Raw genomic sequence first — 142,879 nt, 5'->3', positions numbered from 1 at the left:
AACACACACAGATTACACACTCAGACTGTAAATCTGAAAATCTTCAATACTTTAACGCAACAGTGAGACCTAGTGGGGTTATTGCCTCTGGGTGTAAAAGCTGAAGTGTGCTTTTGGGGGGCATCTGAGTTAAAAGCGGTACAAATGGCCACGGATTAAATGTTACCTTGCCATAAAACTCCTTTCATCTTCATTAGAGGAGCTGCAGATCTGGCTTGTAGGATGACTTGATGCTGGGTAGATTTGTCTGTAAAAGCAAACGAGATGAGGAAAAAGAAATGTACAATTACATTACTGAGAGATTAGTTCACTAGAAAGTGAAAAGTATGTATGCAAAAATCCAGAACTGATTATTAAATTAAGGTGAAAACTTGGTAGCAAAACAACTAAAAAAGCTTAGAATTGTCTGAACTTGTATAATAAATAAAAGTAAAGATTTCATTAGGCTGGCTGAATTTTATAATGATTGTATGCATATTTTTTCCTAAAAGGTTCACATAAAAATCCTACCAAAGGTCTTCTCAGTGGATTACAACTTAGAAAATAAAAAAGAAGGGCACATTTTGTCAAGTTTAAGAAATGACTCACCCATTATAAAGCTTCTGATGTTGCTGTTTTCATAACACACAGATGGATCGTACATCTCTGCCTGCAAAACAGTGATAGAAAATAAAATTTGATGCAACATTTTGTTTATTATGAGACCTATAGGAAGAATGCAGCAGACACCTAATACTCAAGTCTAAAGAGTTTGTTATTTCTAGATATTGCTGCGTTTCCACTGGATCATATCCATAACTGTCACCTGCTCTTCAGCGGTGTAGCCCAACTTCTGGAGCCTGCAGGAAGCCTTGTGCTTCTCCATGGTCCTGACTGGGACTTTGTGGTTGGGGTCATAAGGACACTGCTCCATCGGCTCCTGAAATCACACAAAAACGAAGAGTGAGATAAAATAAAGGACACAATTAAACCGTATAAGCTTTATCGTTGAAGCAAACTACATGAGCTGTTATAATTTACTACACGATAAGACAAAGCATCGTAAAAGAAAAGTAAGCTAATGGTTGATATGGTCCTGACTAAAAGAGCTAAAATATGCTAAGTGGTGTTTAAATGACAGGTAAAACACTAAAGTAGTTTTAAGGTTAGTGACAAAGTTAAATCTGAATTTTCTACATTGTTTTGTTCTTTCAGGCTACAGTAATTAATCATTTTTAAACTCAAACTACGTTACCGGATCTTTGTAATCCTGCGACCATCCTAACTCATCAAATATGTCGTTTAACTGTTTTTTGCATTTTTCTGTGAATTCTGTCAACTCCTGTAGGTCCGGGCCCTCCGGGTAACCTTCTGACATTATTACGCTTTTAGGTCAACATTAACGAAAACTGTAAAACGAAATAATTTCCTTTCTTTTTCGCTAGCAAACAGAAAGAAGCTAACGCGCAAGATGATGACGTAATAAAAAGTGGTTAGACCTGCGCACGCGAAGCATGCTGGTAGTTGGTGTTTTATCCGGTGAAAATGTGCGATCTGTTTTATTTCCTTGAAAAATGGGAAAGCTGCGCCATCTGCTGGCAAAAGCTAGAACAACGCTTTCGATTGGTAAATGGGGAGTTGCTGCCCTCCAGTGTCTGAAAGCTGGAACTACACATTTTTTCTTTTTAGACATTTAGAAAGCCTCCTTTATTTAAGCTTTAGTGATCTTTCTTTTTGTCCTCTCGGGAATATGGATATTAAAATGGAAAAGGATGCATCATAGTAGAAGAAGCGGAAACTGGATTTATAAAGTTGCAAGTTAGAAACACTTTCTCTGAATTCATTCAAAATGAAATGCAATGGCATGTTGGTGCTGGCAAAAGGAATACTTGCTCTGGGGGGCTTATTATTTAGCTAAAAAAATAAAAAACAATTAATAAAAACATTTCAAACTGTACTTATGTTCCAGTGTTAAACACACTGTTTTGTTTTTGAGTCAAGGTGCTGAGCCCAGATGGCTACATTTTGTTTTGTTTCCATTAAACAACGGGAGATTTTCGCTCTCCACTGGCAAAAGCTAGAACAACACTTTCGAAAGGTAGGTGGGGTCGGGAATTGCGGCCCTCCAGTGTCTGAAAGCTGGTACTACAGTTTTGTTTTGTTAGCCTTTTACAACAGAATATTTTAGTCTCCTTATTTTAATGAATCTTTAAAAAATATCTTTCTTTCTGTTCTCTTGGAAATATGAAAATAAAGAAGGAGAATCATTCATCATAGATGGAGAAGAGAAAACTGTATTAATAAAGTTGCAACACTTTCTCTAAACTCTTTCAAAACAAAACACCATGACATCTTTGTGTTGTCAACAGGAAAGTTCGCTCTGAGGGTCTTTTCCTTTCATTTATGAGCTAAAAGAAAGCACTAAAGCGCCTCCTAACCCACAATTACATTCTTTCTGTCAAGAAATAACACGCTGGGTTCAATTGCTTCTAGAAACTCTCGTTGTGGATGCAGGTGAAGGTTCTCAGTCATCCAGGTTATGATAATTCAAAAGAGTTCAAATGGAGGCAACTTGACTTTTTTAGTTTCTTGAAGATGTCTCGCTTCTCGTTGCTGTCGTTTGAACCCTTTTGGGTTCTCGTTTTAGATAGCTGTAATTCAGTTATTACTAATAAAACTTTGATTTCAGACAGGTTAAATTAAAACCCTTTTTCTGCTGTCTGTAATTTTATTTTGGATATCCAAATGGATGTTATGTAGGAACCTACCCAATATGGCGGCGACGCTGTGTTACGTATAAGCGATAACCGAAAGTCACGTGGCTCACGATGTCCAATCATGTATATCTTCCTCTCCTTAGGGGCGTGGACCTGTGTGCTCTTGCTAACAACTTCGAGTCGGATGTTTTGGCTTTAGACATTTAGTAATTTTTACTAGTTTGTTTACAAACTCGTCTTCTCACTTCTTTATATAGAGTTTGTGTTAATCGTCAGAGTTTATAGTGAGTTTTGTGTTAGTCGGAAGGCTCTGGCAGTAGTGCAATAATCAAATGGCCTATCCCGGATATGGATCCCCCTACGGTGGAATGCCAGGAGGAATGGTAAGAAATTGTAAAATAAAGTAATAAACATCAAACTTTGAATGTTTTTCAAGATTCTCGTTGAAGATTCTCATTATCTTTGTAGGCGTTAGGCTTATAAATAGAAAGGCATGTTCATAAATCGTGGGTGGGCATGATCTACACCCCGATTACCAAATAAACGTATTTGTTTTATATAAACTTCTATTGTTGATCTATTCAACATGTGAAAACAGAATTAAGAATAGGTTTTACCTACAGCTAAAGTACTATTATCATAACTTCAAATAGCTCGATGACGCTTTTCTCAAATGTTTCTCAAATCAACCCAAAAACAAATGATTGTAAATAATGCAATAACCTTAAACCGTTTGTCTCACTTGTAAGTCGCTTTGGACAAAAGCGTCTGCTAAATACATAAACATAATATCCATCCATCCATTCATTTTCTTCCGCTTATCCGGAGTCGGGTCGTGGGGGCAGTAGCCTAAGGCGAGAGGCCCAGACTTCCCTCCCCGAGCCACTTGGGCCAGCTCCTCCGGGGGAAACCCAAGGCGTTCCCTGGCCAGGTGAGAGACATAGTCCCTCCACCGTGTCCTGGGTCTACCTTTATGTCTCCTCACGGTTGGACATGCCCAGAAAACCTCACCAGGGAGGCGTCCAGGAGACATCCTGACCAGATGCCCGAGCCACCTCAACTGGCGGAGGAGCAGCGGGTCTACTCCGAGCCCCTCCCGGATGACCGAGCTTCTCACCCTATCTCTAAGGGACAGCCCAGCCACTCTTCGGGGAAACTCATTTCAGCCGCCTGTACCCGCGATCTCGTTCTTTCGGTCACTACCCAATCCTCATGACCATAGGTGAGGGTAGGAACGTAGATCGACCGGTAAATCGAGAGCTTCACCTTCTGACTCAGCTCTCTCTTCACCACGACAGACCGGTACAACGCCCACATCACTGCAGATGCAGCACTAATCTGCCTATCGATCTCACGCTCCAGTTTTCCCTCACTCGTGAACAAGACCCCGAGATACTTAAACTCTTCCACTTCGGGCAGGACCTCATCCCTGACCCGGAGAAGGCATTCTACCCTTTTCCGAATCAAGACCATGGTCTCAGATTTAAGCCCCATTCCCACCTGTACCGGGTCGGCCCGGGCCGGGTAGCGTAGGTTGTTTACATATCTGGGTGGCCTGGAATTTTCCCGGGCCAACCAAGGCTCATTCTCGGCCCTCTTCCCGAGGGGTACTGCTTCAGGCCGACCAGGGCCAACACACCCACTGCTGACAAGAAATTCACACCTTCCATTAGAGCAAGCCTCTGATTGGTGGGTAGAATCAGCCCATTCACACCTTCCATTAGAGCAAGCCTCTGATTGGTGGGTAGAATCAGCCCACATGGGCTTAAGACAAGGATGTGTGGAATCAACCGGGCCAGGCTGGGGCCGACTGGGGCTACCCGGCCCGGGCCGACCCGGTACAGATGGGAATGGCCCATTAGAGGAGCTGATTTTCATCCCAGCTGCTTCACACTCGGCTGCGAACCGCTCCAGCAAAAGCTGAAGATCACGTTCTGATGAAGCCAACAAGACCACATCATCTGCAAAAAGCAGAGACCTGATCCTCAGGTTTTTAGAAATGGGTTTAATTTGTTTGAAAGGTGATTTTCGTACGTTCCCACCCTCCTTTATTTTTTTTAATTTTTTTTGATGAACTTTAAACTCATTATGTCTGATTTATCTGATTGACTGATAGTTTTTAACCACTGAGGCTGTGTAAAGTGTTAACTTGAGGTGTGTGTGCGTTAATTAGTGACACTGGAATACCTGTGAGGGCGGGAGAAGATATCTGAGATCATAAAAGCACAAAGTACAAATAATCATTCGTATTTTCTATTAGTCATTATGGCTATTGAACAAAAATCTTGTGTAAATTCACTAAAAAATAATTGCAGTTGTTAATTTTTTATGTTCACGATTGAAATCTAAATTTCTTGTTTATTTTTGAATATAATATATGACGTGTACATGCAATAACGGAACACTCAGTAAACCAACTTCATCCTTTTTTTTCAAGCCTCAGCAGCAAGATCCTCTTTATGGATATTTTTCTGCAGTTGCTGGACAGGTAACACCCCCACGCTGACCTTTAAATCGGCAACCGTATTCAATCACTCCTTCCTCATAGACACAGCATGCATAAACTTCCTGCATTTGTGTTGTGTGTCACTTTTAAAACTCTGACAGGATGGACAGATCTCGGCAGATGAGCTGCAGCGCTGCCTCACACAGTCCGGCATGTCTGGCTCGTACCAACGTAAGAGCCACAGTTTTCCTCCCAACGTGTACACAAACAGGAGTAGGATGTGGAAAAGTCACTTGTAGAATCCCAGAATATGTAGGAACTTGATTTATTATTATTTTTTTAAAATTTGGTCTTGTTAGTGTAGAATTAATTTGATCATGCAGGTTTCTTTCAACAGCCTTCAGCCTGGATGCGTGCAAACTGATGATCGGCATGTTGGATGTATCCTTTTCATTCAGGAGTTTATGAAAGTAAGTGAGAAGTAATGGTGAGTAAGAGATCCTTGACTGAAAGTGGTCCCTCAGAGGGACATGTCCGGCACCATGGGCTTTAATGAGTTCAAGGATCTGGTCCAGGCTCTGAACGGCTGGAAGGCAACATTTGGGTCTTTTGATCGTGACCACAGTGGGGCGGTAGAGGGACCTGAAATGCAGCAGGCCATTCGATCGATGGGTATGTACCACTGCAGGTTTTTAATTCAGAGGAAGTCACACACTCAAATGGAAGACTGAGAAGTGTGTCCACCTTCATGCAGGTTACAATCTAAGCCCCCAAGCTCTGAACTGCATCATGAAGCGCTACAGCATTAACGGCAAAATCCCGTTTGATGAATTTGTGAGCTGCTGCGTGAGACTCCGCGCCCTCACAGGTGAGGAGGTTTATGACAACAATGGGTGTTGGTGGATGATTAATCAGATTCAGTCCATTTTTTAATCAGATTTAGCTGGTCCACTCTGTTTTACAGTTGTAGGCTGTTATTATTTTTTTTCTTTACATGTTTGAAACTCTTTCAACACATTTTTGATTATTTAGTGAATCGGGTTAGGCCACGATCATTTCATCACATCGTTTCAGATTGTTTTTGAAAATGTTTCTCATTTTTTAAGATCAATTCCAAAGGAGGGACACGAGCCGGAATGGAAACGCTGTGTTTCAGTACGACGATGTGAGTTTTTAGTTTTCTAAACACTGAGATCTAAAGTCTGAGCTGTTAAACCAGCAGATGGTGCTCTAGCTGTCTTTAAACCGTTTGTCTTTCAACATGTTTCTTTAATATCTTTTATGACCCAATTTAAAACACAGTTAATGTAAATAAAGTTGTTTTGCTTTTATGATGCAAAAAGATCAGGATTACATTATCTGCAACAAGAATTTATTATTAACCAACCTGGGACTAGGGATTTTCACTAGTTAACATATTAACTAGCTGGTCAGCTGTTTGGTAAAGAGCACATTTGTTTTCTTTTTAAAATATTCACCTCTGATGTGAGGCTGATTCCTGTTGGTGGAGACCTGCTAATGAACTGTGACCTTTTCTGTCCCTAGTTTATTCTGGTCACCATGAGCATATGAAGAGGACGAGACTTCCTGCAAACCTGCCAAAACGTCTCTTTAACTGGATTTACTTTTAATTTTTATATAACAAACTCGGTCTAAACGAGACACTACACTCCACTAGAACCTGTAGTTCACAGTTTGAATCATTTTAACAAACTAACCAGCATGTCTAAGAACCATAGCCTTTTAATATCCATGTTGGTGTTTGGTATATGACTGTAAGCATATCAAATAAACAATGAAACGAGCTGATGTCTTTTATTTCCTCTGCATTCAGAGAATAACAGAACAGTTTGATGAAACGTTGTAAATCAGCTCACTTTCAATTTTCCTGTCTAAATTAATACTTTTACAGTGATTTGATGCTTTTATATAATTTTGTTTAGTAACTAAATTAATGCACATGCAAAAATGTGGGTTTTCTTACTTAATTGCAAAAGATCTTTGATTTAATTAGCACGTTGACTGCAGATGAATCTCCTTCCTATGAACCTGCTGAGCTGTGATGAGTTGTAAATCTCATAGATTGGCTGATAATGACCTAAATATAAACATTTTCTCTCTCATTAAAGATGTTTGAGTGCCAGTTCAGCTGCATTCATCTGTGGCTCATAGAGTTAATAATTCCCAGAATGCCTCGGTGGCACAAAGAAAACAGTCTTCGCCCCTTTGTTGTTGCCTATAAGAAAAGTCCCATCCGTTTGGGTGTGCATCCTCCAGATTTGACTTGTTACTGACTTCAGAGAAAACACAGCATTTACATTTTTGTTGTTTGGTGCAGAAAAGTTTGTCTGAGCTCCTGCAGCTGCATAAAGGTTGGTGCAAAGGTGTAACACCTTTAAAAAATAGGTCATCAGTGCAAAATCTGACAAACTTGCTTGACTCGTTCTGTCCAAGAAAACAAGGAAGCAGTCACTTATTTTGTCATTGTTGCTTCTGACTGGATCACAAAGCTGTCGAGGACCCTGAAAAGGTAAAATAATATATTATTATTTCTGTAACTTATTTTTAACACTAAATGTGTGTTCTCAGCATAAATCACTGGTTTCTTGCAACAGGTCTCTACTTTAGGTGAAACTTTGTTTACAAACCAGTTCGATGCTTAAGAGGAAGCTCGATTTGAGGATTTACAGAGAAAAAGTTTAGTGTGAACTTTTCAAATCTATTTTTAAAAAGAACGGGATAATTTTATATACATGATTATAGTTGGGGCACACTTCTGTCTCCAGTCTCTTGAACGTCTGAAGCCACTTAAAAATATCATGAACCCCCTGAAATGTGAGTTGAATCTGCAGACATATGACATTATTTATTCAGATTTTATGATTTTAGGGAATGACAAACTTTTTGATAACAGGTCGTGTTACCTGAAAGAAAGAGGCTTTGTCTGATTTTACGTAAGCCAACAAACTAGTTATGTGACAGGAAATGAGAATGAATAACATGGAATGTTAACTATTGTTATTGTTGGTCATGCTGGAGGTGTTTTCCTGAAATGGTGAAATAACAAAGCTGCAGTTATTTTCTGTAAAGATAGTTTCTTAAAACAATATGGGCATAACCTTTGACCTTTTGTAGTGAAATGTGATTGAAAGATGCTTTTAAACTTCAAATAAACATAAAAATGTTGCATTTTTACATGTTTTTAACATTAATTCATTATGTCTAAAACCTCAAATATGTTTGCATGACATAAACATGCAGAATCACCATTTCTACGAAGAAAGCTTGATCCCCCCCCCCCCCCCCCCCCATTAAACAATTTTAATGATAAAGTTCTTTTTTTTACTTTTCATGTCTTAAACATTCATGTCAAACACATTTGGGGGGGGGGGCAAAAAAATATGTGTTTGAGTAAATTAGAAAATAAAAAGCTTTCAAGTTGGAAAAAACTATTTTCTCTGCTGGTCCCAGAAATACTCGAAACCCATGATGGACCATGTGATGATGCTTCAGATGAATTGGTGACGATCAGCGCCTGTTTTGTTGGAGATTTCACAATGAGTCAGTCTGAGAGGAACAAGAAGCGTCTGTCATCAACTGAATGTTCTGATGAAAGCAACAGGCGGACCAAACCTGAGAGGTGAAAAGAATGAGAAGCTTTAACTCCACATCCTTAGTCTGGATTTTGTTGCTGATCGTGTTTCCATCAGGACCGAGCTGAGAAGATCAAAACCGGCCGCCTGCATGTCCCAGAGGAGCCACAAATCCATTGATTACCCAGTTGGTTTCAGAATATAAGATTTAAATTATTTTCATCTCCCATATCTGTTAGGAATCACAGCTCTTAGTCCTTTTCTTGAATCGTTGGACAATTCTTTTTGACCAGAAAGGAGAAAAACAGTTTACTGCACTGAGCCGCCCATGCATAATTATCCTGTTGGCTTTACGGTTTATTCACAGCTCTTTGTCCCTCTACTAACACTTTTCTAATTTCCCATCAGAAGTTCTTCTGCACCGAGCCTCATCTCCAGTAAATCCATGGATTATCCTGTTGGTTTTAAACAGGATTCGCTTTCACCGTGAGCCAACTTTACTTTTATTTATGCTTATTGTTTATATATTTATGTCTGTTAATTGGTGCATCCCTCAAGATGTTCACAGTAGGGATTGATGCTGTTTCCTCAGAGCTCACCGAGAGAAATTAGCTGAACTCACCAGTCAGACAAACCTGGACTCTGTATATTTTCATGACCTTGGGGAGTTTCCTGACCCAAGACATGCAGAATCACACTATAGGAGACATAGGTTAGAAAAAATAAAATGTTTTATTTTGAAAGTGAACTAAAGGTGCACCACCAGACGTGGCGGTGATGCTGAGCACAGCTCCGGGGCCGGGTCTGCTGAGACAAACACTGGTCAGGATTTGGACAGAGTGGAATAAAACTAGGAGGACTCAGAACATACAGTCTATGTTCTGTACATACAGTCTATGTTCTACAGTCTCTACAGGTACAGAAGAACGAAAACATGATTAAAGTTGTATTGGAGCAGTTGGTTAAGGAGCAGCAAAGAAGTGATGCTGCCGAACGACACAGCAGACGCTGGAACCTGCGGCTGTATGGCAAGAAAGAAACACCAGGGGAAAACATCAGAGAGGTGATAATGAAGCTCTTCGTTGCGCTTGCACCAGAGGATAAGGAAAAGTTGGATTTCCTTGTTGATACTGTGCACAGGGTTGGTGTAGTCCGGGACAATTCCACTCGACCTATCATTATTCAGTTCACTATGCGAGCTTTCAGAAACAAGATCTGGAAGGTATCCCGTGACAACAAAACACTTAGAGAGAAGAAACTGTTCCTGAAGGAAGATCTGACACAGGCTGACCGGATGGAGCGAAATCGGTTGTGGCCGATAGTGGAGGAAGCTCGGAAACAAGGAAAGCGTGCTGGCTTCAGAGGCCCTCATGCTTACATAGAAGGGAAAAAAGTTACTCGCTAGATGTTGATTTAAAGCTGTGTAACGATGGATGCTGGTAAAATTATTTTCAGTTAATTCTTGAAAAAGGTTTAAAAATGCGCATAAAGCAAATGGGTACTTGCAGTTAGGTTAAAGGTTCGTAAGTACTATTCTTTTATTATTTTTCATTTTTCTTCATATTTTTTCTTCTCAGTGAGTGTTATTGACATCAGCAATTTGTTCAAATATGACAAGTTTTAGTTTTAAGGCACTAAATGTTTGTTCATTTAATGTTAGGGGTCTACGGGAAATCACAAAAAAGGCAATTTTCATATTTTGTAGGAACTGCAATGCAGACTTAGTTTTTCTGCAAGAGACTCATTCATGCAAGGATGACGAAAAGTTTTGGAAGTCACAATGGGGGGATTCCATATTTTTTTCTCATGGCTCAAATCACTCTGCTGGCACGGCAATTCTGTTAAATAGATTTTGTGGTGACATACTGCAGTCGGTAATTTCAAATGAAGGTCGCTGGCTTATGTTGGCTGTGAAATTGGATAACCAACATTTTATTTTGGGAAATGTTTATGGCCCAAATAATTCATCTCATGCAACAACTGTTTTTCAGGAATTTTCTTTAAAGTTGGATTTTTTGAAAGCAAAATACAATAACCCCATTTTAATTATTGGTGGTGACTTTAATGATGTTTCAGATGATATTGTGGACCGGCTTCCTCCAAGGTTTACATCAATATGTTTCAAACCTACTGAATTTTTGAGCGCAAATTACCATCTTACAGATGTGTGGAGATATATGAACCCTGATGCTACACAATATACGTGGTCCAATTCTAGCAGGAGTTCCCAGTCACGAATAGATTTATGGTTAATGTCTACACATGGATTACAATATGTCACTGATGTTTCTCATTCACATGCCCCATTATCTGATCATAAATTAATAAGTCTTAGATTAAAAGGAGTTAAAGAACTTTTGATGGCCTGCAGCCACAGACGCCTCCGATTTTGTTGAAATGGATGTGCTCCCTTCGGAATTCTGTAAAGTTTCAGTCCACTGCTTGAAGAGAAGCGATTCTGGCATCCATACACGCAACAACCCGACATTTTTATGTGCTCAGAACTTCAAAACAAAGGGTTTAAAACGCTGTTTTAGTATCGAGTGTGAATGAGGAAGCCTTCACTCTCATTGCCAGGCTGCGCGCGCAACTTTTGATGACGTAAGTAGTAAAAGGGTCTATTTCTCGTAAATCGTTGGTTGATGTTCAGAAGGCAAGTCTACGTCTGACGTCCCGTTTTGCTCGGGGGAGCCTTCTCTGTTGTGGCTCAGCCTCTGAGGGCCGTGTTGAGTCCTTGCATTCATTTGTCAGGGGCCCCGAGATGTCAGGCCGCTTTTGTGTCTGCTAATCCTCATTGGTTGTGCTCCCATTCTAGTTGCTCCAGGTCTTTCCCTGCCTCTCCAGCTGGAGGTCTGAGCCAGCCAAGAAGAGGCTGGAGGTGTCCTCATCCTGGAGGATGACACCGGACCTGGTCTTCCACTGTTCTGTTTCTCTGGGAAGTTCAACCGTGCAGTTCTCACTCAGATAGGCTCTGAGAAATTTTTCCTGTCTGAGGAAAAACATTTTATTGACGCCTATTTCTTTCAGGCTCGACCCTCTAGACTGGCCAGCGGCTGATGTGTTGGGCCCTCCTGCTCCAGGAAATCAACCTGGAGATTCGCCGCGAGAAGGGCTCCGTCAACCTCATCACGACCGCTTCGTCACGTAGTTTTAATTATGAGGCTCCCTTGTAGGTTTGTTTTTTGTTTTCAGATGTCGGATCCTCCTGCAAGGCTAGTGTTGTTAGCGCAAGCTGACATCTCGGGAACACTCCGCAGCGCTGGGGATCAGCGCTGCGCGATTATAAGTGTTTCATCTGCCCGCCATTGGAGAACCAGGGTTAGTTTAGTTAGTTTTTTTTTTGTTTGTTTTGTTTATGTGTTTAGATAGCGGGAGACCTCGTTTTTTTTTTAAATAAATGTTGCCCCTTTTGGAGCTCTCCCATTTATTCTCTTGGGGGGTACATGCCGTGCCCCTTGTTGGCCACAAGATGTCCTCATTGGCTTCTGCCTCGCCCGTCACCTGGTGCTCAGATGTTAACCAGCTGTTAAAAGCTGCTTTCAGTCCTCAGTTCTGGGAGAAGGTCCAAGGGTAGAGTGGACTGGAAACAGTTTATTCTATTCTCTTCTCCTCGTTCGCTCTTTGGTAAAACTCGGAATAGTTAGTCTCCGGTGCTCTCGGTTTTTGGATTACGGATTTGGATAAATTAGGATTTGACCATTTGGCTATTTTGACTTTGGACCGGCATTTTGACTTTGACTTTAGGATCTCCCCTTTTGAATCTATATCCATTATTATTCTCGGTTTTCTTCCCACCCCCTTCTGGGGTGGCGCTTTACATTACCTCCTTTTTGAATATTGCTCCTTTGGTTTTGTTTATAGTATTGGTTTTAGGTTCTTTGTAAATATACAGCGTTTTGTAATAAAATCCTTTGTTTTTAAGTGACACGACACGTTGTTTATTATTTAACCCACACACTATTTTTATTACTCCGCTCCTCATCTCTCCTAGAGAGCCGGGGACGTAATAATCACATATTTTATGGTGCAATTATATAATTAAATATTAAATTGACCCTTGGGAGCTGTAGATACTTCACCAGAGGTCAATAGACATATATAGGACTGGACATGGGTGATTGATGATGACGGTCCTAATCCTGATGCTATGTTTGGCTGTTTAAAGGATAGAAGCTTTTTGATGAGATTTTGGGATCTACAGGTGGTTATACGTGTAGCTTTCAGGTGGAAAACAACTTTGGTATCCAGAGGATTGATTTGAATTACATTGTTCATGTGTAACATTCTACAAATATAGCTAAATAAATTAAGTGTCTGTGAATCTAAAATGTTCAGGCCAAATTCCAATTAAAACTTTTTTTTATATGACAGAATGAAAATCAAATGAAAAGTTAGTACCTACTACTCCCTGTTGTCAAAACTAAATTAAGACAAAGCACCTGGAGACTATTAATTGTGATGCCATGGTATTTATGGATTACACATGATGCTGTGAAAGAAACTGCAACAACTCAGTAGACACACTATTATTAGTTTTCCCTGAGCGCTCTGGTCACACATCGATGAAAGGGCAGGAACAGCCTTGTGCTCCTTTAATAGCTTCTTTAAGTTGTTTTATAAGTTTCTGGTCAACACCTGGATTCTGGACAAAGTGTGAAGCAAGCCTCCGACCACACTGTAGACAAAAACAAATTCACATACGTGCTCAATCTGGCCACACTATTATCATGATCAAAACATATTAAAAAATGTAATCATCAAATAATCACAACATCAAAATTGATATTCTTAGTGGTTACAGTCTACTGACCACCTTAAGAACAATCTATTTTATTCACTATTTTTCCACAATTCACCAAATAAAAAAGGTACACCCTAAATGTAACTTGGGCTGTAATAATATCCATGACCTAATAGTATTTAATGCAAACATTTATGATCTAGTATCACATACCTGTTAAAACCTGAGTTTATGAAATATTACAGGACAGGGTGAAAAAATTAATTAAAAAAACAAACAAAAAAAAAAAGCTTCAGTCATGAAGTTCATACCAGTCACGTACCTGCAAGGATTTTTGATTCCATAACGCAAGTGGCAAGGTGCTCACAGTTGTTGGTCCAAAGAGCATGCTCTGTAGCTCCATACTTCTCCTCAATTTGGCTTTTCATGTTCTTTTCATCTTTCTTTAGTTCATCTTGACTGTACAAGATTCCATCCAGATAATTGTCTAGCTCATGCTTATTTTCATTTTTTAGACTTCCAAATACACATTTGGGTTGGGACTCTGACAAATGTCCAAGATTTGGTAATTTTGAAATCTTTTGTAGGAAGTACGATCTGATGGTACCTGTCATCAATGTGAAAGCACAGTTATTTTAAAGACAACTGCATACCCCAAAATCATTACGGGTTGGTACTTTGTAGTTATATTACTGAAAGACCAAATATTTATGTTGTGTATTTTGTATATATAGATAAAATATGTTCAGAAACTTGTAGGTTTTTTTTCACATAAAAGTACACATTCACAAGAAAAAAACAGAATCATTTTTATAGATTCAACTCTGCAGGTTTAAAGTTATCAACAGATGCTTTACCTGTGAAGTGAAAGTAGTCTTCATCTAGCTTTTTTTCAGAGAACTCTGTAGTTCCTACATAAACACCATAGTGCTTGTATAACTTTCCTTCGAAAGCAATTATGTCCCCAAATTGGTATGCTTCCTAGAAGAGACAAAAGAGCATTCACTCTGTTAGGACCAATGGAACCAACCAGAAAACTCAAAAACCCATTTATACACAGTACAGCATTTAGAGATCAAACGGGAATTCACTTCCTATTTAAGGCTTTATGTAAGTTTCCAGTATTTAAAACATATCTGAATGAGAAGTTAAAATGTAAATTGGATTATTAAGGTAAGAAAATCACTCACATTAATTTCTGTTGCTAAGATTACCATAAGAGTTACAGCAATCAAGATGACGATCTTCATTTTCTCAAGGGTCAAAAACTGAAAAAGTAACACAGAATAATTATTTTTTGAAAAGTACATTAAACCAAGTCAATTATTCTGTAACATACCTTCAGGAGATGTCAGAAGAAACTGTGATCCACCAGAATATGGAGCAACCTAAAAACATACAAACATATTTAGATGTCAGGCATGGTTTCTATTAACAACAAAATGCTCAGCTGTCTGGTATTTTCTAATATTTGATCTTGCAAATATCAGCAACTAAAATAGTGTCAGAATCACCTGTTGGTGTCTGCATAAAGTTCTGTTCCCTGTCTGTGACAGATAAGCTGATCAGAGGAGGACTTTTTATTGAAAAGACCCTCCTAATTTGACTACTAGTCCTGACCCTAGAAGCAACCTCATTTGAATGCTTTATGCAAGAAAAATGGTTCATTAAGATAAAAGCATTTTTATTTAACCTACTCTGAGATAACTGAACACAGTTAGTATGATAATGATGAACTATGGTGGCACTTGTTTTTACTCTGTTAATTTTTATGAAGCTCTCATCCTAATGCAGTTTGCTTCTTTTAGCTTTCAGTAGAGATTAGGATTGTGCTAGTATAAAGATCTAGTATAATACTTTTGGTTAGAAACAACTCATTTTTAGTTAGTTACATAACCTAAATTAATCTTTTTGTTTTTACCTTGTCTTGAATCATAAATGCTGGGCAGTAGTTTTCAGTTAGTGTTGCGTTAATCCTCCATTACACCACTTTACCTCATTATACTTTTCAGTTTAATGGTTTGAACACACAAGCTGCAGTAAAAACAGCAGAAAAGACAACAATCAACATATTATGAAGCATTCCACTTCAACAACGTGTGAATGTGCGAGTGTGTGAATATTGGAAAGCTCTTTGGCTGCCTCTAAAAGGGCTTTAAATCTAATTCTTTATTATTATTACCATTAGGACATGTCTGAGACTCCTTCCCCAGGAGAAATTCAACAAACATCCTACCAGAGGATGCCTAAACCATCTTGGCTAATGAGATTTTTTAAATGTAGCTTGGAAGAACTGGCATTGGGGTATTTAAATTATACCTGTCAATCAAATTCTAATAAAACTGAATGGTAGCCATGTTAGTTAAATGTTGAATAGAGACTTAATTTTTTTAATAGAGTGATGATAAACTTTTTTTTTATTACAGAATGACTTTTCTAGTGAGCTTGCATGCAGGTGGTTAACAACATGTAATAATAAAAAAATATATAATAAAAAAATAGGGTCTTAGCTGCCAGGACCTGATGCAGTTAAACTTTTCTACTTGAAACTCTTTACTGGGTGTTTATTGCAGTGATATTAGTTTTTATTTATGGAAGACTGTTACGGTTAGTTCTTAAAACACAAAGTAGTTATTAACAAAATACATTTTTATTTCTGCATACTCTCAACATTACAGATGGTGCACCAAAAAGGGATCCCCCATTCTGTTGACTGGTGCACTTAAGATATTACAATAAACCTTTCCAGTTCAGGAGAAGAACTGGAGTTTTGGTATTCAAATGACACCTGTCCATCAAATTCAAATAAAACTGTTAAGCTAGTCAAATGTTGACCACAGACTTGAAATCTTTCAAAAAATGTTAAATCTGTCATTGACCTTAGTAATTACCTTTCTATGGAACTTGCGTGACAAGAGGACAGGTGGTTAACAACATGGGCGATGCTCTGAAGGTGCAAGTATGTTTTATGTTTATTTATTTGGCAGACACTTTCATCCAAAGCGACGTACAATTTCATGTTTTATTGCTGTCCAGTAATTTTTGTTTTTGCCACCACATATTTCACATCGTCCACTTACCAGATTCTTGCTTCCCATTTTTCTGTGCCAGACTGGCTCAGCAGCATCTTTGTACATTCTGCATTTTGAGTCCAGTCTGGTGCGATAACCTCTGCTCTCCCACCTTTTGCATAATCTGAAGGTGCTGGACTCTCCATCACGAGAACCGTCATGCCCAAAAGCAGCGTTGTATATTAGTGTATCATTCATGTTGCTTACTGTACCTAAAAACTGCAGAAAATCTAATCCCTACTAAGGATGAACAAAACAACATATGTTGTGTATGAGGAGCATACTTTCTTTAAAAACTTTTGTTGCTTTTCCTAAAACTGTTTATTCTCTGTAAAGACTCTAGCTGCCAAGGATGTGTAGACAAATCTCCATACTTGTTTAATTCATTACCAATATGCAGCCTGCTTATTATTTTTATTTATTTTTTAAATTATAAAAATTTTGATATGAGCTTTAACCATGATGTCTAATCTTTGTTCACTAACTAAACAAGTTAAATGTTTTATGACTTTGTCACTATCCTTTTGTTTTTTCTTGTCTGCATGTCTTGGACTCATAATAATTAAACATGTCTAATGATGTGATTTGGAAGTTTCATGCTTGTTAAGGAACCCATTCATATAAATATCAGTGGCCTCGTGGTAGAGAGTCCGCCCTCAGACTGGGAGATCAGGGTTCCATTCCTGGTCGGGTCATACCAAAGACTTTGAAAAAATGGAACCCAATGCCTCCCTGCTTGACATTCAGCATTAAGGGGTTGGATTGGGGGGTTAAGCCACCAAAGAGTTCCCGATAGTGTCTGCAGCTCACTGCTCCCCCAGGGGATGGGTCAAATGCAGAGAACAAATTTCGCACACATCAGTGTGTGACAATTTATGGGACTTTTGACTTTGGCTTATGGGTGATTAATAATTTTTATTCAGTAGCAGGACTTTTGCACTGTGCCTGGTTTCAGATGGGATCTTATTTTCTCCGGTGACTGCAATGAAAATATATTTTTATTAATATTTATTCAATAATATTTTCTTTAAATCAGTAAAGTCAGGTCCATTTTTCACCAACTTCTGTTTCAGAACCACCTTGACCAGTTTTGAAAAAAATAAGCTGTAGTTATGAATTTAAAAAATCTATTTCTATTACATTATATTTTTAGCTTTGAATAAAAGCCTGTGGCTCAAGAATATAAACCTCAGTGTATTACTACTACAATCATTACTACTATTATCAACCTTACTACTGTTACTAAAACCTGTAAACACTCCAGCTACTACTAATGAGAATGATCAACACTAACAGCACTATCAACACTAGTGATAACACTAGTAATAAAACCATTTCAATTGGTAATGGATTCTTTAAACTCAACCCCATTTCTGCTAGAACCAAACTACCCTTTGCAGCAACCAACACAGCACAGTGAGTTTCAGCTGCTTTACTTCAGGAACGTGACAGGGAACATGAACAGGTCTCATGACCTTTGTAATACTAGGTTTTGTGTATCACGGTTTAAACAAGCTATGAATGAGGACTTCACCTATACGCCCCTTTCATTCTCAATCCACGCCTCAAAGCCAGAGTTTCAAATGTCATATGTAAATGTCAGGACCTGATCCAGTCCAACTTTTCACACTTGAGGTTCTTTCATGATGTGATGTTAGTTTTTGTTTTGAGAGTTTTTACTGCTGTTAGCTCTTAGATCCATGTGCCGACTGGACACTTTAGTGGGCTGGACCAGCAGTAAAAACAACACAACAATGGCGTCAGCTTGTTTCTCAGCATTAGCCAATTAGTGTGGGATTTACTCATCAGAATTAAAAGAAAGTTGTGTAATATTAGAATAAAAAACAACAGCAACTCTACCAGCACACAACAGCACCTTACATATTTCCATCCCTGATTAGACAAAAGAAGAAGCCAGTGATTGTTCATCCTAACCAGTCGAGCAATCGAGGAAGGACCAACTTGCCCGTAGCTCCAGCCTTTCTCATAAAACAATGGGGCTACATTGCTGCAAAGCTGAAGCAGCACCAGGAAGCCTTTGCTCATTTGATCATGTGTTTTCACAAAGATGGTGGTATAAAGTTGGTGTGGGACCATCTCCATGCTGTCACGAACTTCCTCTTAGCTTTAACATAACTTGATTTTTTATGCCAATTGAAACTACGCACCTTAAGTTTTTTCACAAGCTGCTCCAAAAGGTGGCTGTCCCCTTTACAGTCCCACGTGAACTATCTGGTGATCTGAATTTCAGATCTAAAGGCTAGAACCTCCCGGATCTCTGCATCACCATCTCAGTTTGTTGTCTCAGCTAGCAAAAGGTATTTGGTAACTTGAATTAATGTGTGCTGAAATAATTTGAAAGTATGAAAACGCTATGATAGGGGAAAACAAATTTCAACAGTGAAAAAAATGCACCAAAATAGTGGTAACTGTGGTAATTATAATTATTGCTTAATAATCAAATCAAAGGACCCTGAAAAATCAAATCTTGAGGGAGCTGACATCACAGACATATGAACACTCTATTGGTACTGCATATTGGAACTGCTGTAGTGGCTGGTCGCCATCTTGGATGGGTCTCTGTTTGCCCCCAGTGCATTCATTTCTACTAAGTGTGGCAGTGTGAGTGTCCTGTCACAGTGTCCCGATAGATGATACGCCCTGGCTACTTGGCCAAGGGGTTGTTCCTTTGGCTGACTGGTTAGAGCGTATGACTCTCACCCGGGAGTCTGGGGATCGAATCCCGCCCAGGCCCTCGTTTGTCCACCTTGCCACATAAGGAAGGTGTTTAACTCAACTAAAATAACACATATTTTTCCCAAAATCAGTATGACGGTATGGCATAAGTTAAATAAAACAATATATAATTAAACAAAAGTTGAAATAATTAAAATATAAAGCGTGAGCATCATGAAATGTCCTGTTTTGACCTAAAGGTCTGCTGCGTCTGCTCGAGCAGATGTCTCTGCGGTCGGGACGTGAGCGCCTCGATCGATACCCTCCTCATGGGGAGGATCCTCCGTACCTCGTGTCCCTGGCCATGGTCCGATCTGCGATGCTCGAGTGACATCGAAGGACCCGATGGCCCTTCAGACTCACTTGGCTTTCTCATTGGGCAGTGCCATTAAGTGTCAATCCAGATGCTAGAGAGCTAGCTTTCATCATCAACTTACCTATTGTATCTCCAGATGACATCTACCGACTAAAAGATGTGGTAAATGTAGGAAATTGGGTTGACGACACTCATGTCAGGTTACATACGCCTCCAGTCGTTGGGTTCCATGAGGACACGCCGCACGTCCGGTTGGTCCCGGATCTGCGCGTGTGTTCTCTCACACGTGGCCTGCACTTCTTGTGTCCAGGCACACCTTTTCTGCGTGGCGGTGCCACTGGTGTGTGTGGCATTGATGAGTTGTCGGTTGATTCTAAATGTCCTATGACTGTGACTCCACGTTCACATGTGGTTCAAACTACGACTGTTGTGGTTGATGATCGATGGCTAGTTAATACCCCTGCTCGTGAAGCGGATGTCTTCTATGAGCGTCACAGTGTGTCCACATGTGTTTTGCTTCCGTCCCAAACCCTATGGGTGACAGTTCCACGTAGTGCTACGGTCCATGTAGGTGAGGTCTCTCTATATTACTTGGATCCTGGTGAGCATAAGTCTGTTGTGGAGTTTTCTTCTTTCTATGATAACATCTCCTTTGCTCTTTCTCCAGCTACGATGGATCGTGTTATGTTCAGTGGTCCAACCATGGTTCGGGTTGGTGCGGTAAACAGGGTGCTGTGTGAGTTGTCGGCAGATCCCGGTCTCAGGTTTAAACCAGTGTCTTACTCCTGGTCCTCCGCTGATTCTTCCGTGTTATTCACTGCATGCTTAAACTTTTGTCTGTCATTGGGGTTGTCATTTTTCCTGTTCCGTCACTTCTCCGCATGGATGACCTCTCTAGGGGACTCGGTCCGCAACGCCTGTGGCCGCCTATCTCGTGCCGGTTGTCCGCAAAGCCCCGGCTGTCCAGATACTGCAACCTGCGCTGGTCGCTCCTGCACCTGTACCTCCTTTGTCACCTCCCGTGCCTTCAGCTAGGCCTTCTACCTCGCAAGTGGGGTGATCTCTATTTTCCGTCGTCAGTCCCATGGTCCCGTTTCAGGTTACACAAGTTTGTTTGTGTGTGTGCATGGTTGTCTTTCCTATTTATACATGACATGCAGATTTGGGTGATTTGAGATGGTCATGCTGTGGGTTTCCGAAGTCAGGTAATGAGTAAGTTTTAACTGTAAAAGGGTTTATTCCACATTATTACGTCCCCGGCTCTCTAGGAGAGATGAGGATATGGGAGTAATAAAATTGGTGTGTGGGAGAAATAATAACAAAGTGCAGTGCCGCAATAAAACAAAAATTTTATTACAAAAAGTAATATTTACAAAGGACGTGATAATTAACTATATACAAAACAGAAAGGAGTTATATACAAAAAGGAGACACCAACCCAGAAGGGGATGGGGGCAAACTACCAAAAAGGAGGAAGCTCTGGGGAGATCCTAAATCAAAGTCAAAATAAGTTCCTAAGTCAGAAAAGCCAAATTGTCAAATCCTATAAATCCAAATCCGAAATCCGAAAGAGTGTGTAACGATTACTAGCGAGCGAACGAGTTTTTACCAAAGCAGACGAGGAGAAGAGAATAGTACAAACTCCAGAAGAGTCTATACTACCCTGTACCTTCTCAAAGACAGTGGGCAGGAGAGCAGCTTTTAACAGCTGCTCCCTGATTTCCCATTACCCACAGCTGTGCAGGAGATGGACGAGGCTGAAGCCACTAAGGCCATCTTGTGGCTGAAAAGGGACAGAGCACGTAACACACATTCTGTTGTGTTATCCAAATTTGTTTTTATTTTCACTAATCTTAATTCCTTATGGGGTACATTCACATATAGGATGATTACTAACTTCACTGATTTACATTTTAGTGCTCTTTGACACGCATATATCTACTTTTATATTGTTATTTACAGTTGAGTTTGATAACTTTTTGATTAACTTGTTGATTCACCAGTTATGGACTACAACCATTTTTGCCCTCATTTTGATAACATTTTTGCTTAGTGGCGTGATTTTCCCCTTACATATATTATAGTGTTTTGTTATTTTGCTCTTTTACACCACTTTTTCCAGTACACGTAGTGTATTGCATCCATTTCTTCATTTGGGCTCTGTTCACATAATTGCTTCACATAGTACATACAGGCACACATGTTGACAGGTTTCTTTTTATTTGTTGATTTGCATCAGATGCCATTTGTTTGTGTCTACAATGAAGTGACCTGTGTTGTGCTCACTCTCCTCTGCTGAGTTTTGCCGATAAGCCTCGATTCCTGGGGGTGGCCCTATGATTCGTCATCGGACTCTGCTGCTTGCTGCCTGGTGTTCGGCATGTTGGACCTGGACATCCGTTGATTTCGGCTATGGCTGCTGGGATACTTCGTTCGCTGGGACCTGATCTGTTGCCTGCTCATCTTCTTCCTACTCTGGATTACACTAAGTGCTATTACAAGGATCAAATTACTGTTTGAATTATTCCCTTCCCGTGGATATATTAATGATCTGCTGACTGTTGATTAACTGCTTTCAAAGGAAATTATCCGCGACTGTCCTTCGGTGTGGGGTTTGTTCCTCACCACTTTTGGCCTCTGCCTGGGAAATTACACCTTGCTTTCTCGACGGAGTCCTTCTGGCCTCTGGTTTGTTCAACGTCAGGTGGTCTCTGCCTGGACCACCATGCCCTTGAAAAGGGGGTATATGTAGCGTCATGAAATGTCCTGTTTTGACCTAAAGGTCATGATCTGCTGTGTCTGCTCGAGCAGAGACATAAAGTCTCTGACACAGGCCTAATCTACATGAGATATTGGCCAAGGTCTTTCATGCCCTCTACTCATCTGAACTGCTTCACCTTTACAGCTCAAGACGAAGACAAAGAACTCTTTTGATAAATACATAATCACACAACGTTTGTTATTGCCAATAATAAGGTGAGCCCAATGTCTAATCATTCTGTGAAATGACAATGTTATTACTTGATATTATAATCCTGTGATCAATAGTATTTTACAAGTAATTATAATCCTGGACATTTGCACTAGACACTGATGACACGTAATGCTAAAGTCACATGACACATTTCCTTTTGTCTGATCCAATCAAAACCTTCGTTTCTGACACGAGGCGTGGTTTTATTTGGTGTTTGTATAAACCCTCTTTTTGCATTACAAATTCTGATTCGCCAGTAAACCAAAATATGACAATTATAAAACCTATTCCACGCCACCTTTTCTTTAGTTCAAAGCATTCTAGAGAAGTCTCGGACAGGCCATCCGGACTTCCTCTTCAGCCAAATGAACCTCGACAACATGCAACCATAGGCTGCACAAAAAAACGGTAGTTGCTCGATCTGCTTTGACTTTGGAGAATGAGGAGACCCATCCAAAATGGCGGTGACGCTGTTATGCTCTCTAGCGCCAAATAAGGCATTTCCTTTTGTCTATGCCTAAAGTGACACACCCCTAATAGCATATTCTACAGTAGCTAAAAATAGATTGTGACATTATGTCGCAATGCATTGTGGGATGTAGCCAAGCCCCCACAATGCGGCTCAAAAATTGAGGCCAACCCGGAAATACCAAAAATTGCAGTTCCACCCTCATCCGCTGGCGGCTGGTGTCAGAAGCGAGCAAATCCTTATTGACTCCCATATTAAAAATACCAGTTTCACAGCAGAAATAAACATGCTTACAGCCTGGTACCAGACCATGTTTTTGGTTTAAATGATCTAGTTTACACTCATGACAACTCTGAGGGGGGGTGAATTTTTTTTCTCACTCTTCTGTTTAAGTGTATTAAAAGCCTAAAATTCTGTATAATTAATGAGCATCAGACCCACGTGACCACAGAGCTAGCTCCGTGGAAAGGCCTCAGTAGAGCCTCGGTCTGGCTTGGAAACTGTTCCGGGATTTTGAGTCTCTGTGTTTGTGTATTCAGTTTTGGATATTTTTTGTGCAATTGTTGGACAAAATGACTTGCTGGGGCATTAATTGCACTAATAGAGCATCCAAGGAGCCTGTACTTCATTTATTTCGGAAATTAAAATCATATTTATGTATTTTAGGTTACTGCCGAGCTGAGCTTAGATTTTAACATGTACTGTTTAACCATGAAATTTAAATGTAATAGGGTAAACCCCAGTGCATTTAACATAATGCTGCGCTTTAGAAAATAGGTTGAAATATAACATGTTGGTGGAGCTGGGTTCCGACTATCGGCTTGTGGAGCTCTCGGGAGACCTCTGTTTTCCACCTGTTTCTCCCCTCCCCGCAGCTCGGCGCATCTCTGTCTGATCGCGGCTGCTGTCTGCTGCGCGTGCTGTCGGCTTGTGAAGCTCTGGATGGAAACCGATGTTTTCCACCCGTTCTCCCCTCCCCGCAGCTCGGTGCATCTCTGTCTGATCGCGGCTTCTGTCTGCTGCACGGGCTGCCGGCTTGTGGAACTCTGGGATTGAAACCTTTCCACCTGGTTCTCCCCAGCGGCAGCTCTGCACATCTCAGATCGCAGCTGCGCTTGTCTGCTGTGCGGCTGCCGGCTTGTAGAGGTCTCGGAGACCTCTGTGTTCCACCTGGTTTTACCCAGCGGTCAGCCCGGCGTATCTCTGACACAGAAGCTCTGGTGTTGTGCACAGTTAACTCTGGTTGTAGCTAGGTTGCTACCTCCATTAGCTTATCTCCCACCTCCGCATTAGCTTTGGGTTAGCTTCAGGTTAGCTTGTAGCTAGTTCGACCGGGCGTCGTCAGTTGATCCCAGCCTTACAGCCCCACCCTCAGCTCCACCTCTCTTCCCTTTTGTGGAATTGTCTGGGCTTGACTGAACCTGTGACACGGTCAAAATGGCGGTGGTGGCCACCTCCCATTTGGCCTCAAAAACGTGTTATTGGAGCCTATGGAAATGAATTGTCCAGTATTTATATGTCGATGGATGTAGCCCTAGACAAACAAGCATGTATTTTGCATGGGTGTCTTTGAGTCGGAGCCGCTCATCTCGTCTCAAAGTTATAGTTTTGTCTTCTAAAGATGTTTAAATGGGAAGGAACTAAGCAAGGCTGTTGGGAGAGGTGCTAATTAGAGTCTTGATACCCAGATTGGTTATCAAAGGGGACATTTTTTTTATCCTTTATTCAAAGCCGGGTAAGGTCCTCTACCACATGAAACAGCTGGAAAAGGAAACGGGTCAAGCAAACGTAAAGTGGTGGGAGTATTTATGTGGAAGAGCAGATTTTCAGTGTGTAGAAGATGAAGGGGTGTGTGTATATTTGCTCCATAGATTTTTCCGGAGGGAAAGCTCATCTGAGAATGATGAGCCGATTCTAGAAACGCTTCCCGATGTGGAGTTATCCAGGAGGCAGCGGTGTAAAGAAGAGGTCCAGCTGAACGTCTTGCCCAAACAGCATCCAAATATGGATGAAACAGGCTTTTGACCAGAGGTTGGTGGTATGTCAAATGTAGTGACACAAATAATAACCTAAGTGTAAAAACTTACAGAAACTGTTACTTGAGGACTGTGAGTCATGAGTAACTGTGCGTAAAATTTTGAATTTGGTGTCTTTTGAGTTGTTTTTATTCCAAGTTGAGTTGTATTTATTTATTTTATTCCAAGCGCTCTGTCTATGTATTTTCAATTGGTTAATGCAGTTCTTTGTTTAGCATTAGGACCCAGCAGCACTGCATGGTGGTGCAGTTGTTAGCACCGTTGGCAAGGCCCAATCTCAATACTCGCACTGCACCCTGCAGTTTTCAGCAAAGTGCACTTGGAGAAAGTGTGCAGTAGGGTTCGAGTGAGTTGTACACAAGTGTGCAAATAATTGCAGAATTGAGACAGGGAGCATTGCGTCATCGATTGCAATGCATGCAGGGATACTGGTCGCTGTGATACTTTTTTCAAAAACCTTTATTAACAACTTTTAAACAAACAGCCAAACAGTTATTTGAAATAAATTTATACTTATTGCTGCTTTGTATAAAAGTTTAGAGTATCAACTAATCGTCCTAAAATTAACAAATTTCATTACAATATACATATCTTCAGAAAAGGAACTTGTGGGCAATGCCCTTGCCTGAGGTCCGCATCACTGCGCACTTGGGTGAAGTGCAGATTAATGGTGCAACAGGGGCGTGGTCAATTTCCGCATTAGAGATTTTAGTGCCGGCTGCTTCACAATGCTGTCTCGAATTGCCCCTCGGGGACTAATAAACCCCTAATAAACCCCTAATAAAGTTGTCTTGAGTCTTGAGAATCGGGACACTCCTACGCACTCGCACCCCTGGCTGGGAACGCGCAATTGAAGGGCACAAGGGTATGTGTGAGTGTATGAGTATTGGGATTGGGCCCAAGAAGGTTGCAGGTTCAAAACCCGACTGTGGTTTTTCTGCGTGGAGCTGCATGTTCTCCCCATGCATGCATGGGTTTCCCCCACAGATCACAACATTCCCTACAGGTTAACAATTGTACGTTGCTTTGGAAAAAAGCATCTGCCAAATAAATAAACATTAACACTTGCACTGTGACATCAATTGTATAATACAGTATTTATAAGTAATAATTTTTTGTGATAATTTAGCCTAATCCCAAATGTGGAACTAAATTATATGACTGCATTTATCTGAAATTGATAAGAAATACCGGGACAAATTAGTTTATATTTAATGAGATAAATACCTCAGATAAAAAATTTTTCTCGCAAAACAGATATATTTTAAAACATATTGAAAAGCTGTTGTATCTAAAGTAACTAACTGAATTGATGTTATATTGTTGTAATTACTCAATAAAATTTGAAATACTTTGTAGTGTAGTTATATAGCGTGCCTGCATGTTTAACAGGGCAAACCTGTGTAGAGCTTTAAACAAGCATTTTAGTTAAAACTTTGCTCAAAATACATAAATATTAAATAAAGTAAATCAATGAATTAAATTTTTTTTTTGTACTTTATATATCAGGATGTCAATGTTCTGCCTGTCTGGGTCTGGACATTCTTCAATGTAATGGTTGAATATGAAAAGATTTAAACTTCTCAGAATTATTTGACAGTAAATTATAATCAATAAAGGTTTAATAGTGTTAGAATACGTTTGTATACCGTATGTTGCACACTTACCTGAAAAAAAAGAAACAGAACAAAAGAACTGGACACAGTTGTCAGGACTCAGGTATCTCCCGGCTGACCTTCGGACCACAACTCCCGACATGCCCCTCGTGGGGAGCTCCCAGCGTGCTCCTCGCGGGGATTCCCTCCACGTCACAGCCAAGCAAGGCTATATATGGAAGACGCCGTGACCGGCTTCTCATCTCAGTCATCGTTTCTTCCTCACAGAGATACGACCAGAGAAATAATAAAACTGTTAAACGTCTCACCTTGTTCGTCTCCTTCATCCAGTCTGATCAGCCTGACAGGATGACTGAGATCCGAGTAGATTCGACGGAGATCGATCGTCTCCGCCAGGAGAACGTGCAGCTGCGTTCCATGGTAGATCAGCTCAACACCAAGGTGAACTCCTTGTCCGACCACACGCTGCGTCTATCCACGGCTCTCACGGCTCTCCAACAACAGGCAAACGATCAGCAGCAACAGATCGCTGCACTCCAGCAGCCAACCCGCTCTGCTCCTAGCAGGGGCGTAGCACCAAATTCTGGGCCCTAGGTACAAGTCTTCTAGGTGGGCCCCATGCTCAATTGTGTAATATCTCTCTTACACATTTTATGCCATGCTATAAGACAAGATAATAAATATGATCTCAGTTTAACCTCTATATTGAGCAAATACAAATGCCAGCATAATAAAAGTGAAATGCCCAGACTTCACATATAATTATTTTTATTTGCCAACAATGTGTTCAAACATTAATCCTGGAATTTATTTTCCAGTAAATGCCCACTGACGGGTCTTCATGTTAGCAAAATCCCTTATGAGATCTTTAAAGTCCAATCCTTTGGCTAATTGGCTTTCAATAGAAAGAAGAGCTAGGCTGTTCAGTCTATCCTGGGACATTGTTGATCTCAAATAATTTTTCACCAGTTTCAGTTTGCTAAAAGCCCGTTCACCCCCAGCAACAGTCACAGGTAGTGTGCAAAAAATCCTCAGTCCAATACAAACTTCTCCAAAAATGCTCTGTAATTGCATCCTGTAGATGGAATTAAGCAGCTCAAGAGGAGACATGGGATGCAGTACAGAGCCTTTGCACTTTCACTGTAAATAAGCCAGTCTCTTCTTATCTTCTCATGCCCATTGGCTGACTTAGCATATTGAAGATAATTTGGAAATGGCTTGCCCTCCATATCTTTGGGTGTTATTTTGTCGATTCCTGGTGTTTGATCACTTTTATTCGCCAGTCTTCTGACAACTGTATCTCCTTGTTGACCAGTGAGCTTCTCTGGCCATAGTCCTGGATCCTCTGGCAGACACTCATCTGTGTTGCTCAGCCTCTCACTTTCTTCTTCTTCTGGCCTCTCCTCATCATCCTCACTACCTTCAGAGCAACCATCCCCTTCCCTATCTTCACTTACATCATCCTCTTTCACATATTCTATCTCTTTCTCTGCTGCAAGGGGGACAGACACCACACAAGCAAAATGGATCATGAATTAGGTCAGCAAAATATAACCTAACATGTCCTTTCAGATAAATCTGTTGCTAATGATTGCTTGTAAATTGAATAACTTAATTGTATCGTGAGCTCAGGGGCGGATTTAGGACTGAAGAAGATCCGGGGCTTAACACACAAACACGCGCGCACACACACGTGACACGCACTAGTCAACATCATATATATTTGTCTTGTACCACATAATTTTTTAATCTAAAGCTACATATTAAGCATATTCAGGGCAGAATATTGTTCCTGTTAGTGTTTAGTGTGAGATGAAAGTAAATATTCACTTTCCAGCAACTTTACCTGAGAAGCTAACTTTAGGCAAACCAGCAACACAACAAATATTTTCAAATAAGACTCACAAACCTGAGTCAACACCAGTCTCATCAAAGCTGGGGTTCTGTCATTGTACTTTTTGTCTAAAAAAAGTCCTTATGTCCATCTTCACTCATGCATTTCAGGCAGAGGCTGCAGAAGAAGCTGGCTGCTGAAGGGCTTCTTCTTCAGTGGTGGAGGCTCAGGCAGGCTGTATACAAACTACTGCCAGCTGCTCCCTCTCTGTTGGACTTTGTTACTGCATGTTACTTCCACGTTTCAGATCCGGGGCTTTTCATAAAACATCCGGGGCTTCAGCCCAAGTAGCTGGGCCTAACGCCGCCCCTGAGTGAGCTCACCTTGTCTCATCTCCTCAGTGCTTTCTGGAGACAATGAGGGCCCTGCTGCTGCTGCTACTGCGTCTAAAGGGCCATGTGGTTCATGATGTTAAGCTTTGCTAATACTGATATATATTGATATATTAAATACATATGACATGAAATAAACCAGGTTCTCTCTGTGAATGTAATGTACTCTAAATTTTATAATCCCTGCATTATCAGCCAAATTATAAGGTTGTCCGTTTTCAAGATCAAATATAAAGAAATGTAAAATAGGCTTAAAATATCTAACCAAGTCAATAACAATCCTCTAACACCAGCGTCATCATGCTATACGAAAAACAGTGGCAGCTTCCCATTCCTGAGATTACCACGAATCCATCGATACCAAGTTTGTCCTGGTCCATGACTGGGAAGGAGCTGAAATATCCACACAGAGTGAACCTGTTTTTACTGTGAGGTCCGCAAATTAATTGGCGGCAGCCGCCCGCGATAATAATTCTGATTAATATATATATAAATTAATTAGTGTTATCACTGATAACACTAATTAATTTATATTTGATCTTGATGGTGAAACTAAAGGCGTTTAACACTTTCTTTCTTCTTTCTTTCGGTCTTTATTTTGGTTTATAGCATTAACATAAAATTTTTCTTTTCAAACAAAACAATATTAACAATTTGAATTTAAACCAAAGAAGGAATAGGCAGAAGCAATGCTTATTTTAGCCTACCCTATTTTCCACCTAATATACATAACCAATATACATTTCTTTTATTTTCCCCAATATAAATATCCACAATGAAAATTCATTAATGTCTATACATACTTTTCGTACCCTGTAAATATGTGACACTTTACACCTGCTTTAAACTTTAGTAAAGAAGTACATTTCTTCAAATCATCATCTAACTCATTCCACAATTTCACACCAACAACAGAAACACATCTTGATTTCACATTAGTTCTGGCTTTTACACATTCAAACATAAATACACCTCTGAGATTATAATGATCATCTCTTGGTTTGAAATAAACTTTTATGCAATTTGGGATATTATTATTAACTACTTTATGAAGAATCTCTAAGATTTTTACTTTAATAATGTCTCCTAATTTTAGCGTTTTCGTTTGACTAAATAGATAATGGGTTGGTTCGAGGTATCCCAATTTATTAACTATTTTAATCGCCTTTTTTTGTAATTTAAATACAGTCTCAACACACGTTTTACCTGCATTTCCCCAAACCTCTGCACAGTAAGACAAATAAGGCATAACTAAAGAGCTATAAATCAAAAACAAGGCTTTTTTATTTAGTATATCAATAGTTTTATAAAGTATAGCAATAGATTTAGACACTTGCTGTTTGATATATTCAATGTGTGGTTTCCAACTGAGTTTACTATCAATAGTCACACCTAGGAATTTAGTTTCATGTACTTGTTCAATTGGGACTCCATTTAAATACAGCTTAGCACCGTCATTGTCCCTTTTCCCTGAAAATATCATAAATTTGGTTTTATTTTCATTTAGTGATAGCTTGTTGTAATCAAACCATTTTTTAACCCTTTGATACATAATGGTCACTACAGTGGACAGGTACTCAAAATTGTTATTTCTTTATTTTTGCTATTAAGCACAGCTGTTGAAGACTTTATTGCATTTGAGCCCCTCCATTTGGACTTCAGTAAGTCAAGCCAACATATTCCATGTTCAGAATGCACGCTGTCCACTGAGATGGACATGTAATAAATTATTTGTAAATTAACAAAATGTTACAAAAAATATTTGTTGAAATTTGTTTCATTCACACCTAAAGATGAATGAAAAAAATTGTTTAAAAAATCTTGGTTGAAGATTTCATAATCCATGCATCAGAGGGTTAATTGAATCCAATTCGTTTTCAACTCTTGTAATAATTTACTCATATCTTTTCCCATACAAATGAAATTTGTATCATCTGCAAACATAATAAATTTTAACCGAGACGATACAGAAAAGATGTCGTTCAGGTATAGGTTGAATAATTTCGGTCCTAGCACCGAGCCTTGCGGTACACCACATATTACTCTTTCAAGCTGTGAATCTATATCATTAACATTTACATATTGAAATCTACTGCTTAAATAACTTTCAAGCCATTGATTGGTTTTACCACGAAGACCATAGTATTCACATTTCTTGAGCAGGTATATGTGATCAATTGTATCAAATGCCTTACTCAAGTCAATCAAGACAGCCACTACATGAAGTTTTTGATCCACTGCTGTTGCAATCTGCTCTACCAAATCCATAACTGCTAATGAGGTTGAACGATTCTTCCTAAACCCATACTGATGGTCATTTAAAAGATCAAACTTGTTGGTAAATGCTTCAAATCTAATTACAAAAAGTTTCTCAAGTATATTTGAAAACTGTGGCAGTAAAGAGATAGGTCTATAGTTACAAGCTAATAATTTATCACCACTTTAATAAATAGGAATAACTCTGGCTATTTTCATTTTTTCAGGGACTGTGCAACTTGAAAATGATTTATTACAAATATAAGTAAAAGGTTCAATAATGCAATGGATAACCTCCTTCATGAGAGACATATCTATCCCATGAAAATCTAAGGACTTTTTACTTTTGAAACTATGTACCGCTTGGATCACATCACTTTGGCTTACACTGCTCAAAAACATTGTATTATTATTTTAATTTATTTCATGGTTAATGTCAACTTCTGGCAGCTTTTTAGCTAGATTAGGGCCAACATTCACAAAATATTTATTAAACTCATTTGCAATGTTCTTTCCATTTTTATTGTGAATATCTATACCTGCTTCTTTTGTATTTCTTATTAATTTATTTAACACATTCCATGTACCTTTAATATTATTTTTGTGTTTTAGGAAAAGCTGATCATAATATTCCTTTTTTTGCTTCCTTATTATTGTAGTTAATTTGTTTTTATATTCCTTATACCTTTTTTCTTTTTCCTTTGTTGGATTTTTTATAAAATCCAGATACAGTGATTTCTTTTTCTGGCAAGCCCTTTCCAATCCCCTAACAATCCAGGGTGGGAACCTTTTTTTTAAGTTTTGCTTATGATATTTTAGAGGACAATGTCTATCATAAGCTCCCAAAATGAACACTGAACACTTAACATGAATGCAGCTTCTGAGAGCTAGCTAATATCAGCTAAAACTGTGTTCTGCTGCTCACCTTCCTTCTTGAAGAATCTAGTCAATACTTGCTTCTGTTCGATTAACTTTTTCTCCTTCTCCTTCTTTTCTTTTCTGGAAGCCAGATTTCCCTTTCTTGGGAAAAGACATGACTGACTCTCCTGCCTCCAGCTCTGGCTGTCGGCATCTGCGATGTCTCACTAGCACATGCGGCAGTGCAGCCCCTGGCCGCTGGTGTGGACTAAACCACTTTGCACATTTTTAAGGGGTGATAGATGCCTCAGAGATTATTCAGTTATTATTTTTAAGGCGAAATTCTGTTTCTTAACCTCTTTATCCAGGTAAAGGGAAGTTTATTAAGACATTAAGTAAGTTGGGGGGAAAAAACAACAACAATAAAACATTTTTATTCAAAGCTGTCTCAGGGCCCCTCCCTGCAGTGGGCCCTGGGTAAACGGTACCCTTTCCCCCCCCAGTCCGACGCCCCTGGCTCCTAGGGAGGAGCCCCGATGGTCTGCTCGCCACGCTGGACATGCAGTTCGAGTGCCAACCTGGACGCTACCCATCTGCGCGCTCCCGAGTGGCGCATCTCACCTCCCTGCTCTCCGGACGCGCCGCGGAGTGGGCTGCTGCGCTTTACAATTCCAAATCCCCTGCCTGCAACGACTATGCTGCGTTTGTGTCCGCTCTCCGGAAGACCTTTGTTCCCCCCAGCAGCGAAGTGAGAGCAGAGACACGCCTTCTCAAACTCCGCCAGCGAGAACGCTCGGTGTGCGCTTATGCGTCGGAGTTTCGCACCATCTCCGCCAAGCTGCAGTGGAATGACTCCGCTCTGCGGGCCGCCTTCCTGGAGGGGCTGGCACCCTACATCCGTGATGAGTTGGCGGGAAGGGAGCTGCCTCAGACCCTGGATGAGGTGGTTGATCTGGCGCTGCGCATCGACCAGCGGGTTCTGGTTCGACCCAAGTTATCCACGCGTCCACCCAGGACGCCGGTGCCTCGCCCTCGTTCACCCACGCCAGCTCCTGTACCCATGCTGGCGGAGGAGCCCATGCAGCTCGGCCACCTTCCCCCCGAGGAGAGACAACGACGGTGGCGCGAGGGCCTCTGTGCCTACTGTGGCTCTCCCGACCACCAACGCCTGGACTGCCCGCTACGATCGGGAAACGGGGGACCCCACTGAGTATTGGGGTCGCTCAGTCTGGGTCTTCTTCTACCCCTGTTGCTACTAACCGTCTCCTTATTCCTGTCACCCTCCTCCATGGTGAGGCCTCACTCCATGTAAACGCATTGGTGGACTCGGGGCCGCCGACAATTTCATGGACCTAGATCTGGCAAAACGCCTACGGATCCCCCTACAACCCCTGGAGAGAGTTATACCAGTGACCTCGGTGGACGGTAGGCCTCTCCAACCCTACCCAGTCCGAGACCGAACCCAGTCACTCCGTATGATCACCCAAGGCCACCAGGAGACCCTCCATTTCCTGGTCATTTCTGCTCCCTCTTCTCCTCTAATCCTGGGGTTCCCCTGGCTCCGTCTCCACGACCCTCATATTTCCTGGTCCCAGAACCGCCTGCTGGGCTGGGGGACCTCGTGCCAGACCCACCTCGTTCCTCCTCCATCCTCGGCGGGTCTTCCGGACGGGGGCCCCGGCTCCACACCGCCGCACCTGCCGCTGCCCTATCGGGACCTGGCCGCGGTGTTCAACAAGCGGCGCGCCACCTCCCTGCCACCTCACCGGCCATATGATATGGAGATCAAGCTGCTACCCGACCAGTCCTCCCCGCGGGCGCCTTTTCTCTCTCGCGCCTCCCGAGACCAAAGCGATGGAAGAATACATCGCCCAGGCCCTCCAGCAGGGGTTCATCCGACCCTCCTCCTCTCCGGGTGCCGCTGGCTTCTTCTTCGTGAAGAAAAAGAAAGGCGATCTTCGCCCCTGCATAGACTATCGGGGTCTGAACAAGATCACGGTCAAGGACCGCCATCCTCTGCCGCTCCTCACTACCGCTCTGGATGCCATCTCCCAGGCACGGATCTTTACGAAACTGGATCTCCGGAGCGCCTACAATCTGGTCCGTATAAAGGCCGGGGATGAGTGGAAGACCGCGTTCATAACACCCACCGGCCACTGGGAGTACCTGGTTATGCCCTTCGGACTATGCAATAGCCCTGCTGTCTTCCAACGTCTCATTAATGATGTCCTCCGCGACATGCTGGGACGGTGGGTGTTCGCCTATCTGGACGATATACTGATCTACTCCAAATCCAAGGCCGAACACATCCATCATGTTCGCGCCGTCCTGACCCGGCTCCTGGACCACAACCTGTACTGTAAACCCGAGAAATGCTCCTTCCATCAGCAGTCCATATCCTTCCTGGGCTACATGATCTCGGACGAAGGGATAACCATGGACCCTCAGAAAATCCAGGCGGTGAAGGACTGGCCCTTGCCAACCAGCCTGAAACAACTGCAGAGTTTTCTGGGTTTCTGCAACTTTTACCGCCGTTTTATAAAGAACTATAGCACCCTCGTAGCCCCTCTCACCTCTCTCACTCGACCAGGCTCCCCTGGCCAGCTGTTTCGTCTAACTCCCGACGCCATTCGGGCCTTCCGCCACCTGGTCACCCGCTTTACCTCGGCCCCGATCCTCCGCCATCCAGATCCTGCAGTTCCCTTTGTGGTCGAGGTCGATGCCTCTGACGTCGGCGCCATCCTGTCTGAAGGCGGGCCCGACGACAGGCTCCATCCCTGCGCCTACTTCTCCAGGAAGTTTTCCACCACCCAGCAGAAGTACGGTGTGGGCGACCGTGAGTTACTGGCCATAAAATGGGCATTGGAGGAATGGAGGCAGTGGCTTCTGGGCACCACTCGGCCTTTCACGATCTGGACTGACCATCAGAACCTGACCCACATTAAATCTGCCAAGCAGCTTAACCCTCGCCAGGCTCGCTGGGCCCTCTTCTTTGAACCCTACGACTTCCATCTCGCCTACCGCCCGGGAGCCAAGAACCAGAAGGCGGACGCCCTCTCCCGCCAATTCACCCACTCCACGCCCTCGTCCGAGCCAGCGCCAATCCTCCCGGAACACCGCTTCCTGGGCCAACTGAGGTGGCCGTTGGAGGAAGCTATCCAGAACGCCCTCCGGGACAACCCCGCGCCTCCAGAGACCCCCGCGGGTCGCCTCTATGTCCCCACGGCCTGTCGCAGCGAGGCGTTGTCCTGGGCCCACTCATCACGCCTGTCTGGCCACGCTGGTTTCTCCAGAACTCTTAAATTCCTCCAGCGAGCCCTCTGGTGGCCAGGCATGGCGAGGGAGGTGAAAGAATACACCAGCGCCTGTGACGTCTGTGCCCGCTCCAAGAACCCCAACCAGGCCTCGGCTGGTGCCCTCCGACCTCTTCCGGTGCCCAGCCGCCCCTGGTCCCACGTGGGGCTGGACTTCGTCACGGGTCTCCCGCCGGTCAATAACCTCAACACTGTCATGACGGTTACGGACCGCTTTTCCAAGTCTGTCCATTTCATCGCCCTTCCAGGTCTCCCCTCAGCCCAACGCACAGCGGAACTGTTCCTGGAGAACGTGGTGCGCCTCCACAGGTTCCCAGTCGACGTGGTCTCGGATTGGGGGCCCCAGTTCACGGCCCGGTTCTGGAAAGCTTTCTGTCGGCTGATGGGAGCATCGGTCAGTCTATCTTCAGGCTACCACCCGCAGACCAATGGCCAGACGGAGCGGGCTAACCAACAGCTGGGTCGGTACCTTCGTTGTTTTGTCTCGGCTCAACCCTCGTAGTGGCCTAAATACCTCCTCTGGGCGGAGCTGTCCCACAATCTTCACACCTCATCTGCCACTCGGCTGTCCCCTTTCGAGGTCTGCTATGGCTTCCAGCCCCCGGTCTTTGCCCACCAAGAACCCGAGGTCGCCGTTCCGGCAGCGGAAGCCATGGTGAGACGCTGCAAGAGCGCCTGGATCAAAGCACGAGCCTCCATAACCAGAGCTAACACCAGCTATGCTCACCAGCATCTCCGTCGACACCGTCTGAGTCCCTCCTATGCTCCTGGGGACAAGGTCTGGGTGTCCACGACTGACCTTCGGGTCCGTGCCGGGTCCAAGAAACTCGCCCCTCGGTTCCTCGGCCCATACCCCATCCAAAGGGTCATCAACCCGGTCACGTACCGGTTGCGGCTGCCGGCTACTCTCCGCATCCATCCCACCTTCCATACCTCCCGGCTCAAGCCGTACGTGGAGTCCTCCCTTCTCCCGCCTCCGGCTCCGGCGCCGCCTCCTGCCCGCTTCCTCGACGGTGAGCCTATCTACACCGTCCGGCGAATCCTGGACGCTCGCCGCAGGGGTCGGGGCTGGCAGTACCTGGTGGACTGTAAGGACTATGGCCCCGAGGAACGCTCCTGGGAGCCGGCTCGGTCCATCCTGGACCCTTCCCTGATCTCTGACTTCTGGGTCCGCCCGGGTCGCGCTGGGACTTCTGGAGCCGTCCCTGGACCGGGGGGTCCTGTCAGGACTCAGGTATCTCCCGGCTGACCTTCGGACCACAACTCCCGACATGCCCCTCGTGGGGAGCTCCCAGCTTGCTCCTCGCGGGGATTCCCTCCACGTCACAGCCAAGCAAGGCTATATATGGAAGACGCCGTGACCGGCTTCTCATCTCAGTCATCGTTTCTTCCTCACAGAGATACGACCAGAGAAATAATAAAACTGTTAAACATCTCACCTTGTTTGTCTCCTTCATCCAGTCTGATCAGCCTGACAACAGTAGAGTAAGATAAGTGACTCTTGTGAGCTTCAGATAAGACAAAGCTACTTAAAGTGTTATTCAAATATTACCGAAAAAATTTTAAATAAAGTTGTAGGACTGTATATTATTCAAATGTTAACTACAGATTTCAAAAATTTCAATAGACTGATGATGGTTCAGTTATGATAAAAATTATCATTCTGATACGCTTCAGGGACATAAAGACAGTTGAGTATGCAGCATGCAAATAGGCTGAAAGCTCAGTGTGAATGTTGTTTTACTGATGCCCATCACAATGTTCTTAATTTACAACACCACGTTGGCTAAATTGTCATGCACAGTATGGTCATATGTTGCTTGTTGTGGTGTAATGATCATGTTTGGGGTTGTCTTCTAACTTCAAGCAAACATTGTTTTCTCAGCTTTAAAGGTGCTGTAGCACATTTGGAAAACAAATTAGCTTAAAAAATGTTTTCATGCCTCTTAACTACATTCTAACACAGTATAACTATAAATTTATTGTGAAGATTTTAAAAAAGGATTTTAAGAAAGTGGTTCTCTTGCATTTGTCTAAAAACACCCACCAATAACACGTTTTGGACTGAAAGTAACTATTGGACCATGGGAGGAGCTACTATTTCAGGGGAGCTTCTGAGGAAGCTTTATTTTTATAATTAACAGTGAAGTAGGTTACACACACTGATAAAAGTTGTTTTGATGTCTAAAGTCAGCTCATGACCTCCAACTGGATCACTGTTGGCATGTTTCCACTCATCCTTTGCCTGCAGCTCTATCTGCTGCTGAACACAAGTATAGCTCTAGAAACGTGATGTGTTATTAACCAACAGGCCCCAGATTCCTGCAGCCATCCAATCAAAATAAAGTAAATATACGTTACACTCTGAAACATGGCATCATTTAGAAGATTTATTTTATTTTTTTCCCAGTAAAAAAATATGAACTCATAAGAAATTTCTGGCAATTCAAAAACAAATAGTCATAACTGATTCCTGGGGTTACAATAAAATGTTTCAGTTTAATTTTGAGCTTCTTTGATGATCCTCAGATTATTGTTGACTTCATGAACTAAAAGGGACAAAAATGAAAACCTCTGTTAGCATAGCAAAGCGTAGTCTCTAGATAAACCAACATGAATTAGAAAGAGGATTTTTTAAATATTCTAACATGTAATAAACCTGATTATAAACAGTTCATTTACCTGCTGTTACTTATTCTGTGGTTAGTGTCATTTGCACACAGAACAATGTTTAGACTGCTGCCACAGAAAATAATTAGGACTAGAAAGAAAATAACACAAACGTACCTGTTTGAATGAAAAGCTGGCAATTTTACAGTCACAGGACAAATTCAGCAGATGGGAATTAAAACGATCTGAAACAGGAAAAATATGTTCAAACTAGCTGGAATCAACCTAAACGTATGGTTATAAAAACATATCTTTATGTTTTGATCAAATATAATATATAAATTATATATAAATAATTTATATTGAAAGCTACAAGAAATACTGTGTGTGTGTGCTTGTTAGTGTGCCTCAAGGCAGCTGTGGCGACTGTAGCTCATCACTACCAGCGTGTTTGTGATGTAAAGCACTTTGGTGGATTATAGAAGAAGGCACTACAGACACAGGCCATTTACTACTTATTTTGTGTGTGCATGTGTTCGTGAGTGTGCGTTTTGTGAAAGAAAATAAAGGAAACCATCTTTTATATAGCTCCTCTCAAAAATCACAAGGCGCTTCACAAAAATGAAAAATCTAAAATATAAAAAAAGATTTTAAAAATGATTAAAAATATGTTTAAAGTAAGAAAATATATTAAAAAAAAGTGTGATAAAAAATGAATATGAAAGAGGGGAACCAGTGGATCACGGGAAAGGTAGAAAGAGCAGAATAAGGAGAGGGGTGGTCATGAAGGTCACCCAAAAGCCAGCTTGAATGGGTGAGTTTTCAGCTGCTTTCTGAAGGAGACCACTGCGCATGTGCATGATTGTATGTGCATGTGTGTGAGTGTACTTTTTGTACCAAAGTGCTCTTCTGGAGGTTGTGAATACCTTTGAGAATTTGAAGTTTTGTCAGAGCTGCCACATATTTGTCGTAGTCGATCCCACCCTCGGCGCTGTACTCATACCACAGAGCTCTGAAGGTTTCCTCGTCCAAATCAAAATCTGCAGGAAACAAGAAGCAGGAATGTGTGCAAATGAAAAAAATACACAGACGTTACAACAAATTAGGAAATTTACTGCAGATCTTTTTGTGATGCATAAAAACACAAATCAGCTGATTTGCTGTTCAATTAAACAGAATAAATTATTGGGAGTAAAGTTGGGATCTTTTCTAAATTCTTACGCTTTCCTACCATGATCAGCGACAGCCTTCATCAGTTGTGGTTTTGTGACAGCATTAGGATCTCTGCTGTTGTAGTTCCCCACATATTCTCTCCTGATCACAGCCACGTGATGCTCCAGTTTGAAAAACTCCACCACGTCCAGGTCTCCTGTTTTATCAGCCTAAAAATTTCTCGTTAAGCAGTTTAAAACCTTTCACAGAAGAAAATTAAAACAACATAAAAATCCAACAAACCGATCTAAACCACTCGTCCACTGAAGGATACGTCCATGAGAGTTAACAGCAGGCGTGCCGTCTTCAGAGATAGGGCTGTGGTTCAAAAACAAACAAAAGTACAGAAATCATTGTTGTGTAAATCAATTTATTAAATAAGTAGAAGATAAAACTGACATTTGCCATGAACAGTGTAGCCGCCAGCATTTAGTTTAGCAAGGACGCCTTCTGCTCTTAGCATCTGCAAACAGGAACAAATAAAATCAGAGCATGAAAGGAAAAGTAAAACAGTTAAATCGTTTATGCAATAATTGTTCAAAAAGCTCAATTCTTAAAGACCAAACTTACTTCCTTCCTGTCGTCTTCCTGTAAAAGATGACATTGGTCAATTCAAACAGATATCTCAGAACGTTACTGTTATAATGTTACTAAATGAACATCTGATTTAGTTTAAGTCACTCACGGAAACACACATTTCCTCTGGGAAAGTGTAACACTGCAGCTCATCTGGCCAGAAGACTCCAAAGCTGTTGATCAAACCTTCACAGTTCCTTTTGGCCTTTTCACAGAGCGACCTGCAGGGCGGCTGCACCTGCCCCTCCACACACTGGGGGGCGTAAACTCTGCAGAGGAACAGCTGAATGTCCGCCGGGCACATGGTCTGCGCCAGCGAGCTGAAAAAGGACATCTTGCTGACCGCTTCGACTTGACTCGTGTGTCCCAGAAGGTTGGGAAAGACGGTCTGGTTGTAGGACAGACCCTGGCACATCGGTATGGTGATGGGCTCGCAGATTGCCCCGCTGCTGCTCACGCCGTACTGCGGACACAACAAGCTCATTAGCTGACTCGTTTCAGGGAAGCAGCTGGAGTCTGCAGCAGATTTGTTTAGCTGTGGCTGCAAATTTAGATAAACTAGGCTGTGCCAGTAAAACAAAAATCAAACCTCAAGAATATTTATTTAGTTTTCAGATTTCAACATTCAGACCAAGTTTAGATTTCAAAACCAGACTATTGTTTTTTATCTTTCTCTTTGTTTTGGTGGGTTTAGATCCTGTAACAGTCCCAGATTTAACCAGTCAGAGGAAAATCAGACTCACTTGTTCACATGAATTTGTGGTAAAAGCTTCACACTTGAGGTTCTCGGGCCAGTTCAGACCAAACCTGTTCATCAGCTGCTCACAGCCCGACCGAGCCTGCTCACATAGGGTCCTGCAGGGAGGCTGTGCTTTTCCTGACACACATTTGGGAAAGTAGGCAGAGCACAGGAACAGCTTCAGATGAGGTGAGCATCCATACTGCACAAGTGGCAAAAACACACTCAGAGCCCGGTTAGCCTCCTCCTGGGTGTTGTGACCGAGAGCGTTGGGCAGCAAAGTGTCTGAGTATGGCAGGTCTTTGCAGAAAGAAGTGGTGATGGGCTGACATGTTAATTTGGATGATTCAGTAGGGCCGGGGATCAAAGCCTAGATTCATGGAAACACGTCATTAGATTATGAACAAAGTCGCTCAGTTTGATCTTGCTACTGAGAATAACGACTGAACTGTGCTGTTTTTAACATATTTAGAGGGATGAAGATGGATTTCCCCTTTAATGAGCTTTTTTAATCATTGCATTTAGTTTTGAACTGTAAATTTGAAAAAACAATGCTTTTTCATGCTTTTTTCATCTCCCGATGACAGTATATGTAATAACATTTAACATATTTCAGATAAACGGATACTGAACTTACGTCTTCACAAGACTCTGTGGTAAAGGCTTCACACTTCATGCTCTCAGGCCATGGGACGCCAAACTTGTTCATCAGCTGCTCACAGCCGGCTCGAGCCCGCTCACACAGCGTTCTGCAGGGAGGCTGAGGCCTTCCTGAGACACATTTGGGTGTGAAGACCGAACACAGGAAGGGCTTAAGGTCAGGGGAGCATTCCACTTTTACAAGAGGAAAATACTGATGCACCTCCAGGCCTGCATCTTCCTGAGTTCTGTGACCTAGAATATTTGGCAGGACGGTGTCTGTGTAAAGCAGGTCTTTGCAGAGCGGGACGGTGATCGGCTGACATGTTCCTGTTGGGGCACGTGTGACAGTTACTGTTTGACCCTGGAGATGCAAAAAGAAACAAAAACAGTTAGTGAAAAATGCTCTGCTATTCTCTTTGTAATTTACCAAAGAACTGGTGGCCTTCAACCTAATATAGGACGTCTGGTCATGATCTATTAAGATGTCCAAATCTCCCCTTCACATCAAATGAAATGCATTATTATTTATTTTTTCTAGATTTTTCTCATTAGCTGTTCAGGTGTGATATAAATCAACTCAAGAGAAGTTAAACTGTTTTTAAAGTGTAGTTATTGTATTTTTCTGCTCAACACCTTCCTGCAGCATGCATCAAAACCAAAGCTTATTAAGACGAAACAGCTGTTGTGTTCTAATTTACAATTGCTTTTATGGGACAGTGATGGGGCAGTAGTGTCAAAATATGTGCACTCAGTTCTAAAGTAAAGGACTAAAACTATTATTTTACTAATTTAGTGGATCGAGTGTTGTAAGTTTAAGGTGTGCAATACCTTCTGCTGCCAGTGGTGGCAGTAGTAAACAGCTTTAATCAAAAAGGTCTTTCATATTTTAATGCAGTCAGTAGCGGTTTTAGGCACGGGCAGACAGGGCAGTTGCCCGGGGCGGCATTTTTTCATGACACAAAAGGGGCGCACAAGCGCTGAGTAAAAAATAGAAAAGAAAGAAATCTGCGCCGCACCGAGGTTTTCTATTCTATCTGTCGTATCACAGAGTCTGGATTGGAAACAGCAAGTTGGCGCCCCTGCAGCTGCAGGCGCTCCTGACTGAGAGGGTTCAGGGTTATTTTAATGTTGATGGTTCAGGTGCACCGTGTGTGTAAGAATAAGAGGAAGGGGAGGGGTGCGGCGGGGTAATTCACCTCTGGGTCTTTCCCAAATGAAATGAGCAGAAAGGGGCTGAATCAACTGTATTAACATGGCTAAAGTCAATCACATCTTGATGTTCTTCGATTTAACGCACATTTCATTCATAATATCATAAACACAGGCCTATCATTCTTTCAGGTTTTTCTGAATTGTGTGAAATGGTCGAATAAAAAAAGGAAAAACAAAACGATTTTGTGGTCACCCCCCCCATCAAGGTCAAATTGTTTAGTCCTGACTAAAGGAAACTTACTGAGTCAAGAGCCAAACAGAAGAGATGAACATAAAAAGGCTAAAACCACCAGGTGCCTGATTCAGGAAAAATAAAAGAAAAAAAGAGGAGAAAGATAAAGGTATGTACACTCTCAGGATGCATGTTTTCAATTTTTTGAACCAGTTAACTGGGATTTTAACGGTTAACTTCGGTCAACTAATTGCTAACACAGCTAATAGGGCTGAAATATTGAAACGAATATTCAAATGGTTGAAAAAATTCCTTGAATCGTTTTTCACTGATTCAAACTAGGATTTGTTAGCCCGTGGCCTGCCTGAACAACAACAAACACATGTTGATCATGTTCACATAATAATAAAACAACTCTACAAGCAGAAGAAAACTCCCCAGTCACCACTAACTATCCTGTTTATTTATTGCAGATGGCTGCACTGATTATTTGTTCTGTAAAAGTTGGCATTTTTAGGTAGTCTACAGGGGGCTCAAAGGGGGCCTCGCCCAGGGAGTAAATCCATGTAGAACCGCCACTGAATGCAGTGGTCTGTAGTAATGCCTTGTAAGTCGTACTCTGGGTAACACCCATGTCAGGAACTGGAAGATTGCCAGATCAGACGGCAGGATTTGGAGTTTTATTTCCTCATATTTGGACATCTAACCTCTAACTGGATAACAGCAACATGACTCTACCACTGACTCCTTTTCCTTTGCAACGTTGATGTTTTATCTCCACAAATAACACAAGTTAACAGTTAGCTTCTACTAGCCTTCGCCATTGCAAATTTAAGTGGGTGAGCCCATAAATGTTACGTGACTGTGTGACGTAGATCCGTCAGGCTTTTCAAATCCTAGAGTTTCACCATCTATTTTCAGTTTGATGCTGAGGCAGGAGATCGGCGTAGGAGACCATTATTTAATGTTCAGCCTGCGTGTTAAACTTAGAGAGACCAATTTTAATCAGAAAAAAATAATCATTAAAATGGGTTTTCATTGAAACAAACCTTTACTGAATTTGCACTCATCTTTTCTACGATGGTAAGATGCAAATACCTAATGTCCCTGTTTTATTTATTTATTTTTTGTTAATTAAACAAATAACCTGATAATCAGATATCTGACAAAACTCCACTGTAAGATTTCTAAATCAGAAAAAAATCTAAGTAACATTTTCTTCAGTTCATTTATGCAAACAATTGGTCATATTATGCAGTTATGTGGAACCACAGCTTGTTTCCAGTCATTTTTGTTATCAGCTGTATGGAAGTCCATTTATGCTACTCTAATAAAACATTTGTATCTCAAAATTAAGATTAATAAGTCCAGTTGCCTTCATTTGAATCCTTTGGATTACCATGACCTGGACGACTGAGAACCTTCAACAGCAAATTAAGATTAAGATATCTCATAAGATTTAGAAATATTAGTCTTAATTATGATTTTTTTTCATCAGAGTGGCAGAAATGAGCTTCCATACAGGGTATAATATAATTTTGTAAATTAGTAAACTGTAAATATTCATCAATGAAGCTTTCTTAATGTTTCAAATATTTTCTTGGTTTCAGATCAAATATACAAGAGTGACTTTTCATCTACATCTCAACAAATATGATAAAAAACACATTTTCTAAAGTTGTTGGACTTTTTTTCAGACAGTGTAAAGAAATTCCCTCTAAAATGTAAAAGCAAACACCAAAAACTCTTCTGAAATAAGCTTTACATCAATACTAACCTGAACACAGTTGGACTCAGGCAGAGATTCACACTGGAGCTTTGATGGCCAGGAGAGTCGTTTCGCTCTCAGAGTAGATTCACACTCTCTCTTGACCTTCTCACAAAGAGATCGGCATGGTTTCACCCGGCTGTCATCCCCTGAGCTGCATTCAGGCACAGCCACACGACACATGAGCGTAGCGACGTTTGGAGAACAGGCCGTCTCCACAATCTGACCAATCGGCTGCAGGGTGAAGCCTTGAGCTCCGCTCGGATGAGGACTAGAAGTGTATCCCAAACCTTGACAAAAGCTTGCTGCTATTGGTTTGCAAGTTGTCCTCTCATTAATCCTCATTTGTACCTGTTGAGGAACAATCTGCATACACACAAGCATCAATAATAAAAGCTTCATGTTTCTTAAAAAGCAGCCTAGGACTGTTTCTAAAAACCTTGCTACTATGGTATTCTACTCTTCTCAGGAGGAGGAGTCTGCAAGTGGAAACGGTGCTGATTTAAGACTTCTGGTAAGGTCACAAAACAATACGATGCTCTACGTGCAATAAAAACCACAGCAGGAGCACTAGCCTGAGAAATTCCAGCCCAAGTGACCACAATCCTTGTAGCACAGAGGACATCTGGTTACGATTGAGTGCTCTCTGAGTCGCCCGGCGGCGGGGGTGATGGAGGAATGGGCGACTTTATTGTGCCAGCTTGAAGTTGGCACAATAAACCAGGAGATTTATTGTGTTGGATTTTTATTGTTTTACTAAAAATTACAAACTCATTCCTGTTTAAAAAATGTCTGACCAAAAACATTTCCCTTGTTTATGGCTGTTTACTTTCCAGAAAGCCTTGATTTAAAAATAAATTCTGGATGACCAATGTGATTTTTAAAGAAAACTATTAATGCAAGAATTTAATACATAAAACTCTGAGAAATTTCTAAGTTTTAGTCGCCTTTTCTTGTTAAAGCCAGAGGCACCACGTGCCAGGAGGCAGGGCAGGTGATCGCTTAGGGCCCGCTCTAAGGACTGACAAAACTTACAAGTCAGAACCACAACAGGAAGGAGACAGAAAAATGTTGTCATTTGACAGCAGCGTTGGCCATTTCACACTGCCTGACAGGGACCTCCTCTTCCTTACCAACTGCTCTCCCGTTCATTTCCTCATCAGTACACCCCACTCCCGCTCTGATTATCTTTGTAGGTGAATCAGGCCGCTAACTCCCTCCCAGCTTCCTATGGGTGTGTATTTGCAAGAATTTGGTGATACGATATATATTACAGTACAGGGGAGACAATACAATAGGATATGACGTATGATGTATCGCGGTAATAAAAACCAGAAGATATTTACAACTTTTAAGGCTGAATTTATCTGGAAAACACTCAATGAAAACTCTGAAAAGCTGCTTAAACCTGCATGTTTTTATTATTGTGGGCCTATCTGTATTATTAATATGATCAGAGCCACTACAGAAGGCCCAAAGAGCCTGAGTTATGTTGTGGTAACTTGAGAGGAACTGTAAAGTAGTAAAGCTTTTGCTGTATGCTTCTTCACGTTGAATTCAAATAAAATACATACAAGAAATATATGATGATAAAAAGAATAATAATTTTATGTATATGTAACAGTGATGTTGGGGCCAAAAGGCAGAATATACGTTATTTTTTTCTCATTACATTGGAACTTCACGTCCCACATTGAGTAGTCTCTGTCCCACATTTGACAAGTTGGGATCTGGTCACCCTACATGAAACACTTACATGAAATATCACAATTTTTCAGTGCATCGATATTATCTTACATCCCTACTTCCTAGTCTTTGACGGGCAGCTTAACTTTGCAGCACCACTGGTTAAACAGACTTACCTGCTCACAGGACTCAGTGGTAAAAGCCTCACACCTCACAGTTTCAGGCCACTGGACGCCATAACTGCTCATCACTGACGCACAACCAGACCGGGCCTGTTCACACAGAGTTCTGCAGGGAGGCTGAGGTCTGCCTGAGACACATTTAGGGGTGTAGACTGAGCACAGGAAACGTTTCAGATGAGGGGAGCATCCCACTCTTACAAGCGGGGCAAACTTCTGCATCTCCGTGCCTGCCTGCTGCTGAGTGCTGTGCCCTAAAGTGTTTGGCAGGATGGTCTCTGTGTACGGCAGGTCGTTACAGAGAGGGACAGTGATTGGCTGACATGTCACAGGGGAAGCTTGAGTAACGGGGATTACTTGGCCCTGGAAGGAAAGAAAAGCCAAAATTACAGTTTGATTTATCTACAAAAAAAATAGTTTGAATTTAAGTTGTTTTAAAAAACTTTTTTATATTAAAGTTCAAAATAATACATGAAAAAGTCATTTATATACTTATCTCTTGTAATTAGCCAGAAAATAAAGACTGGCCCTCTTTTTCCTCACTTGTATCCCTGACTTTGCTACACATTGATTTCCTCCTGAGGTAACTATAGATTTGACTACTTTTGCAGACTGTAACCAAGTCTAATAAATTAGCCTGTTTTGCTCAGATCTGTTGAGATTCAACAACCAGCACATATGAGCTAAACAAAAGCAGAAATGCAGTAAACACAGCAACAACTAATCATCCGTCTGTCTGGTTGTCCATTTTACAGCAACAGCAGCAACAACTGTTGATCATCCAGCTCCTTCTGGGAGATCAAGACCCTTTCAGGCCAGCTGGGAGATAAAATGTAGACAGGGAGCCCTAGGCTGGCCCCGCAGCCTCCATCCAGATGGTCCATTAAAGCTTTGGGTGTCTCTGGGGTATCCTGAACAGAGTGAAGGTTGAGCAGACCTGCTGTTGTCCTTTAGGATTGCTGAATTTTTTTACTTTACCCTAAGACTCAGCTGGGAGTAAGCTCTGCTTATTTACAGAGGAAACAAATAATTTGGTGTTTTGTTCTTTAAATCCGAGTTTATGGCCGTGCACATGATAAACATGAGGTTAAGGATGAATAGAAAATCTAAAAGAAAGAGTTTTGAATCATAACTCATCCTCTTCACCACAAACTGCCTCAGAGGAGCTGTTACATAAATCCTACTTCTCGTCAGTCCTAGTATATCCCTGTCATTATTTTCCAGCAAACAATCGTGGCTTAAAAACCGAAAACACAGATCTACATTCCAGATGCACTGCAGTTTCCCAGTCTTGCCAAATACAGAAACAATTGATGTGATTATGCAATTTTCATGCCAGATGTGTTTAAATTGCCTCTGTAAAAACAGGAGAGTAAACATGGTTTGTTTAAATCAAATGCATGAATTTTAGCTGCAGAAAACAAGGTTTTTAACTTGTTTATTTTTAAATGTGGTCCCTCCAACATGAAACTTGACCCTAGTTTGTCATTTTGCAGGAAAATGTGGTGGGCATGTAAATCAAAGCTGCACTGGAAAGTGTTTCGCATGGATGCAGCGACTCTGCAGATTCAGCAACACCATAAAACTCAATGATTTTTATTTTATTCCATAAAACATGTTTATGTGAGGCAAAAGCTTCATATTATACCAACCTGAACACAGTTAGACTCTGGTAAAGCGTCACACCGGAGCCTCATAGGCCAGAACAACCACTTTGCCCTCAGAGTGGAGTCACAGTCTCTCTTGACCTCCTCACAAAGAGCTCGGCACGGTTTCTTCCTGCTTTCATTCTCTGAGCCACATTCGGGTACAACCACACGACACATGAGCGTGGCGATGTGTGGCGAACAAGCCGTCTCCACCATCAGACCAATCTGCCGCAGGCTAAAGCCTTGGGCTCCATTTGGAAAGGGAGAGGAAGTGTATCCCAGACCCTGACAAAAACTTGCTGTCACTGGCTTGCAGCTCGTCCCCTCATCACTCCGGGTTTGTCTCTGCTGCAGGAGCAGACACACAACCAGCAAAAACAAACGTTTCATGGTGCGCAAATGCAATCCTGGACTGATGTTTGGTACTAAGTGTGCTGTTTTTCCTAAGGAGGTGGGGTACTAATCCGCAAATCCCCCCCCCCACACACACACACACACACACTCCCCCACCCCAAAGAAAGAGTAAAGATTTAGGGAGACTTGTATGGTCATTCATCAAGAAGATGCTGAAAACAAAATGTGTAGCAAGCACGTCTCAGAGCTGAAGCTTTCGTCTGAGGAATTCAATCCGAGGCGTCTGTGGCGCGCACATCTGGTTGTGATAAAACGCTTTGTGTGAGGACTTCTGTCAGAAATCTGAATGGAAACTAATTTCAATTACCTGGTTGGCTTGCATCTAAAATTTAATTAAATGCATTAAATTATGTTTATTTATAAAACACAAATTTACAGCCAGAGTCAAAGCAAAAGCAAAAAAGTTCAGTTTATATTAAGATGCAGCTACCAGATTTTATCCCATTTTATTTTTCAACTTTTACCATCTATTCACATTTTGTTTGTAACTCATCCAAGTAGAAGCAATCAAATTTTGAAATGATCAATACTTAGGGGAGTGTCTATTTTATTGACAGGTAGCAGGTCGGTGTTAGCGTTAGCACTAGCGGATTGCCCCTGCTTGCTCCAAGGACGGCCTCAGCCTCGGACTCACGTAAAAAATGTTACAAAGTCCCTCAATCGCTGTTTTCCGGCTAAAAGCGCCCGCCAAACTGTAAGCTCTTGTTAGCTCAGTTAGCTCGTAGCAACATCAGCTCAGAATTTGATGGGTATCAATCATCTCCCCCCACATTCAGAGCCTCACTCTGAGCTCCATTTTTGTATTTTTCCAGGAGTGACAAGATACATGACGCAGCCAAGATGGTGGTGGGAACTGCTCACTGTGCTTGAATTCAGCTCTTCAGAAACCTACAGGTGATTGAACCATCGACATATGGCTTGAACAGAGGGTTTGTTTGTTTGTTGTTATGCTAATTGTAAAGCACATTGAATTGCCCTGTGTTTGAAACGTGCTACATAAATAAAGCTGCCTTGTCTTATATTAACAGCCAATGGTTTCCAGTGGTTCTCAATCCTGGTCTTGCAGGGCCGGTTTCCAGCATGTTTTAGTTGTTTCCCTGCTCCAACAACTTTGATTCTATGTTTGAATCACCTGTTCAGCAGCTCATTAAGCTACAGAAGCTTGCTAATCACCTGATTGAAATCAGGTGTGTTAAAGCAGGTAAACAACTAAAACATGCTGTTTGCCTCCAGGACCTGGTTTAGATTATCGGGATCCTACGTCATTCCCATCTACTTCCGATCCCTGGGCCCCTTACAGCCCCCCCCCCCCCCCCCCCAAAAAAAAGCTTCATTCACTTCTGTTCATCTTTATTTGGGTCAGGAGACCCATGAGCCGACTGGAATGGGATGAAACTTGGGACCCTCTTCAAATGCTACTTTTCTCAAAGAATCATGGATTCGCCAACAGTGTTGGGAGGTATAGTTACTTTTACCAGGAACGATTATTCATTACTTTTTAAATAAGGTAACTCAGTTACCATTACCCTAGCGCATTTATCTGTAACCGCTCTTAAAAATGGGTTTGGAACAATATGAATTTCTATCAGTTTGGTACAATTAATGAATTAAATTGTGAATAAATGCTACTCAGTTGGCAAAATTATTTTTATTGTAGCCCATAACAAAGGTGTTTATCAAAAGAGAAATTTAGAGTTATAAGCATTTTTATCTGAACAGCCACCAAAAATACATACAGCACTCCACCTACCCACAGCGATAAACAGTAAAAGCTGAGTAACAAATTCCCTTTAGCTAAATAAAGTTTTAGTTTTGTCAAATCAATTGCACACATATGCTGTATGAATGCTAATGAGTGAAAATAGCACGGTGGTGTACAGCTTTAATGGAACGCAGACGTTACAGTTGAACAATGTTTGTTTATATTTTGGAGCGGTTTTGTTATTTTTACATTTTACTCATTTATATCGTCTTTCTAATGATTTGCTGGTATGAGTTGAATAAATTAGTATACTTTGTGCTGAGTTCAAGATTATTTTTAATACAGCAATGAAATTAGGTTTTAAGAGCATTAACAGGAGTATTTTTTATTGATGTTCTTTAAAATACAAACAAAAAGTTACTTTTAATAGTAATGCATTACTCTTTGGCATATGTAATCAACAAATTAACTGAAGACCTTTTTGAATAAGGTAACTAGTAACTGTAACTTGTAACTGTTTTCAGTAACTGGCACTGAAGAACCTGAAGAAATCTAATTATTAAAAACAAATCAGTGTCCAAAAACAGAAAACACATTTTATTTTAGAAATCACAGAAATGTGAGGTTGCACAATCCAGACGGGATAACAAAATCTGTGTTTCTGTCAACAGAATGAAAAAAAAAACCTGTCAGATTTGTGAAACAGTAATAAAATTTCATCACATCCAGAAAATGCACAAAACAAAACAGAACATTTTCTATTTATCTTGATGTGCTTAATTAAATCCATTTCTGCTTTCCCTTTGTGCCTCACTATGTAAACATGACTGATTCAGCATTTTGTGGATTTGTAAAAGAAGACTTGGTTTGGTTTAAATGCCATCTAGTTTATAAAAACCACATGTGCTGCTGCTGATTCCACTTAAAGGAAAATTTCATTCTTTGTGGTTTGTGCACAAAAAAGATGTTTGACTCAGAAAACTCCCATTAAATGAACACAGTAAAACAGAGGAAAAATATAATTTAAAACAAGACAAAAGAGTGCATAACACCCCCCCCAAAAATTAGGAAAAACTGCATGATTAGCAGGTAAAAATACACGAATACATGGAACTTAATGGGCCAGCAGCCAACCTAATATTTTATATTAGCTCGACTGATAAATAAAACTGTGAGTTTCTGCTTTACTTATCTGGACGGCTTCAGGGCTACCAGCACAAAGTTTCTGGGAGAAAAGTTTGGGTTGAAGAGAGGAACGAGCCGACTCTCCACATCTGCATGGAGAGAGTTAACGCTTCAGTTAAAGGAGAGTCAATAAGAAAATAAAATGTTTGAGCAGAATGAAACATTTATTTCCTTCCTGACCAGCTCACCGTTCTCTTGCAGGTAGATGATCCTGTCCAGCAGCACCAACGTCTCCACCACAGGAGCAAGCAGCAGAGAGAGGCTGAAGTACACCACTACCTTGTTCTGATGCTTCAACATGGCCGCCACTCGCTCTGGGTCCAGAGGTAGATCAGGAGGCAGGCCGACCCGAGCCAGACCCAAACAGGCGTATCTGGAAAAAGACAAAAGTGTTTCATGCTGACCTCAGAAGACCCGACGTGGAAGGGGAATTAATGATTAACCCTTCTTAGGTTATAACCTGCAATATTATTGTAGGATTTATAGATAAAATAAACATTTCAGGACTTTTTTTATATCTATTAAACTAGTGGCTTGGCTGGAAGCTGCAGGGTTAACTCACTCTGTAAAAGATAACAAGTGGGACTTCTTTATGGTCTGGATTCCAGCCCTGTGGAGATCTGGTCTCGTATCTCTGATGAACGTCTCCAGCATCGCTCGGTAACAGTGCGACCTGAGCAACTCACTCTCCTCCCGGAGCCTTCTCACATAGTCCTCCAAAGCGTGACATGCTCCCTCTCGTGCCTTATAGGACAGTTGGTGTCCAGACAACCCTCGCACCCAGGAGCTCATCGGGTAGCCGAACGATTCATGGCCTGAGGGGAGCAGATCGGGAGCGGTGACCAGTCCTGGAGGAGTGGGACTCTCTTTGGTTGTGATTTTCATGTAGCAGCATGCCACAGAGGTGATGCCACGAACATGTGGGCAGCTGACAAAGAGGCGGAGGAGGGTGGCACTGAGATCACCACAGGCATGCAGACCAGTCAGGACAAAGTCATTGGATCTTTGTAGATGGCTTTCGTCTGGACTTACACCTTCCTCATGAGCAGAATGATTAAGAGACCCTGCAGACGGGTCCTCTTCAGCATCGTTCTGATGTAAATCCTGGGACTGTCCGCCACATAAACGTGAAGGGTGAGCCACATCAGAACATATCTTTCTGTTGCACAGAGTAACGGGATCATCGCCAACATGATCTGGTGATTTTAGCTGCTGTATAAAAACTTCCCATGATTCTTTGGGGTTCACCCAACCAGCCACATGACGAGGAATGGGCAGAGCTTCGGGTCTTAGTTTCTAAAAGGAGAAAGAGTATTGTTATTATTCAAATGAACAGAAAATCTTACTTTTACATCTGGTTTTATGGATAATTTATGCAAAAAAAAAATCATTAAAAAGAAATTCATGCAATTTATAACTTTTGACATTATTTATTTAGCTTTAGTTTACTTTAGATGACTTAATGGTGCATTATGTATGAATGAAGTAAGAATGACATCCTGTGGTCACATTTGGGTTCAGCAGTCCATTTTCAAAACAAAAAAGTGACGCTCTCGCTCCTGTTCCTTGAGTTTTACGGCTGTTGCCAGCTCCGGTTCAGCACCAGAAGATTGTAGATGACAAGCGAAGATGAGTCATTCACACTAAGTTGAAAAGTAGATAAACACAGTAATATCCAGTTGTTGGTAATTGAAAAAGTAGATTGAGATACTTTAAGACTTGACTATTTGCTTCTAATTCACCGCTAGAATTGTTAGCTCAACATTAGCCTCTAACTTTAATTGATATTGGAGTGAAAAAAAAATGTTGTGGCTTCTTGGGGTTACAAGAAATAACTTCTGGGTTGCTCCAGTTTACTGGCTTAGTCTTTAAGAAATGCTGCTGCATTTTCCCAGCTGGTGTTGAATTACAAATGCTGGCGCTGCAGAGTTAGCTGTGTGACAACTCGGCAACCCTGTGGGTTCACAGATTGTAAACAGACTCAATCCCTTTTTGGCCATTTTGAAAGGAGAAAAAAAACTGACAACCCCCATGCAGGCTGAGAAGGTAATCTGTTGCAATGCAACCTTCCTTCCAACATGAATGAGACAGACGCGTCCAATCATTACCTTAACCACTTATTCCTCATTAGGGTCTCAGAGAACTGGTTCCTAAACTCCAGCAGTCACCGTGTGAGAGCAGGGACACCTTGGACAGGTCTCCACTCCATCACAGAGACAAATAAACCATTCACACACACACTAAGGCTAAATTTAGAGTCTCCAATTAATGTAACATTAAAATCTTTGGCCTGTGGAGAAAAACCAGAGCACCCACAGAAAACTCACGCATGCAAAGGGAGAACATGCCATCTCTTCACAGAAAGGCCAGTCGGAATGGAACCTGCAACCTTCTTGCTGTATAGCAGCAGACATACCACTACATCACCATGCAGGCTCCCTTAAATATATGACAAAAAAAAAAAAAAGATCCAACACCAGATTCTTGGCACCATTAGTTTGTTTTTGAGTTGTTTGGCAATAAATTCACTAAACCTGTTCTGTCGTTGTAATGTTTGTAAAATGAACCTTGCTGCCCTCTGGTGACTTAAATCAGCAACTACAAGTTCAATCATCTTCAATTTGAAGAATCATAACTGCATAATGAAACCATTAGAAGCCTATAATAAATGTAGGCTAATTTCACATTTTTGGATGAGATGACAATGAGAATAAATTTAGCAAATGACCAACCTTTTTATGTTTTTCCTTCTCCAGGACCCAAAGTAACTCACCATCGAATCTGGAGGCCATAGCAACAAGAGTAGGATCAGCCTCGATAGCGGTCACAGACAGTCTGAGCCCAAAGGACAGGAAACGTGTTAGGTGACCCTGTGTAGAAATAAACATTAGACATGATGCTAAGTTCATTTTGAGAAGATTTACACATTTGGCTCATGACACACAATGTAGAAATATAAGATACAGAATGATTAAAATGCTACTAATAGAGGATAAAGTAATACCTGCCCAGAGCCCACATCCACCACCCTCCTACAGCCAGTCTGTTCACAAAGTTGTTTAACCAGCTGTGGAACAAAACAACAACTCAAAACACTCAATAAAACAACAACTAAACATTTTATAACCACTTCATAGAGAAATAACTACAGCCAACAAGGATTCCTGTACCATGCCAAGTTTTCGGATCTCATGCTGTTTCTTGGGTTTAACGTGTTTTCTGAATATGTGTCCCAGCAGGGAGCTCTGGCTGTGGTTTTCCAGGAACTCATCAGGCTTCTTCGGCTCAGCTACGCTGCCTCGATCACACCTGGGTTCTCTGGGAAACGTCAGGGCATGAGCGGTGGCACGGAAAGCCAAAAGAGACAGGGGCCACACCGAAGGATACCTGCAATCACAAAGTCTCTGGAGTCATCTCAATACATCAATTGTATTAATAATCAATGACAGTTAATACATGTTGTCCTAAAGCTCCAATGTAATTATAAATTAAGTTAATTTGAAGGTGATTTTGAAGCTGATTATATTCCCGCATTACCTTCTATTATTATTAGCAGCATCCAGTAATAAGTCTGCTATTTGTGGAAATGAAAGGTCCTGCAGCACAGCCTGCCAGGTTTTGGGTAGCGTGTCCCACAAATTTTCAGAGAAGAACTCCTGAAAAACGAGTAAGAAACAGTTCTTTATTCTAAAGCTCCATTTCCTTTGTAGATCATTTGTGTGCACTGTGCATGGTTTTGTCATCTTATCTTTATATCCTGATATTTCAGATTATAAAGATATGCAGGAGTTTATACGTACAATGATAAAGGAGTCGCTCAGGTGGCTGTACTGAGACAGAAAAGTAATGAGTCTGTTCGCCAGCTCTTTTTGTTGCTCCGAAGAAAAACTCGATGTAAACACTTCCACATTTTCTAACTGCTCTTTTGACATGGGACTTGTTCACAGCTAATGCTACCATGCGTTAGCTTATAAAGGCGTCGTTCCTGCTCCAGTTAAAATTATAACTATATAAATACAACTACAGTGTTACCAATTGGTTAAATACCGCAGAAAATGTTTTAACGTGAAGGAAAGGCTAGCAGCACGCTAACAAGAACCCCTGAGGCTAACTTTCAACCGCTTTCAACTGCAGACTGAATGCGTTCACTTGTTCCTCGTAATTTGTTGTTTCAATTTTATTTTTACATATAATCAGTGATCAACCAACAGCTAAATAAATAAAATGCACATACGTTTGGACTTTTTGATGATTTTAATATTTTGCTTCGAAATAAAGGTTAAAAATGTAAAAACAAAGAGGAAATCTAGCCCCACGTTTAACAATAATTTGACGTAAAATCTAGCGTCCCGACGCTATGGATAGTCCCTGAAGGCAGCATATCCCGGATATGGTTCGTTATTGTGAACTGTTCGAGACGTGCAGCAGGTCTTGTTTTGAGTTTTTCTTTGTTATTTCTGTAGCTTTCCTCATAAATAATTTGTTAGTGACTCACGAGAGTGTTAATTCAGACCGAGCCCTATTTTCCGTTCGGTTACCTTCATTTGCAGTTGTAACGATCGCCAGTCTTGGCTTAGCTAGCTAACATTAGCTTTGGTAAACATTAGTTCCGTTGAGTTAACAGTGGTCAAGAGTTAAGCTACTGCACAGTAACAATATTGTCATGCTTACGATAATAAGCGCTTTATAATACTTAACTAGGAAAACAGCAACCAAAGCTCCAAATATACAACGGCAAGGTAAACATAACGTCTCCTGCCGGTGTTCCACCGTTATACGTTGTCCCGTCGGGAATTGCTTCCCCACCCGTCTATACGCTCTATTTCAGTAATCAAGGCGTGCTCAAACGTACGGGTTTTGGTTTAGAAGAATAACACTCTCAGAATAAGTACCTCATTGATAAACAAGTCATTTGTACGTGTACTTGACACGTTTTGCAACATTTTTACCGGTTGAACAGTAGAAACCGTCCATGATTGCGATGACCTGTCATTGTTTCAGGAGCTAAAAAATCGATAAAACTGGCATTACTGATTCAAGTTGTCAAATAAAATGCCTAACGGAGTTTGCAACAAAAGCAAAACTGAAGGAGAAACAAGTTACTTGAAGCTGTGTCAGTGCTAAAAAAAATCAGGGTGAAAGACCAGCTTTAATAGTCTGATCTAGAGCTCAGTAAATATGCTAAATTTGAGCAGACAGCGTTTATGTTGTGGTACATACTTAAAAATTACCTTAGGTTAAAAGCAGTGGGCCACCGTCATGCGTATTTTATGGTTTCTCTGCTTCAGCACACCCGTTTTCAGTTAGCGGCTGATTAACAAGCCTCTGAACAGGTGGCACAAGAGGCACTTAATGGCCAGGATTTGACACCATTGACCTGAAGAATGAGTGCAAAAGGGCAGAGTGATTAGAAACTGAAATCAATTTAAAAAAACCGGGAAAATCTGAGCAAAACCATGGTGGTGAAAATATATAATGGCTACAATATGGTTTTTCAATAACCGGTTTTGTTTTATTTATTCATTTATTTATTTGTTTTTGCAGGGTGTTGCATTTGACCTGGCTTCATCTGATAGCAACCAGAATACAAAGAGAAGGGACCTGTTGAGGCTGTCTGAATAAGAATATCTTTGTGCACAGTCGTAAAAAGGAAAACGTTAGATTTGATGTTAACATGTCAGATCTCACGATCCACATTAGCTCATCGAATGACACCTCACAAAGAGGTCCTCCAGCAGAAAAGGGGAAGAGGAAAAAGAAGCCATTCCATAAAAAAAAGCAGTACTTACAGGCAAAGGGATACCTGAAAGGTAAACAAAATCACAACCACTTTAGGAAAGACTGGGGATACAACCAAACTCACCACCAGAATGGAGCAGGCCCAAATAATCCACAACTTCCCACACTCGCACAAATTAATAGTTTACCACCTAATTGTGCCACCACTGTAAGTGCCTCGAAGTCTTCAGCATCCTCTCACAATCTCCCGTCAATGAGCTTCACTGTGAAAAACGATGGTAGCTATGTAAAGCCAAAGAACTCTATGAATGCAAACAGAGCTGCAGCGGTCCCTGGGCCTTCAGCATCAGGCAGCCACAAAGCCACAACAGCATCAGTGGGGAACCCCACAAAATACCTCGCCATTGACTGTGAGATGGTGGGAACGGGACCCAAAGGCAGCATCAGCCAGCTCGCACGCTGCAGCATTGTGTCGTACGATGGAGACGTGATCTATGATAAGTTCATCAAACCTTCCATGCCTGTCACTGATTATCGCACCAGATGGAGCGGGATTCGACCAAGAGACCTCGAGAAGGCCATGCCTTATGCAGAAGCCAGGAAGGAGGTGGGGAAACAAATCATTAACAGAAAAAGTTTATTTTTTTCCCAACATGTCAACATAAAAACTATCTGATTAATTTTTTTTGTTGCCACTTGAGCTGGACTCCAGTGAACAAGAAACAAAATTTGATCTCCACAGATTCTGAGGCTGCTCATGGGGAAGATCGTTATTGGCCACGCCATCCATAATGACTTCAAGGCCCTCAGTTATACCCACCCCTCTGCCATGACGAGGGACACATCCCGAATCTCGCTCCTTAATCTGAAGGCAGGTTTTGGTGAAAGAGAATGTGCATCGCTGAAGAGACTCACCAAAGCCATCTTCAATCGGGACATCCAGGTATGCAAATTTAGTTGCTATGCTAATCAGAGAATAAAACACAGGTGGAGACCTCAGGAAGACATCAGGCGGACTTCAGGGTCTGAGACAATCAGTTGTGGTTCAGAGACAATATTCTGCAGAATTTGGTAACGAGGCACAGTTTTCACTCAGTCTGCTATTAAGACATTTTTACCTACGGTTCTGATCATTGCAATGCTGGCCAAGTCACTCATCTCAACACGCCTGGACAATACAAAAATGAGCAAAGAGGTGTAGAGCAGAATTTTGAGGATCTCAGTCCGCCATTGCTCGCAGCTACAAGCTAATGGAGGTTTACGGGTGCTTTTAGCCAGAAAAATGCAGTTGAGCGACTAATGTGAAGCATGCATCAACTCACCGAGTTGTTGGATGCTGTAAACTAGACTTATCAAACCTAAATTATTTTTTTGAACCAGGCTGTAAACATGTTTATTTCTGCCATGAAGTTGATATTTTTAATATGAGAAGCAATAAGAATTAGCTTTATTTTGGAGCCAGCACCTAGTGGATGAGAGGGGAACTGCAGTTTTTGTCACTTCCTGGTTAACCTCACTTTCAGGCCCAATCCCAATACTTGCACTACGCCCTATGGTCCTCTGTGAAGTGCACTTGGTGGAAGTGCGCAGTAAGGCTTCAAATGCGTGGTACAAGTGTGCAAATAATTACCGAATTGGGACAGTGAGCATTGCGTCGTCGACCGCAACACATCCTGGGATGCTAGTTGCTGAGCTGCTTTTAAAAAAATCTTTATTAACAACTTTCAAACTATCATACAGTTATTTGAAGAAAAAAAAATTACATTCATTGCTGCTTTTTCTGAAACATTCAGAGCACCAATTAATTGTCCTAAAACAAACTACTTTCATTTGAAAATACATATTTTCAGAAAAGACACTTGACCCTTTTCCCCCAAAGCAGTGGATTGTGGGTAATACCCTTCGCCAAAGTCTGCAATCAATGCGAACTTGGGTGAGGTGTGGATCAAGGGTGCAAAGGGGGTGTGATCAACTTCTGCACTTGAGAATCGGGACACCCTGCGCACTTCCTGTGTGTCCAAGCTGCTCACGTGCAGCCGCCCTACTACATGCCCACTCGACCCCATTCCGACTAAGCTGCTCCAAGCTATTGCTCCTACAGTAGCCGCAGCAGTCACACATGTGATCAACGCTTCACTGACATCTGGCACATTTCCCACCTTTCTCAAGCATGCTCAGGTTAAACCGCTGCTAAAAACCCATCTCTTCCTCCAAATCATGTGGAGAACTGCCAACCTATCTCTCTTCTCCCTTTTCTGTCCAAAATCATTGAAAGGGTGGTTTTCAAGCAGATCACAGAATACCTCTCACAAAACTGTCTGCTTGACCATTACCAATCTGGGTTCAAAAAGGACCACTTCACTGAAACTGCTCTGTTAGTAGTGATGGAATCCTTAATAGAAGCTAGAGCGACAGGCAAATCCTCAGTGCTTATCCTGCTCGACTTATCGGCTGCAGTTGACACTGTCAACCATGGCTTCCTTTTGTCCACACTCTCGAGCATGGGCATCACAGAGAAAGCACACACCTGGTTTGAATCGTACCTCACAGGACAGTCATTCAGTGTATCTTGGCTTGGACAATCCTCTACCGTGCACCATCTTGCCACAGGAGTCCCCCAGGGCTCTGTACTAGGACATTCGATCACATGGCTTCTCCTACCACTGCTACGCAGACGACACCCAGCTCTATCTGTCATTTCCACCGGACGACCACACTGTCTCTGCATGAATATCAAACTGTCTCTCTGACATATCAAAATGGATGAAATCCCACCATCTCCAACTCAACCTCTCTAAAACTGAACTACTTGTCATCCCAGCAAAACCATCCATACAGCACAATATCTCAATCCAAAATGACTTCCTATCTCTCACTCCTTCAAAGGCAGTTTGAAATCTGGGTGTTGTGATTGATGAACACCTGACCTTTAAAGATCATGTTGCCTCTGTTGCTCGTTCATGCCGCTTTGCGCTGTATAACATATGAAAGATCAGACCATACCTAACACAACATGCCACCAAGCTCCTGGTGCAATCTACTGTCATCTCCCGCCTCGATTACTGCAATGCTTTTCTAACTGGTCTTTCAGGCTGTACTGTGAGACCTCTTCAAATGGTCCAGAACGCAGCGGCGCGTCTGGTCTTCAATCAGCCAAAAAGAGCACACGTCACCCCTCTGTTCATTGAGCTCCACTGGCTACTGCTAGCTGCACGCATCAAATTCAAATTGCTAACACTAGCATACAAAGTCAGAGATGGTACGGCTCCCATCTACCTGAATCCTCTTGCAAAGGCTTCGTCTCGGCCCGGCCGCTCTGGTCATCTCAGGATCGTCGGCTAGCAGTGCCTACACCACGCTCAGGACAATCCAGACTCTTCTCATGCATCATTCCACAAATTTGGAATGACCTACCAAGCACGACGAGACCAGGGGCTTCCTTTTCAATTTTCAAGAAACTCCTGAAGACCCTGCTCTTCAGAGAGCATCTTCTAAACTAGCTCCCTCCCTGCACCCGTCCCCCTCTCTACTGTCCACTCCTTGTTCCCTCCTCTCCATGATTCATCATGCTGCTTCACTACCACCTACGACTGACTAGAAATTGTTTGTTGTTGTTGTTAGCCTCAAGGGCAACATGCCGATTATCACTTGTAAGTCGCTTTGGACAACAGCGTCTGCTAAATACGTAAACATAAGCTTCCACCCCAGTCGGGATCACGCAATTAAAGGATGCAAGTATGAAAGTGCGAGTACTGGGATTGGGCCTTAAAGGCTTCCCCTTTTTCCAGCTATAATCATAAAAATAGGGAAATAGGGAAAGTGGCTTGAGATGTAATACATAATTTCCACCTCTGGGTGGTGCCTTGGATAAAAAACTCCAGATTTCTGCTTTAATGAATCCACTTGCTACCATGTGATTGGCTGTTTAGCTATTAGCATTAGCAAGTAATTGAACAGGTGTACTTCATAAAGATGCCACTGAATATTATTTATCAAATTGTGAGAATTACATTTGTTAGCATTACCTTTATAAATGTCCCCACCTAGAATCTGCAATTGTGTCTTTTTTTTTTTTTTTGGTCCTCAGAGTGGGAAGAAGGGCCATTCTTCTGTAGAGGATGCTCGAGCCACGATGGACCTTTATAAGGTGGTGGAAGAGGAATGGGAGGGAACACTTCTCCTCAAGTAAATGGACCCTTAATGCCACGTTCGATGGAAAACAAATAAATAACACCAGTTGACCTGCCTGATCATTCCAACATTTCTACATGTTTTAGATATGCTTGGAGACATTAGAGTCCTGAACATCAGAGTTTCCACAAGATGCAGGACTTGTTTGAGTTGTTTTATCTAAAATAAGCAAGGATTTGTTGGAAATTAATGTAATCAATCAGAAAGTTAAAGTGTGTTTTAGCATAGGAAAAGTTTCAATCTACAATACTTATGCAGAGTAGCTGATAATCACATCTAAGTGAGTCTGATGGGACTATTTTGTACCGTTTTCTACGTGGGAGGTGTTGATGAACACATGCATGCATAGATGTTTAAATATTGTTAAAAGAAAAAGTTTAAAAGTTTTATTATGGAAGCTTTTTTTAAAAAAAAGGTGCTTCCCTTTAACCTTTTTTTTCCTCGTTGGAGAAAAATACAAATAAGCAAAACATGTTTTTTCAGCTATTTGTGATTTTTCTCAGGATTCACGTTGCGTTCCATGGTGCTTCTCCTACTGGAGGGAGTCGTGTGTTTAACACATTTTTATCATCCAGAATAAAGATGTTCTTTTAAACAAAAACAAGTTATGTCACATGTATTTTTTTATTCCTTCTTGAAAATGATGACTTGCATGTTTCCTTATTTCACCTCTCAAATTATTCTGGCCTTATTGGTTTCAGGTATTAGTCGTATACCTGCTGAGTCTTTGATCGCTGTTGGATCAAACCTCTCCTCACGACACAAACAACTCAAACACACTTTCTAATTTTATTTCTAAATGTCAGTGAAAGTCACACACACACACACACACACACACACACACACACACACACACACACACACACACACACACACACACACACACACACACACACACACACACACACACACCATTGCAAACCTAACCCATCATCTCAATCATCCATTCTGTCTCTTTTCTGGTAACCGTTTTGTCCTTAGAGGTGAACGTATCAGCAGTGCTTCCCTGCTGTGAATTTGACACCGGAGCATTAATTATATACCATGTCACCCCACCCTGCAGAAAGCTGCACCAGGGCCTCGCACGCTGGTGCAGAGAAACCCGTTAAACAGATGGAAATGGTCTGAATCAGCGAAGACTTCAATCTACCAGAACATTCTGGGTCTTTATCTGGAAAAACAGAACTCCTGCAGTCGTGTCATGTGAAAGTGGTTCTAATCTGGATCAGATGTGTGTTCTAAGCAAAAATCTCAGGTACATTTTAGTTCTGGGGGAGTTTTTAGTAGCCTAATTCCTTGTTCTGGTTTCCAGCAGCAGTTTCTTTAACCCTAAAGGTTTCATTAATGCTGTAAGCTAATGAATCTCCTTTAAATTAAATGAACTTAATCAGTAAATTATTATTTTTTGTGTGCAGTTCTGAATGTGCTTTAAAATGCAAAGATTAAGTGACCTGTAGTATTATCAATAGCTTGAAACGCAAACACCTCCATGTCATTAATCCAAACTAGATTTTAAGGAATTTATCATCCCCCGGGGTCGTGTTATTGAAAGTTAGATTGTAGATTTCCTTTCATTCTGTATCGTATATCCCCTTACACACACACACACACGCATGCGCGCGCACACACACACACACACACCATGCAATGTACATATTAGTCATGGCTCAGCAGGAGGTCTATGTGCATAATTCGGTTTTTATTAATGAAGGCCTTTTCATCTGGAGTTTTTTTTTCCATTCTACACATTTTTGCACAGAGAACAAAGAGGTGGAAGCTCTGAGGTTTTATTACACCAGCAGGACTCAGAATTAAGCTTTCGTTATTAGATTGGAAACAAATGTTGATGTTTGGAAATAAACACATTGACACAAAAATACAATAAAATTGAGATTTGAGCATTTTGCTGCACTGGTTCAGTCTTTTGTAGAGATGATTGTGGTTTTCAGTGAGTTTTATGAAATAAAAAATAAAACGTTTTAATAAGAACTTATGTTGGTTGGTTTTTGTTTGTTTTTGCAGATCAACTTACTGGCATGCTTGATCTTAGCCATATAAAAAAATTGGCTTCATTTTTGAAGCATTTTTAATCAAACTTCCTGGGTGACCTTTTTTCTTCTTTGCACGTCTTCTGCAGAAAAACACCACCATTTAAAATCCATTCATTTGAACTTTAAATCACTTTCACCAGATTTTTGCCCTATTAATGAGAGACCTAAACAAATTTGATTATGTGAGAAAAATAATATTTCTCAATATGCCAAATGTCCTACTGTTTTCTCCTGCTGAGAACGAATAGAACTTTGCTACAGTCATAAGATAAACGTAGTAAAAGTTATCTGTAGAAGTTAAAAAGCAACATTTTTGCAGCTACTTGCAGGTTTAATGTCAAGGTCATGCTGGATGAACCCAACACACACTAACAGAACATTTTGCGGGTGTTTTCTTCTTCGGTTTATGACGTCATTATCTGGTAATATGGCTGGGAGTAGAAAAAATCTACAGTTTAATATAGAGTAGGGTTGTTTCAAGTCAGTGAAATTACAAGTAAATCTGGTCTGATCTTCTGCATGCTGCCACCTAGTGGTCACACTGCTCAGTGATTGAAATTAATCTAAAACTATTAAGTCTGATTTTAGTTTGGAAAATCGCTTTTTAAAATGTATATTCGATAATTGCATATAAAACTAATCATCAAGGTTGTTTTTGTACAGATTTTTACCTCCCAGATTTTGTGAGTCTTCAAACGGGGGGCGCAGGGAGGGGAGGATGGGGGGTGGGGTGGTGTGTGTGTGTGTGTGTGTGTGTGTGTGTGGGGGGGGGGGGGTTTAACAGTTCTCGTCCCGGTTTCTTCCCTCTTCATCCAAGCGGCGGGAACGAGTCGGTTCCCTCGGCGCTGAACGGCAGCTGGAGGTCCAGAAGCGCAATAAAACCTGCACCTGACGCAAGGCTCCTCCAGAAGACCGCAGCAGCTTCACACAAGGAGACCGAGAGTTTACCCCTTTCAAAATGAAGTAAGTTCGTTGTGTTTTGTGCATTTTAAAAAAGTAATCACTATCGTGATGGACTTGTTTCTCGTCTTTTTGTCTCTAAGAATGTGCATGCATCTTTGCAGAATTCTGCAGAGAAAATGCATCCAGACCAGGCACAAAATGAGGAGTTAGAGTAATAGAGTTATACGGCACCTGCTGAAGCATCTTAGTAATGCACCTTCAAATAATATTAATCACGAAAAAGGTAGTTTTAAAACAGGAAATAGCTTTTCCAGTAAGCATGCATTTGTAATTTAATCATTCATGGTTTGGTAAAATGTATTTATTTATTTATCTCTGAATAATTCCCAAATAAAAATCTGCCCAGTAATTTAATTTAATTTTCATTGCTGAGTATGTATATTTTATGTTAAATTAAGGTACATACTTTATTAAAAGCCCTAATATTAGCTGACAAACTCATCTGAATGAACTAACAAATAATTTATTCTAATCTAGAATAAAAAAGTGTGATCATTTGGAAATCTGCAAATCTGTACTCATAATAAAACAGTATTCAGTGTTCTGCTGTAGTGTTTTTACTGAGTTTGCAGCAGCCTATCAGAAAAGTGACTGAAACCAAATTGTGAGTGCATACTTGTATTTTCTTAGACTCTTAGACTCACATCCTGATAAGTTTTTGTCTTCATGCTGAGATGCATCAGAAACAGCCTGAAATATGTTTCCCTCCACCACAGCCAGTCTAACCCAAAGCTGCTTCTGCAGACTTACTGGTGAACTGTTCCAATTCATTCCTGTGAACCTAATATCTCTCTCCTCCCTCAGTCGTGCTGTACGGAGCCTCTTTCTTTCTTTTCTTTCCTCTGTGAGGTCTCTCTTGCTTCCAGCCCTCCCTGGCTGCTCCTTGCTTCCTGTTAGATTGTGCCGGTCGAGGGGGTTAAGGTTGCCCCTGGAGATGGGCTTCCTTTTGAGGCGGTGGTGTGATGTGAGGCTGGTGGGCCAGAGTGACGAGGAGGGGCAAAACAGAGAGACGACGTTGGTTCTGTCCGTGAGAAAACGGAGGAGCAGCTGGGAGGTCAGGGTGGTCTAATGGTGGCTCAGCAAGTGGTCCAGAACCTATTCTGAGAGCTGAATGACAGAGGCGTCCGGGGCACGGTCCAGTCCTCTGGTTGTGAGACTCTCAGGGCCATTGAGTTTATTCGTTTTGATTGATTTTTATATTCAATCAACTTATCAGATCTGAATTATTTTACAAAATGTCCAGAAGTGTTCTTTAATCAGTTCATTAATGAGAACAAACAAGTTATTTTAAGAACAGGATTCACAGAAATAGCGGCAGCTGGAGGAACTAATGTGTTCTCAAAAAGGTTGGTGACGCAGCTGTGGGAGGCTATGGTTTTTATCAAACAACTGGAAGATTTCAAAGCTTAAAGATTGTTAGAAGGAACAGTAGATTTGACTGATTTTCTGGCATCAGTCATGTTCGTGTCTGCAACAGATATGAGTGAGTGGAGATGATAGTCTCAGCGTTGCTGATTTAAATTATTATTATTATTTCACCACTTTTATAGCTACTTTGTAAACTGACATTTAAAACAAGATGGAGTTAAATGTGGACTTGATTTTTAGTCAAAAGGTGCTTGTAATAATAAATTGAGGTTTATTTTTTTTAACATTTCTAAAGCAAGTTTGTCTTAAGTCTAAAGCTGCAACAATACTGATCCTGCAAACCTTTGAATTTCATTTAAACATCATGACAAGTGAATGATTCCAATTCTGTAACATTAAAGCTGCTATAGAGAATTTCAGAACAAGCTAGGTTCTGGACGCAGTCACGGAACACTCACCCCTTCCCTGAGACGCTACTCCCAGAACCGGAAACCCACTTTGCCAGAGGAAACAAGAGAGCACTAAACACCAGTCACTGTTTCTAGGTTCAAACCTCTCTTAATGTCCGTGACTTCAAATGGTGTTTTAATTTTTGGGACTCTGGTAGTTTGTCCTAAAGTTGAAGTGGTGGCAGCCAGCTGTTAGCGGAGAACCTGTCACACCAGTGGTGTTCTGTTGCTAAACGCTTGAGTGTGTAATGAATGGGAGACCCTTGGAAGTGCGGCGTTTTGGCGAGACCAACAACCGGATGGTCCAATAGTTGCTTTCGACAAATTCGAGAGAACCACTTTATTGTTTTATTTTTTTAAATGTCCACAATATATTTATAGCTATACAATAGGGATGTGTATTGGTGAAATTCTGGAGATACGATAAGTAGGGGAGATGATACGGAATATCACGATATATTGTGATACTTTTAGACTGAATTTATTGTAGAAAATTTGAATAAATAGCCCAAACTGATACATATGTTTAACATGAGGTATCTGAACCATAATAGAGGGATTTACATTTCAATGGTGGAAACAAAACCTGTTGCACACTGGTGCCAACTAGAGGTTGGCGTTTGAATTGCACCAAAAGAAAAGAATACATAAATGTTTGCATGTAAAGTCTTCCAAAAATTCGATACACAACTTTTGAATATCGATATAATATCGCAGGAAAAAAATCACCATATGTTGCCATATCGATATTTTCTTACATTCCTACTGTACAATGTTAGAATGTTGTTAAGAAGCATGACAACATGTTCTAAACTAATTTGTTTTCCAAATTTACTTTAACAACTTCAAAGGGATAGGTCCGATCAGATGAACGGCCTCAGCCACTGAAACAAAGTTTCAGTGGCTGAGTGGGGCTGGTTGCTGCTCAGTAAAATATTACTTCTAATGGTTAAAACATAAAGTCTCATCACATGAACATTTATATCATCACCATCTTAAAACAGTAATATTAGCACCTTCTTAGGGTTCTACAACCGCCAAAGGCGCTTCACAACACAATCAATCATTCACCCATTCACACACACATTCACACACTGCTTATGATGATCTACAATGTACTCACAGCTGCCCTGGGGCGGGGCGAGGCCTGCCGAACACTGGCGCCACCGGTCCCTCCAACCACCACCAGCAGCCAAGGTGGGTTAAGTGTCTTGCCCATGGACACAACAGCTGAATTCTCTGGTGGGAGCCGGGTTCAAACCTGCAACCTTCCAAGTACTGACAACCCACTTTACCAACTGAGCTACTGCTGTCCCATCTTCATAGCCTTGTCAGTGTTGATGGCGTCACTTCCACGGGTAGCAGGGGACGATGTTGCCCTCTACTGCCCACCCCTTCCCAGCCGATCCCCACATCCATGAAGATGGTGACTGTGTGATGCCGAAACTGTCAGCAATTCAAGGGAAAGCTTTGCTAAGCTGTGTATTAAGCAAGAAAGAAAAAAACAATGGAGATTGAAAAGAAACAGAAAGAACATAACAAGGATGGTATTTACAGGTGCTTGAAATCCTTGAACCCATTTGAAAGTGCCTGAATAGGGAAAAAGTGCTTGAAATGTTGTAAAACAAATAATAGCACATGGAATAATAAATGTTCTAAGGATTTATGTACTGCTAAAGCATCAGACTATGGTGCTGAAAGTTCTTGAAAACTCACATTGAAAGTGCTTGAAAGGATTCTTTAATTTTGCAAATATAAAAGAAATCTGATTCATGCACACATTTGCTTTTCTTTCAGATATTTAAACAGATATCTTACAAACAGCAGGGTACTATAGGAGTTTATGCTGCTTTAAAACTCATTTTATTAGCACTGGCTCCACTCTGAGCTGGTCAGCCACCGGTTTTGTCGTCACACAGGATGGAGTGTCAAAATGGGCCAAACTCACAAAGATGATGAAGCTCTTTAAGAATGTAGCTCACAGCTTCCCTTTCCCCTCATTTGCAGCCTCAAATGGCCTTTTCTTGCAAAATAAGTGGTCAAACATCCTCTCTTGGCTGCAGCCTCCCTTCCTTCAAGGTGAAGTAATTGACTATTCAGCCACTTCACGATGCCTGCCTTTGTACTTGAGATGTTGCCTGGGATGCATCTTTAGCCGGAGGAAACCCAGCTCTCTGTTCTTCCCTCTCTCTCTCTCTCTCTCTCTCTCTCTCTCTGTCTCTCTCTCTCTCTCTCTGTCTCTCTCTCTCTCTCTCTCTCTCTCTCTCTCTCTCTCTCTCTCTCTCTCTCTCTCTCTCTTTCGTCAAGCTTCATGGGATGCAGTCAGACCGGGTGTGTGAGTGACAAGAAGGAAAGAAAATTGATTTATATATTTAAAATTTTAGAAGATCGGTGTACCGAAGCCAAATGGGCTGATAATCAATTTTTATATAATGCAGTTACTGCCTCATTTCTCATATTTTGTTTAGTGCCTTTTAGAATTTGCCACCTTTTCCTGCATCATCATCATCATCATCATCATCATCATCATCATCATCTTCTTCTTCTTCTTCTTCTTCTTCTTCTCTTTGTGGTTGCTTTCTATGAGTAAATGAAACTTTAGAACAGAAGTTTTTTAAAATAAAAGCTCCATCAATCAGAAGGTTTATATTTCTGAGGACTTCCACAAAGTGCTAAAAGTTTTTTTCTTTAGTCTGATGGTTAAGCTAGGAAATTAAAACAGAATCGTTATTATTATTACCTCATTAAAGCCTAAATTCAAAAAAAAAAGTTAATAATAATAATAATAAGAGTGAATTTATTTGTTTTAACTGACTAAACAAATTTAACAGCTGTATAATATCTTTGGTGTGGTCTTACTGTGTCTAGTTTCTAATTCCATTTTTGGTTCTTTTTAAAACACAGGAAAGGTTTCTCTTTACCTTGCTGACAGTTTTGTTTGCCGACTGCAAAACATCCTCAGAGCTGACGCTGATGGTGGCGTCACTTCCTACTCCAAAAGGCATAACAGAAAAAATCAGAGCAACAATGAAAAAACTCAACATAACACACCAACAAAACCATACACAACACTTAAAAACAGACCAGTACATCCAAAAGACAAGATACCAGCTGGACTTAAATGTGGAGTCGTTTACGAAGTCCCATGCAAACTCTGCAATAAAACATACATAGGAGAAACCGGACGCCAACCCAACACACGAACAATAGAACATAGAGAGGAGTGCGAGAAAGAAACAAGTCGAAAAAACACAAGAGCAGCAAAACAAGAAGCAGAAAGAACAATAAAGAAGTCAGACGTAACAGATCACTGTACAAGAAAAAAACATATAATGGACTGGGACAACACAAGGATCATAAACACCGAACAACAGAAATACAAAAGATGGATAAAAAAAAGCTATAGAGATAAGGAGACGTGGATGCAGGACTATGAACAGAGATGATGGCGTCTACACATTGGATCGTGCATGGGACTGCATCATCGAAGAAGGGAGAACGGGCAGCAGAGGGCGACAATGTCCTCTGCTGCCCGCGGATAAACGGAGTAGGAAGTGACGCCACCATCAGCGTCAGCTCTGAGGATGTTTTTCAGTCGGCAAACAAAACTGTCAGCAAGGTAAAGATAAACCTTTCCTGTGTTTTAAAAGAACCAAAAATGGAGCTGTATAATATTATGTTTAATTTTATTATATGATTATTCAACAATATCACAAAAAACAGAATAAAATTGGCCCTCGCCACCTGTAGATCCTCCACCAGAGGGCAGAAGACATGCTTAGAATGGGTCATTTATGAAGGTACTAATCCTAACCCCCAAATTCCACTACCTCCGCTCCGCTCCGCTCCGACACGAACGCCGGAGCAAAATCGGTCCCGTTGTAGTCAATCAGAGCAATTCCACTACTGCGGCCGTGCTCCGGCAGTGCGGCGCAGTGTGCCGCCCTCTGTTCCGGCGTCCGGCAAAAATAGAATCGATCCTATTTTCGCCGGACGCCGGAGCACCTCCGCAGTAAATGGACAGACATCACAACAGCCCAACAGGAAAAGGAGCAAGCACAACTTCCGTTTTTCACAATAAATCGATAAACAAAAGGCGTTTTTTGTTTCATATGCACAGGTTTAACACCTTTTAACAACTATCAATGGCGGCTGAAGTTTAAATGCACAAAGGTAAGCCATAAATACAGTTTCTACTATCAAAGTAGTCACACTTTGTTGATCCAAACACTGCTGATCTCTCAACACAAATGATGGACAGATTAAACAGTTCATGCCGATGCTTCTCCCACACAACCAGTGTTTGGATCTAACTTCCGCGTTTATTGCTCGGACTGTATCGCAAGATCTCGAAAATCCCGCGCATGCTTGTTTGCCCACCTCAGGTCTCCGCACCGGAGCGGAGCCGTTGTAGAGCGGGTACCAGTAAAAATTGAGTTTGGAAGCGAGCGGCTGCGGAAGGCGGGGGCGGAGCGGAGGTAGTGGAATTTGGGGGTAAGACTTCATTCTGGATGCTTTAAAGCAGGGGTATTTAATTTCGGGTCTGGAGGGCCGGTATCCAGCACATTTTAGTTTTAACTCTATTTCAACACAGAGCCGGATGAGCTGTTGCACTGATAAATCAAGTGTGCTGAATCTGTGAAACCACTAAAACGTGCTGGACCTTCAGGGCCGGAATTGATTACCCTGGCTTTATAGGGATACTTTGCAGTTTTGGCTTGCTTTTAGCACCCCCTAGTGTCCATTTAATGAAACCAAAAGTGAAATCTATCTCCTTGCTGTGTGTTTGTCTTTTTGACACCATAATCTAACAGCTGAAATGTTTCCTCAGCCTTCATTAGTGTCTACAGGAGTGGTTTATCACTAAATCAAACAAATCAGCTGTGTTCATGATTTAAAACATAGGAAATGTGCTGGAAGTAGATACTAGCACCAGGCATGCCAGCGTACAACTTACTAAATCCAACAGGGACCAGACCAACACTGCGACGATCCAAGTGTGATATTCTGGCCAATAGGGGTCTGAGTGACATTTCATTAACCCTATAATAGGTCATTATCAAGAACATGATTTGAAAATAGTTGCATAGTATCCCTTAAAGGCTTAAAGGCTAATGTGAATCTGATACAATGTGTAAATGATATTAAAACAATAAACATTTAAACATTAAAAAATCCCACATCTGGAAAAAATATTTAGCTGATGTTTTATCATAAACCAAATTATCAAGAACAGCTCCTTCCAACTGTGTTGGATAGAAATCAACTCATGCTACAATACGACAGATTCTGATCCATGACATCATCTCTGTTTATCTATGAGATAATAAGAGGAAATTATTGTCAGCAGCTTTTTTATCCCTTGAGGCATCTTCTAAGATATTATTTTAGAAATGTCACAGCTAAACTTAGATATCCAAAAACCTTTGAGTAATTATTTTAAGAATGTGTTTTTATTTGGCATCTGCTCTTCTAAGGAACTTATTTGGTAACATTTATTTTTCCTTTACTGCAAGTTTAAGGTTTCCTCCATTCAGAAGCAAAAGCTGGCTGCAATGATTGTTTGATTTCAGTCAAATGTCCACATTTACTCTCATGTACAGTTTCAGTCTTGTTTTAGAACAGGGATTACCATCCTGGTAGAGGAACAGAGAAGGTCAGAAACATGTGCATCTTTGATTTAGAGAAAGCGTGTGATGGTGCTGAGAGAGCTGTAGTGCAGTTTGGAGTGACAGAGAAATGTTAGAGGGGTGCAGAATGTGTATGAGAGAGCAGTGAGGTGTGCTAAAGGACTGACAGAGGAGTTCAAGGTGGAAGTGGGACTGCATCAAGGATCGCCTCTAAGCCCCTTCTTGTTTGCTCTGGTCTATGGTCCAAAGCAACGGAGAGGGTCAAAAAGAGGTGAAGAAGTGTGTGCAGCAGGTTGAAATGCGTGGAGAAAAGTGTCAGGTGTGACGTGTGATAACAGAAAATGACATAAGTTGAAAGATTCTGAGGTTGGAGCCACCAGGCAGGAGGCTGAGAGGAAGACCAAAAATGAGATTAATGGAGGTGAGAGAGGTTATGAAGTTAATTCGTGTGAGGGTAGAGGATGCAGATGATTGGCTGTGGCGACCCCTAAAGGGATGAAGCGATAAATATAGATTTATATCTATATTTTAAATGTGGCGTAGATTTATCTTGTTTATAATCTTATATTAATTAATCGGGGCACCACCAGTTTTCGGAACTGGACCATTGGATTTAATATCTATATCTTCGCAATGTAATCGGTCTCAGAGTTAACACCACAAATTAATCTAAAGGATGAATTCAAACACAGAATGTGTCGGTTATTCTCGAGATCGCTAGACAAGGATCAGGCATGATTTAAATTTTATGAATTTATTACAAACATCAGATGTGACAATTGACAAAGAGAACCAAACACAGCTTATTGTTTCATGCAAAAGAATAAGTAAGTGAATAAACCCAAAGCTTTATGGCAGTGCTAGTCTGTAACATAACTAGTCTGTAATAAAAGGGGAAATTTGGTGACACATAGGATTATAGTAAATTTTAGGAATAATTTCTGAAAGGAGAACAAAGTGAGCATGTGTGTGTGTTCCTATGGGTATAAGAATGCAAGGGTGTGTGTGTGTGTGTGTGTGTGTGTGTGTTTGTGTTCGTGTGGCTCGTAATGGCAGAAGAAAGGGGATCTTGAGAGCTAAACGTGAATTTGGGATGGAAATAAAACACGCCACAAAAGAAATGTAATAATCTGAATTCACGATTCGGCTTAGCACAAAAGTCAGCCAGATGAGATGCTTCACAGACCTTTTTCCATTGCCAAAGAGGTGTCCTGCGGGCTTGTTCAGCCGGGCCCAGAAGCTTGAATGCGGCCTTCAGGGGCCGTAGGACTTTTTGGCACCTCAGCTTAGGTCAACGGTGTCTGTGGTGTGTAGAAGGAGGTGCTCTCCCGTAGTGGCTTGACTCCAGGTTCCTTCACTTCGAAACGTGGAATTCAGATCGCGGGTCCAAATTATCCAAACGAGATCGAATCAGAGAAACTGTTCCAAATTGGGTTTAACTCTTAATGCGAGGACTCGACCGGACCGCGCCGACTTCCGGTTTCATGTAGAAAGTCAAAGCAAAACAAAATGGAGCTCTGAGTTTACTGAGTTTAACTTTTGAGAGCTAATGGTTTAACAACTTTTATGGGCCCAGGTGGAATAGCCCAGCAGAGGTTCGCTTAAGGCATCTTTCTTCTTTGCTCCTGCCACCACGAGGTCTTAACTCTGGATTTATAAACTTCTTGGTCACACCCACATGCAGGGTCCGAAATTAAATGTTTTACTCACCGGCCAAGTTGGCCGGTAGATGATGAAAATCTACCGGCCAAGCATATTTTTTACCGGCCAAAATTCTAAATGATTTAGATCTACCTAAAGCATGTTATTCTATATTATGTTGATTCCAAACAGAGTGACAAAATAATTAAAACATCATTTAATAAGAAAAACAACTCTTTTGTCATTTTTACTATTTATTTATTTTAGAGATGTTTTTATGAAGTCTTTCATTGAAATCTAGTCAGACTCCTTGTTTTCTCTGTCCATGAAGTCTGGCCTCCTGCTTCTGACACCGTCTTTGTGCCAAAGCATTACAGCCTCAATTGGGTCATAGTCCTTGATCTCTGGAGAGCACAGCTGCACCATGAGAATATCTGAAAGTGTGTCAGGGCTAGGGTTGTCACGGTAACCGGTGTAGCAGTAAACCCCGGTAAAAATGTTGACAATAATAATAACCGTCTTGTTTTAAAAAAATATATATATTATCTCGGTGGATTACCATGGCTGCGGTGTAGGCGCGGTGGCCCTTACCAGCCACCGTATCATCTGCAGAAGTTGCCGGTGGCACATGCGCACTTTGATGTTTACGACCAAAACTTTAAGCTAAAGCTGAAATAATGGCAGGAGGAGACGGCAGCACTCGGGACATTTGTTATCCATCAAAGAAGACAAAGTCGGAAGTACTGGCATTTTTTGGATATTTGAAGAATGCAGAGGGACAGTTGATAGAAGACGGCTCCTGTTGGCAGCACGTGCAGGAAAAAGTGTCTGTGAAAGGCAGCAACGCTACGTGGCCATCATAATGTAGCTAGTGTCTTACGACTCCGCCATCTCCAGTTCGCCACTTTTCACAAAATCTTCTGCTTGCCACTGGTCCTGGTGGTTTTTCTTCCAGTTCGACGAGTTTTCTTTTGGAAGGCTGGCTGACTCCAGTTAAAAACCGCCACATTTCACCGCTAGTTTTAACACGAAGCTAACTGCTAACTTGATAAACTGATTGAATGGGATAGGTGGAAATGACGTTGGATGTGGCGTTCACATTTCGCGTACATTTGTGTACGTTGCATGCAGGCGGGAGGAGTGTCGGAAATCCATGGAAGATGACTGATAAACATAACTAATTTGGTGCAAACGTTTACTCGCCATGTGGCAGATAGAGCTCAAAAATTTACTCGCCAAATGGAGCAATCTGCTCGCATTTGGCGAGTGTTAATTTCGGACCCTGCCCACATGTATTTCACTCATTAACCACTTGATGGCACTGTGGCTCTTTCAAATAACCCAGTCTTCCAACCATGAGAGATTCATGCTCACAATTTTAACAAAGTTATTCCAAATAAGGCCTCAAAAGTATTACTTTAAACAGAAAAGAACTAACTTCAGGTCTTAAGCTTGACTGTATCACTTTTAGCATGGTTTTGAACTGGTGAAACACAATGGCAGAAGTTTAACATGAAAGAAAAAACACAGCACAAGCAGTTTAGGTTTGTTACTGATAAAAGTTTAAACATTTACTTGGAACACCTTGAATTTTAATGGTGAACAACCTAAAACACCTTTTGACTGTGGATAAACAGAAAAATACCAGGGTTTTGATAAAGACAAAATCCTGGATACAGCACCAATCCACCTATTGATCTTAAACTCCAGATGTCCTTCACTCCTGAACAAGACCCAGAGATACTTAAACTCCTCCACTTGAGGCAGGACCTCGGCCCTGACCTGGAGAAGGCATACTCCTGTCTGACTCAAGACCATGGTCTCGGATTTAGAGCTGATTCTCATCCTAGCTGCTTCACACTCGGCTGTGAACCGCTCCAGCGAAAGCTGGAGATAATGTTCTGATGAAGCCAACAGGACCACATTATCTGCAAAAAGTACAAACCAGATTTTTTTGGCCACCAAAATGGATCCCCTCAACACCTCAACACCTTGGCTGTGTCTAGAAATCCTGTCCGTAAAAGCTATGAACAGAATTGGTAGTAAAGGGCAGCCTTGGCGGAGTCCATCTCTTACTAGGAACGAGTCCGAATTACTGCGGCCAATGCAGACCATGCTCTGACACCGGTCTTACAATGACCTAACAGCCTGTGTCAAAGGGCCCAGTAATCCCATACTCCCAAAGTATATTACCACAGGGCCTCCTGAGGGATGCAGTTGAACGCCTTCTCCAAATCCAGAAAGCACATGATTGGTTGGGCGAACTCCCACGCACCCTCCAGGACCCCCCTAAGGGTATAGAGCTGATCCAGTGTTCCACAGCCAGAATGTAACCACATTGGTTCTCCTGGATCCAAAGTTTGACTGTAAGACCCTCCACTCCATAACCCTACTAGGGAGACTCAGGAGTGTGATCCCCATGTAGTTGGAACCATCGACACATATACTGGACAATTTGTGTCCATAGGCTTGAATAATAAGTTTTTGTGCCTAAATGGGAGGTTCTCACCAACGCCATTTTGACCGTGTCACAGGTCCCGTTATGCCCAGACAATCCAGAAATGGGAAAAGAGGTGGAGCTAATCCATGAGGATTTGCTCTCTTCTGCTCCCATACCCTAGGGTGGAATGAGGATGGAACTGCAATTTTTGCCACTTCCCTTTTGGCTTCATATTTGCTGCAGAATTATGAGGGCTTGGTTGGAACACACTCCATGGTCCCACTTTTTACATAGAAAGACCACCACCCCGGTCTGCCAGTCCAGTGGAACTGCCCCCAATGTCCATGCGAAAGACAAAATTTAGCATGTCAACCTGGTAGCACTTCAAAAGACTCAGTTATCAGTAGAGGTAATAGCTCTCAGCTTCAGAAAGGCTGGTGACCTCCTGTTTTAGAATTTATTTCTCGCAGTCCAACTGCAGTAACTACAGTAAACAGATGTCCTCGTTTTTGAATGAGTCAGCAGAAGTTAGTTGCAGTTTTTATTTGTTGGCAACATCAAATTGCAATTTTCAGCCCCAAACTCTTTCTAAAATGAGATTTGGAATGGAAATAAAACACGCCACAAAAGAAATGTAATAATCTGAATTCATGAATCGGCTTAGCACAAAAGTCAGCCAGATGAGATGCTTCACAGACCTTTTTCCATTGCCAAAGAGGTGTCCTGCGGGCTTGTTCAGCCGGACCCAGAAGCTTGAATGCGGCCTTCAGGGGCCGTAGGACTTTTTGGCACCTCAGCTTAGGTCAACGGTGTCTGTGGTGTGTAGAAGGAGGTGCTCTCCCGTAGTGGCTTGACTCCAGGTTCCTTCACTTCGAAATGTGGAATTCAGATCGCGGGTCCAAATTATCCAAACGAGATCGAATCAGTGACTGTGTCACAGGTCCCGTTATGCCCAGACAATCCAGAAATGGGAAAAGAGGTGGAGCTAATCCATGAGGATTTGCTCTCTTCTGCTCCCAGACCCTAGGGTGGAATGAGGATGGAACTGCAATTTTTGCCACTTCCTTTTTGGCTTCATATTTGCTGCAGAATTATGAGGGCTTGGTTGGAACACACTCTATGGTCCCACTTTTTACATAGAAAGACCACCACCCCGGTCTGCCAGTCCAGTGGAACTGCCCCCAATGTCCATGCGAAAGACAAAATTTAGCATGTCAACCTGGTAGCACTTCAAAAGACTCAGTTATCAGCAGAGGTAATAGCTCTCAGCTTCAGAAAGGCTGGTGACCTCCTGTTTTAGAATTTATTTCTCGCAGTCCAACTGCAGTAACTACAGTAAACAGATGTCCTCGTTTTTGAATGAGTCAGCAGAAGTTAGTTGCAGTTTTTATTTGTTGGTAACATCAAATTGCAATTTTCAGCCCCAAACTCTTTCTAAAACAAGATTGCTAAAGCAGCTGGGTTTCCCCCATAAAGATGAAACCTCCATCATGTAAACAACTTTTGGCTTGGCAAACAGGAAAGCAGATTTTATTTAACACCCTATAAACAAAATGAGATTTTTTAAAATGAAATATTAAATTTAGCTCTGTACAATTTGTTTTACACGTCTTTGTCAATCCACTTTCACTGTTTACTATTTCAACTAATTTTATTGGCTTTATTTGGACAACATAAAGTTCAGCATAAATGTTGTAACTTGAAAAACATCGGTGTATTAACCTTCTATCAGAATTAATTTTATTTTAATAAGTGGTGGGGGTATTAATGTTAACTCTGTAGCTGGAAGCTGGAATTTTTTTATTTGCCCTCAGGAAGTTTTTATTTATTTATTTTATTTTTTTTGTTTAATCAGAATTCAACTCACACTTCACAGCTACTGAAATCAGACTCACAAGCAGCCCAAAGCTCCAAGAACACACAGACAGGCCTTCATTTTGTCTCTGTCTGGGTTTCTGTTTCAGCAAACACACACACACACACACACACACACACACACACACACACACACACACACACACACACACACACACACACACACACACACACACACACACACACACACACACACACACACACACACACACATTTTCCCATGGGGGGCTGCTTGTAGACTTAGTGCATTCTCTCACCATCTCCACCGTGACTCATAACCCGACTTTGTTCAAACTTAATGTTTACTCAGTTCCAACATTTACCCAGAAGGTAGATTTTAACCCCATAAAACCCATTTTCCTTTTCAAAGATACACACTACTGCTAATTTATGTATTTTACAGATGTAGCAATACATACAATTAATTGTAATTAGCCTTTAACTAATATAATATTCTAATGTACTTTTTTATGGAGTAAAAAGTTTAGCAAATGACGTGCAACAATGGGTTTCTTCTTTGTGTGTGTGTGTGTGTGTGTGTGTGTGTGTGTGTGTGTGTGTGTGTGTTGTCAAACGTAGCAAACCCAAAACTGATCTTCACACGAGATCCTGCATATTGTTAATTAATTAATGTTTATTCAACCAAAACAACAGCAGCTCCATCGTTACTCATCAAAAGATGATCCTAGTTTAACCTTTTAAACCTGCTACATAAATTAATTTAATCATTCTGTTGTAAGAATTGGCTATTCATTGACTAGATGTTTAATTAAATGTTGTATTTTATTATGTAATAATATGACATTATGAGAATAATGAAAAAATAAAACCAAACTGCTACGTTTTCCACCAACAGCACCTCTGTTGGAGGTAGAACAACGCTTTATAAATAAAGTTTGATTTGATAAAAAACAGCAAGCCTTTTGCATTTCATTTATATATTTTTTCAGTTGTAGAGTAAATGTATGAGTGTTTTTGGATTATCACGCAGTTCTCTGTTATTATAAGTGTATTAAAATGATCAGCAACAGGGATAAAACTGTTGTTAAAAACCAGACCTGTGTTCATTTCTACCAGAGCAGGTTATTTTCAGACTCTGAGGAGAGAAGGGCTCATCTGTTTTGTCTCTAAAGCTGCTTTTGTCTTTTAGCGTGGGCGTCCCTCTACCTGTGCTGCTGCTCACCTTGTGTGTCCTCGTCCTGCCGTCGTCCTCCACCCCCCACCACGAAACAGGTACGCATCAGTTCCTCTCCGCCCTTGTCATTTTCATCTCTGCCGTCTACTACCGACATCTGCCATTCCATAAAATCATGGCGACCTCTGACCTTTTGGGCACTGCAGGGTGCTTTTCAATCTTGTCCTGTTGTTTGTTGCTTGTGCTGACATCATGCGTATTGCATCATGGATTTTTATGTAATGAATAAAACAACATATTCAGATTGAAGATATCTAAACAAATATTTAACTGTTTGTCTCCTGTCAGATGATTCAAACCTTCTCCAGGTCACCATCCCCCTAAACCGGCCTGTGATCGCCGTTCTGGGGGGTTCTCTGACCCTACCCTGCCTGGTGTCACTGGCCCTTCCTCCGCCGTCCCCGCCCACAAACGGCCGCCATGCCGTGCTCTCTGTGCCCAGGGTCAAATGGACCATCCTGAGTGAGGGCCGGGAGATGGAAATCCTGGTTGCCCGCGGCGACAGGGTGAGAGTCAGCGAGGCCTACAAAGACAGAGCGTCGCTGCTCAACTACGCCTTCTCCCCTGCAGACCTCACGTTGCATCTGGAGAACCTGATGCAGAACGACACCGGCTTCTACCGCTGCGAGGTGCAGCAAGGCCTGGAGGATGCTGATGATGTGGCTCAGGTCAAGGTTAAAGGTGAGACACACACAGAACCATAAATAAAGTCCATTAAGAAGTTATCTGAATGTATTTTAGCTTCTGCAAAATAAAGGGCTAATTTCTGAAATATTTTACATAATAGTTGTTAAAAATAGTAAATTGAATATTTTGATACATTTCATTTTCAGACTGATGACATAAGGATCTGACTAAATCTTGCCTTTGGCTCGTTTAGGTGTGGTGTTTCATTACCGTGATGCATCCAGCCGCTATGCTTTTACCTTTGAGCGGGCCAGACAGGCCTGCGAGGAGATCGGGGCTGAAATCGCCACTCCAGAGCAGCTGCTTGCAGCCTATCACAGCGGATACGAGCAGTGTGACGCAGGCTGGCTCTCAGACCAGTCTGTCAGGTCAGGACCTACAGGACCCAGATCCTCTACAGTCTTTAGCTTCAGAGCTTTCAAACTGCATTTTCTCAGAACTCTTCCAGTTGCTTGATTGTTTTTTCTGTCAGAAAGGGTCAAAGTTCACCGCATCTGCCCGTCACAACTCTCACATTATCCAGAGAGGAGCTCATTTGATCTCAAACCAATTATATCTGCACACCCCATTACTCAGAGAAGCACCCAATTAAGTGTTGTTATTACAGAAAAAAGAGGCAGCTGGTGCTCCACTGAAGTGTGACCATCTGTCCACAGATATCCCATTCAGATGCCAAGAGAGGGCTGCTTCGGAGACATGGACGGCATGCCGGGAGTAAGAAACTACGGGCTGCTGGAGCACGATGAGCTCTATGATGTCTACTGCTATGTGGAGAATATTCAGGGTAAAACTTCAGCCTCTTTTATTTTGAAAAGCTTCTTTTTATTGATATTTGCATGTTAGAATTCCAGCTCATCTACTAGGGTTACACAGAGATTTACTTTTTTTGGTGTTTCCCTCTGACAGGTGATGTGTTTCATGGCTCCGCCCCCCAGCGTTTCACCTACTGGGAGGCCAAGGCCTACTGCGTGAGTCATGGCGCGGAGCTGGCCACCACAGCTCAACTCTATGCAGCCTGGAACGACGGCTTGAACCACTGTAGCCCCGGGTGGCTGGCAGATGGGAGCGTGCGCTACCCCATCGTCACCCCTAGAGAGCGCTGTGGTGGTGGTGAGCCTGGAGTCAAAACTATCTATCAATACAGCAACCAGACGGGCTTCCCTGACATTCTCTCTCGCCATGATGTCTACTGCTTCAAGAGTAAGCGAGCTAAGTTATTCCACGTGAGGATCAGCGTGGTCTGAAGAGTTTCATTTGTGCTTTTCTCTCTAGGTGATAACGGCGCTTACACCAAGTCTCCCCATGATTTTCTCGCTACAGAGCCAGAAGACATTGGCCAAGACATTGTTTTCTCAACGACCCAGGAGGATGTCAGTGTGAGCGACGTAACGCCAGAGGGGGCTGAAGTGATGCAACATGCCCAAACGATGAATCCAGTAGAGAAGGACGCAGAAAATCGTCCTGGGTTTGGAACTCCTCCATCCGAGCACCAGGAGACCTCATTTACCAAAGATACCTGGGAGCTGATAAAGAAGTCCTCCTTCCCAGATTTACTACAGCCGGCACCTGAAGACCACCCAGAGACGGATCAGGAACAGTCTCCTGTTACAACTCCAGAGCTTGACGCTGTAACTGTTGAAGACACGACAGATGTGACAACTTCAGTAGGTACAGAACTAACAGAGGATCCTGTTCCTGCTACTGAAAGCACAGGTTGGTCAGATGCTGCATCTGAATCTGATTTGGCTGAAGAGCACCAGGAGGAGGGACACCTTCCTGTTTCACAAGAAGACCACACAACCGATGTCCACTCGGCTCATCCCTCCTCAACCGAATCTGTTATAGGAACGCCAGAAGAAACCATCACTGACGTGGTTGAAGAGATTTTGAGTGTCGCAACTTCATCGCACTCTGATGAAATGAACGTCCCCTCCACCACTCCACCGCTGCCGTCTTTTACTAGCAGCACTTCTGAGACCCATCCAACAGAGGAGGCATCTGAGGAGGAGACTACAAATCCTTCGGACGAGGATACACCTGATTCTAGCACGCATGTGAAGGGTCTGGATATATTTCTTACCTCTGAAATTGATCCTACGTCAGAATCAAGTGAGTAAATTCAGAAAAGATGATTATATCAAAGGTAAAGTGTTGCAACAATGATTTCACAACACATTTCTTCTTGTTAGAGGGGAGTTTTCCTCCCCGCTGTCGCTACATTCTTGCTTAGTATGGGGATTGCTGTAAAGTCATTGACACAAGTAAACATTTCATTTCAATTCAAGTTTATTTATACAGCGCCAAATCACGACAAGAGTCGTCTCAAGGCACTTCACATAATAAACTTTCCAATTCAGGTCAGTTCATTAAGCCAATCAGAAATAATGTTTCCTATATAAGGAACCCAGCAAATTGCGTCAGTGACTTTACAGCAATCCTCATACTAAGCAAGCTTAAAGCGACAGTGGAGAGGAAAACTCCCTTAAAACAGGAAGAAATCTCCAGAGGATCCTAGCTCAGTATAAGCAGCCATCCTCCACGACTCACTGGGGATCGAGAAGACAGAGCAGACACACACACACACACACACACACACACACACACACACACACACACACACACACACACACACACACACACACACACACACACACAAACATTTAACATGTTAATATTTTTTATGCATTTTTATCTTAAAATACTAAATGTTTCAGGCCCCCTTCCCCACATTTTAGTCTGAAACTCTGCAGAAGTAGTCCAGTAATTCCCGTTATGTTCCCTTGACAGGATTCGATCCCACTCAAGAGGGCTCAGGTGTGCTAGCAGAGTCTGTTATCCCAGTGAATCATGGTGATGAGGATTTCAGTGGTGCTTCAGAGGAAGCAGCACCAGATGATGCTGCAGAGCTGAGTGGCTTCATGCATCCAGCGGAAATCCCAACATCAGAGGCCGTCCAAATCACAGATGATAGCAGCATTGATGCTCTTGTTATACAAAACACCACGTTTTCCTCACAGCCATCTCCAGACTCTGTGACCCTGCGTCCATCTTCTGCAGAGTTTCATGTCAGCCACCCAGAAACTGCAACATTTCATCCAGACAATAATAGTTCATCTGCTGTAGAACCTCTGGAGGAGATGCAGAAGAAGATTGATCAGGATGGATTGGTCTTTAGTACAGTTCAGAGTGTCGTAGACCACGATCCAGCAGGAGGAAGAGGCTCCAGAGAGGAATTTGATGAATCTTCAGGAGAAACCCCACACATGACACCTGAGGTTCTCATGGTTGACCCGACTGTCTCAGCGGAGAACACGACTGACGAGACTGGTTCTAACACACCTCCACAGTCAGAGGCAAACGTCACACTGATTCCTCAAATGACCCTCACGCCCAGCTGGGAGCCGTTTCCTTTGATCCCAACGTCACAGGAGTCTCGCTCGGATTGGGAATACAGCGCCGAGGCTCCTGTCAATGAGAAACCTGAGGAGATCTCCAAGAGTCAGCATTTAACTACAGCCATGAGTCAAGTTCATTTTAAAGGTATTACAGAACAATTCAGATAATATTGGCATTAAAATGTAAAATTAGAAATGTTCAAAATCCGTTTTTACTCATTCATAGATCGCACAATATAAATTGTGTGTGTGTGTGTGTGTGTGTGTGTGAATCAGCTGTCTCAACAGAACAAGAATCAGAGGAAAGCGAGGCAGACGCCACCACAAATGAGCCCTCGGCTGACATCTGCACCTGGCATCCTGAGGATGAGGACACGCCCGTGGCAGCGCTCACCACAGATGCAGATGTCACCACTGTAGCTCCCACCGTTCTCCTGGAGAATTATGGAAAGGACAGGGTGGTGCATACAGCCATGGGTCCATCCTTACCTGCTGAAAAAGTTCCTGCTGCAAGTCAAGGAGGTGTGTATGGACCGAAACTTCTCGATATCGTTTACCTGAATTCCAATATACGACAGGTATGTCTCGACATTTTTCCTCCTGTAAAATTTTTGAAAATTAACTCCCTTCAAGCTATCTTGAGAAACTGTTCACATAAATTTCTCAGCAAATTAATCAGAAGAGCAGCAGCTCTCCGTACCTGATTCCTGATTACACGGGGATGGCTTTGACCCATCTCTCCACACAAGCAGGATAAACCAATCTGTCAGCAGCTACTGAAAAGACTCGCTAAAACATGAACAAACGTCTCCAAATAATTTAAAACCACAAAGCCAAATGCAAAGATTAGGGCAGAACACTGACCCAGAGGTTTCCTGATCAAGCAGACACGTGAGAATACATGTAATGACTGCTTAGCGATAGAGCAAGCTGCTCCATGTCGATATAAAAAATAATGAGTCATCTTGTTTCTTGTTTGAAATTATATCAATATTTTAAAATATCTAATATGTTGCCCGATTTTTGAATATTTATTTACTATTTTTTAGACGAGAAAGGTCTCTCTCTCTCTCTCTCTCTCTCTCTCTCTCTCTCTCTCTCTCTCTCTCTCTCTCTCTCTCTCTCACTCACTATCATGGATTAACGTCTCTTGTTTTATTCTTCATGTATGTTTTCTCTGTTGTGATGGCTTGTTAATCTTGCATATTTACCGAACCACCTGTGAGGTGCTGTTTTTGCTGTTTTTAAATGCTCTTCATAACTAAACTGGTATGGTAACTTTTCATTTTGAATTAAAGTTTAAGTATAAATGGCTCATTCTTATACAAAACATCCCCTTTGTGTTGGATTAAAAGGTTTTATTAACACAAAATAGATGTGTTATCTGATTAAAGGTATTATGGTTTCCTAACAGCTGTTGTAGCTAATTCAACAGCGCCCTCTGCTGGTAACTCTTTATACATACACATACATGTACCAGTATTTATTTTATTACTGTGATACAAATTGTGATTTTGTATATTTTTAGATAATTTTACTGAATACATTTCTTTCTCTCATAGCCCAAGTTGGAAAAGTCTCATGAGGCAGCTACTAACTCGGGTTAACACACTTGTTTTGCTTTTTAGTGTTTGATCTGTTTGCAGAACTCACTAATCTCCTCATGCATTATTATACATATTATTCACTCTCTTCAGAGTTTTCCTGTCCAGGTTTAAACTTATACATCCTAGATTTGGATTGTATTTGATTCAGACTTTGTAGACAAATACACGTATCCTATTCTCTTGTGATGTTTTGCAGACTCTTGCCTGGAGAATCCTTGTTTTAATGGAGGCACTTGTCTAGAGGGAGAATCTGCCAGGTGCCTCTGTTTGCCCGGTTATGGAGGAGCCTTGTGTCAGACAGGTGTGGAAACACACAGATGTTCACACATTAGCCGTGTCCCTCTCTATGAAATAACATCAACAGCTTCTGTCCACTAACCCACCTCGTCTCAGATCTGGAGGAGTGTGAGCCAGGATGGGAGAAGTTTCAGGGATTTTGTTACCGTCACTTTGGCAGACGGCAGAGCTGGGAGGCGGCGGAGCAGCACTGTCGCTTGTGCGGAGGTCATCTCCTCTCTCTCATGACTCCAGAGGAGCAGGACTACATCAACGGTAAAAAAGGAAAGCAGGCGTGTGACAAGGATTAGGTTATACAAAATAATCAGATTTAAACCATTTTTGTCCTCGCCAGGCAAAAAAAAACAATGAAAAAAGTTGCGTTTGTTGCATTTTTTAAAATTAATTTGGAACAATAGGAGCAACAGCACATCTAAGTGATTATAATGCTATTAAATAACAGCATAGCATTAAAAATTGGGGCGACGGTGGCACAGGAGTTAAGTGCTCGCCCCGTAATCGGAAGGTTGCAGGTTCGAGCCCCGCTCAGTCTGTCGCTGTCGTTGTGTCCTTGGGCAAGACACTTAACCCACGTTGCCTGCTGGTGGTGGTCGGAGGGACCGGTGGCGCCAGTGCTCGGCAGCCTCGCCTCTGTCAGTGCGCCCCAGGGCAGCTGTGGCTACATTGTAGCTCATCCCCACCAGTGTGTGAATGTGTGTGTGAATGGGTGAATGACTGATTGTGTTGTAAAGCGCCTTGGGGGGTTCCAAGAACTCTAGAAGGCGCTATATCAAATACAGGCCATTTACCATTTACCATTTATAATAGCAGTAACATTAATGTTAGGCCAAAAATGATGCAACAAAATAATAATAAACTTTTTATTTATACAGTTTCACATTTTATAGGATTTATTTTGTCAGTTTTTAAGTTCAGTGCATTTTTAATTAACTATAGATCCTAAAATGTGATTTACCATTTAGTTAAAGTTAGTTTTAGTGTTCGTTGTTGTCCAGCTCAGGAAAATCTTTCATGTTTCTAATTAATAAACAAAGGAATTAAAGCATGCATTTATGTTTTCAGTGATTGGCATATTGTTTGAAAATCCTTTTAAAACCAATTACATATCTTTAAATACAGATTTTATTCTATTTAGCTAAAGTAAAAGGCAATAGAGCTTACTTTAAAGACTTTGGTTTGTTTCCAAAGATTTCCAGACCTACTCTGTTCATCACTTCCTCAATCTCCCTCACCAGCATTCCTCCTTTTTGTTCCCTTTAAAGATTTAAAGTGGGAACATTTGTCCAGACATGATCAAATGTAAAGAAAATCCCCTCATGTCTTTTTAGTGGTGAAATCCTCTGTTTTTCCTTCAGAACATATCACATTTGTAAAGCTGCTGTCTGTATTTTGTCTGGCGGGGGCGATGGGATGCTTATCTGACATTCCTCAGGTTTATTTATAGCAGATGGATGATATGGATCATTCTAAAACCGTGGCTGTGATGTTGGATAAGCAGCAACACAAGAACCATGAAAACTGACAAATTAGTGAAAAATCAGTTCTGAATGTTTCTTTTAAAATGAGAATTTAGCTTTAAAATCACATCAGGTTGCAAAGTATTCCATAAGTTGTTTTACAATGTATTTGTGTTATTCTATCATTTGAATACATAAAACATGTTTTATTTGACATTTAGACAAATTCAAAGAATATCAGTGGATTGGATTAAATGACAGAACCATCGAGGGGGATTTCCACTGGTCTGATGGGAACCCTTTGGTAAGTGTATTTATTCATTTATTTTAATGTAAAACACATTGAAGTCCTTTTTAATCTGGTTTAAAATCTTGTTTTTTTCCCCCCCATTTCAAATAAAACCAACCATTTTGTGTTCAAATAAAGGATCAGAAAATAATGAATTCTGAAAAATAAAAGCATAATAAACAAAACTGAAAGTTAACAACAAGCTCTAAAAAAAAAACAAAATTAGATTTCTACAGTGATGCAGGCGTTGTACCGGTCTGTCGTGGTGAAGAGAGAGCTGAGCTGGGAGGCAAATCTCTCAGTTTACAAATCTTAGATTCCTATACCCTCGCCTATGGCCATGAGCTTTGGGTAGTGACCAAAAGAACAAGATTGCGCATACAAGCGGGTGAAATTAGTATTCTTCGCAGGGTGTCAGGACTTTCCCTTAGAGATAGGGTGAGAAGCTCGGTTATCTGGGATGGGTTCGGAGTAGGCCCGCTGCTCCTCCATGTCAAGAGGAGCCAGTTCAGGTGGCTTGGGCATTTGGTTAGGATGCCCCCTGGATGCCTCCCTGGTCAGGTTTTCTGGGCATGTCCAACAAGGACGAGACCCCAGGAAACGCTGGAGGGACTGTTTCTCACCTGGCCAGAGAACGCCTTGGGATTCCCCCGGAGGAGCTGGCCCGAGTGGCCGGGGTGGGAAGTCTAGGCCTCCCTGCTTGGGCTGCTGCCCCCGTGACCTGACCCTGGATAAGCAGACAACAATAGATGGATAGATGGAATTGTAGATGTCTATCCTCATGTAGAGAAAGTTTTTCAAATGCATTTTTAACCCTAATCTTAATTAAAGGGAGTAGAAACATTGATTTCACTCAGATTCTTTAGCATTTGCAATTTTCAATATCCTATCTACTTCCAATCAGCTCTATGAAAACTGGTACAAAGGTCAGCCTGACAGCTACTTCCTGTCCGGTGAGGACTGCACAGTGATGGTGTGGCACGATGGCGGCCGCTGGAGTGATGTGCCATGCAACTACCATCTGTCTTACACCTGCAAGAAGGGTGTCTGTGAGTTCTCCTCGTGTTCTGGTGTCTCCTTTTGTGCAGTTTTATTTTTAAATCATGCCCTCTGATGAAGTTGTCTCCAACAGCCTCTTGTGGAGAGCCCCCTCGGGTTCCTCATGCTCAGGTGTACGGGAGGAAGCGAGTGCATTACGAAACTGACAGCAGGGTACGGTACCACTGTGAGGAGGGGTTTGTGCAGAAGCTAAACCCTGTTATCAAATGCCTGCCTGGCGGCCAGTGGGAGGAGCCTCTGATTACCTGCTTGTCAAGTGAGTTACGTTTTCTGACCATTTTTGTGAATAAATATTGTCATTAATTCAAAAATATAATCACAGGAGGCCATTTAATCAGAAATTAGCAAATATCTAAATTTATTTTAAAGACCAAGAGAAACAGTTTTTTACTCGGAAAACAGTCTTCCATTCATTTCCTTCATTAATCGCCGACAGAAAATAGACGGGGAAACACTCAGATAAGAATATCCAGTCAAATATACGTCACCCTGGAAATTAGCATGCGTTGACTCACTCATTTAGGCTTATGGCATGGAAGGTTGCTGTTGATTTAGCATCCAGGAGAGAGTAGACCGCGTCTCGGTTAGTAGAAGCCACTCGTTAGCAATAGCAACTCCACAGGATGGCAGAACTCCTCCAGTCTTGTGGTATTTGTGGAGATAAAACATCAACGTTGCAAATCAAAAGTGGTAGAGTCATGTTCAAGCTAGGAATCAGAAAAGAGATGTTCGAATATCAGGAAATAGCCTAAGACTCAAAATCCTGCCGTTTTCAAGGCTGGGCGTACACTGTGTGACTTTATCATTCATTGCATCCAGCTCCATCTCAAACTGTATGACTACTTCGCAGAGCAATGCTCATGATTGGGATGGCAACACTCTAAACAAAACAATGCTAAAAATTGTGTTTTTTACACATTATGTTGGACCTCTGAGTCCAAAACCCAAAAGACCCAGAGACTGTTGTGTTGTTTTTTATGCCTGTTGTCCTTCAGGCTTCAGGCGTAGGAAGACATGCAGGGTTTATGGGTGTTGGAGGAGGAAGACGAATGACAGGAAGTAAAAGGTTATTTGACATTAACACTTCAATCACGCTTTCTCACTATTTGCCGTTGTGTGCGGAGAAAAGTGTAATAAAGAAAAAGCGGCGATTTGTGTGGACCATTGACTGTTTTTATGAGGCGTGGACACGGAAATAGCTGGACAGCTATGTTGGCGCATGCACTGTGTGAGCGTTTCTGGCACATTAGGGTCGCAGCGCTGCTTCAACAGTATGATACCCTCACGAGGGATGAGCACACAAGTCCCAATTGGGAGCTGGTGGTGAGGTGTTTTCTTGTTAGCCCCAGTAAACTCCATGATGCAAGGCTCAAAACTCGTCCCACCCTCAAAGTTACTCAGACATAAAAATTGGCTCAAAATGGGCCAAAAATTGTGTAGTGTAGACCCTGCTTAACTGCTAGTTCCTGATGCAGGAACGCCAGAGCTTTTTTTCCCACTAACATTGAGTCATTCATTTATACTAGAGATCATTGTAAATGAGAGTGAACTTGGTCTTTACGTTTTGTTGTCATTTTTGATAATACTGACTGCAGTATAAATGTTACTTTTGATTTCTTCCACATCTAGCACAAACATTAGAGGAGGATCCCGTTACTCCACATCCCGGCCAGCACGAGGAGGTCACAGGCGCAGCTGCGGAAAAAGCAGCTCCACTCTTTTGGGACATTAAGTGGAATTTTTAATGCTATGCTGTTATTTAATAGCATAAAACAAAACACAAAAGCTGTTTTTCCTCATGTTTTATTGTATTTTTCTCAAGTTTCAGATGTGTTTGCCTGTAATGTTTCCACATGACAACTGACTGAAATAATCTGTATCAACAAAAGCTGAGTCATACTCTCACAGAAATCCTGATGTCAAAAATGTGTTGCAGGTTCAAGCTAGACTACAGAGTTTTGGATATTTTAGACAAATCTTTTCATTTAGCCATTAATAATAAAATAATATACATACATATATATATATCGCCTTGGAGTATTTTCATATAATCAGTAATTCATCACCACAGACGTCAACTCTTGTTTGGGAACCACCGTTACTTGGATTTAAAGAATGTAGCTGATGAATGCTTAGAAAAGATATTTTTCTGTTTTTATTTTAATGACCGTGATATGTAATATTAAAATAGTGGGATATTTTATTTCAAGTAAGCTATAGGTACAATTACCTGAGATTATTAGAATATTTCAGCACTAATGAACACATAAAAGTTTATGTAATCAATGGTTCTGTGGCTGAACAGAATTTCAGTTGAGGTAAAAATCAAAGTCTGAACTCAAAGTTTAATGGTGGAATATGGAGCATTTTAATAAAAAGCTATGCTTTAAATAATACCTCCACATGGCATTTAGATGTGTGCAGAATGAATGTATAGTTTTTCCTTTAAAAGTTATATTTAAAAAATAATCAAATCTTACTTTTGTCGGGCACGACGCTGGGTTTATGTTTACATCTACCAACCACTAGAGGGCACCATTGCGCTAAAGCCAAAGTCCGCTGGCAAGGCGAGGCTGGGACTGTGTGAAATGGCTGACTTGACAAGTCAACCAGTTGATTCTGAGTCCAGAACATGTGCTAACAATAAATACTGTTGTAAAATAAACTTATTAGTAGAAATTAGTCCTCACCCTGTACAATTTATCACTGGACATGGTGTTGGCTTGTCACTTAACGTGTCAGCAGTGAACCAACACCCCGACGGCTGGAAAATATTTTCGGTTGTTGCAGCTACCATCTCTAAACACTAGATGTCGCCAGAGTGTCCGTGTCCCATATTAAATCTTTAATTCATAAATGATGAACACATGTTGTGTGATGTCATTAGTTACTGACCACTTTGTGAAATATTGTCTCAATATTCTCTCTCTCTCTCTCTCTCTCTCTCTCTCTCTATATATATATATATTTAATTACTTTTTTAAAATATACATATATCTGCCTTACCAAAATTTCATGTGAGCGATGCAGTCCTAACTCACATGGTATAACCCTTAGATCCCTTTATGTGTTTGTATTTTCTTGCTTATTCTTTTATTTGTAAGAAACAAGAAATTTGTGTTTATTTTCATCCTGAAACGTTCAGTGGCCAGATCAGGCAGGAAAACAAGTGTTTCTGGGCAATCTTTCTGAAGAACACATAAACAGCAGTCGTCTGTCTATCATTCGACAGGTTTTGCTAACTAGAGTTTGCTGGGTCTGGTCCTGCTAACGTGTTCATTCAGTCATGCTGTAATGGCTGCGCTCACAGTCAACAGGTCCGTCACATAAACAGAACTCTCAACAGAACATGTAAAACAACTTCTTAAACAAAAATTTCAAACAGAATGGGACATTTTACCCATTGCACCAGGAATGCGTGATTTGTGCACATATGGAGAGGGGAGGGGTGGTCAGAGGGCAGTTTGACTGATGTGTTATGAGCCAATAATTTAGATGGGATGTTCTCGATAACTCTCCGTGATTCCGCTTGTTTATTTGTACTTTTTTTTCCAGGCTTCTTTTATATTCCAAACCGTTGTTTGTTCAAATTAGCTTTAAAGGGACCTGGTTTATCCTCAAGTCTGCTACCACTCAGTATTAAAATTACAGTTTCATTCATCCAAAAAGAATAAAAAAAGACATGGTTTGGCCTAATGTGACATAAATAATGTCTGAAATCACATACTGAAACAGAAACTACCCCTTTAAAAGTCAAAACAGTTTATCATTTTGTGTGTAAGCTTAAATAATTCCACTTCAGTGTTGTCTGTTGATTTGACTTGTTCAAAGGATTGTAGTTACTATGATAGCTTTTCCTGTGAGAAGATTAAGCTTCTCTTTAATGTTTAATAAGTAAAACTTAATCCCAATGATCATTTTTTACCTGTGTGATAAATAAAATTAGTAAAAGTGTAAAGATGCATTCTAATTTTGTGTAAAAGTATTTTCTCTTAAGGAGCAGGTAAACAATTTACAAAACTACTTGCAAAAAATGCATAACATTTCTCTAATAAAAGCATAAATGTGCAAAAGTTTTACTTAAATCAACAGCAAAAAATCCAATGAAAGGAAATGAGAAAAAAACAAACCTAAATATGTTTTATAATAATATTGTAAGAATCAGTGGGAGTATATCTTGAACACAATCAGTCACACATGTTGCCACCAGATGATGCCAGTCAGCTGCATTTTTAAACTCTTTTGTCTTTTAGCTGTTCTTTTAAAATGACCTTAAGGTGACTTAGTGTCAGTTTCAGTTAAAACTTACCAGGAATGATAAATTAATTCTGTCTCATTTCAAATGTGATCAGTGACACTAACAGCAGATTCAAACTCCACCAAACAAATTGTCCTCACTAACGCATAACTGTGTATAATTTGCCTCAAATGGGCTCAGGGTCTTGTGAAAGAAAGAAGAATATATATATATATATATATATATATATATATATATATATATATATATATATATATATATATATATATATATAAATCGGGAGATCGAGAGGCGGATTGGTGCTGCGTCTGCAGTGATGCGGTCGTTGTACCGATCTGTCATGGTGAAGAGAGAGATGAACCGGAAGGCGAAGCTCTCAATTTACCGCTTGATCTACGTTCCTACCCTCATCTTTGGTCACGAGCTTTGGGTAGTGACCGTAAGAATGAGATCGCGGATACAAGCCGTCGAAATAGAGATGAGGTGAGAAGCTTGGCCATCTAGGAGGGGCTTGGAGTAGATCTGCTGCACCTCCACATCTAGAGGACCCATTTGAGGTGGCTCAGGCATCTGTTCAGGATGCCTCCTGGTCTCCGGTGAGGTTTTCTGGGCACGGCCAACTGGGAGGAGATCCAAAGGAAGACCCAGGGCACACTGGAGGGACTATGAATGCTTTGGGATTTTTCCGTAGGAGCTGGCCCAAGTGGCTGGGGAGAGGGAAGTCTGGGCCTTTCTGCTTAAGGTGTTGCCCCCGTGACTCGACTCCAGATAAGCGGAAGAGAGTTGATGAATGGATAACACTCAAGCCTCCATAAAAACATTTATGCAGATGGTTTTTAAATCTTATTTTTGGTTTTAAAACTAATTTTATTCATTCTGTTTCTTTTCTGTCACATGATTTTTGAAGCAAACTTATAAATGAATGCTCATTTAAATCTTTTCAACGCTTTTGATTGTTAAATGCTTGGTAGCACACATGTTACTACTTAAATATTATTGATGCACTAAACTTAGTAAAACAATTTAAATAAATAATATGGGGATGTTTAAAACACGATTAATCTGACATTTAATTAGATTTGTTGAAATTTTTTTTTCTGTTTCCTTGGTTTGGACATTAAAAATGAAAATTTTTTAATTCAAATTTGTTTGGAAAATGTGGTGATTTAAAGTAGATTTGGTCTACAGAACATTTTTCTCACTTGTTAAACAAACCTAAATTTAAAGTGGACATATTATGCAAAACTCTTCTTTTGTGCTGCCATTTAAAAGAAACCCACACATGTCATGGTCTGTGTCTGCATCTCCCTCATGTGTCTCCTTGTGTGCTCCATTCCCCTCTAAGAATCCCCCTTACGTGTCTCTTTGTGTTCCTTATGTGTCCCCTGGTCTTCAGCCCTCTAGATCATCCTTCCCAGGTCGTTTGTTCCTTCAGTCATCCCCAGCCCCTCCAGGTGTCCCTTCACGTTCTGAGTCCTTGTAGCTCCAGCATTTTTTGTCCCTAGCTCCCTCCTGGTTTTCTTCATGTTCTCTTAGTCTCCCCACTATAGTTTCTATAGGTCTATTATTTCAGTTTTGTGTGTGTGTGTGTGTGTGTGTGTGTGTGTGTGTGTGTGTGTGTGTGTGTGTGTGTGTGTGTGTGTCCTTCTCCAGTTAGGTGTGTGTGTGTCCTTCCCCAGTCAGGTCTGGTGTCCTCCCCTGCTCCTCCTCTCTGATTAGTTGTTGCTTTCACCTGGTTCTCTCTCCACACACCTGCAGCCCATCTGCCTCCCATCATGTCCCAGTATATTTAAGCCCTGTCTGTGTCTCATTGTCTTGTCAGTCCATTGTGTTGTTGTCAGCGTTGTTTTGGTGCTCTGTGTGAGCTTTGTGCCTCGTCCCCAGGTTTTGTGCTCTAAGTGAGCATTGAGTTCTAGTCTCCAGGTTTTGTGCTCTATTTGAGCGTTTGTTCTCCTAATTCAGGATTTTTGTTTTTGGCTTCCTGCCCCCTTTGGATTTTTAGTTCATCATCCTAAATAAAAGGATTAACTTTTAAACCGCTCCTGCCTCGTGTCATCTGGGGTAATCTGCATCTTGGGTTCTAACCACCTCCTTGCTCTCGACGTGACAACACATCTGTTTTCTGTTAGTGTTTGGTTTTAGGAATTACGTGCCTAAAACAAGCCGTTTCAAAAGTCCCTGTTTGTGACATCACAAATGAACCACCTCTCATGCAAGAAAGAGCGGCTGCTGGAAGAGCAGTGGCGGCTCTACTCCGAGCCTCAATGGGAACTTCTAAGCTTATAGCAGCATGAGCAGGGTATGGTGGGCGTGGCCCTCTCCAGCTTGTTTGATTAAAGTGACAGAACCCTGAAACAGCTCATTCTGGTCGGTACTGAAATTTCATAAATAAAACTGCTGAAATTCTTTTATGTGTGAGGGATTTAGTGCAAAGAACTTCATAAACATGTTTTCATAGAACTATTTCAACTTGAGAAAAATGCCATATTATGTCCCTGTTTGCTATAAATTAGAAAATTTCTGTGTTTTTCTAGATTCAGACTGAATGTTACAGCATTTGCAAAGATAATCCCACAAACCTTAAAAACAATCTGCACATCATTTATTGGCAAATTCAAAACTAGCCACATACACATATTAACTGAATGAATTACATGTCAGTATTCACCTTTAATAAATGATTTAGCCGCTTAGATGAGTTCACATCAGAAAGCAGGTCGAAAACATGTTAAATGGTAACATCAGCAGATTTGAAGGATGTTTAACAAATCAAATAGAAGTTGATTGTGCATGTTTAACATGTATTTGGTTGCATTTTGTTATTTAAACTCAGGAGTTTTCATGGTTAGAAGGTTGTTTCTATATACACTCTGTTTTGAAACCTTTAGTTACCTATAGCAATAAGCTCCGTAAAGATGTGTTGTTTTGCTGAGGAATCCAAACGAGCGCACCCCGGCTTCTGGGATGCCTCCACAGTTTCTCCTCGGGTTGTGTATAGGAAAGCGTACACTGCCATCTCTCAGCCAACCGCCGTTACACTGGTCGTAGTTCTGGAAACGCCACGCGGCATAAAGCTGGCCGACTAGTGCCAACTCAGAGCTCTGATCTTTGCATGCATGATCTGCCTGATCGAAGGAGAATGACCCAGATATGTAGAAAACAGAGCCTGTCACACAGGAATGATGGGTGAAAAGTCAAGTTAAAAGCCTGCTCTCCTCCTTATGGTCTACATTATACCGCCTAGCTTACCAGGTGTCTGGGAGGTGAAGCAGAATGCATCAAAGCGATCACGTTTCTTATCTTTTGACCCATAACTACGAATGCCCGGAGGCAGATCTCCTCCACAGACGAGTCTGGGATGAACGATGGGATAATGAACGGTGCCATCAAGAAGCCAACCAGCGTTACACCAGTCCAGACCCTCGGTCCAAGCTGCAGGGTGAGACAGGCGGATGTGACAGAGCCAAACCAAACACACTAATGCTTTAGGCGACTCGTGGAACCTTTGTAGAGCTGGTTGTATGTGGCTAACATGCCATCCTGCTCAGCGCAGGCCTCCTTGGCTTCATGGAAAGTGAACCTGTAGCGCCCATTTCTACTTTGATACGGGAAAACCACACCTAAGAAAAGATTCATTTTGTTTGTCCAGCTCCAGTGCAGGTACAAGTACAGTTTAAATAATCTAATTACCTTCAATCCGCAAAGTAATGACGATGTTTTCGTCCTCTATGCCATTTATCAGCTCACAGCGATACCTGCCACCATCTTGCAGCTCGAGATGAGCGAGCAGCAGGGAGGCGTCCATGGTGTGAGCCCTCTGGAGTGATGCCCGCTGACCCAGATGGCCGTAGGGCTTGAAGAAATTTGCATTGGATATCATGATGATGTTCTCCAGCCCGCTGGGCTCAGGCTCCAGCTTTGTCCATTTAACTTTGTAGTGACTGGGTTTGGCTCTGAGGATGCATGGCAAGGTGGCGTTGTCTCCCCTCCGAGCAGCGACTTCTGTGTGGACAGGAGGCTCGAGAAGATACTGAAGCCTCCTAGGTGTGGCTGCTGCTGAAGGTAAAACAGACTTCTCATGATCCTATAAATTTGATTGAAGTGTACCTTAATGTTCTCAGAAGCCTGACTGACTGGATCATTTTCCTCTACAGAAACCACAATCATCACCAACAAACCAGGACTCAGTTATGAGCATGTTCCTGCTCCAAGGTCGGTATTAGATTGTTAAGGACATTAGAGCGCTAGAATAAAGGTCTGAATGTTTTGAGCCCATACAGAGTAGAACGGTTCTGCAAAGCTTGTTACATACAACATTTGTACGACATTCACAGAGACTAGCATCCATCTCATATTTCATGTGATAATAATAAATAAGCATGTCTACCTGCTGTGTTGGAGACATAAAGTGATGACGACCAGATAAAACAGTTTGATGTTAATAAAAGGAGCACAGCACAGTTTATTGTGAAGGGTTCCATTCTCTCCACTCCTGGAATTAACAGGAAAACAAACAAAATAACTAATTTCATTCACTATTATAATGTTGTTAGAAGCATCTGCTGTTCATTGACTTGACCAACCTGTGGGTCCAGATCTCCTCTTATCCAGAAAGAATGTCCAACATGATGAAGAAGTCTTTAAATTCCTGGATATTCCACAAGTTCATTCATCTCTGCTCTTTATTTCTGTCGGTTCCTTTATGTGAATACTGGATGTCCGTCACTCCCACCCACTGCTGTCCTTACTCTGGTCATATGGTTCTGTCTGTGATCAGCAGTAAACAGGACTGTTGTCCTCTCCGCTCCAGATGTTAACGACCAAACACTAACAGGGCTTGTTTATGTCTCTTTCCTCTTGGTGTTTCTCACAAATCAAACTCAAAATACAAAACAAAGAAAGTCTAACAGCCGCACAGGATTACAAACACTGAGCATTTTTAGGGGAGCAATAAACGCATCTCTAATTGATCAGAAACAGGTGCAAAGTTAGCTCAATCTTGTAAATGTGTAAACAGGCTGATTCGCTATGAAATTATAATCACTCTGATCCACATTTCTTCTTTTTGTCACAATAAAAAAAATCTGCTTGCAGAGCATTAAAGGAGAAATATTCTGATTTTTGTTTAAGTTGAATGGTTTTACGGTCGATACAAACATGTTCCTGACGTTCTTTACACTAAATCCCTCTCACGTAAGTCATTTCAGCAGTGTTTTTCTGGACATTTTCCAGAATCAGCCATTTCAGGGCTCTGTCACAAACGAGCTGTCGGATATCCGGGAGGAGCTCCGAGTAGAGCCACCACCATTTTCATTCATTTTCTTTTTTCTTGCTTTTTAATCTTATTTTTTTCCTCCCAGTTTTTATTATTATCTTTTAAAATCCCCATTTTCTTCTTTTTCTTACACATAATTCCCTAACCAAACAGTGACAGAAAACCTTTGGAAGAGCAGAGGCAGTAGAGATCCACATGGCAACACAAAATTATGCAAAAAGTGAGTTTTGCATAACATGCCCCTTTAAATAAAGCTGCATGCTACATTAGTTAATACTGGTTGAGCAGGTCATTGATTTATTTAATTCTAATTTAGAAACCAATCTTCTTGTTTTCCAGGGAGAGGATGAGAAAACTTGTAAAAAGTAAAACATCAGCTAGAAAACATTCTGTCTACATTACAAAACAGAGTAAAATCACAGTTGTTAGACATGATCTGGATAGATCACTTATGGAAGTAATTAATGTAAAAATTTTCACTTTTATTCTCAAAAAGAGCCATCAGATAGGTCAAAGGTCCTTTTACAAAATGTAAGTTTCTTTTACAAATGTATGAAGTGAGAGAAAGAAAACTAAATAATCCACAAATGTATAGTAACTATAAAATATGCTTACATACACATAAAGAATTAAACCACAACACGACTGTTTTTTAAGAATCTATTTACTGAATGAGCTGTGCTGTCAAACAACACATTGAATACCCTACAGTACATTTATGCAGACAACAAGCCTGTCATTGCTTCCCTGCTTTCCTCTGATGCCAAACACCACTATGGCGTGCATTCAGCCATCTTTGTTTTTCCCCACATGGCTGCGGGGGCACTGGGCGCCGATGCTGCGCCGGATCTAGTTTCCTCCACCGCTCTCCCCTCCAGACACAAGGGCGACATTGTAAGGATGTCGGTTTCCTCACAGTGACAGCAGGACACACAAACACAACCCAATGTGGAAAAAAGATGCTATAATAGGATTCCTGTGTTTTGTCCCCATTGTGCTCCGTCATCAATGGAACTCTGTCTTGTCCTACGATTAGTATTCGGACAAACACCTCTAGGTGACAACGGGCCACTGTTCCACCAACAGAAACCAAATAAAGTAATCAGTAGTACTTTTTAAAATGCTTTAGGCTCTACTGTTATTTCATATGGATCACCACAAATTCCATCTCAAATGTTTGCAGGCAACAAAAGGACAAGCGTGTTAACTCCTCCAGGAGGACAACAGGAGTTGTTTGAACAGAAACAAACCTCTGTTTTATAAATATCTGTAGAGTTGACCGTTACTGGTAAGGTTAAATTCTTCCAACAGAACGAATCGAGCTCCTAATTAAAACACGATGCTTTCTTTATCTTCTTATGATACAAATTATGGTAGCAGATGATAAATGTGGTGTTTGTACTGAAACCAATGATCTTTTAAAAATGTGTTTTATCTTTGTTTCTACAGCACAGAGCTCATCTGTTTAAAGTTTCTATTAGATCTTATTTAATTATCCTTTTATTTCGTTTCTTTATTTAGGACAGATTTTTTTGAGAAGTGGTTTAAAACGTTGCCCTCTGCTGGCCATCTTTGTGATTGACAGAGACATCAAATTTGCACTTTTCCATTCATTCTATATCATAAGTATCCGAAATTACTCCCAGATGCTAATTTTGAGTTTTATAACTTTGTCTGAAACCTTCTGTCGGGGTTTCTTCTTGTCAGTTTGCCTCTGAGTGAAACTGTATATTCTTATTTTTATCTCACTGCAGCTGTTAAAAAGCACCGACTTATTCCAGCCTGCAGATAAACGTTCCCTCTGACTGTCTGTGTGGCATTTTATCTCCTCTTGAATAATGGAAATGTGCTGCTGTGAAGATTTAGATGCTTTTTAAACGTAGATCTCAAACTACTCTATTCTAATTCTAGTTGCCAATCAAGTTCATTTTCCCCTCCGTGCCATTTTAACATAAAATAATGAGTTTTGGAAGAATTCCAACTTTTCTACAGCAGATAAAATGTCATGCAACTCAACAGTTTTACAAATTTTGCGTGCTGAATGACAGAATGTCACTCCCATCCATCTACGCTAGATGAGAGAGGCTGATATAAGAGCAGGTTGACCTGCCTCCAGCCCTGATGAAGCATCAGCGTGTGTGATGGTGTTGCATCGGGGCGTGACTTTGTTGACAAAAGTCTCTGACAAGCAGTGGGGTCATGAAAAAGCCACGTGAGTAAAAAAAGAAAGGAAAAGGTTTGTGAAAACGTATCTGATTGAACCTTTTCCTCCTGTGAAGACATGCACCCCGTAAATGATGTGAAACATTCTTAAAGGTGCCCCTACTTGTGCACCCCGGGCTGAGTGACAGTTTTGAAGAACTGAGACAGATTTATAGCTCATGCAGAGCACCTCTAAAAGCTTGGAGAGGCTTTTGGAATGAGGGGATCATGTTTCCTGCTTTTCATGCAGAACCATGGAGGTACATTTGTTGTCTTTCCACTCTGGACTGAAAGTCTAAATGGATCAGGATTTGACCTTTACCCTTTTGTTTTCTAGCAACAGTTGACGTTTCAAAACAGAAAACCTTAAACATTTTTGTGTTATTTTTCATTCTATTATTAAGAACCATGCGGGTGATTTGTTAGTTTCTGTGATTTTTTTATGTTTAATAAGGATTTCTTTTCCATTTGAAACTCCCGTCAAACACAAGGATCCAGTCAAAACAGTGGACCATAATGATGAACCACCAAGAACGTAGCTTATGTTAAAACGATTAGGAGAGCGAAATAAATGAGCCACAAGCCACAAAGCTTGAGAAAGATTGGTTAAAATTCTCTTACGTACTAAACCTTCGGAAAGCTTTCCCAGAAGAGTTGAGGTAGTAGCTGCAGAGGGTAGACCAACTCCATTTTAAATGTCTTGTTCACTAAAAATGTAATACGTGTTCTTTTTGAAATAAAATCTGGTTGCATATGCATGTTGAAAAAACTTCAGCCCCTATCACCTGCATTAGCTGCAGAAAGGAAATAAATTCAGGTAAAAATGAGCCAGTCCCTTCTACGTCACAGTGACACCTAACATTTATGGCCCCGCCCACCTCGGCTTGTGACCACTAAAGGTTATTGATTTAGTGGCCAGGAGAGAGCAGAGCACATCTTGGCTAGTAGAAGCTAACTGTTAGCATTAGCAACTCCACAACATGGTAAACTTGTTTACACCATTTATAAAGAAAAAGCATTTTACAGTAATCTGAGTTTTTTTATCAAAAGCAGCTGAAGAGCCACATCGCTGTTAGCCAATCAGAGGTGAGACATTTGCATATCAAGAATATTAAGACTCGTAATCCTGTAATTGTCCGTAGCTGGCCCATAGGGAGTGCTGCCCTGTCAGATGTGGTGGGGAACAATTACATCATCATTATTAATTAGGGATTCTCGATAACGGCTTTTTTTTACTGATATCCGATATTGTGTAACTCTTAATTTAAAACACCAATATAAATCAATTTCAATATATGCAGGGTCCCTCCTAAAAAAAAAACGAAAAAAAAAGTTTACACATTTTTGATCATTATGTCAGTTTACTTAATATTGTATGCCTTTATGCAATCTGAATTATTTGAACTGACCCTCATTCAACAGTGAATTTCTCCCAAAGGACTCTCTTTCTCTTAAGCACCCCTCAAATGCAGCTAAATAACCAATCAAGTATGGTTGCTAGGGAAAAATAATAAATATTTGGCCGATCAGCATAGCAGAATTTAACATTTCTATGGGCCTGGAAATTTCACTCCTGTTGGTGTGAATAGAAAATGCAATTAATTTCACCAAAGCTGACTGACAGTGACTGTTAATTTGAAGCTGGTGTGCATGAAGTTGCTCTCCAGTTAACCTCATACTGAGTTAAGAAATCCATAACACCCGTCACGGCTATATAAGCACAGTAGAGTCTGTTTTGTGAAGGTCTGTAGTTCTTGAGTTAAAATAATGATTTCAATTTGTTAAATTGCCAATGAAAACACACTTCTGGCAATATCTGCAAAGACGTGGGAAAACGAATTGAGCAAAAGCACACGTCTGACAAATGAGATGTCTCATTTGATCTATTGTCATCATCATGAAGTGATGTACTAAAGTTCAGCTTGCATTTTCCCAACCAATCACTTTCAGTCTGTGCTGTTTGTGGAACGCGAAGCTGCGAGTCACATGGGCAGATATAGATCTGAGAGCAGATTCAGGAGAAAGATAAAGTTCCCATACCTGTGTTGCTGCTATGGAGCCTAGAGCTGCTCTGTGGCGTTTCCTCCAAAGGAAATGAATAAAACAACCTACAGAGCATGTGTGTGTGTGTGTGTGTGTGTGTGTGTGTGTGTGTGTGTGCGCGTGTGACTGCAACTACCTTTAAATTGTTCAGGAAACAACACGTTATGAAACTATTTAAATCACAGTGAGAAATTACAAGTCAGTAGAGAACAATTTGGTCATAAAAATCTTGCTTTATGTCAACCTGCAAAAGTCAATAAAGGTTACTGTTCTGCTTAATCCCAAAAATATACATCTTAGTGTTATGCATAGGTGATTAAAAAGTGATGCATTAATTGCATTTTTTGCAAATGTTTTCATATATTTACATTGGTTCAACTTCCATATGTGTTTATTTACATGAATTGTGATAAAATCAACATTTATCAAACCAAGGTCTGAACTGAGGGTTGCATCGTGGAGCAGCTGGTACCATTGTTGGTGCTCAGTGAAAAGCTGAAATCCTGGCTGTGGCCGTTCTGTGTGCAGTTAGCATGTTCTCCGTCATGTATGCATGTATAGGCGCTCTGAATTCCTCACATAGACCAAATACATACACATGTGTCGTGTTTGTATTTATGTGGTGCCGCAATACACAGGAGACCTTTCCAGGGTGCCCATAACTCTTGTGAGGTGATGGATGGAGATAGACAGCAGCTCCGTTTGGCATTAGTTAGGAATAATCAATGGAGAAAATGATGAGGGAGACATCTGAATTGGTTTTATGCTCATACATCTCAATCTTTGCTCTCACTCCTAATAATGGTGTGCCTCAGGGATCAGGTTTGGGTGCCCTTCTTTTCTCTTACCTTTTAAACACTCAGTATGTGAGTTGCTTCAGAACCAGATTTCCAATTATGAAAGTTTTTAGTATGAATGAATGCCTTGTGAGTCGTTTTCTGTAAAAAACATAAAACGCTCTTCTGCTCTTGTTTCAGGAAGTAGAACTTAGCCAGAAGAATTTGGGCAGAAAATGTCTTCTGATTGGTACACCGTAACGTGACTCTTCCGCTGCCGTCATTTACTCTTCTTTCTTGGGTAAAGTATGAACTGTTGCTGTTTTAGTTTATTACAAAAAGCACAATCCAGACCATGGTCCAAAATGTTGTGGACTTGCTAAAGCTAACACTTAGCTTCTACCAGCCAAGATGTGATCTGATTTCTCCTGGCAGCTAAAGCAGCACAGTCTTCTGCAATCATAAGCCAAAGTGAATGAGTCCATGAATGCAAATGATTCCCAGCCATTCCCTCCTAGGATTCCTAGGAGGGAATGGCTTTTTGTGATCAGTGTGTTTCCCTGTCTGCTTTCTTTTGGTGGCTAATGAGGTAAACAGGCATAGAAGTTTATTTCCACGTTCAGCATTCTGAGTGACTCATCGCATTTCAAAACAAGCAAGTATCGTACGGTTCTTGGTGAATGCTCGCTTTAATGCATCCATATGGGACTTGAGGCCAGAGCTGGTGATGTCTCTCAAACTGTTTGTGTTCTAAATCCAAATTCCAAGTACAAACATAACTCACAATTATGAAGACATTTAGCAATGTTGCATTTGTGGTGAACATCTGCCCAACCAGGTTGAGTTTATTCTTCAGAAACAGGGCTTTAAATAAAATATTACACACACACAAACACACACACACACACACACACACACACACACACACACACACACACACACACACACACACACACACACACACACACACACACACACACACACACACACACACACACACAGAATAATAACGTGAAACACACACCACCTTCAGTATAGGCTAATCTATTAGTCAGTTTAAAAGTCCCAGTTCAGTCCCCTCATGTGTTATCTCACTTTGTGCAGCATGCAGGTCTAGTCTTGCATTTATCTCCTTTCATCTGGTGCCAGGCTCCTTGTGGCTTCGGTGTGACGATGCTTTGCTGTCTCTGATTGGGAGATTGTGTTATCGTTGGGGCCCTGGAGCCAGCCAGCTGCACTGATACAGTGACAAGAAATCACCTACTACTGTTTAAAGGAATCTGTGGAATCTAAACATGAATCTCTTTCGATCTGTTTGAGAGTGTGGTTAAAGTGACACAGCCAACAAGTCTTCATGCTTAAACACGTTTTTTAATCATAGCGTTCAAACACCTTTGTGGTAGATTTGAGACTTTTTAGAAATGCCATGTTTTTCAGCATTTTTTTAATTTTTATTTTTGAGGGGGATGGGGGGCACACGGTTGTTGCTGACAGAAGAGAAGTTACATTCTTGGGACAGCAGTAGCTCAGGAGGTAGAGCGAATTGTCCAGTAGTTAGAAGGTTGCAGGTTTGATCCTGGCTCAGACCAGAGATTGCTGCTGTTGTGTCCTTGGGCAAGACACTTAACCCACCTGCTGGTGGTGGTGGGAGGGACCGGTGGCGCCAGTGTTCGGCAGGCCTCGCCTCTGTCAGTGCGCCCCAGGGCAGCTGTGGCTACATCGTAGCTTATCATCACCAGCATGTGAATGCGTGAATGACTGATTGTGATGTGAAGCACACATTCTTTTTATTTAATAAAGTACTTTAAATTGCTTTTGGCATTCATTTTTCTAACTTCTCGTCTTAGCAGCAGTTAGACTGGATAATCAGCTAAACTGAAAATGCAATTTTATTTTCCGCATGTTGGTTTCTTGTCTGATTTGTATTGCATTGTGTTGTGTTAAAGACGCAATATGTGATCATAAACGTACAATTCTTTAACTTTTCAACATTTCAGTTTGTCATGGTCTGCGTTCTGCGTCTCCCTCATGTGTCTCCTCGTGTTCCTCATGTGTCTCCTTGTGTTCTCCATCCCTCTCTAGGTTACCCTTATGTGTCTCCTTGTGTTCCTCATGCGTCTCCTTGTGTTCTCCATCCCTCTCTAGGTTCCCCTTATGTGTCTCCTTGTGTTCCTCATGTGTCTCCTTGTCTGCATCCCCCCTCAGGTGCCTCCCTGTGGTCCCCAGCCCCCTCCAGGTTCTCTCCAGGTTTCCCTCATGTTTCCCTTAGTCACTTTTCTTATCATTAGTTTTCTGTTATTGTAGATTGTTTAGTTCGTTTCTCCCTTTAGGTATCATCCTCCCCGGTTTTCCAGTGTTTTTGGTTCTCTTACTCCTAGATCATTAGTTTTATTATCTTTAGTTCTCCAGTGTCTTATTTCTACAAGTGTTTTAAGTTGTTCAGTTCAGTAGATTTGTTTAACAGGTTTTAGTTAGGGTTTTCCTGTCAGATTATGCAGAGCACCAGACAACATGTGGCAGTTGAAAAAAGGTAGAATCCTTTATTTTGGGAGTTTACCCAAAAAATGACAGACAGGAAGTCAAGCCAGGTATCTAGAAAACAGGAACAAGTTCAGGAGTCACTGAACGAGCAGGAGTCTCAGGTTTTACACGGGGGAACAAAACACGCTGACAACAACAATGACTGACAAACACTGAGGGACAAGATGGCTTTTAAACCGAGAGGGAGGCAATCAGGGGAACAGGTGACAGGTGTGAGGAGTGAAATCTAGAGGGAAGACAAGTGGCATGAATGAACTAAATGGGGGAAAGAAAAAAGCAGGAGGGAAGATAAACATAAACTATAAACACTGAATAACAAAAACTAAAGACTAAGGGCAAATATAGACAACTAATAACTAGAGGGATGAGGAGGACTAATACAAAATAAAATAGGAACTACCAGGAAGTGACTGAGGCCTAGTCCACACATAGCCGGGTTTTTTTTAAATGAATATCCGCCCCTCCAGAAACTTGCATCCACACCACCTCGTTTTAAAAAAAAAACTCTGTCCGCACGTACCCGGATAAATACGTTGTTAAGGACATGCCAGACCTGTAGGTGGCAGTACTTCCCCCGTTCTTAACCTCGTCCTTCGTCTGTGGTCTTCCGCAAGGAGCAGTAATTCCGCTTGCAAAAACAAACAAGCAAAAAGCGCTTGGACAATTGATAAAGCGAGCGCAACTCTGAGGGCATCCATGCTGTCGGCTAGTGTAAACACAGGTCGCACGCGTGATGTCAGCATTTTTTTGTCGCGGAAAGTGACGTTGCGGACCTTAAAACTCCGGTTTTGTCTGTCCACACGCAGACACCCAAAACGGAGAAAACGCAGATCTTCACCTTGGCCGGAGTTTTTAAAAAGATCCGTTTTCGTGTGAAAAAACTCCGTTTTCGTGTGTATGACAGGCCAAAATGTAGAAAAATATCTACGTTTTGGCAGATCCCCGGCTACGTGTGGACAGGGCCTAAGAGGAAACATGAGGGAAGCCTAGAGAGAGCTGGGGAACAATGAGACACAGGTGGAGAACCTGGAGTGAGAACAGGAGGGGGCTGGGGACCAGAGGGACACAGAACATGACATTTCCTCACCTGCCCTGTTCTGCTCCTCTTGGTTATTGGTATCACCTGTGCCCAATCCTCCTAATCACCCAGTCCCTGAGTATAAAACCCTGTCCTGTCTTTCTGTGCTTGGTGGTCCATTGTTCGTGTCGGCGTTGTTTTGTCCCCCCTCCTTCTTGGTCTCTAGGTTTTGGCTTCTTGCCCCTCTAGGCCTCTAGGTCATTTGGCTTTGTGCCCTGCTTGGATTTTATTTATTTTTTCATCCTAATAAAGGAGTTTTCTTTCACATCCGTTCCTGCTTCGTGTCGTTCTGGGTATCTGCATTTTAAGTCCAACTCCCCTGGCTCTCAACATGACAGTTATTTTGCATGCAGCTGTGGTCTGACAGGTGCAGCTCAAGCATGGCCAGTTTAAGTTCTGCTGTTTTACTAGTACAGTAAAAATCAGCCAATATTTTCTGTTATTTTACACCATGTGTGTCTCATTTTTTATTTTTGTCTTTTTTTCTGCCTGAGAAATGATCTAATTTTATTTTTGACTGCTGGCGCTACAAACACTTGAATTGTAATGAGAAGTTTGTGAAGATTTCTTTTTCTTTCATTCCTTAGTTCATTCATTCTCATGTTTTAGGCTAATTGAGCTTTTACGTCTTCAAGCAGTTTTTTTCCAAATTATTTTTCTTTCATGTTTTGTTTTACAAATTAGCCACGGTTTCATAAATGATCTGATAGCAGCTTAACACAGTAAAACCTAAGTGATGTAACTGGAAGTGGATCATCCACTCGTTCTGATTTTGGGTTCAGATACGAGGGTTTCTTTAAGCTGTGGCTTAAATTGAAATTGTTTGACATGAAACAGACTTTTTGTTGTGTACAAAAACATTAAAGATTAGAACTAGTTCTAAATCAAATAAAGAAACACAATGGGAAACTTCATTATGGAGAAAAACTATATTCTACAAGTAATAAAGGAAATAGGCTGAATGTTACTTAAGTAATTACATGTAACAAACCACACAAAGGCAAAAGTGCTGCAACTATGGAATTTAAAGCACTTCAATTATCTGACCTGGATGTCTTAATGGTGGCGACATTGTCACACATAGACGACGTCAGGTGTCTGCTACGGGCGAGAAAGTTCTGGAATGGCAGCAACTCACGGCATCCAGCTTAAGAAAAGAAACATCTACAGCCAACGCAGTCACGCTAGTCCAGTTCACTCTGTTTATTTATCAGAAAAGCAAAGGATTGAGACATCTGCTTGTGGAAAACAGGGTTTGAGTGAACCAGAGATGAAATGTTACAATTAATTAGAAAGTTTTCAATTGTAATTAATTCACTGCAGCTTGTTTCTTATTGCCGTTAAGCTTTTATTTTATTTTAACAATAAAAAAGTGTTTCTGAAACAAAACTTAAAACCTGCTCAAGGATTCTTGTAAAAATAGGATCAACAAAGTAATCTCATTGAACTTGTTTTTTAGCTTTAAATGAGAGTTTAGTGCTGCACAGAGGTGGGTTGCTTTGCAATGAGAGGGTCTCAGGTTCAGATCCTAACTTGGGATCTTTCTGCTTGGGGTTTGTATGTTCCCCGTGTGCACGCATGGGTTGTCTCTGATTTTCACCCATAGTCCAAAATCATGGCTGACTGGTCAGTTGGTCTCTCTGATTTGTAATTAAAGAGCAGATTCACTAGAAACCATTTTTTACTTATTATTTTTGCACATGATCAGTCACTCTGAGTTTATCCTGCAAGCTGAACGTGAAAATAGTAAATCTCCTGCATTAGCTTCTGATAAAAAACGGACGGACAAATGCTCAGTCCAGAAAATCCTGACAAATCTACATCACATTGTCATTTAACATTCATGGACTCACCCATCTTAAATCACTATAGGGAAGGGTGTTGTTGTTTTCACATCCAGGAAACTGCAGAGGACTTCTTGGCTAGTAGAAGCTAACTGTTAGCATTAGCAACTTCACCCCACAGCAGAACTCCTTCAGGCTTGTGTTATATGCGGAGGTAAAACATCCACGTTTAAAAGCAGAGTTAGTGGTAGAGCTGTGTTGCTGTTAGCCAGTCAGAGGTGAGATGTCCAAATATCAGGAAATAAGACTCCAAATGTTTTCCCCAGAGAACAACATACAAGGTATTCATTCCCATAGAGACTCCTGCAAATGTAGAACAATCTGAGTAAAGTTGACCTTTATGTGTAAGTGTGTGTATACATGGTTGTGTATCTCTGATTTTTCCTGCGCTGGACTGGCAACTTGTCCAGGGTATGCTCTGCCAGTTTGCTTAACAACTCCTGGAGAAAGGTGCCGCCCACCCATGACCATGTGAGGATAAGCGGGTATGAATGATGGATGGATGGATGTTGTGGGCTCTTCTTCTTATGGTTCAGTCCAGAATTTCCTCTGATTTTGAAACTTTAATTCAATCTGAGTTCCATCTGCTGCAGGTCAGAACCACTCAGAAGTTCATGCATCCTGAATTCACAAAAACTGTAACTACCAGTTGTCTCTTTTATATTCTTGTCTGACTGCTGTTTGTGCAAAGCAGCAACATTCTCTGATGAGCTGCAGAAAGCTGAATGTGTTGACTTTACCAGAAAGAGCTACTGGTTTGTGATTCTGAGACTGGTTTGTCATCTTGTTTAAACTGATGAATAGTTTAAACAAGAAAGATCAGTTCAAGATAAAAGTCAAGTTGAGGCATGTTTCAAGTTTCTTCTCATATCAAATTTTATTTTTCCGAATATAAAATGATCATGTCTTGATTATGTAGAAATTAGTCATAGTTTTCTTGTCGTATTTTGATTCAGGCAGTTGGACGAAAGACAAGAATCCATACTGAAAGAAGAGGGAGCACATTTCTATTTCAGATGTTGTCCAATGATCATCCAGACAACAAGATAATCTGGTGACCATATTTAACCCTCCCATTGTCTTTATGGGGGACCTGTTGAGCAGAATTGATGGTTTATCCCTCGAGGTCCACGTGGCAGGGGTGAGGTTGTGCTCACTCCTCACCCCTGCCACGTGGACCCAAGGGATAAACCGTCAACCCTGCTCAATGGTCAACTTTGCTCACGGGGTCACACCCATTAGGACAGTGGGAGGGTTAAACTGTTTATAAAAGTTTTAATGAATTTTCCAAATAATTCATTTAATGCACTGAGATGTGGACCTACTTGAATTTCTTTTGTTTTAAGTTTGAAAAACATCAATTTTTATTTCCTTGTGAATTTTCACATTGACACAACAACAACACATTAAAGATGCAACATTTCAATGAAAGGACCAAAGTGGGTTTTTATAGAAGATGAATTATAGAGTGTATAAAACTGAGTCCCCACTGGAGGCATCAGTGGCGTGGAACGGCAGTGGAACTTTGCTGCTTCAAATAGAATCCATTATAGTCTACGGTTGATCCAAACCAGTCGCGGCGCAGAAATTTTCAGGCAGGTCCCGGAAGCAGCTCGCCGTGCTGCGCTGGTAAAACGCTGTGAGCTGCTTCAGGAATGTACCAATTTCCACAATTAACATCGGGCTATACAGGAGATCATGCACAGTTTTAGTGTAAAACGTCCAGTTATTGTCAAAATAAAAGTATATTGCTGAGATGTGATTTCTTAGATTACATCTATACGTGTGACCTGACGGCTTATTTACTACAATTTTTTTGTGTGAAGTGCAACGGTGTGTGTTTCAAGGATTCAATCCTGGCACTGCAGACAAGCAGCATTCTATATGAGATCAAACATGATCTCCTTTGTCTTCTTTTAGCCGATAGCATAAACAAACCGTGATCCTTGAAATCTCAAGGCATTTAGTGATCTTGAAAGTACAGTGAGGATAATGTTGGATGTCTCTCTGCGGCTGAAACTCCTTGGTGTGGATTTCAATTCAGTTCAATTCAGTTTATTTATTTATAGCCAAATCACGACAAGAGTCGCCTCAAGATACTTCACAAAGTAAACATTCCAATACAGGTCAGTTCATTAAGCCAGTCAGTAAAAAGTTTCTTATATAAGGAACCCAGCAGATTGCATCGAGTCACTGACTGGTGTCAGAGTTTTTGCTTCAATCCTCATACTAAGCAAGCATTTAGCGACAGTGGAGAGGAAAACACCCTTTTGACAGGAAGAAACTTCCAGAGGATCCTGGCTCAGTATAAGCAGCCATCCACCACGACTCACTGGGGATGGAGAAGACAGAGCACGTGCACACACACACACACACACACACACACACACACACACACACACACACACACACACACACGCACGCACGCACGCACGCACGCACGCGCACACACACACGCACACACACACACACACATGCATAACATATATACCGAGTACTATTTCTGTGGCTACATTGTGATTTCTTAGTAAACGCGCCACAGCTTGGCAGAGCACCGTTGTAGCTTCTTCTGAAGAGAAAAACGCTTGGAGAGAAAATAACATTAACATCTGAAATAGCAGGAAATAATGTCTATGGATTCATGCGCCACAAACCACGTGAGTAAACTGTCCCTCTGACGTTCTGCACCACTGATGTCTCCAGTGGGAACCAGGTGTTAAATGTGTCACATGTTTGACTTAATGTAAAAAAGCATCAGTTTTACTGGATCTGATGGAGAGATTGTTCTGACTGTTCTTAAAATAAATAAAAGAATAATTAATTTATTGTGCTGGACTTAACCTGCTCTCTTTAAACAATGTTTATCTGCAGTTTGTTAGGCCTCACTTTAGTCAAAATCTGAATTTAAACATGTTTTTAAAAGCATCTGCATCTACAAACCTGCACTGGAATCACAGTCGAGGGTCGCACACGGACCCACAACTATACTTTGGACATCCTGGAATAGTTCAAGAAGAGTGCAACTCTCAACAATTCATGTCTAATTTTTTTTAGTCAATCTTAGACATCATTAATGTTTTTTTTCCTTACAAAACTAGAAGCCGAGCACAGATTAACTGATAAATAAACTGACTTGGTGAAGGGAAGCCAGACCCAGGTTAGTTCCACCTAACTTCATCTCTACTTTTCTTTAAAGTCAGTCCGATGGGGTGAAAGTTTAAACTCCCCCAAATCATAACAACATTCTCTTATGTTTTAAAAGAAAAAGCAGAAACAGTTCAATTCAATTCAATTCAATTCAATTCAAGTTTATTTATATAGTGCCAAATCACGACAAGAGTCGTCTCTAGGCACTTCACATAATAAACATTCCAATTCACAGTTCATTAAGCCAATCAGAAATAATGTGTCCTACATAAGGAACCCAGCAAATTGCATCAAGTCACTGACTAGTGTCAGTGACTATACAGCAATCCTCAGTTGTAGGTGATGAAACGTAAAGGGGAAAGAGGATCCCAACCCGCAGCTCTGGTATTCACTGCTGAGCCTTCAGCCCTTCTGTGTTCTCCCACATCCTGCTTTAACATAACCGGTACAGTAAATGGTCTATGCTGTTGTGGTGTCAGTTTGTTGCTACCAGTATGTCGGCTGACATGGAAACAATAGAACATCTTTGATCTTGTCTTATTATAATAATCTGTAACACCACTGTTTTGGGTTTTCATGCCTGCTAAAACGAGGCTCGGCTGAAGAAAAAGAAGAAGAAAATATCATTTCTATAGCGCCTCTCAAGATAAAAATCACGAGGCGCTTCACAAAAACAAAAAATGTAAAAATATAAAAAAGCATTTAGAAAATGTTTAAAAATGTATTTAAAATGAGCAAAAATAGACAATTGTGATTAAAAAATGTTAAGAAAGAGAGAGAGAGTGAATAGGAAAGAGGGAAATCAGTGGATACTGAGGAAGGTGGAATAGGTGGGGAGAGCAGAATAAAGAGAGAGTGGTGAAGAAGGTCATACAAAAGCCAGCTTGAACAAGTGAGTCTTCAGCTGCTTTTTAAAGGAGACCACTGAGTCCACTGATCTCAGGCTCAGGGGGAGAGAGTTCCAGAGTCTGGGGGCCACAGCAGCAAATGATCTGTCACCTTTGGTCTTTAGCCTGGTGCTGCACAACCAGTAGGCTTTGATCACTGGACCTCAGGGACCTGCTGGAGGTGTAGGGACTAAGAAGATCACCAATGTAAGATGGTGCTTGTCCATGTAAGGCCCTATAGACCAGAACCAGGATCTTGAAATGAACCCGGAAGTTGACTGGCAGCCAGTGAAGCTGGAGGAGAAGCGGGGTGATGAGTGTGTATTTAGCAAAATTCTCTTGCTGGGGTTCACATGAATGTTTGGCTGTGTCTACAGGTAATCCTCAGAAGCTGTAGCTCATCAAAAAGGTAACTAATCAGGCTTTCCATTTATATAAAATACAGCACCAGTTATTATTAAAAACCAGGTTCAATGAGAAACTACTTCTGACTTGAAAACGATTACTCACTTTGAGTGTAGCATGCAGACTGAAGGTCACCTATCTCCTGCATTAGCGTCTGATAAAAAATACATGGAGGAACACTCAGTTCAGAAAAGCCTGACAAATCTACATCACACTGTCACTTAACGTTCATGAGCTCACCCATCTTGGTTCGTGAGAGGGAAGGCTGTTGTTTTTTAGCCTCCAGGAAACAGCCAAGAACATCTCAGCTAGTAGAAGCTAACTGGTAGCATTAGCTACTCCACCACACAGCAGAACTCCTTCAAGCTTGTGTTATCTGCAGAGATAAAACATCAACATTGCAAGACAAACAGAGAAATCTTAGAGTCGAGTTGCTATTAGCTAATCTAAGGCCAGGCATCCAAATACCAGGAAACAAGACTGCAAATCCTGTCGTCTGCCGCAACTTTCTTCTCCAGCTCACTTCTACGTTATCAAACAGGCGCATCAGATCTTTATATCCCCGCAGATGACTTGCAAGGCATTCATTCCTTTTGTAGAACACTTGATCTTTAATATTAACAAACGTGGAAATTATTGCTTAAAATATTGTTTAAAAACTTTTCCGAGGCATTTAGTTTCTACACATCCAACCAGAACCAAGAAACTGAAGTTTAAGGGGAAAAAAAACCATTTGATCATGTTTTCAAGTGGTCACTTCTGTTGATCATTGCTATTAAGTAAAGTATGTATAATATATTTGAAATATTTGGCTATTTAGTTACTTTGATAGAAGAAATAGGTGGGATGTAAAGGCTGATGTACCAAAAACCAAAATGGCAGCTCCTGTAAGTGGGATACTGTGGCTTCACTTCTCAAAAACAAAAGAAGGTGGAGATACTTGGTCTATATTAAACATAGTACGCCAAAAGGCAACAGAAAAGCAAACATGAACAGAATGATCTGACAAAGAAAACACAATCATGTACCGTAGCTTTAACAGGAAGAAAGAATTGCTACCTTGTGCAAGCAGAGTGAAAGAAATTTAAAGAAAAAGGAAAAGGGTGGGAGTGCATGCAAGCTCAAAAAGATCAGTCAGGATTTGAACCTGCAACTTTCTTGCAGTGATGCAACAGTGACTAACTGCACTGCCATGCAGCCCAATTCTTCACTATAAAAATGCAGAAGAACACTTAAAAGAAACATCTCTAAAAAATAAAAACTGTTGATCCATCGTTTGCAAACTGGTTTGTTCAAATGAGTCTCCGGGACGAAATCATTCTTTTGAGACTTTATTGCTGAATCTGATTCATTAAAGTTAGCCTTTGAAGACTGAAAATTCATGTTTTTTTGCTTCATGTGACAGTGAATAAAAACCACAAGACTCATGCTATCTTCATAGCTTCTTGACACAAAAGTGAGCCGAAGCACATCAGTCTACCTTAAAATCCTCCTGGAGGGCTGGACTAACCATGACAGCCCTTTTTTCTTCCAGTAGGTGTGACCCAGCTGAACAAAAACACACATGTAAAGCTCTGGTGTTTGCAAGCTTCTTGTTCCACCCTCACACGCATTCACGCGCTCCAGCCTCTGCGCTGACAACACCCCAGGGTCGTTGTGAGTGGGACAGTGCTGGTCCAACTATCTGTCCTGGATCTTTCAAGAATACCAAGCCTCCTTTAGCCTCTGCTCCTCATCCAGCCAGGACCAGAACATGACAGATTCCAGCACCAACATGCGGCTGAAGCTGCCGATCACCTGCTTCATCCTGGAGATCATCCTCATCATCCTTTTTGGCGTGCTGGTGGAGTACGATGAGGACACGGATGCAAAGAAGTTTAACAAGCACTTCAACACATCTATGGAACATTCTGATGCTGAAAATGATTTCTACTATCGCTATCCAAGTAAGTATCCATAGATTAGGGATCCCAGTAGGACACCATCACACTTTATATCAGAGCCAGTGGAATAAACCCTGCAAACAAATGTTGATCGTTTGTTTAGGCCTGATCTGAATTATAACTGCTTTTGACTCAGAATTCTTTATTATGATTGTAACTTAGAAAGATGTACTCTCTCTCTCTCTCTCTCTCTCTCTCTCTCTCTCTCTCTCTCTCTCTCTCTCTCTCTCTCTCTCTCTCTCTCTCTCTCTCTCTCTCTGTCTCTCTCTCTCTGTCGCTCTCTCTCTCATCCAATTATTTGTGGGGCAATTCTTGACGGGGATGTGTTCCGCCCCACTGATATATTTGTCTATAATTTGCACAGAAAATGAACAAAATTGATCTAAAAAGTACCAAGATAGAAAGTATCTCAACAAAATAAAATCAGTTTGGGCCAATTAACTGTTTTCTTTTGTGATGGAACGCACCTCTGTAGTATCTCAATAAAATATTTCTGAGATTGGATGAAATGTCATCATGTCAGTCATGCAAAGTATTTTCTTCTGAATCTAAATTGGAATGTTTCCTTTTCATGTGCAGTTGTTGCAAATGTGTTTTAAAAGTGTTCCACCTTCAAATAAGAAAGTGCGGATGACTTCTTCCCAACTATTCACTCTCAGGTGGAGAAAATTCTATAAATTACGATAAATAAACTCTCCTTTCTTATTAAAATTCATAAAACTGCATTAGGACTCTACCTGGCCGGAGGTACTTAGCTGTTTACTTTGAGGTATTTTATGAGGCGACACACAATTTTATGGACTTCCCACATCCAATAAAACACAGTTTTGAATATAAAAAACAGTTTTACGTTTTTTAAACAGTGCATATTTATATTTCAAAGGCACAACACAACAATCACACAATTCACATTTATAATTAATATGAATATATTTTATTAAACAGGTAATTTAAGATGTGAACAAATATTTAAAGGTGCAGTATGTAAGAATGAAGTGAGAATGACATCTTGTGGTCAAATTTGATAACTACAGTCTATTTTTGTATGCAAAAAGTTACTTTGTCATTGCCATGAGTTTACACATGGAGACCTGCGCCTCCATCAGCACTTCTGATGGTTTTACTGCACCTGATAAAAGCCTTTATGACTCACCTATAGTTTCACCCCTTCCCTTTGGAGAGATGATGATTACCTGCTGGGTCCGTTAGGTCACTTATTACCCTAATAATGGACTATTATAAGGTAAACTCTAGGCTGTTGTCGCCAGCTGTTCTCCTTCCAACAAGTGAAAGATTATATAAAGCATAAACTTTATTCAATAAAAAAGATTGCCCCAAAAAACAACGAAACGCTGACTGTGTCAAGAAAGATTAGACAAATATCTGAAAATAATTCAAGCTAATGGGAGCATCAAAAATTTGCTAACCATTTTAAGAAATGTCATGTTAGCTGGTGGAATTAGTTTGAATGTGATTTGTTTTCTTACGACACAAAAGTTCTTTCTCCGATTTGGTCTCTAGAATGAAGCATGTTAGTCGATCTCTGTGGGAAAACAAGCTCTTGCGCTGCTGTTTCAGGGGTAGAAGTTTGTTGGAGAAGTGGAGGAACGACTGGATTACGAGCCTAACTCATTAACCCTCTCAGGCTCAAAATAAGTTTTGATAAAAGAACGAGCAACTAAGTTCTTCAGAGGTACTTCTGAGTTAACAAATGCTCATGAAATACATATGTGGAGTAACCAGGTAGGTAGATTTTAACGTTGCAAAAAACACCTGTCTCCAGAGGGTTAATATTTATTATATGCAAACGTGTGGCCTCTTATTGGCCATGACTCTTCTATTGCCTCTTTATTCTTCTTTCTTGGGTTAAGAATGCAGATTTCAGGATGAGATTACATCAGTAAGTCTGTTTGTCTGCAGGTCAGCTTTTTAGAAAAGGTCTCAGTGCTAAAGTTCAGTTAACCAAACTGTTAGCATGACTGCAAACATTCAACATTGCCAAATTTTCTCCCATTGATCAGCTTCCTTCAAAGAATGATTAACCTAATTTACCTTAATCAACAAGTACTTTAACCTCCCTTCACACAGACTGAAAACTTTGCAATGACAAACACAAAAACAGATTGTGGGTTATCTTTGTTGCGTTTAGGTGAAGTCCTCAAGCTAATGTTGAGAAGATGGGGTTTCTCTGTTTGCTCGATGATGAGTTTTCATTTTCTTTGACAAAACTTCCATACTAGCGTGGTTTATTGCCACTGGGTCCTGATGCTGCAGGCATCCGTGTGGCTTGACCATAGATGATTTAACACATTCCTGACAATAATGGTCACCTGCCTGAGCTACGGCTCCATTATCCTGTCTGTGTCTGGCTAGCATGGTGAGATCTTCCAGCCTGTACCTGAATCCTTGTGTAATCTAAAGCCGGGCGGACACTGTGCGACTTTTTCACTCGCAGCGTTCAGCTTCAGCTCAAACTGTACGACTTCCTCGCAGGGCAGATCTCACGAGCCAGGCGCTCACACTGTACGTCTGGTAGCAACACGTCGGCCCTAAAAATATGCTAAAAATAGCAGTTTTTACACAACACGTCAGACTTTTTTGTCTTGTTTAGCCTGTTGTCCTTCGGGAGTGCTGCAGGACACACAGGGCTTTATGGGGGTTGGATGAGGAAAACGAAATAAAGTAAATCTGTGTTTTGTGATCAGTTTAATTTGACATGAACACGACAAACATGCTTTCTTGACAATCTTTGTGAGTTAAAAAACATGTAGAAACAAAAACGAACAGCGTGTGTTATTAGGGAAATAGCGAGCGGCGTTGATGCAGGATTGCGCATGCGCCGTGAGCGGTTCTGATACTTTTTGGGTCGCAGCTGCTCGCAGCGCCGCTTCAACAGTGCGATACCCTCACGAGGGACGAGCAAAATTTTAAACACGCCAGCAGTCCGTGCGACCTCACGACTGCTGATCGGCAGCTGGTCACGTGGTGTTAATCGCCTCTCGTAACCCCCTGTACACTACACGACCGCTCGGCAAAAACTCGCCCCGATGTCGTGGATTCTCGCACGACTAGAAAATCGGCTCAAAAAAGTGAAAAAGTCGCACAGTGTACGCCCAGCTTTTGAGACAAGATGGGTGTTGTGTCTACCACTAAGGGGCAGAACAGGAGAGGAGAAAATAAGTAGGAGGAAAGGAGTTAAGATGGATGCCTGATACTGCACATGTGATGCAGGTTCGACTACAGCTAGGAAAATGAATCCTTGCCTACTTGTGCTATTTTCTGATATAACGGCTGACCATAACAATGGGGTCAGCACCAAAACAGTTTGGTTATCATCTAAGGCTTTTAAACAATGCATACCGGTAAGTGTGTTTAAAATGGCGGCCTTGCTTAACTTGCATTGATTTGATGCGTTGTTGGGCACGTCCCTCAAAAGTAACATGATGCATTCGCAAGCTGCAATACACGAGTAACAAGTAGGCAGCGTTGACAAAATGAGTGAGACACACTCCATTTCTGATTTAGACATCTTTAATTCTATCTACGATACCGCTTATGGCTTTTACTCTGCCACAATCTGAAAGTTAACCAGCTACTGATCTCTTCTATTGATGCCATGTTTGTTTTGGTTGTACCCTACAAACCCGGGACTACATCTGGTCTGAGTTCTCTACTGTGCCCTCTAGTGGAACCGTCCAGTACTACATGCTGTGCAGCAGCAAGCATGTGAACGAAGATGCAGCCTGCTGCCTCCACCAACGCGAGGCTAAAAAGCAAATAAACATTTCAGGCCTACATCTCAGGTCACTGACCTTACTGAGGTGAACCTTCTTCATTTTTAAGATGTGTTCTTGTGCCAACGTATTACTTAACAGTCAGACGTAGAATACCACAACCTACAGAAAAGATTATTTTAACCCTGGGCAAATATCTTTGTTCCATATTAGTGAAGGGCAAATGCTTTTTAAAAATGTATTCAGAGAGAAGAGGCTTGTAGCATTTCTTGATGTCAGACACTTCAATCGGACCCCTATACTGTCTTAGTATTATAAACAAAAGTTCACCTTCATGTTACCTTATCCTCAATGCCTGCTTGGAAAAAAACAACTTGCACAGTAAACAAAGACTTGCCCAAACTCTGCATGCTCTGCAGCAACTAACCACTATTGCTCGTGTTCTAGTTTGTGTACTGTATAGTTTTTGTGCACCTGTAAAACAAGGAAGTTTAACTGACTGAAACAAGCTTTACGAGTCTCCTTCCTGCTCAGAAGATCACAGGCTGGATGTGCTGCATTCAGCTGCAAAAGTTAACAGTCTAATCTGGTTTTAATGGACTTTGTGATGATGTTTGTTATTTTAGACATTCTGGCATAAATTATTTAGGCAAATAAATTAGCTCAGCCTTAGAGATAGGGTGAGGAGCTCGGACATTCGGGAGGGACTCGGAGTAGAACCGCTGCTCCTCCGGATCGAAAGGAGTTGACGGGTCGACCCAGGACACGTTGGAGAGGTTACATCTCCATTCTGGTCCGGGAACACCTTGGGGTCCTACTGGAGGAACTGGTGGAGGTGGCTGGGGAGAGGACGGTCTGCAGCTCCCTAGTTGGGATCCTGCCCCCGCGACCCGGACCCGGATAAGCGAAGGAAGACGACGACCACAACGAATTATGTATTCACTAAAATAATTTAGATTTTGTTTGATGATTTTCACTGTCATGTGATGGCCAAAGATTATAGGAAATATAATTGTTTTCTAAATGAATCTGATGATTTTACCCAACATGAGTCCAGTCCACTGGGAACTGCGTGTATCTGGGCCAAAAGCCTACTGGGACGGTGGAAAGACCTCCGCTTGGCTGTGCCAATTAACAGTTACCATGGCGACACCATTTGCAGCACAAAGCAATATTATGAATGGTGGTTTGGGACAAATAATGAGCTGTGGTCAAAACTGTGTGAACCAGGAAAGGGTACAGAAAATAGACAAGATTAGTTTTGATCTAACATTTTTAGTCCTTATCTCTTATTAAAGTGTTCAGTGACCTCCTATGTAAAAGTATAATCTCACACATTTTTGTACTATTTGAATAGCAAATAGCTTCAAGCAGACAACCATCAAACTGCAAGTTTTCAAGCATTAAACCAATACCTAGAATGAGTCACCCTGCAGACGGTCTGAGTCACAGCAGAGCCTGATTTCCCAGTTCAGGGAAGTTTATGCAACTGCACTCTCTGAGAATTCCTGTTACCAGTAACAGAACATCCAAATTCTTGGTACTTTTTGTTGATGATTGCGAACATTGTTTTGATATGAATCTGACATTTACCTGTCAAACTGTTGGCATGTTCACAAGAAAAAGAAAAAAATAAACAAAGATCAAATGACAAAGAGAGTAAAACGTGTATTTTTCCAAACTAGCTAGTAACGAGATGCAAACAAAATACAGCACAAAAATCCTCTCAGGTGAAAGAACGTTGTATAATAAAATTTTGCCAAAGTCTTAAGCACACAAAGCCACGTTTCTTCATTTTAGCTTTTTGTTTTAGGAAAATGCACAAATGTACAAGGCTGTCCTGTTGGTCTCCAGAATCATCAGATGTTTTCTGCACTGTGCAGGTTTCCAGGATGTGCACGTGATGATCTTCATTGGCTTCGGTTTTCTCATGACCTTCCTTCAGCGTTATGGCTTCAGCAGCGTGGGCTTCAACTTCCTGATCGCAGCCTTTTCCTTGCAGTGGGCCACACTCATGCAGGGCTTCTTCCATGGCATGCACGGAGGCAAGATCCACATTGGAGTAGAGAGGTGTGTGATGAACATGAACACTGCAAAAACTGATTTCTAAGCAAGTTTTATAAAAGCTTAATTTTTAGACATTTTATCTTATTTTTAGTCTAAAAATAAAATAAATTATTCTCTAGAAAAACAGCTTTATTTAAAATAAGGTAACTGTTTTTAAATATGATATGACCACTTTTCTTGTTTTGAGTAAAACAACATCTCAATGGGGTAAGCAAAAGTTGCAAATAAATAAAACTTGATTATTTTGCTAGATCCAAAAGTGTGGAACACTAAAAAAAACTGTTGTAAAGATTATTTCTGATAATAACCAGTGACTATGAGGTTTTCATGCAGGCTGAACATGAAAACACCCATCTCCTGCATTAGCGTCTGAGAGAAAATAACCATTGAAATGTTAGGTTTTGAAAAGCTGACCGCTCTACACCAAGTGGCTGCTTGGATTCACCCATCTTGGCTCGCAAAGGCTGTTGTTGTTTAAAAGTCCGGGAAACAGCCGAGGATGTCTCGACTAGCAGCTAACCATTAGCATTAGCATCTTAAGCACATGGCAGAAGCTCCTCCAGGCTTGTAACATCCAAGTTGCAAGTCAGTGATGGAGTCATGTTGCTGGTATCCAAGGCGAGAGGCCCAAATATCAGGAAATAAGACTCCAAAATCTGCCGCCTGAAGCTCAGCTGTGATGTGGGTAACTTCTAGTTCCTGCAAATGGTGCACCGGTGCATTTTTTCCCCCCAAGTACGACTTAACAAGGCATTCATTCCTAGAGTCCACCACAAATGCATTGATTCGCAAGCAACTTTTGCTGACCCCAATGTCAGATTTTTATTCTACTCAAAACAAGAAAATATAATTAAGAAAATTTACCCTATTTTGAGTAATCCTTTTTCACTAGAGAAGAGCATTTTCATTTTAGACTGAAAATGAGATAAAATGCCAAAAAATTAGCCTTATTTATCTTTTACTTTTTAGAAACCATTTTTTGTAGTATAAGAGTTCCATCAAAAGTGATTGAAGATGACGGTCTAATGTCTGAACCATGTTGGAAGGAAGGTTACATTGGAGCAGATTTCTTTCTCAGCCAGCTTGTGGGTTGTCAGTTTTTCTCCTTTCCAAAAAATCAAAAGAGGTACAAAATATTTTACAATCTGTTAGCAAGCGAGGTTGTCGCGTCTGCGCAGAGTTAACACTGCAGCACCATTTGTAATTCAACATCGGCAGGCAAAAAACTCCAGAGTTGTTTAAAGAACTAAAGCTAGTAACTGGAGCGACCCAGAAGTAATTTTTTGTATCCCTAGGAAGACACGGCATCCTTTTGTTTTACTTCAATATCGGGTGAAGCAGGCTAGAGGCTAATGTTAAATGGTAAATGTAAATGGCCTGTATTTGATATAGCGCCTTCTAGAGTCCTGGAACCCCTCAAGGTGCTTTACAACACAATCAGTCATTCATCCATTCACACACACATTCACACACTGGTGGGGATGAGCTACAATGTAGCCACAGCTGCCCTGGGGCGCACTGACAGAGGCAAGGCTGCCGAGCACTGGCGCCACCGGTCCCTCCGACCACCACCAGCAGGCAACGTGGGTTAAGTGTCTTGCCCAAGGACACAACGACAGCGACATGCTGAGCGGGACTCGAACCTGCAACCTTCCGATTACGGGGCGAGCACTTAACTCCTGTGCCACCATCGCCTCCAAGTTGAACTAACAATGCTAACAGTGAATTAGAGACAAATAGTTGGCTCTAAAGCTATCTCAAGTTTCTTTTTCAATTACTAACAACTTGATATTACAGTGAAATGTATGTGTGAAGTGAATAATGAGTCAGTTTGGAGCAGAGCTTTCTTTATTGAGTCATTCTGAACTATAATAGTAAGCTAACAGCAAGACGGCAAGCAGCTGCACTCCCTCTAATGCTAGAGTTATACTACCGAAATAAGTGCAGTAAGTGCTCCCAACCGTAAAACACCCAAGAGTGCTAACACCAAATATGACAGTCATCTTACTATGTCGGACTCATCCTTGCTTGTGATCTAGAATCTTTGCTGCTGATCTGGCAACAGCCGCGAAACTTACAGAATGGTAGTAAGAAAGTCATCTATTTTTTAGGAAAATAGGCAGCAGTACCCAAATTTTACCACAGGATGTCATTCTTACTTCATTTTTGCCAATTGCAGATTTAAGGCAGTGGAAAAAATACTAAAACCATCCGTGAAACTTGTGAGTTTGCTTAAAGAGCAAGTCATCCCCAAATCAACTTTTTTTCTGATAAACCACATAAATGCGTGTCCAATCATGCTGCAGACACGTGAAGTCAATAGTTTAGCACTTTAGTGCATTTTTGTTAAAATTTGAGTTTTCTGCCTAAAACTGTCAGTGTTGTGCCGTTGTCAGGTAAAAACTCTGCACTGCATTTGAAATTAAATCTGCCATTGCTATTGGCCAAGAAATACCCTAGAATGTCAGCTGGTACCATATGATGTCACAATGTTGTTGTGAGCCTGTGTGTGTGTGTGTATTTGTTAGTGGCTCCGCCCTTTCGGTCTGCTAGGTAACAGCATTTGTTGCATTTTTCAAACAAGAAGTGGGAGTGGAGTAATACTCTGGTAGGGGTGACTTGCTCTTTAAACTCATTTATGATGCTGCACGGCTGAAAATGACTTCAGCAAACCATCTTCTGGTGTTTCAGCAAACACAGTTACAAGCATGTAAAATAAAATTAAACTACTTCTTTAACTGTTTCCAGAAATGTGATCATTTTTTTTCCCCCCAGTATGATCAATGCTGATTTCTGCACTGGCTCGGTTCTGATCTCATTTGGAGCAGTTCTGGGTAAAACCAGCCCGGTCCAGCTGATGATCATGGCAATGTTTGAGGTCACGCTGTTTTCTGTCAATGAGTTCATCTTGCTGAGCATTCTAGGGGTAAGTAGCGCTGATTATTTAGTCATTGAAAACAAAAATTGATTAAACACCTTATAATATATTTTCCTGTCCTGATTTATAAAATATGCAAATTATCTATCTTTGATTTCGCCAATAAACTAATGTTGTTTCAGACCAGAGATGCTGGAGGCTCCATGACCATCCACACATTTGGAGCTTACTTCGGTCTGATGGTGACTCGAATCTTGTACCGCCCCAACCTGCACAAGAGCAAACACAGGAACGGCTCTGTTTACCACTCTGACTTGTTCGCTATGATAGGTAAACACCATAAAGCTGAAGATCTCTAGGATTAGTTATATTAGAAGGCTGCACCCAGGCTTAAAATTTCACAACCTGCCAAATGGCTACAGCAGGTTATGTACAGAGAAGTTGTCTGGATCTCCAGACAACAAAGAGAATAATTGTTCAGTCTTGGATGGTGTCAGTTTTCATCCATTTCTTTGTTGTCTTAAAAAAATCAGCACGTTGCATAAGGTCTAGTGTTACATTTAACTTAATTTATCGATAAAATCTTAAATCGTGTATTTGCTTTTTTTTTTTCCACTTAGGCACCATCTACCTGTGGATGTTCTGGCCCAGCTTCAACTCTGCCGTCACGGAGCATGGAGACGCCCAGCACCGCACAGCCATGAACACCTACTACTCCCTGGCTGCCTGCACACTGTCATCCTATGCCATGTCTTCTCTCACAGCTCATGATGGCAAGCTGGACATGGTGAGGTCAATTCATGATAAAAAAAACATTTTCCTAGGATGTGCAAACTGAGCAACTTTGAAGACAGACATCACAACCCAAACCCTCAATGCTTTATTCCTCTATTGGACAAGTCACTGTCTGCTGTGTGTTCAATACACACACCTGTAGACGCACCTGTGTAGACGCCTATATTTTGTTGCCATTTGCTTTAAATTCAACATAAAGTTCATGTCCTGATCATAAAACAAGCAAATAATAGTGCTGACTAACATATGCACATTACAAGTTTTCTCCAGGATGGCATCTTCTTTGTGTGTAACTAACTTCCAGTAGTGTGACTAACACACGCACGCATGCATGCACACACACATGCATGCACATAAACGGACACACACACACACACATTCACGCACATATCAATACACTAATAATTCATAAAATTGTCACTTCTGCCTGCGGTACTCTGATTTGCCAGCAGAGGGTGTAGTATTCAATACAGCAGCAATCTGAAGAGCACCAATCCTATTAAAGAGGCTGATTTCTTAGAATCTTACAGACAACCATATCAGATTGGGGGAAAGGATTAAAGGTGCAATATGTAGAAATTCTACTGTGAAATAATCACAAAACAGTCTAATGTCTCAATCATGTTGGAAGGAAGATCACACTGAAACAAATTTCCTTCTCAGCCGGCTGGGATTTGTCAGCTGTTCTTTAAAAAAAGAGGGACACAGTTACTGTTTACACTCTGTGAGTTTGTGAGTTTGCTGAATCTGCAGCAAGCTAACGCAGCATCGCAGGCGTTTGTAGCCAAAAAGCTCCAGAGACGTTTAAAGAAACAAAGCCAGTAAATAGAAGTGACCCATAAGTTATTTCTTGCATCTCTAAGAAGCCACCGCATTTTCCTTTAATGGATTGTTCAAAACTATGACAGCAAGCTAATAGTGAGACGGCAAATAACTACACTTCTTATAAGGCTGGAAAAATATTACTGTAATAAGTGTAATAAGATCTCTTAACTGTAAAACACCCAAGAGTGACAATGTATTTATCTATGTACCAACTTATTGCGTATGTCTCATCTTTGCTTGCCATCTAGAATCTTCTGATGCTGATCTGTTGCATTTAACAGACACTTAACCAGACTTGTTCTGCCTTCTTTTACAGGTCCACATTCAAAACGCTGCCCTGGCCGGTGGAGTCGCTGTTGGAACCGCTGGTGAAATGATGCTGACGCCTTTCGGCTCCATGATTGTCGGTTTTTTGGCCGGCATCATCTCTGTTCTGGGTTTCAAATACCTTTCAGTAAGCCTGTAGTTATTTAGTGTTAGTCCAAATACCCAACAGATGAGATAAAAGAGGGACCGCCTACATACATAGGACCACTACTTTTAGATGTGTGGATTGAGAATAATTTGTCTGCTCATGCTTCCTTTAGCCCATCCTGGAGGAGAAGCTGAAGATCCAGGACACCTGTGGGGTTCACAACCTGCACGGCATGCCCGGCATCCTGGGGGCCATCGTGGGAGCAGTTACAGCTTCTCTGGCAACCAAAGAAGTTTATGGGAATGGGTAAAAGTTACAATCTTTAAACCCAACAAACAATAATCTCACTTTTTGTGTTGCGCTGGCTGTAGCATGTTTTTTAGAGGACTAAAAAAAATCCATCTGTTAGATTTTCACAAAAACTTTTGAACTAGCTTGATTCTTTGTTTTACAGTTTGGGAAGGGTTTTTCCTGATGTGGCAGATGGAAGAGAAGCATCTTATCAGGGTGGCATACAAGCTGTCTCCCTCGCCGTCACCCTGGGCATTGCCCTGATTGGTGGACTTATTGTGGGTAGGTGTCACATAATGCAGCAGTTGAACAACTCTCATAAGTTTATTTACAAAGCAGATCAGATCAAACACGCTGAGACGCTTCTTCCGCTTGTGTTCAGGTTTCATTTTGAAGCTGCCCGTCTTCGGAGCTCCCCATGATACCACCTGCTACGAAGATAGCCTCTACTGGGAGGTGAGTATGATGATTTTAATGCTGATGATGGTATTTAGCTTTAATAAAACATTCTGCTTCCATCTTGATTATTGCAAGATTACAGATAATTAATTTGAAAGTTAGAGATTTTTAAATCTAGCTTCCACAAAACAAGAATGGCTCTAAAGTCACACTGACACTGCAGATATGAAACACCAAAAACACGTCAGATCAAAGCCTTTCTGACCACCAGAGGGCACAAATTCCCCACAACAAGGAGTGAGGGTCCTTGTTTGGTCACTAAAGACCATTTTCCACGTCATTGAATCTAAAACATAATTAGTACCATAAGTTTTCATGATTTTATGATCTTTTGTATTTTACTCAGTTGAAATCTGCTAGAATGAAGTTAGATTTCTCTCATCATCTAGTATTTGTCAAAGTGATGTGTCCTCATTTCACCCATTATTTTGAATACATTTAACTTCAATTTGTTTATTCATATGCATAAAATCACCAAATGATGCCAGATTTAAAAACATCACATCATTTTACATTTTATTTGCTTTTTTAAAATTTCTTTCCTCTTATAAATGACAGCAATTCATCTTTTACAGATTTTTAGTCTTGACAACATTTTTAAAGATTACAATAGAATAGTGCTAATTATTAGCTAAACTGGAAGCAGACACAATCCATTCAGGTGTTATAAATATAAAGGAAAATAAAGAAGATCACTGATTGATGTTTTCTCCATCTCAGGTGCCAGGTGAGGAGGCAGGTCACGAGGAGCAGCTGACTGCTGTGAAGTCAGAGGAATCCGACAAGTTGAACAGTTAAATGTACAAAAAAAAAAAAAACAAAATATAAAAGCAGAACCAGCACTTGAAATCCTGCAGGCTCAAAAAGTTCCACGTTTTCCTCGCACCAGCTGCCAAACTGTGTATTTTTATATTTACATTTTTTACACTTCTGTTCTTCTGACTAAATAAAACGGTAGAGAGGGAGAGGAAAAAACAGCTTTTACAGGTTTTGCCACCGAAAACCCACTAGAGGTCAGTCTGGAGCTGGATGTGTTACAGGCCTGTGATTAAAAAGTAAGATTTTACTTACTGAAACGGGGTTTATTTAGATTTTATGCAGTCGGTTCAAACCAAAGACACACATTTAAAGCCAGAAGAAAAGAACATTTAATGAGTTCATTCTTAAAGTCATCCTGTTGGGGTTTTCTGATTTAACCAGATAAATGTTGATTGGTTTTAAATGTGTATTTTCTCTTGTTAAAAAGTGTTTGGGATTTTAGACCATTTTATCTTCTATTTACAAGTTTGAATATATTCACCACATTTAGCTTAGTTATTCAGTTTTTTTAGGAAGATAAATTTTTAAATGGCCCAAATAAGATAGATAATAAAGGATGGTTTTGTCATAAAATGTATAACTTCAAACAATAAAGGAACCCTACAGTGAAAGCTCATCCGAGTCTCTGAAATCATGAAATAAGTCATTAACTGCTTGGTTTTTATTCTTTTTCATTCTCAGACGACTTGCTCTCTGAGCATCATGAGGCAGCAGCTTCATGATCTAATGATTAAAATAATTCTCTCACTTAACTGAATGAATAACTGAAATATTCACTATGTAATTGTTCTCTGTGTAGCCAAAATTACAGTGAACACGTTTTCTTTTTGCAGACAAACCAGAAAAGAACAAGTTTAATAAACATATTTATAACTATTTAAATTGGCTTCACAGTGGTTAGAGCTGTTGCCTTGCAGCAAGAAGGTCCTGGGTTCGCTTCCCGGCCTGGGATCTTTCTGCATGGAGTTAGCATGTTCTTCCTGTGCATGCGTGGGTTCTCTCTGGGTACTCCAGCTTCCTCCCACAGTCCAAACACATGACTGTTAGGTTAATTGGTCTGTCAAAATTGTCCTTAGTTGTGAGTGTGTGTGTGTGTGTGTGTGTGTGTGTGTGTGTGTGTGTGTGTGTGTGTGTGTGTGTGTGTGTGCATGATTTTTTGTCCTGTGTGTCTCTGTGTTGCCCTGCGATGGACTGGCTCTCTGTCCAGGGTGTACGCCGCCTGATTGCCCATTGACCGCTGGAGATAGGCACCAGCCCCCCCGCGGCCCTGCGTGGACAAAGCGGGTTCAGAAGATGGATGGATAACTACCGTATTTAAATGAAGTTTGAACGGTTGGTGCTGTTGCCTTGCAGGTTCGGCTTTGAGCTGGAGCCTTTATCTGTGGAAGTTCAAAAACATGTATGTTAGAGCAACTGGTGCATCCAACTCTGCATTTACAGGTGTGTCCCTGTGTGATTGAGCCAAATGACTGTGGGAGAAAAGATTCCCAACCCTGAACAAGTAGGTAAAGAAACCGAGTCCACCAGGTTCAAGATATGTGAGATCTGCTTTTCTGCAACCTTTTAGTGGATCATTTTTGAAGGGTTGTATAAATCCTACCAATGACACAGAAAAAAACAGCAACGTTTGTGGCAAATAATAGTTGCAGTATTCTGAAAACATTTGGCCATGGCCGTATCTCTGCAAAAATGTGCAAAATTTACTCAAAGATTTTGCACCTAACATTCCCACATGCCGGCAGCTAAAAGACTGCAAGTTGTTGCCTCACAGTGAGCATGTTGCAGATTTAAAGCCGCTATAGCGAATCTACATAACAAGCTAGGTTTTGAATGCAAACACTGCAAACCTCTCACACCAGTGGTGTTCTGTTGCAAAGTACACAAGTGCGTAATGAATAGACCCAGGGAAATATGGCGGTTCAGTGACAGTCATCCAGATGGTCCAATAGTTGCTTTCGGGAAGAAACTGGTTAATTGGCAGAGGTTTATAGACAAATGCTAGAGAACCACTTTATCCAAATTTTTTTGTTTGTTTTAATAAATCTCCACTATATTGTCATAGCTATACTATGTTAGAATGTTGTTTTCTGGTTTCTTCCCACCGACCAAACACGTGCAGGTTAGGTTAAACTGTTACACCATTTTTGTGAAAGCATCCTCTAAATGAATACACATTAAAAAAAAATCAACTTAATTTAAGCCATTTGTGTGAAAAATATTATATTTTCTACTGTTTAGGTTATAAAAGGCATGCTTACTAATTAATATAGACATGTTTAAACACAGACAACCCCATAACAATGATAATTAAAGGAAAGAACTGAAGATCAAAGTGTGAACACCTGCAGAACACACACACACACACACACACACACACACACACACACACACACACACACACACACACACACACACACACACACACACACACACACACACACACACACACACACACACACACACACACACACACACACACGCACACAGACACACACACACACACACTGAAATACTGTGCAATGCCATGACTCAACATGGCAGTTTGCATCCAACCCTGCTCTTCCTATAAGTATCAACCATGTCCACTAGAGGGAGCTGTCACAAAATTAGAAGGCCCATCTTCCTGCAGCATCACATTCAAATGTTCGCTCAGCGATTAAACGCATGTCGTAACAAGACTCCTGCACAAACTTTTCACCAGGTTGCTCTTCTATAGAAGGGCAGTCTCATTTATTTTGCATGGGTGAGATCATTTTCAAGAGAAAATTAAAAGTTTGTTTAAATAAACAAAAATTCTCTTCCATAATATAAAATCATGCATATTTATACTCATTATTAGGTATTTAATCATTTTCTTCACTTTGGTATTTTTAATTTCCAAGCTATTTGCATAGCTTGATTAGCTGCCATCATGCTGAGCAAAATTACCCCACCCCACCCCCACCCCTCCACCCCCTTTCTGCAAAGGGCCCCATCTGACACCCCCATATCCAGTTTGGTGATGGTGCCACGGCGTGAACAGGCACTGCAGCCTTTTCCCAGGAAAGACAGGACAGGTGGACAGCTGTTTACTGAATGGGCGCTTATACTGAAGAGCTTAATTGAGCTTCATAAGGCTAATTAAAATGCAAAAAAAATTATATGATTATGGCAATTATTCTATTGTTCCATGTGTCTTCATAAGATGTACTTGTTTGGCATCATACCTGCAGTATTTTGAAGACAATTAAAAAAAGTGAAAAAATAAATAAATCCCATATGGTTAAGGTGAGCAGAGGCTGATTATTATATTAGAAAATAATAAATCACGTTAAATTTCTTTACTGGGGATTATACTGATAAATACGATTTAAGCTATGATACTGTTTAAGCTAAATAATGTGATTCTAAAATAAATAAATATAGCGAAAGAGGATGCTAATGAGAGTTTAAAGATATTTTTTATAATAATGACATTAAGTTTTAAATGAAACAAATACACCATTACCACTTTTGTTTTTGTTTTATGACACTAATCTCTTCCAAAATACTGTAATCAGATCACTTTTTATCCTTCTTAAGCGTCACATTGCATTTCAACCTGCCACTCTTTTACTCTTGACCCCATCACTGTATTTCTCTGTGTGTGACCACTGAGCAAGGCACGTGGGAATGGTGCTGATCGGCTCCTCCAGCCACACAGAGTCGTCCTCTAAGCAGCTGTAGCCTCCTGTGGCTCAGCCTCCAGCTACTACGCGATTGTTGTTCTTAACGTGGTTCTGGAGGTGAACATAATAGATTAATAGGCTCCCTAAGGACCTCCAGGTCTCCTGTGGGAACCTCCAGCCTGCTCACAGCCCAGCAGAAGCAATAATAGGCCAAGGCTAAAAGCACTACGGCAGTCTGACATGCCTGTAGAACATCAGACCCACATGCACAAACTAATATCATTATAATGGTAAAACATGTAGATCAAGGCCACAGATTTTTATAAGGAAAGCAGCTCAGATGGATAAAAGGAAATAAAAAAGGAAACGTGCAATCACTACAGTTGCTCTGTGATTGCATAATTAGTTCATATGCTCAAGTTTTTTTTCTCCAATTTTTTCCCCTTCTTCAGATCCTTAACAGCATACAGATTCACACAGTTAATTGCTCTCAGAGTACAAACATCAGCACTTTGTGGGAGCATCTGGGACTTCACGCTCAGAGTTAATTTAACACTTGTTATTATTTTGAACAGTCATCTTTAGAAGCTCCATCAGCTCTCCAATCAACTCCTGTCAGCTCTAAATAATCACCAGTGAAAAAATAGGTGCCACAGCTGGAAAAAAATAAATAAAACAAAACAGCTGTAAACGAAGATGCAAAGAAGCCTGTGAAGTCACATTTTGGTGTGTTTTTACATTGTGTTGATACATGTGTGAAATGTTTGAAATGAAAATGAACTGAACTGAACATTAAAGCTATTGGCGCTCCCCTGAAAGGACCGATGCCAGCTCCGAAAGGGGAGCCATGGAGCTGGGGTGTCAGTGGGAGCACTTGCTAAATGCAGGAAGTTGTTCAGCTGAAGAGGGTTTCTGCCACTTGACTGAGGGGAAATTGCCTTCAGAATTACACGGGAGCGCTTCACTTGAGTTCTCTCCCTGTAAAACGGCCAGCCATGTGAATCCCAAACAAACAAAAGTAGGAGCCGTGTGCATTTTGGGCCCCGCCACTCACATGTGATCGAAATCCCGTGTGTAAAAGTGCAACTCGTTCTGATTAAAATACAGCATGACCTCATATCTTTCACTGAGGACAACAAACAGAGTTTGAGGAAAATGAATCCAAATTAGAAAATAAACCATTTATTAGAGGCCTGAGTTTCAGCATAAACTTCTGAGTGTTTTTCTTCTTAAATGTGTCAAAACAAAACAGAAATCTACACTGTAAAAACAGAAATCTACACAGTAAAAACTGAAAAGTTAAATGTACTAAACCAATTAATGTCAACTTTCCACTGATGGTTTCTTAAAGCTGCAATGCAGAATTTTCCTACTTTCAAAAAGGATGTGTGATTTTTTTTAAGTAATCCATAAAAGTGATGTCTCACTCTGTTCTCTAATAAAATGTATGCAACACTTTTGCTACGTTTGCCTCCCCCCATGCTGTAGAGTTCCATACAATTTGAATTAAGTGCCGCTCAGCATCAAACCTACTTCTCTGTCTGCGTCGGGACGGACGCAAGCAACGCCATTATCCGTCCTTTCGAGGGCTCTCCGACAGGCTCACAAGGACGGACGGAGTCGAGCTCTCTGTTCTAATCATCCGTCCATCGGGATGGAAAACATAAGCTTGTGATTGGTCAGGACGGTCAGGACGCCACTGTTATCTACAGCGCCGCCATTGCGCCCTCAAAAACATAAAGAGAGCCGAGGACATCTAGCGGCAGATGTGGAGCAGCTTGAAGAATACCTCACGAAAAAACTCTAAAAATGAGTGACTGGAGGAGTGAAAAGATACGCAACAAGCGTTTTATTTGTGGATGGAAATGACGGGAAATGTGGGTTTAGTGGTGGCGAGCGCATGAAGAGGTGGAGGAGGATGAGTGACAAATTTGTCTGTGTTAAAAAGTCGCTTAAAAAAACCCAATATAAACACTATCTTGGACCGGATACATAACAGGATACCACAGAACAGCGCTACGCCCTCTGTTGTCCTGGCAGGGAATTGCTTTGCAACTCTCCCCAGGAGACGAAGAAGCATGGGGGCAAATTGTCTCCATCCGTGTCTCTCCCTCGTGGAGCTGATGGAGAAGTATAAATTAGGCTTTAGCCAGTAGCGTTAGACATCTGCATGCTCGAGCGTTTGCAGAAACACTTAGACTAAATGTCACTTGGCGACATTTTTTTATGGACAAGTCTTTAAAATATATATGTAGATCAACAACATAACATGAGAATAATAATTGTAAAACAATGCATTTATCTCTGTCGCTCGGCTAGAGGTGCGCGCTCACGAAGGAGAGGTGTTTCTTCCAGCTGTAATCACGAAAGTAGGATTAGGTGCTGTAGTAACCTGAAGGGGTTACGAACATTAAAAAGATGCACGCTGCTACAGTTAACGTTTAACTCTTTAATGATAACCTTGGAACAGATACAGGATGACGTCCGAGCCGACTGACTCTTACTTCTTTGGCGCTCAGTTCCGGACTGGAGCACTACAACACCCTGCCGGAGGAAACAACACATGGGGAACACTGGTTCCGGGCTGAATGCCACCTCATACTTAAAACATTCTCAGTTCCTACCTTATCACAGGTGCTAAAAGAGACAATGTGTAGTTTTTCACCATTAATCAGTGGAAATATACATGGAAATGTTAAAATGAATAAAATTATATCCAGTTGTCGAAAAATGTTGCCAACTACGCACCATATAACCATAAAAATCAGGTCCAAAGTATATATTGTGCGGGTCTAGCGTATTTGGGGGATGCCGTATTAGACGCCATGTTTCCTTCTGGCTGACTCTGTGCCCTGTGCCTGTCGATGACGCCACACGAGATGAGTGGCTGGACGTCTGACTTAAGGAATTTACGTTACTGTGTTCAAAAACATTCAGGCAGCAAGAAACCCGAATTTATCTCTTTCCTAAACACATGTGAAAGAACAGAATCGAAACAGAGATGCAATATACTTTGGCCGAGCGGTATCGCTGTGGTTTGATGATGTCATTGGTATGTGCAGGACCCTGAGCAGATCCAGAAGCTACAACACCAGAAAACTAGCTTAGCAAGCCAGACTATATGTTCACATATATAAATTTATAAACACATAAACTTTGCAAACAAGAATTTGGTCTAGTTCACTAGGCTACCAGAAAACTACAATCGGCTTTGCATTCATTAACTGAAGGACCATAAAAGTCTGGGGAGTCATGCCAAGGTTGATTTCTTTCTGCTCCACAGGTACCAGCATTTAATAGCATCAGTCAGGACGATATGGTATGAAAACTACCCTGAAATGTATGTATGTACTGCCTTAGTGCCAGGAAACTGCACACTGCCACTTTAAGGTGCAGTACATTTTCCCATCTCTAGATGGTGCCATCTGAGAAAAGGACTGAGGCTATCCGCTTTAAGAGATAAATACATTTACTTTTAACAGAACAACATTCAATAACATATATCACTCTACATTTAAGCAACTGGGTTTAGTGGAACCAAATGACATAAATTGATTGGGTAAATTCAACATTTTGTTTTCAGAGTGCGGGCTTGAGCTTCAGTGTAAACTTGGTGTTTTTGTTCTTAAATATGTCGAAGCAAAACAGGAAAAAGGTGTCTAATGCATTTAGTTGTAAGTTTTCTAGAGTCCTTTAAAAATGAAACTAAAAATGGAAACGTTTTGCTTTCCTTTCTGCTCCTTATGTAATATTTACGATTAACAAAAAAATTAAACAAACATAATCCCAAAGTAATTTTCACGTTAAATCAAGCAAACCACCAGAATGTTTTCTAAAACCAGCTAAAATGACACAACCTGTTAATCAATGAAACCCGAGAATTTTTTTAATCTCATTGCAAAAGCTACAGAAATAATTGCATTGATTTCTGCAGCTTTTTAGGACTTTTATGGTTTATGACAGTTATACCATTGCTGCACAATAAACAGTTCATTATTCTGCCTGAAACCAGATCTTTTATTTGGATTTACAAGACTAAGCAAGCCTAAATTTAAGGCCCTCAGACAGAACAAAGAAGCTTTGACAATTTAAAAGATCTAAAGAATCAAATTCATCCACTGACCATTGAGGCAGGGAAGGATCACATTTGGGGCCGAATAGGGCAGCCTCTAATCCCAGAGTTCCTGCGAGGTCCCCCGGCGTAGCACCCTGCACGCTAACAAGGCCTCCCACTGGACTCATTACAAGAGGAAAAACCAACAAAGCCAGTTATTACACACTCCTTATGAAAGACACCAGGGGTAAGGGGGCCATGCTGGACATCCCCTGGAACAAAAGAGCACTGACGACCCCACCGCCGCCACCATCACCCGTTCCCCTCCCCACCTTCACCCCGACTGCCCCTGCTTCCACTGCACGCATGCCTCTGAGCCGCAGGCCTTGCGGAGAGGCTCTGCAGAGGTCTGGGGCTTTGTGACCTGGTAATTGAGGGAGCATGAGGCTCTCCGGGGCCTCACCAGGGGCCAAGGCAGAGCTCTGAATGAAGGACAACAGCTATGAGGTCACGCTAATGGTGTAAGGGTCTGAAAAAGCATTTTAATGAGGGGCTGAAAAACAAAAGCAGCATTTTTAAGTTTCCAACACATAGTTCCTGAACACGGGATGAGTAAAGATGCAAATAAAAGTAAAATTTCACCTGAACAAGTGGTGTAAGCGTAGCAACAAACTAAAAATGCTGATAAATAATTAGAAAATCCAAATGCAAACAGTCAAGGTGAGGTTGGATGTGTAGATGCTAGCTGACTTCACAGCAGGTCTGAGGGTGAACCTAACACAGATGAGATCTGGTGATGAAGCAGAAAACTCTCAATCAGATATTACCCAATTGAGCTAAAGAAAATCAAGCCTAAAGCCTGATTCATGCTTCTCCGTCAGCTCCAACAGGGAGAGACACGCACGCACGGATGGAGACATTTTGCTCTCATACTTCTCCGTCTCCTGGGGAGTGTTGCCAATCAATTCCCCGCCAGGACAACAGAGGGCGGAGCGCTGTTCTGTGGTATCCTGTCATGTATCCGGTACAAGATAGTGTGTTTATATTGTGTTTTTTTTTTTTTGTATATAAGAGATTTTTTAACACAGACAAATTTGTCTCATTCTCCTCCACCTCTTCATGCGCTCGCCACCTCTAAACCCACGTTTCCTGTCATTTCCGTCCACAAATAAAATGCTTGCTGCACATCTTTTCACTCCTCCAGTCACGGGGGAATTAAACGTTCATATTTACAGTTTTTTGCGAGGTATTCTTCAAGCTTCTCTGTGTCTGCCACTAGTTATCCTCGGCTCTCTTTATGTTTTTGAGGGTGCAATGGTGGCGGGGGTAGACGACAGCGGCGCTCTGACCAATCACAAGCTTGTGTTCTCCGTCTCGACGGATGGATGTTCAGAAAAGAGAGCTCGACTCCGTATGTACTTGCAGGGCTCTCCAGCAGGCCCGCAAGGACAGATAATGGCGTTGCGTGTCTCCGCACTGACGCAGACGCAGAAGCATGAATCAGGCTTAACTCCACACAGCACGGAGACTTGATTCCTCCATGCTGAAAACTCTGTTAAAGCAAAAACTGAAAGAGCTAAATTAATGGTCTTCAACAGGGTATGTTGATTTGCCAAACATTGATAAAAGTGTGCGTTTATTAATCCATCCATTGCCTTGGTAACAAGTCCAAAGAAGAAGCCCAGGCAACCTTTTTTCTAGGATATTCCTGGCCTACAGGCCTTCTTCCAGACGGTTTCTTATGCTTGGAAAACCTCCAGAGAGAGGCAACCCAGGACACCTCAGCTGACTCCATCTGATGAGGTGGAGCAGCGGCTCTACTCCAAGCTCCCCTTAATATGATGGAGCTCTTCACTTTACCTCCAAGGCTGAATCGGACAGAGTAAGATGATTTCAGCCAATGGTATCTGGGATCTTTTTCCTTCCGTCATGATCAGAATGTCATGGCGATAGGTGAGGGTTGGAACATAGATGGATCAGCATATCCAGAATGTTGGCTCTTGACTCAGTTCATTCTTCCAGAGAAGTTCTGATCCATCTCTATTCCACCAGCACACCAAGATTCATGAACTCCTCCGCTTGAGATGAAGATGAATTTTTTTCCATCTTTTTATGGTTTCAAATAAACAAACCCCCTTAATTTAAAGGTAAACATACTCACAAATACATTTGCAGTGGTTTCTAGTTGGAATAAATGCCTTGTAAGTCAAATTCTGCAATAGGTGCTGGAGAGCGTTCCTTCTGGTGACTTCCTCAGTCTGCTAGGGGACTCTTAACGCTCATGCCGGCAATGGCAGTGAGACCTGGAGAGGTGTGGTTGGGAGGAACCCCCCGATCTAAATTAGAGCTGTGTTTTGTTATTGGACTTCTATGCTAGTCATGGATTGTCCACAATGAACACCATGTTCAGACATAAAGGTGTCCATATGTGCTCTTGGCACCAGGATACCTTAGGCCACAGCTCGATGATCAACTTTGTTGTTTCATCTGATTTACTGCCGCATCTCTTGGACACTCGGGTGAAGAAAGGGGCGGGGCTGTCAACTGACCATTACCTGGTGGTGAGTTGGCTCCGATAGTGTGTGTGTGTGTGTGTGGGGGGGGGATGTCGGTCAGACCTAGCAGGCCCAAACATATTGTGAGAGTCTACTGGGAACTTCTGGCAGAGTTCCCTGTCAGAAGGAGCTTCGATTCCCACCTCCGACAGAACTTCCAAAACTTTCCGGGGGAGGCGGGGGACATTGAGTCAGAATAGGCCATGTTCCGTGCACCCATTGTTGAGGTGTTCAACCAGAGCAGTGGCCGCAGGGTCATTGGTGCATGTTGTGGAAGAAACCCCTCAACCTGCTGGTGGACAGCGGCGGTTAGGGATGCCGTCAAGCTGAAGAAAGAGTCCTATCAGAACTTTTTGGCCTGTGGGACTCCAGAGGCAGCTGATAGGTATCGGCAGTCCAAACGGAATAAGGCTTGGGTGGTCGCAGAGGAAAAAACCTGGGCTTGGGAGCAGTTCGGTGAGACCATGGAACAAGACTCTCATACGGCTTCGAGGAGATTCTGGTCCACCATCCGGCGCCTCAGGAGGAGAAAAACAATGCACTACCAACATTGGGGACGGTGTGCTGCTCCACTTGAGACGTTGTGGATTGGTGGGGGGCATACATCGAAGACCTCTTCAATCCAATCAGCATGTTTTCCAGTGACGAAGCAGAGTCCAGGGAGTTTGGGTTGGATTCACAAAACTCTGGGGCTGAGGTCACTAATGGGCTATTCCCATCTGTACCGGGTCGGCCCGGGCCGGGTAGCCCCAGTCGGCCCCAGCCTGGCCCGGTTGATTCCACACATCCTTGTCTTAAGCCCATGTGGGCTGATTCTACCCACCAATCAGAGGCTTGCTCTAATGGAAGGTGTGAATTTGCTGTCAGCAGTGGGTGTGTTGGCCCTGGTCGGCCTGAAGCAGACCCCCTCGAGAAGAGGGCTGAGAATGAGCCTTGGTTGGCCCGGAAAAATACCAGGCCACCCAGATATGAAAACAACCTACGCTACCCGGCCCGGGCCGACCCGGTACAGATGGGAATGGCCCATATGGTTGTCAAAAAGCTTCTCAGTGGAAAGGCTACAGGGCTGGGTGAGATTCGCCCAGAGTTCCTTAAAGCTTTGGATGTCGTAGGGCTGTGTTGGCTGACGCGGCTCTGCAATTTTGCACGGACAAAATTAGTTTTCTTCGAATGGTGGCCAGCTCTCCCTTAGAGATAGGGTTAGAAGCTCGATCATCCGGGAGGGGCTCGGAGTAGACCAGCTGCTCCTCCACGTTGAGAGGATCCAGTTGAGGTGGCTTGGGCATCTGGTCAGGATGCCTCCTGGACACCTCCTTGGCGAGGTTTTCTGGGCACGTCCAATCGGGGGGAGACCCACGGGAAGACCCAGGACAGGCGGGAGGGACTATGCCTCTTGGCTGGCCTGGGAATGCCTTGGGATTCCCATGAAGGAGCTGGCTCAAGTAGCTTGGGAGAGAGAAGTCTGGACCTCACGGTTTAGCTCTTTGCCCCTGTGACCCGACTCTGAATAAGCGACTGAAAATTGATGGATGGACTATTTTCACATTCGGTCGGCATGCTTAACTCTGATCATTTTCAAAAATAATAAGTGAAAAATGGTTTCTCAGTGAACTTGCTCTTTAACTTTAAAATGATCATTGTTTTGAAATTTGATTTGAGTATGAAAATAAAAAGTTACAACTACTTAGTTCTGTTTTATCCTGGATTTGCTAAAAGATCAACATTTCTAAGTGGAATTGTCCCTTGAAAACAGGATAAATAAGACCTATGATTGCATTGGAAATATTCAAAAGACTGAGGAATATTCTGAGTAAAATGGTCAAAAACCTTTAAGACTGTCATGTCACACTGACAAGTGGTCCGTAGTGGGAGGACATCCTTATAAAAGAGGAAAAACATTTCTAATCCTGCAACAATTACCCTGGAAAAATGTGCCTCCGAGTTTTATTATCAGAGTTTCAACAGCTGCGTTTAGACAGATTTTGCTTTTCATCTCTTGATTCTTCAAATCCACTCAGGCTCACTTCATCATACATTCTGGCATTAGACGAGCCCTCCCTCGGCTCCGTTTTATCTTCCCACAGAGCGCAAAGACAAAAAAATCAGACTTGTTTAGACGTGGTAATTGAAACTTCTGTGTGAAAAGCACTCGGCCGCTTTAAAATCAGCCTTGGGTTGTTTCACAAGTGCTGAATCCATATCTGGACCAAGCACATGGCATAAAATTAGTATTTTATTCAGTTAAGATAATTCTATTCAAGAGATAAGGATCTTGTTATCTTTGCTTAAGAAGTGTGTGAAGAAACTGACGGGGGACTCGCCCAATCCTCTCCTCTCACTCTGAACATTAACTCGTCCTCATCAGCAAAAACACAGAGAGGAAGGCTACTGATAAAAGACAGAAAGGGAGAAAAAAACAGATTTCGATACAATCAAAGGAGAAAAAGACGGTGTGAGCAAAAGATGGAGGGAGGAGGGGATGTGTGTTAATTAGCGAGCCACTAATCTCAACCACATTAATAACCGGGTCATGGATGCGAGGAAGAGAGGGAAGAAAAAAGAACAAACAGAAAAGATGTAACATCACGGCTCCGGGTGCAGTGATGGGAATTTTGCCCCTGTCTTTTCCCCATAACCCCTCCTAACCTTTCCCATTCTCCTCAGCACTCTCATCACAAACCCTCTTTGTGGCTCCCCCGACAAAAAAAACAAAAAAACCTTCATCGGATGCCAATTTGCATAAAAGCAACAAGCAACAACTTTTTTTCCTGTCCTGTGTGGAATAGGCGGTCAGAAGCTCCGCCCACAAGCTATGTGAGTTGACTTTTTCTGTCTTTCAGACACGCAGGTGCATACGTGCAGAACAGCATGAGCATCAACGTGTTTACGACTCCCCTGATGCACAAAGCCCTTTATTTTTTACAGTGCACACACACACACACACACACACACACACACACACACACACACACACACACACACACACACACACACACACACACACAAATGAAACCATTGCACATGCATTCATAAATACAGCATTCACACACACACACTCCTTTTGGAGTGTAATTAAAACAGGAGGTGCTCGTGCAATACGCTTTTGTCTTAGGGCACGTTGTTGTTGGTGGTGGTGGGGTGGGGGGTGGGGGGGTCTGCATATTAAGGAGGCTATGGTGTGAAAGCCAGTCAGGCGTGTTGAACAGATGACACACAGGAACAAATATGGCACTACTTTTCTCGCTGCTCTCCCACGCTGGCGCATGGATACTGGAGGAGTGTGCAGTCACTTCCGGCGATGGCACGCTGCCAGCCGGATGGAAATTAGTAGCAGGGCTGTAGCGATGAATTAGGAGCCGGAACAATGCAGGAGGCTGTGTACTGCACAGCAGGGAGACGTGAGGCGGCCGATGGCGTCAGTCTCCGACCGTTAGATGGCGGTCTCTGGTTGAGGAGATTTTCGAATAAAAATGCACATTTTTGTTCTCAAAATGTCAAAATATGATCAGGAACTTGACGTGCAAATTCAGTGACTAATCAGAACAATCTGCTTTGAATTTGTGTGAGATTTAAAATTTTTTTTGGGGGGGTTTTCACAAAACCGACAAAAGCAACTGGATCATTCCGCACAATCTTTATTTTAACCTGGATTAAAACCATCATGGTACACAAAGCCATCAGATTCCTGCAGGAAGTATTTAGCTCAAATTTAAACATCAGATGTGTACTCAGAAGCGGACACATCTGTTTAGTTGTCAGTGTTTTGGCACGCTGGCAGCACCTTGCTTTTTCTCCAGTTCACAACCCATTTAAAGGACAACAGCTCAAGTGTTAAATCACAAAAGAGGAGAGAGCTGGCGAGAGGCTGACAGGCAGTACAGTGACAGAGAGAGACCTCCAGGACTCCGACGCAGTTTTTTATCCTTCATGACCACCCAGCGTCATTGACATGGACAATCCTGTCCTCCGTTTCTTTGTTTTTGCTTCTCAATTTCCCTTTTCTGCAGGTTTCCTTTCTCTGGCCTTTTGTATTTGCCTGCAGTATTTTTTACCCCATTTCCTTCATGTCTCTTTTTATTATTCGTCCTTCCTATGTGCCAGCTGAATCCGTCCTATTGGGCTAATCGCTAATGCTCTTTTTCAGCCTTTGTTTTATTTGCGGAGGCCTGTCTCTACCTATTCCTTCTCTTCTTTTGCTTTCCTCCTCTTTGCCAGCTCACTCTTTGTCGTTTTCAACCTCCCTCTCTCATTCTCACAAGCCTCCCCCCTTCCTCTTTCAGCTCTACCCATCCCTCTCTGTTACTTCCCCAGTGAAGGGGCACTTTACTGCTCCTGTCTTTCGATCTCCGCTGTTGGCACCTAGTTCTGAGTGCCAGGCCCAGTGTGTGTGGAGGGGAAGCTGTGTTTGAGCAAACGGGTGCCCACGCCTGCCCCCGGCACCACAAAGAAAGATTTCTATGCCCATCAATGGCTTCCATTAACGGTGAGCCCTTCGCCTCCAGAGGGGATGTCAGGCACACAGGGATGGCCATTATGGAGGCAGGAAGCCGGGGGCAGGGGCATCATGGGAGAGCTGCCAGGGGCAACGAGCTGGAGGGGTACCGAGGGCACGAGGTGGCGTTTTGTGTTGTAAACTCAGCGTTGTGTATGTACAGACACAAACTCTATTAAAGGACACATTTATTCTCTCACACAAACTGAAACATGCATTTGTGTGCGAGTCAGGGTTAAGCAACTGTTTGAAGTCCTGCAAAAACGGACGTTGCAAGGATTTAGTCTTAAACTTAACAACACAACTAGCAGCATGTTGTACTTTTAGTAACTTCTTAATAAAATCCACCTAAAAAAGACTATTTCCTGCAGCCATTATGAGAACGTCTGAACTTGAAAAATAAAAGAAATTGTACTTCTTTAGGATTATGTAAGTTTTTCATCAAATTCAAATGAATAAAACATTTGTCCACTCATTGATTTGATCAATTAAAAAGTTATGTTTTAATGACATTTTCAGTAAAAATAGTTGCAGACAGACCTGATATAATCTCTGAATGACACACTGAGCAAAGGTGGGCATTTTTCCTTTTGGTAGCAATCGTTATTTGTTTGTTTATTTGTTTGGAAGGGGGGTCATTGGCACTTGCAGTAACACAATTAAAGAAAATAAACCTTTAATTCATGTCTGACCCACAAATGTCTGTTTTCACTTTGATTTTTAAAGCTACTGAATGTGATTATCTCAGTTAAAGGTGTTTTTTTGTAGGTTGGTTGCTGCCTAAAAAAAAGTAAGAGAATAAACCATTAATGAATAAAACATATTTATTTCATTTTTAAGGTAAGAAACAATAACAATGTGAGGCACCTAAATCAATATGGCAGTGAGGGGGGTTCAGCTGTATCTGGTCAGAGTGAGATCACTGCTGCGTCTAAGAGGAGGACATGAAAAGAGGCGGTTCGACCTTCTCAAGACCTTCTCAGAAGATGCCACGGAACAAGGAAAAGGAGGGTCAGCTCTGCAGGGGTGTGGGCGTGCTGCGGGAGCAGGTGGGGTTCTGAACAAGAGACCACGACTGTGTGCAGATCAGAGGGATGTGTGCAGAGCCGGGCACTGTCAATATCCAGTGATCTAATGACGGCCCGACTTCAGAGCAGCACTGGTTCTCTTTGCACAGCGCCAATTAACTCCAAGGGTGGGGACAGTTGATGGACAAGTCTATTATTAGCATGTGAGGAGTGCTGCGGCGCCTAAAAGAAATCAAAGGAAGAAAAGTCTTGAAGGAAGTGGCAAATGCAAAGTGAAAGCAAGTGATATGCTTGACTGGTCCAATTGTGGCCGTGTTGCTTTCTTCTCCCTTTTGCGTTCCCAACTCATAAGTGAAGAATTATGCTCTGAAAATGATGGAAGTTGTGGCTTTGCAGACCTTTCATGATACAAAACAGGAAAATACAATAGTTTGTTCACAGAAACCTATGAAAGTGAGGATTGCTGCTTGTCACAAAACCACATTCTTCTTTCCTGTCATCGCTGTGAGGACTGAGGAGGTCCACTCTTCCTGAAACTTCTTCCAAATGTCACAACAATCAGTGTGAAGGATTTTTGTTTGCACCCCATTGGCGTGTTTTCAGATGTGACCAGTTTAAAAAATAAACAAAAGAATGCAGCCAAGAGTGGTTTAAATCTACTTTATCTTTCATGAAACTCGCAGGTTGCAGGAGTCTTTTAATCTGAAGGAGGTAAAACTGCAGCTTTACTTGGTTGGAGAAGGTGCTGCAAAAATAGTTGTTGTTGAAATTGTGCCTGTGTATTGTTCTAGAAGAGATTTACCTTCTTTTAGATTATTTCTACTTGACTTCCTGGTTTAGATCTGTCAAAATAAAATATTTGATCCTACTGCCTTCCTCACGTGACATTTTTGATCTCATTAAAACAGTAAACTCATTTTTTTCTCTTAAAGTAGCCATCAAATGCTTAAAGATTACTTTTATGCTTATTGTTGGTGTTTAAACTAATGATGGC

At 41.5% G+C, this 142,879-nt stretch overlaps 8 protein-coding genes across 10 annotated transcripts in view; 4 read left to right on the top strand and 4 right to left on the bottom strand.

Moving 5' to 3' along the window:
- The window catches only part of snrnp48 (small nuclear ribonucleoprotein 48 (U11/U12)), a 3,545-nt gene extending 2,065 nt beyond the window's left edge, over positions 1 to 1,480 (bottom strand). Inside the window, exons 1-4 of the mRNA XM_015949959.3 lie at positions 1,235 to 1,480; positions 806 to 919; positions 589 to 649; positions 167 to 247 (exon numbers count right to left, since the gene is read on the bottom strand). Of these exons, the coding sequence (XP_015805445.3) occupies positions 167 to 247; positions 589 to 649; positions 806 to 919; positions 1,235 to 1,357 (379 nt within the window). The 5' untranslated portion in view covers positions 1,358 to 1,480. The remainder of the gene's footprint in view (positions 1 to 166; positions 248 to 588; positions 650 to 805; positions 920 to 1,234) is intronic.
- Positions 1,481 to 2,737: 1,257 nt separating this feature from the next.
- Positions 2,738 to 6,947, top strand: sri (sorcin). Its single transcript, XM_015949960.3, has 8 exons — positions 2,738 to 3,079; positions 5,134 to 5,184; positions 5,304 to 5,373; positions 5,540 to 5,583; positions 5,667 to 5,814; positions 5,897 to 6,010; positions 6,249 to 6,307; positions 6,688 to 6,947. The coding sequence occupies exons 1-8, from the start codon at positions 3,029 to 3,031 to the stop codon at positions 6,712 to 6,714; spliced, it is 564 nt and encodes a 187-aa protein (XP_015805446.3). The 5' UTR covers positions 2,738 to 3,028; the 3' UTR covers positions 6,715 to 6,947.
- A 30,777-nt stretch (positions 6,948 to 37,724) lies between these two features.
- Positions 37,725 to 48,299, bottom strand: LOC107379270 (uncharacterized). Its single transcript, XM_015949958.3, has 13 exons — positions 47,797 to 48,299; positions 46,142 to 46,507; positions 44,289 to 44,645; positions 41,123 to 41,488; positions 40,490 to 40,855; positions 39,856 to 40,209; positions 39,741 to 39,758; positions 39,570 to 39,633; positions 39,445 to 39,488; positions 39,190 to 39,340; positions 38,885 to 38,998; positions 38,136 to 38,203; positions 37,725 to 37,897 (listed from the first exon to the last, which is right to left on the bottom strand). Exons 1-13 carry the CDS (start codon positions 48,181 to 48,183, stop codon positions 37,874 to 37,876), a joined length of 2,679 nt encoding a protein of 892 aa, XP_015805444.3. The 5' UTR covers positions 48,184 to 48,299; the 3' UTR covers positions 37,725 to 37,873.
- A 2,186-nt stretch (positions 48,300 to 50,485) lies between these two features.
- On the bottom strand, positions 50,486 to 55,238 carry mettl25b (methyltransferase like 25B). The gene is made up of 9 exons (XM_054740955.2): positions 54,895 to 55,238; positions 54,632 to 54,750; positions 54,265 to 54,481; positions 54,099 to 54,161; positions 53,827 to 53,964; positions 51,657 to 52,390; positions 51,283 to 51,467; positions 51,098 to 51,183; positions 50,486 to 50,570 (listed from the first exon to the last, which is right to left on the bottom strand). The coding sequence occupies exons 1-8, from the start codon at positions 55,024 to 55,026 to the stop codon at positions 51,098 to 51,100; spliced, it is 1,674 nt and encodes a 557-aa protein (XP_054596930.2). The 5' UTR covers positions 55,027 to 55,238; the 3' UTR covers positions 50,486 to 50,570.
- A 199-nt stretch (positions 55,239 to 55,437) lies between these two features.
- isg20l2 (interferon stimulated exonuclease gene 20-like 2) lies at positions 55,438 to 61,079 on the top strand. The gene is made up of 4 exons (XM_015949956.3): positions 55,438 to 55,522; positions 56,639 to 57,440; positions 57,576 to 57,776; positions 60,921 to 61,079. The coding sequence occupies exons 2-4, from the start codon at positions 56,769 to 56,771 to the stop codon at positions 61,020 to 61,022; spliced, it is 975 nt and encodes a 324-aa protein (XP_015805442.3). The 5' UTR covers positions 55,438 to 55,522; positions 56,639 to 56,768; the 3' UTR covers positions 61,023 to 61,079.
- Positions 61,080 to 63,896: 2,817 nt separating this feature from the next.
- On the top strand, positions 63,897 to 89,450 carry bcan (brevican). 2 transcript variants are annotated; one of them, XM_015949954.3, is made up of 15 exons: positions 63,897 to 64,038; positions 78,592 to 78,674; positions 78,925 to 79,317; positions 79,517 to 79,691; positions 79,980 to 80,107; positions 80,230 to 80,523; positions 80,644 to 81,432; positions 82,111 to 82,863; positions 82,995 to 83,240; positions 84,522 to 84,626; positions 84,719 to 84,877; positions 86,301 to 86,383; positions 87,273 to 87,417; positions 87,501 to 87,683; positions 89,057 to 89,450. In XM_015949954.3, the coding sequence occupies exons 1-15, from the start codon at positions 64,034 to 64,036 to the stop codon at positions 89,170 to 89,172; spliced, it is 3,657 nt and encodes a 1,218-aa protein (XP_015805440.3). In that variant the 5' UTR covers positions 63,897 to 64,033; the 3' UTR covers positions 89,173 to 89,450. The 2 variants fall into 2 exon arrangements, with proteins under 2 accessions (XP_015805440.3, XP_015805439.3); XM_015949953.3 differs by having other exon boundaries at positions 80,596 to 81,432.
- Positions 89,451 to 94,270: 4,820 nt separating this feature from the next.
- On the bottom strand, positions 94,271 to 96,407 carry hapln2 (hyaluronan and proteoglycan link protein 2). 2 transcript variants are annotated; one of them, XM_015949951.3, is made up of 6 exons: positions 96,269 to 96,407; positions 96,073 to 96,177; positions 95,376 to 95,741; positions 95,189 to 95,305; positions 94,935 to 95,117; positions 94,271 to 94,851 (listed from the first exon to the last, which is right to left on the bottom strand). In XM_015949951.3, exons 2-6 carry the CDS (start codon positions 96,164 to 96,166, stop codon positions 94,574 to 94,576), a joined length of 1,038 nt encoding a protein of 345 aa, XP_015805437.1. In that variant the 5' UTR covers positions 96,167 to 96,177; positions 96,269 to 96,407; the 3' UTR covers positions 94,271 to 94,573. The 2 variants fall into 2 exon arrangements, with proteins under 2 accessions (XP_015805437.1, XP_015805438.1); XM_015949952.3 differs by having other exon boundaries at positions 95,376 to 95,738.
- A 17,036-nt stretch (positions 96,408 to 113,443) lies between these two features.
- Positions 113,444 to 126,725, top strand: rhbg (Rh family B glycoprotein). Its single transcript, XM_015949950.3, has 10 exons — positions 113,444 to 113,829; positions 119,444 to 119,630; positions 122,403 to 122,553; positions 122,688 to 122,835; positions 123,126 to 123,292; positions 124,442 to 124,579; positions 124,713 to 124,846; positions 124,995 to 125,113; positions 125,214 to 125,287; positions 126,011 to 126,725. Exons 1-10 carry the CDS (start codon positions 113,637 to 113,639, stop codon positions 126,086 to 126,088), a joined length of 1,389 nt encoding a protein of 462 aa, XP_015805436.1. The 5' UTR covers positions 113,444 to 113,636; the 3' UTR covers positions 126,089 to 126,725.
- Positions 126,726 to 142,879: the final 16,154 nt, after the last annotated feature.

This window comes from Nothobranchius furzeri, chromosome 5 (assembly GCF_043380555.1).
Source record: "Nothobranchius furzeri strain GRZ-AD chromosome 5, NfurGRZ-RIMD1, whole genome shotgun sequence".
Lineage (NCBI taxonomy): Eukaryota > Metazoa > Chordata > Actinopteri > Cyprinodontiformes > Nothobranchiidae > Nothobranchius > Nothobranchius furzeri.
The sequence above is the reverse complement of the archived record's forward strand: the minus strand, read 5'-3'. Positions and strand labels throughout refer to the sequence as shown.

Excerpts from the sequence above, each read along its gene's own strand:
- bcan (XM_015949953.3), top strand. Across the intron at positions 82,864-82,994 it reads GAGTCAAGTTCATTTTAAAG|CTGTCTCAACAGAACAAGAA; the intron begins GTATTACAGAAC and ends TGTGTGAATCAG. Across the intron at positions 87,418-87,500 it reads CACCTGCAAGAAGGGTGTCT|CCTCTTGTGGAGAGCCCCCT; the intron begins GTGAGTTCTCCT and ends TGTCTCCAACAG.
- mettl25b (XM_054740955.2), bottom strand. The coding sequence starts at position 55,026 with ATGTCAAAAGAGCAGTTAGAAAATGTGGAAGTGTTTACATCGAGTTTT. Across the intron at positions 54,162-54,264 it reads AGATCCGAAAACTTGGCATG|CTGGTTAAACAACTTTGTGA; the intron begins GTACAGGAATCC and ends TTTGTTCCACAG. Across the intron at positions 51,184-51,282 it reads CATCTACCTGCAAGAGAACG|ATGTGGAGAGTCGGCTCGTT; the intron begins GTGAGCTGGTCA and ends CTCTCCATGCAG.
- rhbg (XM_015949950.3), top strand. The coding sequence starts at position 113,637 with ATGACAGATTCCAGCACCAACATGCGGCTGAAGCTGCCGATCACCTGC. Across the intron at positions 122,554-122,687 it reads TCTTGCTGAGCATTCTAGGG|ACCAGAGATGCTGGAGGCTC; the intron begins GTAAGTAGCGCT and ends ATGTTGTTTCAG. Across the intron at positions 124,847-124,994 it reads AAAGAAGTTTATGGGAATGG|TTTGGGAAGGGTTTTTCCTG; the intron begins GTAAAAGTTACA and ends TTTGTTTTACAG.
- sri (XM_015949960.3), top strand. The coding sequence starts at position 3,029 with ATGGCCTATCCCGGATATGGATCCCCCTACGGTGGAATGCCAGGAGGA. Across the intron at positions 3,080-5,133 it reads GTGGAATGCCAGGAGGAATG|CCTCAGCAGCAAGATCCTCT; the intron begins GTAAGAAATTGT and ends TTTTTTTTCAAG. Across the intron at positions 5,815-5,896 it reads GCAGGCCATTCGATCGATGG|GTTACAATCTAAGCCCCCAA; the intron begins GTATGTACCACT and ends ACCTTCATGCAG.
- hapln2 (XM_015949951.3), bottom strand. The coding sequence starts at position 96,166 with ATGGAACCCTTCACAATAAACTGTGCTGTGCTCCTTTTATTAACATCA. Across the intron at positions 95,118-95,188 it reads ATACAACCAGCTCTACAAAG|CTTGGACCGAGGGTCTGGAC; the intron begins GTTCCACGAGTC and ends CTCACCCTGCAG. Across the intron at positions 94,852-94,934 it reads CTTCACCTCCCAGACACCTG|GCTCTGTTTTCTACATATCT; the intron begins GTAAGCTAGGCG and ends CCTGTGTGACAG.
- isg20l2 (XM_015949956.3), top strand. The coding sequence starts at position 56,769 with ATGTCAGATCTCACGATCCACATTAGCTCATCGAATGACACCTCACAA. Across the intron at positions 57,441-57,575 it reads ATGCAGAAGCCAGGAAGGAG|ATTCTGAGGCTGCTCATGGG; the intron begins GTGGGGAAACAA and ends TGATCTCCACAG. Across the intron at positions 57,777-60,920 it reads TCTTCAATCGGGACATCCAG|AGTGGGAAGAAGGGCCATTC; the intron begins GTATGCAAATTT and ends TTTGGTCCTCAG.
- LOC107379270 (XM_015949958.3), bottom strand. The coding sequence starts at position 48,183 with ATGAAACGTTTGTTTTTGCTGGTTGTGTGTCTGCTCCTGCAGCAGAGA. Across the intron at positions 46,508-47,796 it reads CAGAGTCTAACTGTGTTCAG|GGCCAAGTAATCCCCGTTAC; the intron begins GTTGGTATAATA and ends CTTTCCTTCCAG. Across the intron at positions 44,646-46,141 it reads CCACTGAGTCCTGTGAGCAG|ATTGTTCCTCAACAGGTACA; the intron begins GTAAGTCTGTTT and ends GTGTGTATGCAG.